General features: G+C 47.9%; 2 protein-coding genes, 1 long non-coding RNA gene and 8 other non-coding genes across 11 annotated transcripts; 8 read left to right on the top strand and 3 right to left on the bottom strand.

Annotated features, from left to right (window-relative positions):
* Nucleotides 1-30512: 30512 nt before the first annotated feature.
* On the bottom strand, nucleotides 30513-88182 carry LOC141998775 (uncharacterized). Its single transcript, XR_012641922.1, has 3 exons — nucleotides 88059-88182; nucleotides 67955-68058; nucleotides 30513-30646 (listed from the first exon to the last, which is right to left on the bottom strand). It is a non-coding gene; the product is annotated as an uncharacterized LOC141998775 (long non-coding RNA).
* Nucleotides 53994-54066, top strand: TRNAK-CUU (transfer RNA lysine (anticodon CUU)). Its single transcript has one exon. It is a non-coding gene; the product is annotated as a tRNA-Lys (tRNA).
* TRNAL-CAA (transfer RNA leucine (anticodon CAA)) lies at nucleotides 56627-56735 on the bottom strand. Its single transcript has 2 exons — nucleotides 56698-56735; nucleotides 56627-56672 (listed from the first exon to the last, which is right to left on the bottom strand). It is a non-coding gene; the product is annotated as a tRNA-Leu (tRNA).
* LOC141999084 (lymphocyte antigen 6 complex locus protein G6c-like) lies at nucleotides 60674-66638 on the top strand. The gene is made up of 3 exons (XM_074972227.1): nucleotides 60674-60722; nucleotides 62624-62743; nucleotides 66514-66638. Exons 1-3 carry the CDS (start codon nucleotides 60674-60676, stop codon nucleotides 66636-66638), a joined length of 294 nt encoding a protein of 97 aa, XP_074828328.1.
* Nucleotides 74937-97129, top strand: TRIM7 (tripartite motif containing 7). Its single transcript, XM_074971700.1, has 7 exons — nucleotides 74937-75391; nucleotides 76832-76927; nucleotides 81547-81777; nucleotides 83410-83432; nucleotides 85916-86031; nucleotides 88168-88203; nucleotides 95795-97129. Exons 1-7 carry the CDS (start codon nucleotides 74975-74977, stop codon nucleotides 96307-96309), a joined length of 1434 nt encoding a protein of 477 aa, XP_074827801.1. The 5' UTR covers nucleotides 74937-74974; the 3' UTR covers nucleotides 96310-97129.
* Nucleotides 97130-103238: 6109 nt separating this feature from the next.
* TRNAT-UGU (transfer RNA threonine (anticodon UGU)) lies at nucleotides 103239-103311 on the top strand. The gene has a single exon. It is a non-coding gene; the product is annotated as a tRNA-Thr (tRNA).
* An 815-nt stretch (nucleotides 103312-104126) lies between these two features.
* On the top strand, nucleotides 104127-104198 carry TRNAP-UGG (transfer RNA proline (anticodon UGG)). The gene has a single exon. It is a non-coding gene; the product is annotated as a tRNA-Pro (tRNA).
* A 2083-nt stretch (nucleotides 104199-106281) lies between these two features.
* On the top strand, nucleotides 106282-106354 carry TRNAV-AAC (transfer RNA valine (anticodon AAC)). Its single transcript has one exon. It is a non-coding gene; the product is annotated as a tRNA-Val (tRNA).
* Nucleotides 106355-107022: 668 nt separating this feature from the next.
* On the bottom strand, nucleotides 107023-107104 carry TRNAL-AAG (transfer RNA leucine (anticodon AAG)). The gene has a single exon. It is a non-coding gene; the product is annotated as a tRNA-Leu (tRNA).
* A 2195-nt stretch (nucleotides 107105-109299) lies between these two features.
* Nucleotides 109300-109371, top strand: TRNAP-UGG (transfer RNA proline (anticodon UGG)). Its single transcript has one exon. It is a non-coding gene; the product is annotated as a tRNA-Pro (tRNA).
* Nucleotides 109372-110462: 1091 nt separating this feature from the next.
* Nucleotides 110463-110535, top strand: TRNAV-AAC (transfer RNA valine (anticodon AAC)). The gene has a single exon. It is a non-coding gene; the product is annotated as a tRNA-Val (tRNA).
* The last annotated feature ends 20019 nt before the right edge of the window (nucleotides 110536-130554 follow it).

The following is a 130554-nucleotide window of genomic DNA, read 5'->3' as shown; positions in this document are numbered from 1 at the left end:
CTGGCAGACCAAGTGCTAGCTCATGCCAAGGTCCCCCCTGTCTCAGTAGGACACTAACTGATACACAGCCGGAATCAGTCTGGCTCCCTTCTAGGTTAATATTGATAAAATGGGTACTAGAATTATATGGAAGTGTTTAATGTTTGACTCTGAATGCTTGTCAGTTGCTGCCTGCATTAATCTTCCCTGCAATGTCTGTTCCATATTGTAATTTAACATTTGAGTGGTTGTAGTGAGCTTCAGTGAGTATGAATCACCACACCTCTCTGCGTCTACGTTGATTTTACTACCCTGCCGGTAGTCAGTACTGTGTGGCCTAATAGCTAAAGTCCATATAACTCCACTTGCCCTAGTGGGATAGCATGGCCTAGTGGCCAGAGTCCATAGAGTATGCTCCTAGAGCAGGGTGGCCCAAGGCCAGAGTTCCTCTAAATTCTCTTTCCCTGTGGGATAGCACAGCCTGGTGGCCGGAGTCCACAGAGTATGCTCCTAAGGCAGTGTGGCCCAATGGCCTGAGTCCATATATCCCTTTTAGGGTAAGAAAGGGGTCAGGAAACTATGTCATCAAAAGGGAAGGGGGGCTGTGACCCCTGGTGGGAGAGCCCAGGCCCACCCATCCTCACTGGGCTCTGAGCCAGGGCCCTGCCAGCGGCAGGGTGATCCACCACTGGGTCAGCAGGGAATCCTACCGCAACACACTGACCTTGCTGTGGTGGGATGTACCACTCCCTTACCTTCCCTGGGTCACTCCCCACCAGTTCTCCAACAATAGTAGTCCTTGTGGCATCAGGGTCTCCAGGTTCCTTGGCACCCGACACTCCCTAGGGTTCCAATAGCTGTAAGCCTCTGTTCCCGGTTCCTGACTCCTCAGCTCTCCCCTGTAAGGGTGTAGCTGCTCCTGGGCTGGAGCCTCCACTGGGCATCCTTCCTCCTTGGCCGCCCGCCCTGACTGAACATCCATGAAGGCTTTTATACTTGACCTCCAGTTGGAGCATGCCCAGCAGAGCCTAGCCTTCCTCTGCTAGGAGGGACAGGTTAACCCTCTCAGTCCCAATGCGGGGCCGGTCCACCCTGTCAGACATCCTCCCCTTTAGAACGGTGGTTGGGGTTTCCCCCACCTCGTCCCCCTCCCCACCCTTCCTCTTCTCCCACCCTGGAAAAAAAAATCCACGTTTCCGTGGGCCTTACCTGGCCTATGCAGCACTTGAAAGGAATAGGGCGGGAGGCACAAATACCACCACATAATTTGATCATTTGTCTCTTTCATGCTGTTGATCCAGCGAAGGGGGGCATGATCAGTCACTAAGAAGAAGTGGTTTCCCAATAAGTAGTACCGCCTTGTGTCGACTGCCCACTTAACCACGAGGGCCTCCCGTTCTATGGTGGAGTAGTGCATTTTGCGTGGGAAGAGCTTCCGGATGAGGTACAAAATGGGGTGGTCTTCCCCCTCTATCTCTTGTGACAAGACAGCTCCTATGCCTACTCCGGATGCACCTGTCTGGAGAACGAAGGGCTTCATAAAGTCAGGTTGGGTCAACACAGACTCCTGGGTCAGTTGTTCTCTGAGTGCGTGAAAAGCGTCCTCACATTCCTTCATCCATTGGACCTTCTGGGGCTGTGTTTTCTTTGTTAGGTCCATCAAGGGGGTGGCCAGTGTCGAGAAATTAGGGACAAACTGCCGATAATACCCGCCAATCCTAAGAACTGCCATACCTGTTTTTTGGATTTAGGGGTAGGGTAGTCCCTCAAAGCCCGTACCTTATCCACCATAGGGTGTAATTTCCCTCGCTCTACCGTATAGCCTAAATAAGTCACCGCCCACTGTCCTAAATGACAATTGGCTGGATTTGCCGTGAGACCCGCGACGCCCAGGGCTTGTAGTATATTGGTTAGGTGCCAAATATGGTCTCCCCAGCTGGAGCTATAAATGACAATGCCATCAATGTATGCTGCAGCGTATAAACTGTGGGGGCTCAGTACCTGGTTTACAAGCCCTTGGAATGTAGCTGCAGCACCATGTAACCCGAAGGACATTACTGTAAATTGAAAAAGGCTGAACGGCATGGGAAAGGCTGACTTCACTCGTGAGGTAGGTGTCAGGGGGATCTGCCAATACCCCTTGGTTAAATCCAGGGTGGACATAAATTCTGCTTGGCCTAGTCTCTCCAGTAACTCATCCACCCGTGGCATGGGGTAGGCATCAAAGCGAGACATGGCGTTCACTTTGTGAAAGTCGATTCAAAACCTCACTGAGCCATTTGGCTTGGGGACCAGCACTATGGGACTCCTCCACTCATTCTTTGATTTGTCCACTACCCCAAAGGTTAACATCGACTCCAACTCCTTCCACACGGTCTCCCACATTTTCTTAGGGAGTAGGCGGTGGTTCTCTCTCACCTTTTGGCCGGGGATGGTGGCAATGTGGTGGCTGATCACCATTGTTCTTCCCGGTTGAGTGGACAAGACTGTGGGGAAAGCTGCTACTATCTGCCACACCTGTTCTTGCTGGGTAGGGTTGAGTTCTCGGCTAATGGCTCATGGCTACCATGCTTGACTCCTCGTACTCACCAGTTAATGGCCCAAGTTCATGTTCTGCAGGGTAGGGGGCAATCATAAAACCCTCGCGGTCCTTCCACACCTTCAGCAGGTTTATGTGGTATACTCGGATGTCCCTTCGTCGCCTGGACAGCTGAATCTCGTAATCAACAGGCCCTACCCACCGGACCACCTTGAATGGCCCCTGCCACTTGGCTAATAGTTTAGACTCAGAGGAGGGCAGTAACAGCAGAACGCGGTCCCCCAGCTCGAAGTTCCTCATCTTTGTCCCCCAATTATACTGGATCTCCTGGTTGCACTGTGCCTGTAACAGGTTCTCCAGGGCCAGGGTGCCTAGTTCCCAAAGACGGTCCCTCAAATGGAGGATATACTGGACTGAACTTTTGACCCAGGTCTCTTGCTCCTCCCAGGTTTCTTTCAAGAGGTCTAAAATCCCCAGGGTTGTCTCCCGTAGAGGAGCTCAAATGGGGAGAACCCTGTGGAAGCTTGAGGCACCTTGCCTATGGCGAAGAGGAATGCTGGTAGGAACTTGTTCCACTGACGGGGGTCATCCCCCATGAATTTCTGTAGCATCTCCTTCAGGGTTCCATTAAAGCATTCCACCAACCCATCCATCTGGGGATGGTAGATGGAGGTCTTGAGGGCACGGATGTTCAATAGTTGGCAGAGTTCTGCCATCAATTTGGAGGTTACATTAGTCCTCTGGTCGGTCAATATCTCTCGTGGCAACCCCATGCGGGAAAATATCTGCAATAGTTCATTGGCGATGATGGGGGCCATGGCTGTTCATAATGGTACGGCCTCAGGATACCAGGTCACATAGTCTACTACGACCAAGATCTATCTATGGCCCGTGCTACTTCTCTCCAGGGACCCCACCAGGCCAAGGTCAATCTGCTTGAACGGAGTGCCAATCACAGGCAAGGGTACTAGGGGGGCCCTCAGTACCCCCTTCGGGCCAGGCTTCTGGCACTCGGGGCAAGAGGTACAGTAATCCCGGACCTCCTGGTGTATGCCTGGCCAGAAAAACCATTGGGCTACTCTTAGGAAGGTCTTTTTGCACCCCAAATTCCCCATCCAGGGGACAGCGTAGGCCAGGCAGAGTAGTCCTCTTTGAATCTCCGCGGGACCAGCAATAGGCGCACCTCAGATTGTATCTCTGGCTCCTGGGTCACCCGATAAAGCAGGTCCTTGTGGATCTCAAAATGGAGGCCTTGGGGCCGATACTGCTGAGGATGGGCCTCTCCATCCCAGCTGGCCGCCTGGTCCCAGGCTCGACTAAGACTGGGGTCCCCTCTCTGTTCCTCCAGGAAATCTCCATCAATATCCAGCCCCCTCGTCTCTTCCACCGTTGAACGGTCGGTTAGGGCCTGACTCCCTTCTGTTACTTTGGGACCTCTCGACGTCCCCTCTAAGGGGTCCTGTGGCCTGGGTTGGCCTAACAAGCCCTGTCTCCCATAGTGGGTTCTGTACCTCTTCTTGGGCTGCCCGCTCCACCCCCATATAAGGTCGGTGAAACTCGGCCAGTCATGTCCCAACACCACAGGATACACTAATCGAGGAGCCACCCGCACTAAGCAACGCACCTCCTGTTGGGCAGCCTCCAGTTGTACCCAGAAAGTGGGGTAAGACTTCATGTCCCCATGTATACATTATAACTGGATCAGTGCCCCGGTGGGATGGGAGTACTTACCAGTCCCATGTGGATGATGGTCTGGCTGCATCCCGAGTCCACCAATGCTAAGGTCAGGGTTCCTTCCACTCGCACCGGGATCACAATCTTTGGTGGCTCCTCCTTCCGGGATTGTCGGTCCACCGTCGGGACCTGTCCATAATTAAAGTCCATGCAGGGGCACTCTCTCCTGAAGTGCCCCATTTGTCCACACTGGTAATATCTATCCCAATTCCCCTCCATGGTTAGGGTGCCTTGCGGTAGGCTTGATTCACCTGATGGTTCCTCTTGGCCACGGGACAGGCGCGCCCCTGATGGTTCATAGAATCATAGAATATCAGGGTTGGAAGGGACCCCAGAAGGTCATCTAGTCCAACCCCCTGCTCGAAGCAGGACCAATTCCCAGTTAAATCATCCCAGCCAGGGCTTTGTCAAGCCTGACCTTAAAAACCTCTAAGGAAGGAGATTCTACCACCTCCCTAGGTAACGCATTCCAGTGTTTCACCACCCTCTTAGTGAAAAAGTTTTTCCTAATATCCAATCTAAACCTCCCCCATTGCAACTTGAGACCATTACTCCTCGTTCTGTCATCTGCTACCATTGAGAACAGTCTAGAGCCATCCTCTTTGGAACCCCCTTTCAGGTAGTTGAAAGCAGCTATCAAATCCCCCCTCATTCTTCTCTTCCGCAGACTAAACAATCCCAGCTCCCTCAGCCTCTCTTCATAAGTCATGTGCTCTAGACCCCTAATCATTTTTGTTGCCCTTCGCTGGACTCTCTCCAATTTATCCACATCCTTCTTGTAGTGTGGGGCCCAAAACTGGATACAGTACTCCAGATGAGGTCTCACCAGTGTCGAATAGAGGGGAACGATCACGTCCCTCGATCTGCTCGCTATGCCCCTACTTATACATCCCAAAATGCCATTGGCCTTCTTGGCAACAAGGGCACACTGTTGACTCATATCCAGCTTCTCGTCCACTGTCACCCCTAGGTCCTTTTCTGCAGAACTGCTGCCTAGCCATTCGGTCCCTAGTCTGTAGCGGTGCATTGGATTCTTCCATCCTAAGTGCAGGACCCTGCACTTATCCTTATTGAACCTCATCAGATTTCTTTTGGCCCAATCCTCCAATTTGTCTAGGTCCTTCTGTATCCTATCCCTCCCCTCCAGCGTATCTACCACTCCTCCCAGTTTAGTATCATCCGCAAATTTGCTGAGAGTGCAATCCACACCATCCTCCAGATCATTTATGAAGATATTGAACAAAACCGGCCCCAGGACCGACCCCTGGGGCACTCCACTTGACACCGGCTGCCAACTAGACATGGAGCCATTGATCACTACCCGTTGAGCCCGACAATCTAGCCAGCTTTCTACCCACCTTATGGTGCATTCATCCAGCCCATACTTCCTTAACTTGCTGACAAGAATACTGTGGGAGACCGTGTCAAAAGCTTTGCTAAAGTCAAGAAACAATACATCCACTGCTTTCCCTTCATCCACAGAACCAGTAATCTCATCATAAAAGGCGATTAGATTAGTCAGGCATGACCTTCCCTTGGTGAACCCATGCTGACTGTTCCTGATCACTTTCCTCTCATGTAAGTGCTTCAGGATTGATTCTTTGAGGACCTGCTCCATGATTTTTCCAGGGACTGAGGTGAGGCTGACTGGCCTGTAGTTCGCCGGATCCTCCTTCTTCCCTTTTTTAAAGATTGGCACTACATTAGCCTTTTTCCAGTCATCCGGGACTTCCCCCGTTCGCCATGAGTTTTCAAAGATAATGGCCAAGGGCTCTGCAATCACAGCCGCCAATTCCTTCAGCACTCTCGGATGCAACTCGTCCGGCCCCATGGACTTGTGCACGTCCAGCTTTTCTAAATAGTCCCTAACCACCTCTATCTCCACAGAGGGCTGGCCATCTCTTCCCCATTCTGTGATGCCCAGCGCAGCAGTCTGGGAGCTGACCTTGTTAGTGAAAACAGAGGCAAAAAAAGCATTGAGTACATTAGCTTTTTCCACATCCTCTGTCACTAGGTTGCCTCCCTCATTCAGTAAGGGGCCCACACTTTCCTTGGCTTTCTTCTTGTTGCCAACATACCTGAAGAAACCCTTCTTGTTACTCTTGACATCTCTTGCTAGCTGCAGCTCCAGGTGCGATTTGGCCCTCCTGATATCTTTCCTACATGCCCGAGCAATATTTTTATACTCTTCCCTGGTCATATGTCCAACCTTCCACTTCTTGTAAGCTTCTTTTTTATGTTTAAGATCCGCTAGGATTTCACCATTAAGCCAAGCTGGTTGCCTGCCATATTTACTATTCTTTCGACTCATCGGGATGGTTTGTCCCTGTAACCTCAACAGGGATTCCTTGAAATACAGCCAGCTCTCCTGGACTCCCTTCCCCTTCATGTTAGTCCCCCAGGGGATCCTGGCCATCTGTTCCCTGAGGGAGTCGAAGTCTGCTTTCCTGAAGTCCAGGGTCCGTATCCTGCTGCTTACCTTTCTTCCCTGCGTCAGGATCCTGAACTCAACCAACTCATGGTCACTGCCTCCCAGATTCCCATCCACTTTTGCTTCCCCCACTAATTCTACCCGGTTTGTGAGCAGCAGGTCAAGAAAAGCGCCCCCCCTAGTTGGCTCCCCTAGCACTTGCGCCAGGAAATTGTCCCCTACGCTTTCCAAAAACTTCCTGGATTGTCTATGCACCGCTGTATTGCTCTCCCAGCAGATATCAGGAAAATTAAAGTCACCCATGAGAATCAGGGCATGCGATCTAGTAGCTTCCGTGAGTTGCTGGAAGAAAGCCTCATCCACCTCATCCCCCTGGTCCGGTGGTCTATAGCAGACTCCCACCACTACATCACTCTTGTTGCACACACTTCTAAACTTAATCCAGAGACACTCAGGTTTTTCCACAGTTTCGTACCGGAGCTCTGAGCAGTCATACTGCTCCCTTACATACAGTGCTACTCCCCCACCTTTTCTGCCCTGCCTGTCCTTCCTGAACAGTTTATAACCATCCATGACTGTACTCCAGTCATGTGAGTTATCCCACCAAGTCTCTGTTATTCCAATCACGTCATAGTTCCTTGACATCACCAGGACCTCCAGTTCTCCCTGCTTGTTTCCAAGGCTTTGTGCATTTGTATATAAGCACTTGAGATAACCTGTTGATCGCCCCTCATTCCCAGTATGAGGCAGGAGCCCTCCCCTCACAGACATTCCTGCCTGTGCTTCCTCCCGGTATCCCGCTTTCCCACTTACCTCAGGGCTTTGGTCTCCTTCCCCCGGTGAACCTAGTTTAAAGCCCTCCTCACTAGGTTAGCCAGCCTGCTGGCAAAGATGCTCTTCCCTCTCTTCGTAAGATGGAGCCCGTCTCTGCCCAGCACTCCTCCTTCATGGAACACCATCCCATGGTCAAAGAATCCAAAGCCTTCTCTCCGACACCACCTGCGTAGCCATTCGTTGACTTCCACGATTCGACGGTCCCTACCCAGGCCTTTTCCTTCCACGGGGAGGATGGACGAGAAGACCACTTGTGCCTCCAACTCCTTTATCCTTCTTCCCAGAGCCACATAGTCCGCAGTGATCCGCTCAAGGTCATTCTTGGCAGTATCATTGGTGCGCACGTGGAGAAGCAGGAAGGGGTAGCGATCCGAGGGCTTGATGAGTCTCGGCAGTCTCTCCGTCACATCGCGAATCTTAGCCCCTGGCAAGCAGCAGACTTCTCGGTTTTCCCGGTCAGGGCGGCAGATAGATGACTCAGTCCCCCGGAGGAGAGAGTCCCCGACCACCACCACCCGCCTTCTCCTCTTGGGAGTGGTGGTCGTGGAACCCCCAACCTCAGGACATCGCATCTCATGCCTTCCAGCCAGCGGAGTCTCCTTCTGCTTTCTCCCCCCAGACATATCATCTGGTCCACTCTCCGCAATGGTACCTGTGGAGAGAACATGAAAGCGGTTGGTTACCTGTGTCTGTGTTACTGGAACCCGGACATTCCGCTTACCTCTTCTGGAGGTCACATGTTGCCAAGCTTCTTCACTGGCCTCTTGGCTCCTCTGTGCAACCTGCTCTATATCTTTAGAGCTTTGTGCCCCTAGAAGCCTATCCTGTGTTTTGTCCAGAAAATCCTCAGTTTCTCGTATACAACGCAGGGTCGTTATCTGTTGTTCCAGACCTTCAATCTTCTCTTCCAATATGGAGACCAGCTTGCACTTTGTACAGACAAAGCCGCTTCTGTCCTGTGGAAGAAAGACAAACATGGCACATCCAGTGCAGGTCACAACAGCTGAACCCCCCCCTTCCATATCACCTACCTACTATGAGCTTCCTCAGAGACGTTTGCAAGACGTAAGCCTCACTGGGCTCACTCCAGGCGAACTCCCAGGCAAACTCCTGCTGTGAGCTGCTCTGCTGCTCTGCGAGGTTGTGGGAGACCTCGCCTGTCAGGTGGGAAAACGGGGGCTTTTTCCGCCGGTCTTATGCACCGCTCCTTCTGGGAGTCAGTCTCCGCCTCCTGAAGTCCTCGTCTTAAGACCCACTCGCTCCTCCAGCTCCGCAGCCATGTAGTCTTCAGCAAGGGACGTGACCTCCGCGAGGATCTTCGGCCGGTGTCACTGCACCCACTCCTTCCCCCCGGTGGACAGGATCCAGAGGAACTGCTCCAGCACCACAGCCTTGGCCACCTGGCAACTAGTACAGTGTTCAGGCTCTAGCCACCTCCAACAGAGGTCGCGGACCTTCTGGGCTACTGCCCGCGGTCTAGCTCCTGGCAGATATTTCTCTCGACGTAACCTCTGCCGGTACGTCTCCAAATTGATACCCATCTGGTCTAGGATGGCAGCCTTAACCTCCTCATATTGCAGTGCCTCCTGAGGGTCGAGACTACGGTAGACGGCCTGTGCTGGTCCCGTTAAATACGGGGCTGGAATAGCGGCCCAATGCTCAGGGGGCCACTGAGTGGCCGTCGCTACCCATTCAGAAGTTACTAAGAAGGCCTCATGGTCGTTCCCAGGCCCAATCTTTGTCAGCTGCACCGGTAGTCCCCCAAAGCCCTCCCCTGGCCCTCCTCCGTCTGAGGGGACGGGGGGACTGGCTGCCGTCTTCAACCAGGTCGCCACCTGTTGAGAGAGTCGATCTTGACTCACTTGCTGCTGAGCGGCCAACTCCCAGACCAGCTGTCGTTGGGACTCTTGCTGCTTTGCTGCCTGCAGTTGCTGCTGGGTAGCTAGTTGCTGTAACGGCTGCGTCGGCTCTTGCTGCTGTTCTATGGCCTGTTGCTTCTGGTTTTCCAGCAGCCATTTCAAGAGCTTGTCGGTCTCCATTCTGTACATGTGGGTCCTTCTAGCAGGCCCGGGCAATCGCCTGCATTCTCCCCCACTTGTGGGGGGTTTTGTACCTCATCAACCCCTTTGATCTGGGGGGGTGAGGTGTGACCCCACCTCTCTGTGTCTACGTTGGTTTTACTACCCTTCCGGGAGTCAGTACTGTGTGGCCTAATAGCCAAAGTCCATATAACTCCACTTCCCCTGGTGGGATAGCAAGGACTAGCGGCTGGAGTCCAAAGAGTGTGCTCCTAGAGCAGGGTGGCCCCATGGCCAGAGTTCCTCTAAATTCTCTTCCCCCTGTGGGATAGCACGGCTGGAGTCCATAGAGTACGCTCCTAAGGCAGTGTGGCCAGAGTCCATATATCCCCTTTACAGTAAGAAAGGGATCGGGAAACTATGGCGTTGAAAGGGGGAGGGCTGTGACCCCCAGTGAGGGAGCCCAGGCCCACCCATCTTCTCCGGGCTCTGACCCAGGGCCCTGCCAGTGGCGGGGTGATCGGCCACTGGGTCAGCAGGGAATCCTACCACAACACGTTGACCTCGCTGTGGTGGGAAGTACCACTCCCTTACCTTCCCTGGGTCACTCCCCACCAGTTCTCCAACGATAGCAGTCCCTGTGGCGTCAGGGTCTCCAGGTTCCTCAGCACCCGACACTGCCTGGGGTTCCAATAGCTGTAAGCCTCTGTTCCCGGTTCCTGACTCCTCAGCTCTCCCCTGTAAGGGTTGTAGCTGCTCCTGGGCTGGAGCCTCCACTGGGCATCCTTCCTCCTTGGCCACCCACCCTGACTGAACAGCCCTGCAGGCTTTTGTACTTGACTTCCGGTTGGAGCATGCCCAGCAGAGCCTCAGGGGCGTGGCTTCCTCTGCTAGGAGGGAAGGGTTAACCCTCTCAGTCCCAGTGTGGGGCTGGTCCGCCCCGTCACAGTGTTGCACCATGAACTAACTTCACATATTTTCCATGCAACAGCCCTTTGGGCTGTACCCTAATAGCTATTGCAATAGCTTCTCTATAGTTCCAGTGTGGTTCCTGGGATGTGCCCTGTGGGTTGCCTGACCATTCTGTGTGTTGGATTCTAATTTCTGAGAGATTCCTGCCTCTCCCAAAGGAACAGAAAATAAATTATGGGAAAATGGGAAAGGAAATGTCCAGCCTTCTCAGTCTACTGGGGTGATGCACAGTGCCCCCTTTTTGATGAAACCCTGTTTTAAAGTAAACTTCTTAGGTTTTCTGATCTTTGCTTTAGCTAATGTTCATCCCAAGCATCACTGAGGAGTTCTTCAAACCTGTACTTGCAAAAGTGCTAGAGAGATTGTAGAGATGACAGTTTGGAAAGGATTTTCCATAAATGTGTCCTTTTTATATTCAGCTCTTTTTGAGCCCCTGCCTGGTTAGAGAATGGAACCTGGACATTTGGAGGCTGCCTAACTAGTCTCCCCTATCCCTGGTCTTACTGACTCAAGAGATATGGAGCGGGACAAAGTATTCAAACTCACGTCCTAATCGAAATATCTGAGGTGGTGAAAAGCAGCACTAAGTACAGAGTCACTGCACAGGGGTTGTTCGAAGGTAATAACCTGTGGGTTATTAATAAGCTGCAAAGCATCACCATTTGGAATGTCAGGGATTGGATATTTACATAGATAATGTTCAGAGTTATCCTAATTAATGACAACCAACATTCTGGAAAAGATACTAAACCTCATGCTTCAGGGCTTGAGCCAATCTCTAAGTATTAGAGATCCAGGTGAGAGCTATATGGGGGACAGATTATCCCACCTCTGCCTCCTGTGGCATTCTTACACCTTCCGCTTAAACATCTGGGTCTGGCCACAGTCATGATATTGGACTAGATGGACCATGTGTCTGATCCAGTCTGGCAATTCCTATTTTCCTATGGAAACAGAATAGGTGAAACTGGGGTCATCCTGCTCAAACCACAGACCAGTATCTGAGTTCTGGACTACTTGAATTAGACACTAGCAGAAGAGGGCACATTTGACAGGATCTAATTCCATCCACTAGATGGCAACGCCCCCGCCCCACACACAGAGTTGCTTAAGTTATTTTGCTATTGTCTATAGATCCATTCCATTTCTGCATCATACAATTATCCACACACCTGCCTTCCAGAAGCTGGTATACAAGCACAAAGTTCTTTTTTTTTATTTTATTTTTTACCAAAGTTTTCTCATATGAACCCAAATAAAATTGTTTCTTTCAGCCTTTGGGCAACAAACCACTTTTATTTATTTATTTATTTTATTATTGGCTTGATTGCAAAATTGATTGGGAAAACAATATTCTCAACCCCTTTTAGGCTTTGTTCATTTTAATGGTGATGGTTTTGAACTTTGTAATAAGGGTCCCACTTTAACCTACCTCCCAGCTGACTAATTTTCTGTATGCAAAACTTTTTTTTGTAAACATTTTCCAGTGTGACTTATTAATTCCTTATAAAATGAAGGAAAAATCCCATGGGGGAAAATACTTCACATAATGAAACTCTAGGTTAAATTTTTCAGAGACACCTGTCCAAGGTGGTGGCCTGTTATAATGTACTGCCCTTATAATAATTAATAATAAGCCTATATCTGCTGCCATCTAGTGGGCATTTCAGAAAATAGCTGCCTGTTTCTCCTGCTTAGAATATGCTGCCCTCTAGTGGACATCTTGCAGCATCACTGACCTTTCCACATAACTTTATCCTGTTCTGAAATCTATTGGTCAATATTCCTGACCCTGCCTCATTTCTTCCAATCTGCTGCCCCTAGTGTCGATTATGCAGCATGAAAGTCTATTGCTCTGTTCTTACCCTCTTCTCTCTTCTAGAGTTAGCTCCAGTGGATACTGTTAGCTGCCTCTTTCCATCCTTGTGGCATCTTAGAGACTAACAAATTTATTTGAGCATAAGCTTTCATGAGCTACAGCTCACTTCATCGGATGCATTTAGTGGAAAATACAGTGGGGAGATTTATATACATAGAGAACATGAAACAATGGGTGTTACCATACACACTGTGTCGAGAGTGATCACAAGAGCAGGAGAGCGGGAGGGAAAAAACCTTTTGTAGTAATAATCAGGGTGGGCCATTTCCAGCAGTTGACAAGAACATCTGAGGAACAGTGGAGGGAGGGGGGAATAAACATGGGGAAATACTTTTACTTTGTGTAATGACCCATCCACTCCCAGTCTCTATTCAAGCCTAAGTTAACTGTATCCAGTTTGCAAATTAATTCCAATTCAGCAGTCTCTTGTTGGAGTCTGTTTTTGAAGAATTTTTGTTGAAGAATTGTAACTTTTAGGTCTGTAATCGAGTGACCAAAGAGAATTAAGGGTTCTCTAATGGTTTTTGGAGGGGCTAATCACATCAGCCTAATCACATCAGCCACACTATCACATAGGGCCTAATCACATCAGCCACGCTATCAGAGGCTCATTCACCTCCACATCTACCAATGTGATATGTGCCATCATGTGCCAGCAATGCCCCTCTGCCATCATTGGCCAAACTGGACAGTCTCTACGTAAAAGAGTAAATGGACACAAATCAGACATCAAGAATTATAACATTCAAAAACCAGTTGGAGAACACTTCAATCTCTTTGGTCACTCGATTACAGACCTAAAAGTGGAAATTCTTCAACAAAAAAACCTTAAAAAACAGACTCCAACGAGAGACTGCTGAATTGGAATTAATTTGCAGACTGGATACAATTAATTTAGGCTTGAATAAAGACTGGGAGTGGATGTGTCATTACAAAAAGTAAAACTATTTCCCCATGTTTATCCTCCCCACCCTCCCACCCACTGTTCCTCAGACGTTCTTGTCAACTGCTGGAAATGGTCCACCTTGATTATCACTATAAAAGGTTTTTCCCCCCACTCTCCTGCTGGTAATAGCTCACCTTAAGTGATCACTCTCGTCACAGTGTATTTGGTAACACCCATTGTTTCATGTTCTCTATGTATATAAATCTCCCCACTGTATTTTCCACTGAATGCATCTGATGAAGTGAGCTGTAGCTCATGAAAGGTTATGCTCTAATAAATTTGTTAGTCTTTAAGGTGCCACAAGTACTCCTTTTCTTTTTGCGAATACAGACTAACACGGCTGCTACTCTGAAATCTTTCCATCCTTGATGCTCTTGTGTCCCCGTTGGTCATCATTCAGTATAACAGCCCATTTCTTGTCCCTTAACATGTGCTACCATTTCACATTCTTTGTTCCAACATGGTACACTTCTCCTAACTTCAGGTAATGTTGGTATCCTAGGAATGCCTTGGCTGGCTGTCTCTGATTCCTTTATTAACATTCCTCAATATCTTCATTTATATATTGCTCACTCACATATTCCTCACTTTGGTTTCTAAAGATTTTTCCAGTTCCTTACATAGCATAGAGGTCCATTGCTCCACAAAGTTCTTTCCTTGCCATTTACACTGATGCCTTCTAGTCTGTATTATACAGCTTTACCTCTTTCCACTTCCCTCTGCTGGTCACTTGGCAATATGACTTCCCCTTTCTTGCCCTTCCATTTCTGCTGCTATCCATTGGCCACTGAACAGCATCACCACACCTTTCCCATTCCTTACGTCCTCTGCCTCCTAGACGCCTAAGAACACAACCTCTCATTTCTTACCTTTGACCATGTATGGTCTATTCCATATTATAGCTGCTAGGAAATGTTGTCAATTTTAATGGAATCAACAAGCCCACAGAGTCAAAGCTGTTAACATGACCTTGTCACTGTACAACATTAAATAGTTAAATATGGTTTGGGATTTGGAATACAGAAATCTCAGACTGCTTAGACTCATGACAAGCACACTAGAAAATTCATGCAAAAATTAGGAATTTTATTGATTCGTGTACAATACATAACACATTTTCAATCAGGAATTTGTTTTCTATAACCACTGTGACAGACTCAGACCAGAAGGATATAAGAGAGCAGTCCTTTTTGAGCACTGGGATGTGGGCGAGCGCTAGCTAGCCCACTGCTAAAAGTCCCTCCTTCAGCCTAGGGACGGGCTACTAAACCCAGAACCCAACCGAGTTCGGGGGATAACAAATGCAATAACGGGAACAGGCATGGGGGTTAAAGGGCCAAAACTAGGGAACCAGAAGGGGACACCAATCAGAGAACCCCGGACAGTGCCCGTTGCTCCTCGAAGACATCGAGAGAGCCGGCGGACGCTGCCCAGAGGAACTCTGCCCAGATACGTGAACGGATAAAGGAATGAAAAACAGCCCCACAGTCGCAGCCCTCCCCCCCGCCCACCAACCTCCCTCTCCCTGGTGTTTTGAATGGCCACCTTGGCCATGGCCAGGAGGAGGTTGACGAGGTGGTCCCACAACTTCGTGGGGCCTCGTATCGGGTGTGCATAAATAAACAAGTGTGGGGAGAAGTGCAGCCAGAACCTCAATAAGAGGTTCTGGAGGAGCCGGAAAAGGGGCTGCAGCCTGGTGCACTGAAGGCACGCGTGCACCAGGGTCTCCCTCATGCCACAAAAGGGACAGGCTTCAGGGACAGAAGTGAACCACGCCAAGTACACCCCCATGCTCACAGCTCCATGGAGGAGCCACCAGCTGTTATCCCCAGCAGGCCGTGGGACTAAGATGGAATATAAACTGGCCCACCGGGGTTCCCCACCCTCCACTGCTGGTAAAAGGTCCTGCCACTTGGTATCTGGGCGGGACACGAGGGTGGGGAAATGAAGCATATGCACCACGAGCATGTATAGCTGGTCTCTTGGCGCAGTTTGAAAACAGACCGGCAGTAAGACACGCAGCCAGCTCAGGGTACGAGGAGGGGGAGGCCGGGAAGGCTCACAGGGCAGGGAGCCAATGGAAAGATCCAGAGGGTCTGGAGTGAGGGGTGGGCAGGGTGCACCCTCTCACAGGATCTGCTCAAGGAAAGCCTGAGCTGCAGGGGACAGGGCTGTCTCCACCTCCTGGAGAACACGCTGGGGGGGGGGGGGTTAAGGGTGGAGAGCCCCATGCGCCGACTGAGCACCAGGGGATCCACCCAACCCCCCAGGCTGTAGTCCAGGCAGTCTCCAATCTTGGTGACTCCCGCCAGGACCAACCTCCAGCTCACCAAGGGGGACTCCGTCACCTGCACACAAAGATGAGGATTGTGTAGCAGGAGCTCCGCGAGGAGATCTACCCCCTCAGTGTCCAGAAAGGACCTGGTCGCTGAAAGCAGCCTCCAGGCCTGGAGGAGGTCCTGGTAGAAGACCAGCAGCTTGGAGAGGTCTCGTGGAAGACTCCTCGGATGGAGAAAAAAGATGCCGGTCATATCGGAGCCCTTGCAGGCAGCGGAGGAAGGCATGCGCCAACGTGCTCCACGCCGAGCCCCCTGCACTATAAAGGAGTCTGCAGGGCCTGGAGGGGGAAGACATGGACTTGCGTGTGCATACACGTCAGGCCCTGTCCTCCCTCCTCCAGGGGGAGATGGAGAACCCCTGCAGAGACCCAGTGCTGTCCCGGACAAAAGATGTGGGGCAGAAAAGTAAACACCAAGACAGAGCAGCGGACCTGCGCTCCACCAGATGACTTGAAGCGCGGGTGGGAGGGAGCTCGCCCGCCACCCAGCCCCAACCACCAGGCCAGAGATCTTGACCCAGTTGACCCGGGTGGAGGAGGCTGCTGAATAAACAGCTTGGCAAGCCTCCACCCGCACCAGGTCTTCTGGGTGCTGGACCACGAGGAGCACGTCATCAGCATACACCACCAGGACCAGCCGCACCTCTGGCTCACGCAGCACCAACCCCATCAGCCCCTTACAAAGGAGACGGAGGAAGAGCTCAATGGCCAGAGTATACAGCTGACCTGACAGCGGACAGCCTTGACACACTCCTTGCCCGAGGCTGACAGGTACGATCAGGGTCCAGTTGAGCCTGACCAAACATTCTGCAGAAGTGTACAGCACCTGGAGAAACCCCACAAACTGGGGCCCAAAGTCGAATGCCTGCAGAGTGCTCAGGAGATACTCGTGGTCCATCCGGTCAAACGCCTTCTCCTGAACCAGCGACAGGAGGGTGAACGACAGACCATCCCTACACCCAAGCTACAAGAGATCCCGGACCAGATAAAGATTGTTGAACATGGTCCGGCCCGGGACACTGTAGGTCTGGTCAGGATGGACCACGTCTGCCAGCACGGACCGCAGCCGCAGCAAGATGGCCTTCACCACGACCTTGTAGTCACTGCTGAGGAACGAGATGGGATGCCAGTTCCAGAGATTGTGGAGGTCCCCCATCTCTGGCAACAAGGCGAGCACCGCTCGCCTGCACGACAGGGGGAGGACCCCGCGCTCCAAGGACTCGGCCCAGACAGTGACAGTGTCCGGGTCGAGGACGTCCCAGAACACGCAGTAGAACTCCACGGTCAGCCCATCCATGCCCAGAGATTTATTGGTGGGCATGAGACGGAGAGCTTCCGAGAACTCGGCCAGAGCTAGAGGCAGCTCCAGCCAGTTCCAGTCGCCAGTGCTGACCGTCAGGATTTCATCCCAAAGCACTCCGCAGGCATTGGCGTCAGTTGGATCCAGGGAGAAAAGGTTAGCATAGAAGGCCCGAGCCCTCTCGTGCATCTCCACTGGATCTGGGGGGAGGGTGCCATCAGCCGCCAAGAGGCAGATGATGTGCTTTTTAGCCCCCCTCTTCTTCTCCAGGGCATAGAAGAAGAGGGAGCCACGATCCATCTCCTGCAGGATCAAACAAAGGCACCCCGGGCCCGAAGATTGTCAGGAGCCCGGAGTTCCTGCCGCTTCTCCCAGTACTCTCCACAGAGGGGTGGATTCCCAGGGCTGGCGACCAGACACCTCTCCAGCTCTAAAATATCCCTTTCCAACTGCTCTATCACCACATCCCTCTGCCGGCTGGCTCCCCAGGTGTGGCTACGGCAGAAGAGCCGGGCGCGCACCTTCCCCACCTCCCACCACTGCTGCGTTGAGGGAAAGGTGCCCCTCTGCCCTCGCCAGGCCAGCCAGAACTCCTGGAAGGATGCCACAAAGCCCACATCCTCCAGCAGGCTGTTATTTCAATGTCAATAGTAGACCCTGTACTGGGACTCTTGATGGGGCACCAGAGAGGACCCCTCCAGAACCTCTCTGTCATGTGCCGCCAGTGGCACTTGAACCTGCACCTGCAGGCGGAACGATAAAACGTGGTGGAGGGCGGGGTCCTTACAGCCCAATGGAAGGGGATGAAGACGGACAGGGGCTTCCACAGGGTGGAGAGGAATGGCAAAATGGCAGCATTGGGGAGGAAGGGAGGAACAGAGGAGAACACCACCCATACGCCCAGGTCCTCCAAAGGCTCAAGGGGGACATGAATGCCCCCCACCACCAAGCCCCTCTCCACCACCTTCTGGGCAGCCGCCTCCAACACCAGGAAGAACACCACCTTCCCAAACATCTTAGAGGCCGCTGCCCCGGCCGTGGGGAGAAAAGGCCCATGTAGAAGGCCCTGGCCCTCCTGCACATCTCTGCTGGATCCATGAGGGGGGTGCCATCCTCTGCCAGGAGACAGGTGACATGCTTCTTGGCCCCCCACTGTTTCTCTAGGGTGTAGAGGAAGTGGGAGCCGCGATCCATCTCCCGAAGGAGGCGGAGGCGGGATCGGACAAACGCGCCCCAAGCCCGATAGTCCTCGGGGGCCCGGAGCTGCTCCCTCTTCTCCCGGCATGCTCCGCAGAGGGATAGATCCTCGAGGCTGGCGGCCAGACGCCTCTCTAGCTCTAAGACCTCCCGTTCCAACTGCTCTATCGCCACATCCCTCTGTCAGGTGTAGTCGCGGCAGAAGAGCCAGACGCGCACCTTCCCCACATCCCACGATCCCCGCGCCAAGAAAAAGATGCGCCTCTGCCCTCGCCAGGCCAGCCAGAACTCCTGGAAGGATGCCACAAAGCCCACATCCTCCAACAAGCTGTTATTAAAATGCCAATAGGCTGGCCCCGGCCTCTACACGCTGAGAGAGGCGGTCACAGTCACTAGATGGTGATCCTAGAACGGGGCCGGACGGATGCTGGAGGAGTGGGCCCATGAAAGATGACAATGTGAAAAGTAAATGCGGTCCAACTGGGAGTGGCCCTACCGATGGGCCTCCACCTGGACAAAGGTGAACGTTGAGATGTCATCTGGGTGGTGGTTGTGCCAGACATCCACCAGGGAGTGACGGTCAACAATCTCCTGGAGGACGTCCGTGTCGGCCGGGCACTGCTTGGTCCCCGAGTGGTCCCACTCATCGAGGGTGGTGTTAAAGTCCCTGCCCAGGACCAGGCACTCACGAGGATCCAAAGAGCCAAGGAAGGTGGAAGACGCATGCTGATGAAAGAGCAGCCACTCCAGGACCAATGTCGGGGCATAAACGTTAACAAGGTTGACCACTAGCCCCTCCATGCGGACCTGGAGGTGCAGCAGGTGGCCCGGCACAGCCTCAGTGACCCCCAGCACCTCGGGCCATATGTTGGGGGAGAACAGGGTAGCTACTCCAGCAGTACAACTGTGAGGTGGCTAAAATAGACCCTGTCCCCCCCACTCCAGCTGCCAACTTGCTTCGGCAGCCGGATCCATATGGGTCTCCTGCAGGAAAACCATAGACTACCCCCCTCCCAAAGGAAGGAGAGCACCTGGCACCTGTGGAGATCCATCCTACAGCCCCAGGTGTTTAGTGTTGCAAAGATGATGGGTGCCATGGGGAGGGCTGGGGCGGATCCTCGCCGGCGGGAATGCGCACGGCTCCTGTTGGGCCCTGCAGCAAACAGGGACCCACCCCGTAGGTGAGAAAAGAGTCATGGAAGCTGCGGACCCACTGGTAGGCCGAAGCGGACTGCCTCCCAGTCCCTTTACCCTCCCCCATGAGGGCCCTCATGGCCCTGAGGATTTGATGGAAATCCTCCCATCGCTGGAGAGCGAGTTGCACCTTGTTGCGGGACCCACAGACATCTTTGAGAAACTCCCACAGCTCTTCTCACAGCATATGGGGGGGCAGGGCCACTGGCCCCCAGCCGTCCTCCATGTCGAAGCCCCGTGGCCTACCGAGACAGACTGGCAGGGGGCGGAACCCCGGAGTGGCGCCCGATGTGCCGGTGCCACGCAGCCCACCTCAGACCCCGGCTCACTTGGCGGGGGGGGAGGGAAAATAGCAGCCCTTAGTGGGTAGGGACAGGGGAACACAAAGGCCGCTCTCTGGGGGTCATCCTTCGGAAAGGGAAGGAGACGGCCCCAGGGGCGGCAATAGCAGCACGGGCGGTGGAGGGGGTCAGCATCAGGGGTTAGGAGCAGGGTCGGGGAGAAGGGTGGACGTAGAATCATTGGCCCCAGCAGCCAAGCCACTGGGGGGTGGAACCTCTTGGCTGGGCTCAGGGGTCTGTGGAGTGGGAAGGGGGATCCTCGATGACACTCGTCTGGCACTCCAAGGCAGGCGTTGCGGCCACAGCATCGATAGGTGGGGAAGCAGCCATGGGGCCCCCACCCGGGAAGGAGGTCAGCTGCCCCGCATCAATGAGAGATACCCCTGGTGACTCAGGTCCCGGCCACGTGACACTGGCCATCGCCTCAATAGGCTCGGCAGCTGTTAGCGGGGTGCCATTTGCGGCCGGGCTGGTGGAAGAGTCCATGGGTTCCTCGGAGGCGGGAGCAGAAGCAGCAGTCAGGGGGAGGGAGCATGGGGAGAGGGGGGCCGGTGTCAGGTAGCCCAGATTGAGGCCCGCTGGCAGAGGGGTCCTCCTCCCCCTGGGTGACCGGGTTCGGACCACGATCTCCTCAAGATGGAGAGGAAATCACCATCTACCACCCCGGGGACCTCTTCACCAGCACCTGAAGCGACGCTCACCTCAGGGCTTGCAGGGGCCTTAGGTGGCAAGGGGGCAGGAGGGGCTCCATCGGAGGCCCCCTCGAGGAGGGACTCTGGAGGAGAGGCGGTGCTACCCTCCATTGCTGCCACGTCGTCCCCAGCTGGCTCCAGCAGGTGCGATTCACCTGAGGGCAAGGCAGAAGGCTCTGTGTCGGTGGCCCCCTTCCTGGTCTTTTGGGGGGCCTCTGCATCAGATGGGAGGAGCAGAGCTCAAGCCTTCCACTTGCCTTGCTTCCCCTGCATTTGGACTCAGCCCTCCATGGTATCATCGGTGGGCTGGTGGACAGGGGTTGGGCCGGGGGACGGGGCGGTGGCACGGGAGCTTGGGGAGGTAGTGGTGGGGTGGCATGGGTGAGGGAAGATTTCCCCTGCCCGGTGGTAATCCCACCGCACCTTCCTCCATAGGCCCTGCCAGTCTGCACACAGCAGAGGCAGGGCCCTCCTGCTCATCTGCACGCATTGGGGGAGGGCTCAGGGGTCCCGGAAGCTCCTCCATGCCAGGCCAAGGGGCAGTCCCTCCAGACGTGCCCCATCACCCGGCAGAGGTAGCACCAGGCCTCCCCCATAGAGTAAGGCACCTGGTAGCGGGCCCCTAGTAGGGGACCAGAAAGGACCCCTCGAGCGCCTCTCTGTCACGCGCCGCCGGTGGCAGTTGAAGCTGCACCTGCCGGTGGAACGAGAGGACATGATAGAGGGCGGGGTCTTTGCAGCCCAGCAAGAGAGGGCTAACAACAGAGAGGGGTTTCCCCAGGGCAGAGATTCGGTAGCAGGGTGGCATTGGGAAGGAAGGGAGGGACGGAGGTCAGGACCACTCGGACACCCAGGTCCTACAGCTGCTCCAGCGGGACGAACATGCCCCCCCTCCACCAGGCCCTTCTCCACCGCCTCCTGGGCGGCGGCCTCCTATACTAGGAAGAAGACGACCTTCCCATACATTTTGGAGGCCTCCACAATGGCCGTGGGCTCACCACCCTTGCCAACACCCGCACGTAGGTCTCCACATGGGGTGAGGCGGGCACCAGGAGGCAATGGACGCTGTGCCGTGGGGAAGGGGCCCCAGCTGCCAGAGATGGTAACAGAGACGGTGGCTGGGAGAGATGACATAGCAGCAGGCGGGGGAGCCGCCACTACCTGGGCGTATGCCCTGGGAGCCGGGAGAGGGGCACCCACAGTGCTGGTGGAGGAGGCAATGGGGAGGGATGCTGCGGCCAGTGGTGGGGCCACAGCAGAGGGAGCAGTCCCCACCATGGAGGGCCTAGCCTTTTTGGCGTGGCCCTTGCTCTTCTTTTTCCCTTTCCCACCAGCTTTCCCACCAGCTGGGGGGCTCCCCCAGAATAGGAGGGGGCAAGGGACATGGCAGCAGTGGAGTCCACCCCATTGCCCGCCACTGCCAGTGCCCCAGCGGGGGTGGTAGCAGATGGTTCAGCAGCGGCGGTTGAGGTGGGGGCCAGAGGGTGCGACGGGGAGGGCAGGTGGAGGATGGGCAGCGGGGTCTGCCAGAGGGGTTCCACCCACCTTGTACCCCTCCATAATGACCAGGGATGGAGGGGAAAGGGGAAACAGGTCAACCACTCCTCCCCACTAGGCTGTAGGCAGGGGAGGAGGGTGCAGGAAGCGGGGGGCTGGATAGGGACGGCCTATGAAGGCAAGGGCTTGGGAGGGGGGGTTCAGTCATTGACACAGGATGGGATTCCGGCTCCTCTAGCTGCACTAGGGGAGGGGGGGAGTTATAATAGCATGGGGTGGATGCAGTGAGATAGGGGTTCAAACTGAAACGGGAGGGGCACAAGCGCATGGGAGGGGGCATGGGCACACAGAGCAAAGAGCCAGTCAGGGCAGGGGAACCGCAGTGGTGCGGGGGGAGGGAACAACCAGGCTGGAAGTAGGACAGGGAAACCAAGGGGCGAGCTCCAGAGGCTGGGGCTGGACGAACAAGCAAACAAAACTGCAGAGAGAAACGGGCGGGGCAGGCAAACAAACTAAAGCTGCTGAGGGGCTGGCGCAAAAAGGGGGAGCAAAGAACTGCAAGTGGAGAGGGGAAGACTGCTGCAGGGAAGCGGGGGTGTCAGTCCAAGGGGGGGGCATGTGTGCCCACGTGCGCTTGCAAGAGAGCCCTTGGTTGGGCTGGTTGTTGCTTCAGGCCCAAATGGTGGCAAAACGGTGTGGCAAGCCAAGCAAGCAGCCAAGTCCCAGAGGCAGGAGCTGAGGCAGATGGTAAGCTGCCAGTGGGGGTGGTGGAGGGGGCAGCGGTGGTGGTGGTGGGGACGGGGGGTGGACACAGATGGACCCGGGGACAGGCTCCATGCCGCACCCCCTGTGTCCCCACAAACACAGTCAAGACCCCCACCACAAGAGCACAGGTGGGCAGCAAGGCCAGGATTCTCAGGCCAGGATGGAGATGGACCAGCGCAGAAAAGGAAAGGATCCTGATGGATCAAACGTGAAGAGAGGACAGAACCCTAAGATGCAAGAGGAATTTTCCATAAACAAGTCCAATAGGGCAAGGTTCAGGCAGTGAGGCGGACCACAAAAAACAAAACAAGACAAAGATGCTCAGGGTCTTAGAGCAAGGCAAGAACCCTGACCTGGCAGAAAAGCGAGAGCACAAGATGGGGAGCTGAGCCCAAAGCATAACCCAAGCCAGCCCCAGACAGGAGGCCTGGCTGCCATTGAAAACTAGCAGCCCAAACAGTAACACCAGCAAAATGTAGGTAGGGAATTCATGGCACAGAGTCCAGATCAATGGTTTGAGCCAGTTAACTGGGTCCCACCAGTGATTTAGCGAGGAAAACGCCTGGACCAATCAGCAAGGAATTGCCACCAGAAATTATCTCCAGCTTGGGTCATCACCAGCGGATGGGAGCTGAGCAGGGTGCTTGTTAGACCCGAGTGTGTCTCTTCATCTCGATCAACGCTGCGTTTCTTAACTGGACACACATTTCATCCCCTGCTGGTCACTATTGTGATAGCCTCTTGCTACAGGAGAAGTACAAATGTCATTTGCTGGAACTCATTCTACACAAAGCGTTTGACCACATCTGCATGTTGAGATTCTCATTCCCAAAATGCTCCTAGCTCTCCCAAATGTAAAGGAGATAGTCTGAAGGGTCCTCAGGCTTACGTCCCCTTCATCATTCATGGTCTTCTCTTATGAGGATAGCCTACCGTCTTCTATGGACTTGTTAACAATCTCTTTGACTGGGCCTCTATTCTTCTACAGTGTCACTCAGGTTTTCTCAATGCTGGGCCTGAAAAAATTCAGGAGATCTTTTGGGCAGGAAATTAGAGAAGAGACTTTTATAACTGGGGCCTTTATTGTCCAGCTGGGTTTGAAGTGTCTTCGCATGGTTGCAAAATGAAATGTGGACATTAAACTTTGGTGCCTTAGATGTTTCTGAGATCTTTGATTTCCCTCTCAATATTTCCTCCACACACACACTATCAGCTCCTTCTCCCTACCTTTACCTGCACAGAGCATCTTCCAGTAAAGCAGAGCACTCAGAAAAAACTTTGTGCGTGACCAAGTATTCATGGTTGGAGGGAGGATAAGGCAGCTTGAAGAAGTTTGTACTGAGTCCCACCTCTCAATCCTAAATATCCTGGCACTGCATAGATGAGGGTCTAATATTGGAACTAATCCTTGACCACAATAAATTTGGTCGAGAGTTTCAAAGGAGCCCAAGGGAGTTAGGCACTCATATCCAACTGGTATTTGGGTGTGTAATTACCTTAGGCTCCTTTGGAAATCCCAGCCTTCCTGTTTGCCATTCAAGGTTATCCATGCTGGCTATCACTTGAACTCAAGAGAACTTGCTCTACGAGGTGTAGAAAAGAGCAAACTTGAGGCTATCTAAAATCATACAGAAGAGGAGAGTGGTTTGTGCAGATGCACAATTTACACACCTACAGATGTGTGTACACACATCAATTAATGTAAATATTGTGGTATAGTCTATGTTTTGTTAGTCTCTAAGGTGCCACAAGTACTCCTTTTCTTTTTGCGAATACAGACTAACACGGCTGCTACTCTGAAACCTGTCATATGTAACCACTATATTTGTTCATCACAGTATATTGTCCATATTCCCCGAAGTTGGCATTTCTATCAGTAAGTTTTCTTTCAGATGACAACTGTTCTATTTTGACCTGAATTAAACTGGTGTTTTGGGGCATGAATAAGACCATCCACTTATTTCTGATTACAGATCCCTGTGGGAGATTGTTGTTTCTTATCCAATTCCAAATTTTTAAATAAGTACAATTTGTTTCCAAAACATTTTAATAAGGTCTCACTTCAACCGATCACCATTACAGATAATTTTGTGTCTCCCGGTGTGTCTTGACTTGTTTTTCCCCAAATGTAATTGCATTTAGAGAAATTGCCTAACGAGTCTCTGCGGGGGAAATGTTTCATCATGATGAAGCACTAGTTTATCTTTCTGAGCGATGACTGTCCCGTATGATGGTACACTACAATCCACTGCCTTTTGCTAATATTCATCCTCTGCTGCCTTGTAATGGTTATTTCATGGAATAGCTGTCCATTACTCATTCCTGACAGTACTGCCATCTACTGGACACCTCAAAGGATAAATCTCTTTTCTGTTAGGAATCCCGGCCAACATAGGCTGTAGCTGACCCCTTTCCGCCCCCGCCTCCCCCACTTTTTGCCACCTAGTGGTCTCTGTGAAGTATAATATCCCTTTCCTTGTGCTCGCCAATAGAACATTACAGGCCATATTCTACTCTGATGTAAACTGCTGTAGCTCTGATGGAGACAGTGGGCCAGATTCCCTGCTGGTGTACCTCGGTGTTACCCCACTGAAATAAACAGAGCTATTCAAGTTTGCCAGAGCTGAGAATCTTGCTCTATAGCTGACCCTTTCTTATCCTGCATTTTCTGCAGCCACCTAGAGAGGTCTTACGAAAATATATCAGCCGTTTCCCACCCCAGAGATTCTGCTGACATCTGGCCTCCATTATGCATATCACTCATCCAGTACAGTATCCGTGCTAAGTTCTCATCAGTAATCCTATGCAGCAGCAGTTAGACATTATAGCTGTCCCCTTCTTTCCTTCCTTCCTTCCCAGGCTAAGGGAACATTTGCTTCCTGGGTCTGCCATTTATTTGCTGTGTGGCCAGTGGAAAGTCACCTTGCTTCGCTGTGCATCTGTTTCCATTCCCACCTTTGGTCTGATTTATGTATTTAGAATGTAAGGCCATCAAGTCAGGGATAGTCTCATACAGAGCTGAAGCCATGCGAGCACAATAAGGCTGTGATCTTTGATAGGACATGAAAGCACAGCTGTCATACAGAAACCCTACTTCTACTAATTATCCCTTTTGGCCTATTCATCTCTCAAACTGATAGGAAAGAAGTGGAAGGGGATATGTCTGGTGTTTGCCATCCTGAAGCTAGTGGGCCTGGGATCACAAACAGCACCCCCAAATAGTGAAACCCTCATTTTTCATTTCACAGCTATGGTGACAATTTGAGGTGCAAGAGATTTGAGTCTCTGCACAAGTTTGTATCTATTTGAAGACTCCATGATGGGAATATTTTTCTTGTGTGCCCCTAAACCTGTACATCACCTGGCCACCGCTGACAACCACTGAAGTTGTGACTGTCTCTGAAAATGTGTTTTTAATGGCACAAAGCAAAATTTATAGGCAGAAACTCCTTGGAAACTCAGTCCTTTGTGTAAACTAGTTTTATTTTTGCATTAATTTGCTCTAAAGGTGTTGCACTCTGACACAGAGAAACATGAACAGACAACAGGTGTAATGCACTGGGATTGTGTTCTTCAACTCCAGCTACACACACATTATACCCTGCTGAGGTGGGATTGTTGGGGACCCCAGAGGGCAGTGGGTCCAACACTCCATTGAGATGAATGATGCAGCTCCCCCCTCCGAGAGCTATAGTCTCAGGCTCTCTGCACACTCAGGCAGATGTTGCACTTGGGGGACCTTTTCAAGCTTTTCTTCATAAACAAGAAACCTAGAAGCTTGATTTTAAATGGAAGCTGAGATTCTGCTGTAACCACATGAATCCAGGCCCTTTTGTGCTTGTGTCTAAATTCAAATTTAGGTTAATCCCCCAGCAGGGAAGTAGCTTTCAGCTTGTGGCCTGAGGAAAGAGGAGGAAAGGATGAGTGAGCCTTTCCCCTGCCTTCCCAGAGAGCCAAGGGAGCTGGTGGGTGGATAATCTTCACATTTAGGCCTGAAATCTCAGACCAGGATGGAGAGGCAGAGCAAAGGAAAAGAGATGGCAAGCAGTCAGATAGGTCCAGCAAACTGAGAGTGAGAGGCAAAGGGAGGGCAAAAATTAAGGGCTATATTTCCAAAATAGCTCAACATGGGGGGTGATGAACGCTGTGAAAAATCTGACAGTAAGTGCCACCCAGAAGTTGCTGGCTGATGGGCATTTTTGAAAATCTGGCTCTTTTCATTGCCTAATTGGGAGCTGAGCTTTTTGAAAATTTCTGTCCCTAGTTGTGGGTGCCAAGCTATTGGAAATCTGGCCCTCAGGGTGGGATTTTCAAAAGCACTTAAGTGATTTAGGAGCATACCTCTCATTGCTAGCGTCACTGGGACTTGGTCTCCTCAACAGTTTAGTGGCTTTTGGAAAATCCCCCTCTATCTAACCAGCTCAGTGCTGAAACCTCCCAGCCGGGAGCTGTATCATGGAACACAATGGAGTACAGAGTGCTTTCTCTGTGTAGGTACCCTCATCACTGTGCCACCTGAGCATCTCGCAGATGTTAATGGAGGAGGCAGCTCATTGGGGCAGCAGCGGGTAAGGGGCTGGGAAGGGGCGGCTATACTGTATAATGGGCACTAGGGGCAGCAGAGGGTGAGGGGTGGAGAAGGAGCAGCAATACAGATAAGGCTAGGGGTGGGGCCTAGCCAGAGAAGGGGCGGGGTCTGTGTCTGAGGTGGGGCAAGAAGCATAGGGTAGGGGCAGGGCTGAGCTGCTGGCAGGGCCGTGTCTAAGGCAGGGAGCTGATGGGCTCAGGCCAGGTCCGAAGAGCTGAGGCGGCTCCACTGATGCAGTGGGAAGCGTTGAGGTTGGGTGACCGGGGAGAGACCAATGGGGGAGAGCGGCGGGGAAGCGAGAGGCGGGGGGGCTCAGGGGATGGCAGGAAGCCCTGAGGCAGGGGGTAAGAGACAGGTCACACTGAGGTGGGAGGTGAGAGATGGGGGGACTCAAGCTGAGGCGGGTAGGGGTGAGGTGAGAGACATTCCGCTTGCAGTGTGGCCCGAGACTCCCCTGACTCCCCCCACATACCACTTGCTCCTCTCAGCCTGCCTGCCGGCTGGCCGAGAGCTCCTCTCCGACTCCTGCCCCACCCCTTGCTCCTCTCAGCCCCCTGGCCAGACTCCAGTGCACCTCCAGTTCTGGGCAGTCTCTGCTTCCCACACCTGTGGGGCCCCACCTGTCTCCCCGGAGCTGAGCTGCCTGGGACTGGTGCAGAAGCGTGGCCAGTCTCAGCCAGGTGTGTTGGGGGGTGGAGAACAGTGTGGAGGGCTTGGCTGGGCCCCTCCAGGCAAGTGCATCTTGAGGGACCTCAACCGGGGCAAGTCCTGGCCTGGCTGATCAAGCCACTCTGGAGGGGCCGGAGCGATTCCCGGCCCTGGGACCAGCCCTGGCTCCGCTGCCAGCTCAGCCCGCAGACACAGTCGCCTCCAGCAGGGCCGATGAGTGCGGCCGGGATGCAGGGCTTGGGGGAGTGGGTCTGTGGGGAGTCTGGGGTGGTTCTAGGCTGTGAAGGGGCAGGGAAGATCTGTGTGTGTTGGGGCACTAGGGAGTGGGGGTTCTGTGTGTGTGTGGGGGTGCTGGGCAGTTGTGGTGGGGCTGTGGGCAGGGGTGGTGTTGTGCAGGGCGCTGTGCATTTGTGGGTGGGTCTGGGGGGGCGCTGGGCATAGTGGGTCCAGGGGGCCTCTGGCCATAAGGAGTTGGAGGGAGCGGGGGGGCTGTGTGGTGTGGCATGGGCCTGCCCCCGAGGGGAAGGGGCATGCTAGCAGCACAGGGCCGGGCAGGCATCTGGCAGCCGCCAGTTTGTAATAGTGCCCTTGCATTGGGTGGAGTAGGGCCAAATCTGGACCTCTTGGCTTTAGAATAGGATTTCTTTTGTAGTTTGGTCTTCCAGAGAAGGCTACCCTAAGGCTACCTTAACACTCTCTCTCTCCTCTCTCTCTGTTTCCAGCAACTCCCAGGACAAATGGACAAGAAGAAGGAAATGTCTAAGAAACAGTGAGCTCCTCAGAGAAAACAAGCCACCGAAGATGGAGGAGAAGGAAAGGGACTCTGGGCAGAGTGAGCACCTCGTAATTAGGGCTTGGGTCACATAGCTGTAGTCTGTAGGGATAGTGGAGCTTTAATACCGTGAGCAGTGTAACCTCCCTGTAACAAGGGTTAAGGTCTCGGCTCACTTAGCCTCTTGGCATTATGCTCCTTCACCTGGCTAGTGAGAGTGACGTCCCTGTAATTAGGGTGCAAGTCACGTTCCTGTCGCTTCTGGGGGATATTGAGCTCTTTGGAACCCTGAGCAGCCTGACCGCCCTGTAATTCAGGGTAAGGTCTCTGCCCTTTTGTCTCACGGCGCTGGGCCCCTGTAGCCAGCTAATGTAAATGGGCCACCCTGTAATTCAGGGGGAAGGTGGAATCCCCCTGCTTAGAAGGGATTTAGAGCTCTCTTAGTGTCGTTGGTACTGCGACCTCCCTGTAATTTGGGTTCAGATCTTTAACCTTTTGGCATTATGGCCCGTTGGCAGTCTGGCCACTGTGACTACCCTGTAACTAGGGTGTAGGTCACATCTCGCCTGGTGATGAGAGCATGGGGCCAGTTTGGTACCATGATCAGCCTGACCACCCTGTAACTAGGGTTCAGGTCTCCACCTTTTTTCTTTCAAATGGTGATTATTCCCTTAAACAGATAAGATGAGTGACCGCTCTGTCATTAGGGTTCAGGTCACAGCCCCATTTTCCTACAGGAAAATTAGGACTTTCTTGGCTGTGATGGACCTCCCTGCCTCTAAGGTTTAAGTCTTTTCCCTTTTGCTGCTTTGGGTTTTTAGGCTACTCTGTTTGAGTCCTCCCTTTAATTTGGGACCAGGACTCATCTCTCTTGCCCTGCTGGAGGGGAGCAGAGTTGGACCCACTTAAGACAGCGGGTTAAATATCCTGTAATGACAAATTCTTTTTCTGTTCTGGGAAATCTTCCTTCGATGGGATGTATGTGTTTGTCAGAGAATGTGACATGTGGCCATGAAAGGTGATTTTTAAGTTTCCTTTTAAAATCACTGCAACGTTTTTTTCGTTACTCTTCCCAGAATCGGAAAAAGAATGATGTCTACACAGATATAGTTATCTTTCCCCTCCAAATCTGAAGGGTTATGCGAGGGTTGAGATCTTGTCCCTTTTTTCCTAGGGAAGGGATAGGCCTCTTTTAATACCTTAAGCAGCAAGACCAGTCTCTGTCCTGTTGAGGAGGGTGAAAGTCTCAGGGAAGGAGAACACCAATTTGGAGCAGAGGGAAACAATCCCATAATTGGGATCCTCCTTTCAGATGACATCACAGTATCCTCTCACACTGAGGACATCCCAGTTAGAAGGAAGAGACAGGTTATAGTAATGTGGGATTGATTATTAGAAATACAGATAGTTAGGTTTGCGATGACCGGGAGAACCGCATGGTGAGTTGCCTGCTGGGTGCGAAGGTTGCGGATCTCTCAAGAGATCTAGACAGGCATATGTGCAGGGAAGGAGCTGGTGGTCTTGGTACACATAGGTACCAATGACACAGGAAAAGGTAGGAGAGGTGTCCCGGAGGCCAAATTTAGGCTGCTAGGAAAGAGGTTAAAGTCCAGGACCTCCATGGTGGCATCCTCTGAAGTGCTCCCAGTTCCACACACAGGGCCAGGTAGACAGGCAGAACCACAGGGTCTCAATGTGTGGATGAGATAATGGTATAGGGAGGAGCAGGGCTGGCTCCAAGCACCAGCGAAGGAAGCAGGTGCCTGGGGCGGTCAATAGAAAGGGGCGGCACTCCGTCCATCATCTGGGCGGCACGTCCGGATCTTAGGCGGCAATTCAGCAGCAGGCCCTGCAGTCCCTCTCTTCCTCTTCGGCAGCAGCTCAACCAGGCTGGTTTTTTGTTGTTGTTGTTGTTGTTTTTTCCCTCACTGCTTGGGGCGGCAAAAAAGCTGGAGCCGGCCCTGGGGAGAAGGGTATTATTAGGAACTGGGGAACCTTTTGGGGAAGGAGGAGCTTATACAGGAAGGATGGGCTTCACCTAAACCAAACCAGACCCAGATTGCTGGCGTGTAAAATTAAAAAGGTTGTAGAGGAGTTTGTAAACTAAGGACTAGGGGAAAACTCATAGGTGTGGAGGAGTACACAGCTGCATATCATATCCCCAGCAGCTGAAGCTGGCAGTAAGATGGAATAGTGTTCAAGCAAAACAGGAAAGATGGCTGAACATTTTCTGATGGAAGTTTTCTGCTGGAAAATGCTGATTAGCTGGAATACAATGATCTGGTTATTGTTAAAAACACAGTGTGTAGCCCAGCCCTTGAAGAAGAAATGCAAATTGTGCTGGAGAGTGGGTAATCCACCTCACAGAGCTATAGCAGGATAAATCATAGAAACATAGATTAGGGTTGGAAGAGACCTCAGGAGGTCATCTAGTCCAACCTCCTGCTCAAAGCAGCACCAACACCAGCTAAATCATCCCAGCCAAGGCTTTGTCAAGCCGGACCTTAAAAACCTCTCCAATTTGTCCACATCCCTTCTGTAGGGGGGGGGGACCAAAACTGGACCCAATACTCCAGATGTGGTCTCACCAGTGCCGAATAGAGGGGAATAATCACTTACCTCAATCTGCTGGCAATGCTCCTACTCATAAAGCCCAATATGACTTTGTCCTTCTTGGCAACGAGGGCACACTACTGACTCATATCCAGCTTCTCGTCCACTGTAATCCCCAGATCCTTTTCTGCAGAACTGCTGCTTAGCCAGTCGGTCCCAGCTTGTAGCGATGCATGGGATTCTTCCTTCCTAAATGCAGGACTTCTGCTCTTGTCCTTGTTAAACCTCACCAGATTTCTTTTGGCCCAATCCTCCAATTTGTCTAGGTCACTCTGGACCCTATCTCTACCCTCCAGTTTATCTACCTCTCCCCCCAGCTTAGTGTCATTTGCGAACTTGCTGAAGGTGCAATTCATCCCATCATCCAGATCATTAATAAAGATGTTGAACAAAACCGGCCCCAGGACCAACCCCTGGGTCACTCCGCTTGTTACCGGCTACCAACTAGACATCAAGCCATTGGTCACTACCCATTGAGCCCAACAATCTAGCCAGCTTTTATCCACCTTATAGTCCATTCATCCAATCCATACTTTTTTAACTTGTGGGCAAGAATACTGTGGGACACCGTATCAAAAGCTTTGCTAAAGTCAAGATATATCACATCCACCGCTTTCTCCATATCCACAGAGCCAGTTATCTCATCATAGAAGGCAATCAGGTTGGTCAGGCAAGACTTGCCCTTGGTGAATCCATGTTGACTGTTCCTGATCACCTTCCTCTCCTCCAAGTGCTTCAAAATGGATTCCTTGAGGACCTGCTCCATGATTTTGCCTGGGACTGAAGTGAGGCTGACCGGTCAGTAGTTCCCTGGGTTCTCTTTCTTCCCTTTTTAAAATATGGGCACTATTTTTGCCTTTTTGCAATCGTCCAGGACCTCCCCCGAATTTTCAGAGATAATGGCCAATGGCTCTGCAATCACCCTCAGCACCCTTGGATGCATTAGATCCAGACCCATGGACTTGTGAATGTCCAGCTTTTCTAAATAGTCCTTAACATGTTCTTTCAGCACTGAGGGCTGCTCACCTCCTCCCTATACTGTGTTGCCCAGTGCAGCAGTCTGGGAGCTGACCTTGTCTGTGAAGACTGAGGCAGAAAAAGCATTGAGTACTTCAGCTTTTTCCACATCATCTGTTACTATGATGCCTCCCCCATTCAGTAAGGGTTCCACACTTTCCCTGACCTTCTTGTTGTTGCTAACATACCTGTAGAAACCCTTCTTGTTATCGTTCACATCCCTTGCTAGCTGCAACTGCAATCATGCCTTGGCCTTCCTGATTACACCCCTGCATGCTCTCGCAATATTTTTATACTCCTCCCTAGTCATCTGTCCAAATTTCCACTTCGGTGAGCTTAAACTCAAAAAGGAAGCTTACAAGAAGATTTCACTGTTAAGCCAAGCTGGTCACCTGCCATATTTGCTATTCTTTCTGCACTTCGGGATCGTTTGTTCCTGTGCCCTCAATAAGGCTTCTTTAAAATACAGCCAGCTCTCCTGGACTCCTTGCCCCCTCATGTTATTCTCCCAGGGGATCCTGCCCATCAGTTCCCTAATGGAGTCAAAGTCTGCTTTTCTAAAGTCTAGGGTCCGTATTTTGCTCCTCTCCTTTCTTCCTTTTTGAGGATCCTGAACTCAACCATCTCATGGTCACTGCCTCCCAGGTTCCCATCCACTTTTGCTTCCCCTACTAATTCTTCCTGGGTTGTAAGCAGCAGGTCAAAAGGAGCACAGCCTCTAGGTGGGACAGAAAGTCCACATTAGCATTCTGTTTCCCTGCGTGGTGTCAGATAGTGAAGGCATACTGCTGCAAGGTGAGGTACCATTTCATCAGCCAAGCATTGGCGGTTTTGATGGTGCCCAACCACTTTAGGGGATTATGATCGGTTATCAGAATGAAGGGTTTTCTGAAAAGGTAGTACCTGAAGGCCTCAATCGCCCATTTGATGTTGAGGGCCTCATTTTCTATAACCCCATAGTGGCGTTCTCTGGGGAAGAGCTTCCGGCTAAGGTAGAGGACGGAGTGCTCCTCTCCATCCACCTCCTGGGAGAAGACTTCCCCTAGCCCCACCTCTGAAGCATCCATCTGGACCAGGAACTCTTTGTCAAAATCTGGGCTGAATAGTCCAGGTTCCCAACACAGGCTCTCCTTGAGCGTTTAGAATGCCTCTTCGCATTCCGCTGATGATCGTACTCGATGTGGGCTGTCCTTTGTTAAAAGAGCTGTGAGGGGAGCCGCAATAGATGCGAACTGGGGGATGAAGTGTCGATAGTATCCTGCTATGCCCCAAAACTGCCGTACCTGCCGCTTTGTAGTTGCCACTGGGCAGGCCTGCAGGGCTTGGATTTTCCCTACAAGGGGCTGTACGAGGCTGTGTCCTAGGGTATATGCCAGGTAGGAAGTTTCCTGCCATTCAATCCAACATTTCTTCGGGTTTGCCATGAGGCATGCTTTCCGAATGGTCTGCAGGACAGCTGCTACCTGGAGTAAGTATTTTTCCCATTGGTGACTATAGATAACAACATCGTCTAAGTAAGTGGACGTGTAGGTGATATGCGGACTTAGGAAGTGATCCATCATGCGCTGAAATGTAGCTGGGGCCCCAGGGAGGCGAAAGGGCATCCAGACAAATTGATACAGCCCCGTCGAGGTGGCAAACGCCGTCTTCTCTCTGGAAGGTGGGTCCAGGTTGATCTGTCAATACCCTTTTGTGAGATCAAGTGTGGTGATATAATTGGCGGTTCCAAAACGTTCAAGGAGCTCATCAATTTGTGGCATCGGATAGGCGTCAAACTTCAAGATCACATTTACCTTCCAAAAGTTAATACAGAAGTGATGGCTCCCATCAGGTTTTGGTACCAGTACAGTGGGACTGGGCCACTCGCTTCACGACCGCTTGATGACTCCCAATTCTACCATCATTTGGACCTCCTCCATGATCTTCCGCATCTGCCGTGGGAGGGGGCGGGTCGTTTCCCGGACCACCTGTCCCGGGGTTGTATAGATCGTGTGCCGTACAATGGTAGCCTGGCTGGGGCGTGTGGTGAAGGTCTTCTGGAAGACTTCCAGGAGGCACTGAGCTTGTTTCCGCAGATCAGCTGACAGTGTGTCACTCAACTGGGATTCCTCCATCTTGTCCAACTCAGGCACTTGGGGCCCTAGGGCTGGTTAGGGTGGGTAGGGGGCGATTAGCAATTCTTCCCGAGCTTGTCAGGGTTTCAAGAGATTCACATTGTACACCTGTTTCTTCTTCCTCCGGTCAGGCTGGTGAACCTTACAAGTGACAGGCCCCACCTGCTGGATGATTTCATATGGGCCTTGCCACTGGGCCAGGAGTTTCGACTCTTCTGATGGGAGGAGTAGAAGTACAATCCCCAGGTGCAAAGCTTCTTGTTCGGACCCCGTGGTTATAGCACCACTCCTGGATCCCTTGGGCCACCTGAAGATTTTCTTGGGTGAGGGTCCCAGCTCGGTCAAGCCGGTCTCGCAATTGCAGTACATATTGGAGAAGTCCCTGGTCAGTGCAGCACCAGAACTTGAAAGTTTATCTGCAGAGTTTTACCTCCCAGCCTGGGTGGAGATGGGGGGGGGTAAGGGGCACCTTACGTGGTCCAAAGCTGATTGTCCCACCTCTCCATGGGGCTCCGCTCCACCAGCCATCCCACGAATCGCTCCTCTCTACCAGCTACACCCCATGAGTTGCTCCAGCCATCCCACGAGCCACTCTGCTCTGCCAGCTGTCCCACAAACTGCTCCGCAATACACCTTCAGGCTCCCCCACTACTTTACACAACACTCAGTGATTTCAGCTCTTAGTAAGTTTAGCTCTTTTGTGATTTCAGCCTGTAGTAGGGGAGCCTCAGTGCTGGTGCACCATTAGCCCAAAGTGAATTCAGCTCAGCAGCCTGTAACTAGATTCTTAATAGAATCAAAACTAGCTCTGATATTCCACAATGGAAAGAAGAGGAAGTACAATTAGTATGTCAAGCCCCAGACCCTCTCTCCCTCCATTCACTGAGTTTTTGGACCCCATGTCCCTTGCCTAGCAAGTGCTACTTAGTTGATGGTGAGTCCCTCCATCATAACAAAAGGCCAAGTACAGTTGCACTGTCCTTGATTCACATAATCAGGATAATTACAATTTATTCTTCCTGCCCCAATAACAGACTGGGGATCCCACAGCAGCCAAAGTGAACATTTGGGCAGCTATGGGCTCATGCTAGGCAGGGTGGGTGTGCCTATGCAAATGAGATCAGCCCCTGAAGTTCTTTTCCACAACTTGCCACACCTCCCCACCAGATGTCAGGGTGGAGCTATCCTGACTCTGCTTACACTAGTGTCCATCTTTTATTCCCCTACTAAGTGAGCAGGGAGACTACAACACCTCAGAATTCACAGGGTTCTAGGAAACCTGCAACTTTAGGTGAGTGTGCTTGTGTCTAAAAACCAGGTGTGCTGTAGGTGTTGAAAGAGATATGCTGTCTTGGCGTCCCTTCTCTGACACTCCAGGAGCCGCGCATGCTTGGAGGAGTTTTCCCGCAGGGGGATCGGATTCCCTGCGAAAATATGTGTCTGGTGGCAGGCGGGGAACCATCTTGTCTGCCCCCTGTTTGGGAGCTGATAAGCTTTTTCTGACTCTGCCCCACTGGATGAGTCCAACAGCACCTCCTCCTCATGGGAGAATCCTAAATTTTGCCCACCCACACAGGTTTCTTTGAGCAGCTGCTAGATGAACCCCACTTCTCTGATCTTGACACCAGCATCTAACCAGCCTTGTAACAGGCCCTGTTTGCTAGCTGGAGAGCGAAGGAACCAGGTAAGAAGGAAAATGTCAGAAAACGAATCTCAGCTGGCAAAGACAGTTCCTTAGGGCTCCTTGTACACTGTCTGTGCCCTTACTGCACCTTGCAGCACAGCCCAGCTAGCTCAGTTGGTAGCACATGAGACTCTTAATCTCAGGATCGTGGGTTTGAGCCACCATGTTGGGCATTTGATCTTGCAGCCTAAGATATCACTCTTTACCTTATATTCTCAGGCCAGAATGAAATCCATTCTTTGTCCTCTCAATGATCTGAGGCAGGAAATGTCTCTTCCTGTCTCGGACCTTTAGTAGAACATGAAGAGAAGACAAATTGACAATTCTATCATCCTGTGAGAGTTGAGTCTCTTCTAGCCCAGCCAAAAGAGGGAAAAAATAACCTTTCAGGAGCTGATTGCCCCCCTTCAGTGATATGTAGCTTCTCTACTTCTTTCTACATCTTCGCCAGCACTCAGTAGTTCAGATAACTGCTTCTTTCTCAAATCCTCCCCAGCCCTCTTAATTTTCATGGAGATTGCTTTAGGCTGAAGATTCCCATCACATCTTATTTATCCCCTGTACATTTCTGTCACTCTTTGGAGAGTAAAACAAGATAGCAATAAACCTATTTTTTAAAAAAAGATGTGGCCTCAATGTCTAATACTGGACATTGTTTTAATATGTTTTCTGTTTCTCTTTTATGTCAGTTTACTGTGCTAAAAATATGAGGGGAACAGTAAGGAAATGAGGAGCTCAGAGCTTGTGTTAACATCCATGGTAGGACATTTTACCTCACCAAGCCAGTAGCAAGTGGTCTGGAATCATTGCAGCACAAAGCATGGCAGCGAATGGTCCTGGGTTTTGGTCGCATTTATGCAACATTCGGTCTTTATCTTTCTGTGTCAGCCTCAGGAGAGTGATATCATTAATTGAAATAGGGGAAATTTTGTAAGGGAACAGTAATCCCCTCTGCTGAGCCACATAAGAAGTCTTCCTGGAGACATTCAAGATACCATGTGGGGCAATGGCTTCTGCCTGTAAAAACTGTGAATCGTGCATGGACATGTGACTTGCCCAGGTGACTCCAGAACTCCATCTTGGAGCTGGACTTTGCATAGGAGGGAGGTGGGGGTCTCCACTCAAAAGAGAAAGTCTATTTAAGCCCGTGGGAGACCCCTCCATTTTGTCTTCAGCTGGCTAAGAAGATAGCCTCTCGTACCTGAGAGAAACCTGTACCTGAAAGAAACTGGAACAAAAGACAGTAACTATGGGGGGGTGTGAGTGATTGTTCGACCCAGACTAGAAGGAGATTAGTCTGTAAAAGGAAGCTTACTGGAACTGGTGAGGTTTTGTCTGTATTCAGTTTTATTAGACATAGACTTGCGGGTTTTATTTTATTTTGCTTGGTAATTCACTTTGTTCTGTCTGTTACTACTTGGAACCACTTAAATCCTACTTTCTGTATTTAATAAAATCACTTTTTACTTATTAATTAACCCAGAGTATGTATTGATACTTGGGGAGAGGGGGGAACAGCTGTACATATCTCTCTATCAGTGTTATAGAGGGTGAACAATTTATGAGTTTACCCTGTATAAGCTTTATACAGGGTAAAACCGATTTATTCAGGGTTTGGGAGTTGGGCATATGAGTGTCAAGGACAGGAACATTTCTGTAAGATGCTTTCAGTTAAGCCTACAGCTGTTAGGGGACGTGGTTCAGACCTGGGTCTGAGTTTGCAGCAGGCTAGCGGGTCTGGCTCAAACCAGGCAGGGTGCTGGAGTCCTAAGCTGACAAGGCAGGAAAGCAGGATCAGAAGTAGTCTTGGCACATGAGGTGGCAGCTCCCAGGGGGTTTCTGTGATCCAACCCATCACACCTGTGTGTTAACAACACTAATAATACCTTTGCTTAGGTCATGTATCAGACAGTGAACTTGTAAGCATCTGCTGTAATACATCGCCTGACTTTGGTTCACGGCATGGCCGGACTTTGCTGACTATGGTTCAGGCCTCAGGTCTTACACCAGGCCCAGTGCCCCAGGCTCTCGCTCTCTCGCCTGCACAAACCAACCAACTCCATTGCGCTCACACAGGCCGGATGCAAACCACCAGGACCAGCAGTGACCTCTGGACACTTCACCAGGAACAGCTTCATAGCTCTTATCTGAGCTATGCCCGGCTGTGACCAGCTCCAGCAAAGCAACAGCTCCAGGCTCACTGGGCCCTTGGAGGCAGGGAGGTTGGGCAAACAAAGAGGTAGACTCACAAGCCAGGGGCACCAGGACTGCCCAGACCCCGGGATAGGTTAATGGAGGACAGGTCCATCAATGGCTATTAGCCAGCATGGGTAGGGATGGTGTCCCTAGCCTATGGCATTGGCCACTGTCAGAAGATAGGATACTGGGCTAGATGAGCCATTGGTCTGACCCAGTATGGTCATTCTTATGACCCAGCTGGGGGTTTTGCCAGGGCAACTGAGGCTGTTCCTGGGGTCAGGTCTGTCAAACGGTCACCAGGAGGCTTTTTTATGGATATAAAAAACTGGTTAAAATTTTGTCTCCATTCTGCCTGGTGCCCAGTTAAAAACTCCATGATGGGACCATGGTTATAGCCACTTCCGTCCCTGGTCCTTCCACTTAGACAAACAACACTGACCCAATGGACAGCAGCCAAAGTGGAACAGCAAGAAAGGAGACGTTATGTTGCCAGATGACCAACCGAGGGAAGTGGAAAGGGAGCTGAAGCTGTATAACGGTGTATAAGTGGTGAGGAAAGAGCACTGAAGGGAAAAGGAACTCTATGCTATGTAATGAACTGGGGATTGTATCAGATGTTAAGGAGTGAGGAATGGGCTGTTATATTAAATTAAGGGCACCAGGTGATGTAAGAGACAAAAATGGGAAAGCAAAAAGAAGAATATATTAGAAGGGAGCAGAATAGCAGGCTGTGATGCTGGGAAATCGACACTAGATGGCAGCAGAGTAGAGGCAGTGTGGGCAGGAGGGGAGGACAAAAATACTGATTAGTGACCAATAGATTTCAGTGGTCAATACAATAATGGGAAAGATATACTGTAAAATGGCCACTAGGCAGCAGCATGTTCTAAGGGTGAGATATGGGCCACTATTTTCAGAAATGCCCATTAGATGGCAGCATATCTTGAATATTAATAAAGGGGTAGTGCAAGTATATTATAACTGGCCAACACCTTGGACAGACATCTCCCAAAAATGTAAGTTGGTGTTTGTTCATGATCTAAAATATTTTCCACAAAGGATCATTAGACTAAAAAAGATGTACAGTGTGACTTGTATAATTGCATATCACACTGGGCATTGTTAGCTACAAAGTTTGGAGACACAAAATGAACCAAGTGGGAGAAAGGTTGAAGTGGCACCTTATTAAAAAGCGTGAAGTCAGAAAAGAAATATCAAGGAGCATTTACACTATGTAAATCAAAGGGGAAGCCCCTTTTCCAAACTAAGACCAAATGCACCAGCTCATCTCTTCAGATAAATGCAGGACTCTTCACTAAGAAAATCCAGATTCTGCAGAGAGAGGACAGACAAGAACCTCAGCAGAGGAACTGGAGTTCTTGCTGCTGAGCCCTGAGAAATAAGAGCTCATTGCTTCAAGCTTGGACTGGCCTGTAGTTACAGGTGAGCACTGTCTTCCTGACTGCATTTCTATACCACCTTCCAAACAGGGGCATGAATGTGCTTTTTGAGTATTAGTGGGACACGGTGGGTGAGGTAATATCTTTTATTGAACCAACTTCTGGCGGTGAAAGAGAGAAGCTTTCGACCTACACAGAGCTCTTCTTCAGGTGAATATTAAGAGTTTTAGCCTCACCTTCCAACCGCAGTGCCAGTCAGCGTTCATAGCAATATTTCACAGAGCTGGAGCTTGAGATCCATGTCTTTGACAGGTCCTCAGTTGTGGATCTGCCCCACTGACAGAAATGGAGCTACTTTGATTCACACCAGCTGGGGATCTGGCTCAGTGTGTGCCACAATGAGGTGGGGAGTGGTGACAGAATCTTACTAGGCCGGATCACACATGCCAGATTGTTTCTAGACTCTGAGTTCAGGGACAGCATCTTTTTTCACCCAGTGCCTTTCTTGTTCCTATATTATCATCCCACACTCATTATGGAGTGTGGAGGGTCACTTCCCAGCTAAGGTTGCACATTAGCCTGGTTTTACCCCTTCCTAAGATCCACCCTCCAAAGAGCTGTATTTTAGTACTGCTACATAGTTAATTTCAGGAATCAGAGAAGGCATTGCCAGTCCCTCACCACGTCACCATCACCATCACAGGAAACTAAGAGAGAATTTACTCCACTTCATAATATATGGCATGAACTGATCTCTTGTGAGGGGGTGAAAATCATTCCTTCTCCTACAGGGCACTGAAATGCTCAATATACCAGGATTGTTAGATTTAGTCTTAACATTTCAGCCTGTAATCAGGAGGGAGAGGGAGTTTCTGAATATTTATGGAATTAATTCACGAGATTTGATTAACTTTTAAATCTAAAGAAAGAGACTATAGCAAGAAAAATCCACTAGAGGAGAGAAGAGCAACAGACTGTCATGCTCGGAAATTAACACAAGATGGCAGCAGGGTAGAGGAAATGAGAGGGTAGCATCAGAAATACAGACTAGTGACCAATAGAGTTCAGTAGCCAATACAATAATGGGAAAGTCATATTGTAAAATGGCCACTAGGTGGCAGCATGTTATAAGAGTGAGATATAGGCAGTTATTTTCAAAAATAAACCTGTCATTAGATGGCAGCATATCTTGAATACTAATAAAGGGGCAGTGCAAGAACATTATAACTGGCCATCACCTTGGACAGGCATCTCTAGGGTGACCAGACAGCAAACGTGAAAAATGGGGACAGGGGGTGGGAGGTAATAGGAGCAAATATAAGAAAAAGAACCAAAAATCAGGACTGTCCCTATAAAATCAGGACATCTGGTCATCCTAGGCATCTCCCAAAAATGTAAGCTGGTGTTTGTCCATGTTCTAAAATATTTTCTACAAAGGATCATTAGACTAAAACATGATGTACAGTGGGACTTGTATAATTGCAAGTCACACTGGGCATTGTTAGCTACAAAGCTTTGGAGACTCAAAATGAACCAAGTGGGAGAAAGGTTGAAGTGGGACTGTATTGAAAAGCATGAAGAAAGAATACAAATATGAGAGTGCATGTACACTTATTAAATCGAAGGGGAAGCCCATTTTCCAAGGATAGATCACAGGCACCAGCTCATCCCTTCAGGTAACTGCAGGTCTCTTTACTGAGAAAGTCCCATTTCTGCAGAATGATGAAAGACAAGAACCTCAGTGGAACCAAAGTCCTGTCTGCCAAACCCTGAAGAGCTCTGTGTAGTCGAAAACATGTCTCTCGCCAGCAGAAGTTGGTCCAATGAAAGGTATTACCTCACCCACCTTGTCTCAAACCCTGAGAAATGAGTTCATCGACTCAAGTGTAAGCTGTCCTACGAATAGAGGTGAGCACCCAATTCCAAACTGCTGCTGCTTTGCATTTATATATCACCTTCCGAACCGGGGTATTAAAGTGCTTGAGCGATTAAGCATGAGCAATTTAAGATTCACCTTCTGTGAAGAACGTGGGAAGTGTCTGTATTCATTTTTACGACACATAGTCTGTGTCAGGATGCGGGGCAGAGGTAGGCAGGACAAGTGGTAGGAACTGGAGATCCCAGAACTGAAGCCAGGGGTCAGAGTCAGTATCAGGGTCAAGAGTCAAGCCGAGGGTCAGAGCCGGAGACAGAATCAGGAATTGTGCTCAGGGTCAGTACCAGGTATCACAGTTGGTGTCGTGGTTCCAAGAATCAATCGGGAGTCAGAATCCAAGTTGGAGCCAGGGTAAATACTGGGAGCCCAGGAAGAAAGCAGCAGGGCAGGCGTGAGATAGCTAGGGACCCGCGTTGTTGCCTGCACACTTCTTGGGTTTTGTGATGTAGAAGACTCACTTCCTGAGTCAATGACTGCCATGCCCTGTACTTCGTGTCTTGTTCATGACTTAGTCTCACACCCTTCCCAGTATTCTTAAAGAATTGCAGAAAAGCTGATTTTATTGGTCCCTATTGTCCTTGTATTCTTGATAGATGTTGCAAGAAAAATTGTTACTTTAAGGCCACTGAGTTTCTAAGAAAATACCTCATTCCATTGGTAGAGTTTTAACAATCCCAAAGGATTGGATCTATTGTTTCCTATACCTCTCACATGTTGAACATAAGCCACCTTTATGCTGGTTAATTAGAAATAAATGATTGTTTAATCTGCAATGCCCTGCTTAGAATTCTAAATAAAGCCACTTCACTGCTCCCCTCAGGGTCTTGGATTATATCCAGATTTTCAACTGTTGAGCTTTCTTCATGGAATTTTTTCCTCTTCATTTCATTTGCCCACAGTTCTTGCCATTCCTTCCTTAGCTCACTTTTGATTAGGTGTTTAAATTCCAGTTTGCTTAAGAGGATCCCGAGGTCAACTTGTTTGTGATTAATAGCACTTTTTGCCAGCCAATTCGTTGCCTGCTATCCCTGTCTTCAACAGGATCCATGCAATTACGTTGGTTATATCCAATTCCACCAGTCTGGCTGTTAGCAGTCATATTTCATTAAGAAAATAATTTCTGCTGTCAGACTCACCACTGTGAGTTGCCTGCTGCAGCCCTGATAAGGAGTCAGACAGGATGGCCACAGCAGCTGGCCACACATCTAAAGCACGATTTAGTGCTAGCATAATCCCTGTGTATCTCAGCCGTAAAGACGGATACATAGTTAGTTAGCCATACAGCTTTCTTGAGTCCAAGTGAGGGCACACAGGAAGCTGTTCCCACTCTGTTCTTCCTCTTTGGAACCCTCTGTATGTATTTGTCAATAGTGTCCCCACTTATAGCAAGTCAATATAATTGTGACATCTTGTTTATCATTCTTTTATTTATTTCATTATATAATTCCGTGTGTCTCTCGACTTTTATAGTGATAAGAGTATTTTCCCATAGCTATAGATTTTGGTCTCTTTCAATCCCTTCTTTTCATTAAGATCCGTTATCCACTTCTGTACCCTACTTACATGGGGAATTTTGAGTTTTTGTCCTAATCGGCTAGCTTAGTGCTATCTTCACTATTACCTCGTACTTTGGCCCAAAAAGGTTAAGTCTGGGAGCTTTGTTCTAAGAGTTATAGGTATTTCCACCAGCTGCTGCTATCTGTATTACAGAGATACAGTAATGAAGTCACCACCTGATATGCAATGCGTGTGTGTGGATATAATCTAGTTCAGATTTGTATTCATCACTGATCCAAAGGCCAGGCATCCATACTCAATAACTGGTCTAATTAGTGCTCTGTATAGCATTACCACCATTTTCATATCCACTCCCCAGGATGCTCCAGATGTATTTTACTTTTGCACTTTCTTTTCCTTATTCCCTTCTCTTTCCCTCCTTCTTCCCTTGTCCATTCCATGGCATTAAATGGCAAAACTTTTCTCTTCTAAAGGACTCTTCCCAGTCAGTGAAACGTGTGGTGAGAAAATTTCCCTTGACTTTACTTCATTTGGGTTTCTTGTCTTGTTGAATGGGTCGCTAGGAGCTGTCAGAGAAATATCCATGGAAAAGTGGAGTGGATGTGAGCTTGGCCGGTTCGTAGGTTTGCCTGTGTTTTGTCTCATTGTAAGATGGGTAAATTGGAAGAGATATTGCAGGATTTGTGATGATTATTTGAGTTAAATTATACTTTCTTGTTGCACTTTGTTTTAATGTTCCTCAAAAGGAAACTGATTGAGGTGATGCAGTGGATACTAAGAAAGCCTTAGAAAAGGGCCAAAAATGTGCAAGTAGCTGGTTTCTGTAGTGTAGTGGTTATCACGTTTGCCCAAAACAAGAAAAGTACCTGGTTTGAAAGCAGGCAGAAGCAGTGTTGGTCTCTGGTTCCTTTTAGTCCAAGTCCTTTCTCAAATGCATCCATAGCTTCTATGCTTTCTTCCAAATTAGTTTTTCCTTTCATGAAACTTTAAGATCTAAAGGAAGCGATTAGCCTGCCTGTTGAGGGAAGGAATAGACCATCATTTGGGAGCTTGCTGGCTACACAACAAATATGTCTGTAGAAGAATACCAACCCTTAGTTCTGCAGATTTAGCGCTCAGCCAGAAGTTTCCCCCCTTCTGTTTCTTTTGAGCTGACTACAAACCACCACATGTACCCTTTTCATGTCAGAAACATCTATTGACTGTTGATCACATTTACCCTACTTTCCTGGCCAGGCAGGGTTGGTGTGTGAGGAATCAGAAAATAATAACTAAAAACATCTAAGCCAGCCTTTTAACACACATCACTCTCCCCTTTTTAAATAACATTTTCCCCATAACACTTCTGAACATTCAACCTCTTGTTCTTATTCAAAGGATGTTAACACAAGCTCTCAGCTACTCATTTCCTTATTGTTCCCTTAGTATTTTTAGCACAGTGTATTGATATAAAAGAGAAACAGAAAACAAACTAAAACAATTTCCAATATTATAAGGGCATCCAATATTATAAGCAGGCCTCAGCCTAAAACAATCTCCATGAAACTAAAGAGGACTTGGGAGGCTATGAAACAGAAGTAGTTATATGCCCAGTGCAGAGCTGGAGACAATGAGAAAGAGGTAGAGATGCTACTGATCGATCAATGGGGGCAGTCTGTTCCTGAAGGGTTATTTTTCCCCTCTCTTGGCTGGGGTAGAATAGAAATGGAGAAAATCCACTCTTACTCTCAGAAGAGGATGGAAATGTCAATTTGTCCTCTCTTCATCTTCTACTAAATCTCAGAGACAGGAAGAGATATTTCCTGCCTAAGATTGTGGAGAGGACCCACACTAACTACCAAAGCAGCTGGAATTTTCAGGGGAAACAGAGTGTGACGACTAAGTGACAAGGAAAACACTCTCCCCGCTGGCACTAGACACTTTCAGGGTCCCCCCTCAAAATTAGCAGCTACATCAAATCAACAAAAAAAAATAAAAAATAAAAACAACATCACAAAAAAAAAAACCCAAACTGTATCCTGGTGTATTCTTGAGTGTGAAAGAAAGAGTGCTTGAGATTTAAATGACAAGAACAAAACCAGCCCTTTCCTTCTGCTGACAACATCATGCCCTAGAATTAGCTGAATTCTTGGAGGGTGGAATTTAGTGTTCTTTCACCAGAGGGAGGTGCTGTTTGATACATTTAGTGGGGAAAAGTCAGAGAAAGCTTTAGAGCTCCCAGAGAGGAGGCAGACAAGCTGGTCCCCTGCACACAAGACACACATTTTCACAGGGAATCAGGTCCCCCTTAGGGAAAAAGCTCCTCAAAGGAAATGTGGCCCCAGAAAGGTTAGAAAAGAGAATTCCTACCAGCTGAGTGTTTTTCCTGGATGAGCCTCTAGCTAGGCAGAGGAAGCATCATAGAATCATAGAATCATAGAATATCAGGGTTGGAAGGGACCTCAGGAGGTCATCTAGTCCAACCCCCTGCTCAAGGCAGGACCAATCCCCAATTAAATCATCCCAGCCAGGGCTTTGTCAAGCCTGATCTTAAAAACTTCTAAGGAAGGAGATTCTACCACCTCCCTAGGTAACACATTCCAGTGTTTCACCACCCTCTTGGTGAAAAAGTTTTTCCTAATATCCAACCTAAACCTCCCCCACTGCAACTTGAGACCATTACTCCTTGTCCTGTCCTCTTCTACCACTGAGAATAGTCTAGAACCATCCTCTCTGGAACCACCTCTCAGGTAGTTGAAAGCAGCTGTCAAATCCCCCCTCATTCTTCTCTTCCGCAGACTAAACAATCCCAGTTCCCTCAGCCTCTCCTCATAAGTCATGTGTTCCAGACCCCTAATCATTTTTGTTGCCCTTCGCTGGACTCTCTCCAATTTATCCACATCCTTCTTGTAGTGTGGGGCCCAAAACTGGACACAGTACTCCAGATGAGGCCTCACCAATGTCGAATAGAGGGGAACGATCACGTCCCTCGATCTGCTGGCTATGCCCCTACTTATACATCCCAAAATGCCATTGGCCTTCTTGGCAACAAGGGCACACTGCTGACTCATATCCAGCTTCTCGTCCACTGTCACCCCTAGGCCCTTTTCGCAGAACTGCTGCCTAGCCATTCGGTCCCTAGTCTATAGCTGTGCATTGGGTTCTTCCGTCCTAAGTGCAGGACCCTGCACTTATCCTTATTGAACCTCATCAGATTTATTTTGGGCCAATCCTCCAATTTGTCCAGGTCCCTCTGTATCCTATCCCTGCCCTCCAGCGTATCTACCACTCCTCCTAGTTTAGTATCATCCGCAAATTTGCTGAGGGTGCAATCCACACCATCCTCCAGATCATTTATGAAGATATTGAACAAAACCGGCCCCAGGACCGACCCCTGGGGCACTCCACTTGACACCGGCTGCCAAGAGGTGGAAAGGGTTTCACTGGGATAAATGAAAGCAGAGGAGGGTTGTTCGTCTTGAGTTTTCTGTGTTCTTCTTGTGATCCTGACGGCTGAATAGGAAGCATAATATGAGCTGTTTTAGTGCCTTTGGTTGGGCTCAGCTTGTGACCCTGAGTACAGGGAAATCCTCCACTTTCTGTTCTTGTCTCCTCAGTGCAATGGAGACTCCACCAACCTACTGAAGTTGACAATGAGTCTGAGGAAGCCCAGCATAGTTCCAAAAAAAGGAGACCTTGCGAGCGTCATGTAGCTTTCCCGGCCATCCCACGTTGATGTTGGTGAAACGTCCCTTGTGATCCACCAGTGCTTGCAGCACCATTGAAAAGTACCCCTTGCGGTTTATTTACTGGCTGCCTTGGTGGTCTGGTCCCAAGATAGGGATATACGTTCCGTCTATCGCCCCACCACAGTTAGGGAATCCCATTGCAGCAAGGCCATCCACTATGACCAGCACATTTCCCAGAGTCGCTACCCTTGATAGCAGGAGCTCAGTGATCGCATTGGCTACTTGCACCACAGCAGCCCCCACAGTAGATTTGCCTACTCCAAATTGATTCCCGACTGACCGGTAGCTGTCTGGCATTGCAAGCTTCCACAGGGCTATCGCCATTCGCTTGTGAACTGTGAGGGCTGCTCTCATCTTGGTATTCTGGCGCTTCAGGGCAGGGGAAATCAAGTCACAAAGTTCCTTGAAAGTGCCCTTACGCATACGAAAGTTTCGCAGCCATTGGGAATCGTCCCAAACCTGCAACACTATGCGGTCCCACCAGTCTGTGCTTGTTTCCCAGGCCCAGAATTGGCGTTCCACGGCATGAGCCTGCCCCATTGCCACCAGGATGGCCAAATTGCCGGGGCCTGTACTTTGAGAGAAGTCTGTGTCCATGTCCTCATCACTCTCATCACCGTGCTGCCGTCACCTCCTCGCCTGCTTTTGCAGGTTCTGGTTCTGCATATACTACATGATAATGCGCAAGGTGTTTATAATGCTCATAACTGCCGCGGTGATCTGAGCGGGCTTCATGCTTGCAGTGGTATGGCGTCTGCAGGAGAGCAGAGTGGCAGCGGAAGCGGCGGGTGGATGACGATGCTGATAGCAATATGGTGCCTGCACGGAAAAAGGCACAAAACGATTGTCGGCTGTTGCTTTCACGGAGGGAGGGAGGGGTAGGCTGGCAGCAGACGGTGCTGCTGGCTGGGAGAGCTATCCCTCTGCCAAAATTCCAGGCCGGACTGAATCTCCATTAAACAAAACTTAAAGAAGAGAATGACCTGAGTCACTCCCATTTATGTGCAGGCACCTCTGACAGACCTTACCGAGGTCTGCCAGGAGCACCCATGTCCGACCAGGCGCCCCTGACAGACCTTATCGAGGTCTGCCAGGAGCACCCATGCCCGCCCAGGCGGCCCCTGACAGACCTCACCAAGATCTGCCAGAAGCACCCATGTCTGCCCAGGTGCCCCGACTGACCTGATCAAGGCCGGCCAGAGCAACCAGGAGACGACGATGACGGCTACCGGTCATACTGCACTATCTGCTGCCACAAGGCAATGAGCTGCTGCTGTGTAGCAATGCAGTCCCATGTCTGCCAGCACCAGGAGACGTATGGTGACGGTGAGCTGAGCGGGCTCCACGCTTGCCGTGGTATGGCGTCTGCATGGATAACCCATGAAAAAAGGCACAAAACGATTGTCTGCCGTTGCTTTCACGGAGGGAAGGAGGGAATGGGAGCCTGACGACATATATCCAGAACCACCCGCGAAAATGTTTTTTGCCCCATCAGGCATTGGGATCTCAACCCTGAATTCCAATGGGCAGTGGAGACTGCGGGAACTCTGGGATAGCTACCCTCAGTGCAATGCTCTGGAAGTCGACGCTAGCCTCAGTACTGTGGACACACTCCGCCGACTTAATGGTCTTAATGGTTTTAAGTGGGGACACTCACAATGGACTGTATAAAATCGCTTTCTAAAAATTCGACTTCTATAAATTCAACCTAATTTTGTAGTGTAGACATACCCTTAGAGTTGAGAGAAATGTAGCTCCCCTCTCCCAAAATGTATTACTATATGGCTGTTTTCTGCTCTCTCCCTTATGAACGAGAAGAAAAAGTAAGAAGTATAAGAAGGGGCAGAGCTGGCTGACTCTAATCTCCCCTGTCATTTCACTTGTGTGTTGAACTCAATGAATCTTTCCGTTTCTGGGATGCCCAGCAATATGACAGCATAAATCTAATTCCATGCATATTTCTGAAGCGATATTGTCTAACTAATAGCTGGCTTTTTTGGAAAACAGTCATCTCCACAGAGGTTGCAGATTTGTCAGAGATTGGTTGGAACTGACAAAGGGGCATTGTTCATTTTTCTGTTAGGAATTAAATGTCTTTGTTCCATTTTATCTGCTGTGAGGCTATTTGCTCATTTCTCAGGTAGAGCGGCTACCAAAAGCTAAGTTGGGTGGAGTAATAGCTTTTATTGGACCAGCTTCTGTTAGGGAGAGAGACAAGCTTTCCTGGGAGCTACATGGCTACAATGACATAGCAAACACCCCATAACACATGAACAAATTCTTCTTTCACACTCACATGCATCACTTGTAGTGTTACACCAAGAACCACTTATTAGCTCGCATACCATTTCTTCTCCACATTTTGAGGTTACCTTTTGAGTGTATTGTCATCATTGATTAAAATTCCAAATGGCCAATTAGCAAGCACCAACATAAAGAACAGCCGATTATTAATCTGCCCCACCACTAACTCTGCCCACCATCTTTGCCATAGTTTAGAAAATATTTTCACATAGACATTTGCGTATAGGGAAGGTTTTAATTGTGCCTGCTTCAACCTAGAAAGAGAGAGTGGTAAGCTAAATTCCTCAAACACACATTTCCTCATCTCTATGAAAGAAAGAATTAGAAAGAAATGAAGAAAGTATATCGGACATAAATGATTCTGAACTTTCCTTTGAAAGGCGAGGTGTAATAAATAAGTTAGTAGTCCCATAAGTGAACTGATGTAAGTGAGAGGAAGGAGGGCATAGGAAAGGGCTGTAAAAGCTGGTGGGACCATGGAGTGGGCAGCCATGGCATTCCCCCATCTGCTGCTCGTGCCAGGGGTTGTGGCTACTCCTCAGCTCCCAATCCCCTTTGACTGTTCACGCAGCTGGTCAGAGCTGCTGGGGCAGCTCTGAGCCCAACAGAGCCCTCACACAGCCCCAGATAGGTGGGTGGCCTGCTGAGGTGAGTCAGGGGGTGGAGGTGGCGCTCTTTCCCTGGGCCCTGTTCTACAGAGCTAGTCAGAGTCCCACCAGGCCTTCCCCACCCCTCTTAAAATAGAAGTCAAACTATGCCTATGCCCAAGAGTTGCCACGTAGAGCCCCAAGTTCCCACCCACCTACTGGGCCCTGAAGTTTTTCTAGCATGTTGAAGGGGGCCTCAGAAAGAAAAAGGTTGAGAACCCCTGCACTAAACTGCTCAAAAACAGACTTTCCCATCTGTGTGAAATAAAAAATTAGACAGAAATCAAGGAAGTGAACCCGACATAAATGATTCTGAACCTTCCTTTGAAATGTGAAGGGCAATAAATCAGTGAATAGTCCCCTAAGAAAACTCATGTAAGTGAGAGGAAGGAGGGCATAGGAAAGGGCTATAAAAGGCCATGTTTCCCCATAATTCATGAGCAGAGTTATGTGGCAATTAAATTAAGAATCTACAGTTTCATAAAGGGAAAGAATAATGAACAAAATGTGTGGGAAACACAGATGTATTTGAGAAAAGTGCTTGGAATGAAGGAAAACAAATATTGATCAGTAGAAACAAAAGGCACGGTGCGTGCCTGCTTTCGAACTTCTCTTACAACAACTCTATTAGAAACACTTAGCAGTTGGTGTTGTAATGTTACAAGGGAGATGGAAATGAAGCCATTTCTTCAGGTAGAAGAAAACATTTATGGGATTTGAACTAGGGTGGCCAGACAGCACGTGTGAAAAATCAGGACAGGGGGTGGGGGGTAATAGGGAGCCTATATAAGAAAAACACCTCAAAATAGGGACTGTCCCTATAAAATCAGGACATCTGGTCACCCTAATTTGAATACATGCCTCCATACAGAAACCAGAACACCCAACAAAGCAGAGCTTTAAGTCTGGTGCCTCAGACCTCTCGGCCTGCCTGACACTAGAAAGAATGCACCTTATCCACCCTAGCTTTCTTTAACATGTTATGAGCTGTTCAGGGATGCCAAGATGCTACATGTCTTTCAACTCCTAGAGCCCTTCTACAGCACAGATGATATGTATAAACATTCACCCTAAGCCAAATTTGCAGGTTTTCTGGAGCCTTGTGAGTTCTGAGGTGTTTTAGTCTCCCTGCTGACTTATTATGAGAATAAAAGATGGACACCAGAACTGAGGCAGAATACAGACACAGCATTATGAGAAAACAATGGTGAACCTCAAACTCCTGCAGTGTAGGCTACATAGTCAAGTAGCCAGCACCCACCAACTGTACCAGGTTTTTTTTTCAAAATAGCTCAGACTGAGTGAAAAACTGGCCAGAAATTTAGGTGCCTAACTGCGAGCTGAGTTCTTCTGAAAATCTGGCTCTAGTGGTGGAATTGAGATCTTCTGAAAATTCTGGTCAATGTGTCTGGAAGCTCTAAGAACCATCACAGCTTTTAACATGTGCTAGAACATGATGAGAAAACCTTCCTTCTGTTGAACTCAGTAGAGATTTTGTCCTTGATCCCAAGTTTCAACAAAATTGATTTTATTTTTATATGCAATGTGAAACAAACACCGCTCCGCAGACATTTGGACAGAGCAAAAGAAATAGACCTGACACTAACCCACATTGCCTTGCATGCGTAGCCCCTGAGCAAGATGGTAGCCAGTATCCTACAGGTGGAAAGGTATGCACTATTGTTCACCCTCAGAACCCTTCAGTAGTTAGACCTCAGGAATGGAAGAGGCCAATGATCCTGAATCTCTCCAGATGGTTAATTTTGAAGACTTGTCTATAGAGCTGGGTGAAAGGTTTTTGCATGAATATTTTATTTACTGAAATATTTTGACTGACAAAAATGATTTTTTTTTTTAGTTTTGTTTCAACAAGAAAACTGAAAAAAAATAATCTTGGGTCAACCTGGATTGTTATTATTATTGTTATTATAATTTGGTTAGGCTAGCTAACAAGCAAAAGGATAAGTGATTTGCACAGCTCTATTTGTATAAAAGGTCCACAGTGGGAACATTCTGCTCTGAGGCAACCAGAGAACCATTTTGAAATGGTCTCCAAAGCCCTTCCAGCACCATGAAGAAGTAGGGGCCGTCTGGAAAAACTCCTGTTTTTCTTTCAATCTGAAGCGAAGAAATAACTGTTGAAAAGCTTCTTTTTTCCCTGACCAGGAATCAAACCCAGGGACTGGTGGTGAGAGCACTAACCACTAGACCACAAGGGAAGTGGTAGTGTAGCTTTTTGTTATCTCTACTTGGCTTTCTCAGGCTACCTTGTCTCCAAGTTGTGAAGTTGGCCATTCTCCATAAGGGACAACAACAGGGAGTGAAGGAACCTCAGGGTCACAGCCTGAGCCCAACCAAAGGCTACTGAAACAAACTCCACTTAAGCTTCAGCTTCCTACAGCAGGATCACAAGAGCAACACAAACAAATCTCAAGAGGAACAAGCCTCCTCTGCTATCATTTACCCCAGCGCAACCCACTCAGCTTCTTCTGCCTGCCTAGAGCCTCTTCCAGGAGGACACATGGAGCTGACAGTAATTCTGTCCCAGAGGCCAAGGGCGGGGTTTTGATACCACCTGACAGGAGTTTGATTGTATGTAAAGGGACCCTGAGCTTTGCCTGCCCCCTACCCCTACTCCTAATTTGTCAATTCAATGCGCTTAGGAAGCAGCTAAAGGGCTGAACACCCTTTCTCTCCTCTCCTCGGCCTCATCGGGTGTCCCAGGCCCTTCCCCACAAATCCGGGCCGCCCAGAGGGGGGGCAAGTGGGGCAATTTGCCGCAGGGGCCCCCACAAGAGTTTTCGGCGGCAGGGGTGCTTTCACTCCACGTCTTCGGCGAAGGGCCCTGAAGACCCGGAGCGGAAGGACCCCAGCCGCCAAAGACCCCAGGCCCCCTGAATCCCCTGGGCGGCCCTGCCACATATACTTTCATCAGAAGCTGGACTGACTCAATTACCTGCAGGTTTCCCTCACCCACCTCCTAAGGCAAACAGTCATCCCCTTCTCTGACACTCCTGGGGACACGTTTCCTTTGAGGAGCTTCTCCCCAGGGGGATGTGATGCCCTGGAAAAATGAGTGTGGAGTGGGGGGAACCGGCTTGTCTGCCCCCTCTTGGGAAGCGGTGACTTTCCCACATTAGCTCAGTCAAACAGCCCTCTCCAGGAGTTCATCTATTTCTAGGGCATGATACTAACAAACAGCACAGAACGAAGGGGTCCGTTCACATTAAACGGCATCTCAAGAGGATGATGGGGGGAAAGTTAAATGACTCGACATCACTTGAGCAAGTGAATAATGACTCTCAGTGGCCCAAAAGGTTGTCTTACTCTTTCCTTAGCAGCTGAGATCACGTCTTTTAATGTCTGCAGTGAAAAACAGGTGGAATGAAACTAATTCTGTTAGCTGTTTTGCATTATTAAAGTTTTATCCCGTTGCAAATAGTTCGAATCCAAAACCAGCCCATTTCCCCTAAGACCCGGCTCCCAGACCCTGGGAAAGCGCCAGGAGCACTGGCTGAGAGATTTCCGAATTGTTTTAGTTAGAGGCGAGAGGGATGATTTCCCTGGGCGTGAGGGAGACGGAAAGGGGCAGCTCAGTGTTCATGTTGTTTTTATTTCTTAAATCCTTTTGACAAAGAGTTTTATCTGCTACACCCCGAAGGCCCCACAGCTGCTGCTTGGAGACGTTATTCTATTGAGAGATCTCTCTTGTTAACGTAACCAAAGGGGAAACTGTGCTAGTTTAATGAATTAACTGAGTTCTTCTTATTCTCTTTTCTGTTAATATAGGGTTGAATAAAGGAGGCTAGAGGTGGTAGGGGAATGCACCTTTTAGGGGGTGTCAGGTTTGTGAATGAAGAGCAGCAGAAAAGGAGAAAGTGAAACTGGCTTTCATTACAGTAACACAACCCTATTTAAAGCGGGAGTTGGCTTGTGGTGTGTAAAGCAGAAAGGTGGGGGTGATCCATCATGCTGTGGCTATCCGGTGGTCAACCCTCAAGCGCCTGGAGCCTTGTAACAGCTCCTATTTAGAACAGGGTGAAAGAACCAGGAAAGAAGGTTACTGTCAGAAAAGACAACTCAGAGCCCAAATGGCCACAGGGCTCCTTCCACACTGTCACTATGCATGGGACCACCCTATAAGTACAGCCTGGCTAGCTCAGTCGGTAGAGCATGAGACTCTTAATCTCAGGGTTGTGGGTTCGAGCCCCACATTGGGCGGAATGTTTTCCTGCTTAAGGTACAGTGTCATTATTTTGGTTATCCTCTCAACCTGAATTGAAATGCATTCTCTGTTCTCAGGACGATCTTAGACAGGAAATGTCTTTTCCTGTCTCTGAGCTTTAATACAACATGAAGAGAGGACAGATTGATGGTTCCATTATCCTATGAGAGTGAGAGAGGATTTTTCTCCTCTTCTGTTCTACCCCAGACAAGAGAGGGAAAAAATAACTCTTCAGCAGCTGATTGTCCCCCTTCAGTGATCTGTACTCTACTTCTTTCTACATTGTCTCCAGCTCTGCACTGGGCTGCATATAACTACTTCCCTCTCATAGTCTCCACGCAGCCCCTCTTTATTTTCATAGAGATTTTTTCAGGCTGAAGATTTCAACCACTTTGTATTAATTCCTTGTACATTTCGGTAACTCCTTGTTACTTCATCAGTGATGATTTATAAAAACAGGCTTGAGAGTAAAACAAGATGGTAATAAACCGACTTTTTTATATAAAAGAAGACATGCCCTCAATTAATAATGAAAATTGTTTTAATTTGTTTTCTGTTTCTCTTTTATGTCAATGTATTCTGCTAAAAATATGAAGGGAACAGTAAGGAAATTAGTAGCTCAGAGCTTGTGTTAACATCATTTGAAGGAGTGTTATAGAAAAAAATAAGAGTTATTTTAACAGGGGAAAGTGATGTTGTATGTTAAAAGGCTGGCTTAGAAATTTCCAGTGATTATTTTCTGATTCCTAACACCCTGACCCTGCCTATACAGGAAAAAGGGATGTCAATAGATGTTTCTGACATGAAAAGGGGACATGTGGCTATTTGTAGTTAGCTCAAAAAAAACTGTAAGGGGACTGTTGCCCCCTTACTAACATTCAGTGAGGGTGTTTTACTTGCTAGCTCCCAGTACTAAAGGGGGAAGGGTCGATGGGAAATCAGGACCCTGAGACTGAGAGTCTCCAGGAACAATGGGGAGAGACCAATGCTTCAGGTCAACCTGAATGACAGGGCGGGCAGCCTAATCAGGGAGTCAGGAGGCCAGGGAGGTCCCGTCCTCCTCCGGGTGAGCTGGAGTTGCATGGGTCAGACAGAGCGGGGCTGAGCTAAGGAGAAAGCAGGGGCCTAAGCTGAGCTGGGGAGCAGAGCTGTGCCAGATCCAGAGGGACCAGAAAAGAATCCCAGAGAGAGCAGACCCTGTCCTGGGAGCAGAGCTGCAGCCCCAAAGCCAGAGGCACAGCCCAGGCAGAGCAGACTTGCCCTGGGAGCAGAGCTGCAGCAACCAGAGCCAGAGGGGGCAGAAAAGCAGCCCAGGAAGCAGGTCAGCTGGGAGCAGAGTCGCAGAAGCAGCCTGCAGAGCAGACCTGTCCTGGGAGGAGAGCTGTAGTAACCAGAGCCAGAGAGGCCAGAGAAGCAGCCCAGGGAGCTGGATGCAGAGCAGCAGCCGTGCTGAGGCAGAGTGGGGCTGAAGCTGAGACAGAGTGGAGCTGGAGCTGGGGCTGGGGCTGGAGCAGTCCGGAGCCCGGTGTGGTGAGCAGCTGGGGAGAGTGAGGGGGGAACCTGGGCAGCAGGTCCAGCACAGTTTGATTGATGTCTGAGCCAGGAGGCTCTGCAGGCCAGACTCGGAGTGGGGTTGGTAACCCTGACAGGGTGGGGGCAATGCTGGGAAGAAGGGCCCTGCCACCTAGAGCCTGAGAGTGTGTGGCCACCACCAGAGCAAGTGTCCAACCCACAGCATCCCTGCAGCACAGCCAGAGCCTGAGAAGGAGGCCTGGGACTTACAAGGAACAGACTGTGAACTGCCCTGACGTTCCAGAGACACTGTTTGTGATGTCCCTGCCACAGAGCGGGTTGATGTGTTTCCTTTAACCTTTCCCATTTTTCCTTATTCTTTTTAAAATTAGTTGTTGATTTAAATGACTTGTATTTGCTTTAAATTGTATGTAATGATCAGTAGGTCAGGGAAGTGCCCAGTGCAGAGAGAGTACCCCAGAGTGGGGACACCCTAGCCCCTGTCCTAGGTGACCACAGCAGGGTTGGGTGTCAAGCCCCCCAGGAATCCTGGGCCCAGCCTTGTTGGGGTTATGAGGACTCTGCCAGACTGGAGAGTGGAAGGGGAGTCCTCAAGGACAGGGAGGCCTCTGGATAGAGGAAGTGGGAGCGAGGACTCAGATCCTTTCGCTAGCCCACTTCACCGGGGTAGTGCAGAAGCCAGAAAAGTTCCAAGCAGCGGAAATGTGATCATCAGTCAATAGAAGTTTCTGACATGAAAAGGAGACATGACGCTATTTGTAGTTAGCTCAAAAGAAATGAAAGAGGGAGAAACTGCTGGCTGGGAGCTAAATATGCAGGACCAAGGATTGGGATTAATCATAGAATATCAGGGTTGGAAGGGACCTCAGCAGGTCATCTAGTCCAACCCCCTGCTCAAAGCAGCACTAAGCCCCAATTTTTGCCCCAGATCTCTAAATGGCCCCCTCAAGGATTGAGCTCACAACCCTGGGTTTAGCAGGCCAATGCTCAAACCACTGAGCTATCCTTCCCCCCAAAAAGACATGTCAGAAGTGGGTTTTGAACCCACGCCTCTATACAGAGGCCAGAATACCCAGGAGAGGGGAAGATAGAGCCTTGAGTCTGGTGCCTTAGACTACTCGGCCATCCTGACACTAGGATTCTTCTAAGCTCCCAAATGATGGTCTATTTTTTCCCACAAAGTGCAGGCAAATCTCTGCCTTTAGGGTCTTGTATCTTGAAGGAAAACACAGAGAGAGTTGGTGCCTAGATCTAGAACAGAACAACCTTGGGGATACAAAACAAAGATTAAATATCCATATGTACTGACCTAGAAGGATAATGGACAGTAGAGATTCTCTGCTCACAAAAGGTCTGGTATAACCCATATTATTAGGAGGGTTTTTTTTTTTAAATATATATATATTGTATCCCTGGTTTTCAAAAGTACAGAACACTGCACGGCTGGCGTTCCTTTTTTTGGAACACAGGATTGAACTGATCTCTGTGTTTGGTGTCAGGACATACCATAGAGAAAAAGGAACCTTTGAATTATTTTGGCTTCCTCTGCAGAACTGGGACAAGAGCAGAAGGCATGTCCTACACCAATAACAATTTACTGTAACTGCAGATACTGGTGGTCTTTAGTCCTTCTCCCATTCTGTCTCTGTGACTCCCCAACAAGTGGGTGGAGTTGGACTGATGGGCTCAGAACAGAACATTCATGGAGGATCCATGTGTTGAGTTCTCTAGGACGATTCTGTCAGGGGATGAGGATGGATTCCCCATCCCCAGATGGCCTTTGGCTCTGTACTCTCAGATCCCAAAGACCATAGGGGATCTGAAAGAAGCCAGGGTCTTCTACAGAGAGGACATGTACCTGCATCCTGATTCTGATCCATCCCTCTGTCTGCATGAATGGATTGTTTCAAGGATGAGTTCCCTGGCACACAGTGCTCAATGGAAGTTAACTCTCCATTTTTTCCCCCAACAGAACTTCAAGGTGGACAATGCCTATCCTCCTGGTCTCCATTGTATCCCTACCCCACTTCTCCTCAGGTGTGTATTCCCCGCTCCAGGGTGGGAACTGATCCACTGGCATGCAGGAAGGCTGGGATCTGCAGAGAGAGGACCATTCAAATGGGTAGTTCTTTCCGGGCAATCTAGGAATCAACTCACATACGGTATGTCTTCGCTGCAGAGTTAGTCCAGATGGTTGGTGCTTGGGTTTTAGCCTAGTCACATGGCAAATCTGTACCCAAATGACTGTGTCCACACTCAACTGTGTGTCTGGGAGAATGGCCCATGGTTCTTTGGCTGTAGTAAGCTGAGTCACTCAGTGATTCTTTCCCCATGAATTCCCAGTGGGCAGGATTGAATTGTGCGGGTCCTTCTGGGAACATGTGGGGAGGGGGAATGTGAGAAGGAGTTATAGGACTATGACCACTCAAGTGGTTTAGCCCAGCGGTTTTCAACCAGGGGGCCGTGAGCAGGTTTCAGGGGGGCCACAAAGCAGGGCCAGTGTTAGACTTGCTGGGGCCCAGGGCAGAAAGCTGAAGCCTCGCAGTGTGGGGCTGAAACCCAGGGCTTCCAGCCCTGCCACCTGGGGCTAAAGCCAAAGCCTGAGCAACTTAGCTTTATGGGGACCGCTGTGGCATGGGGCCCTGGGCAATTGCCCTGCTTGCTACCCCCTAATGCCGGCCCCATCCCCGGTCTTCATCCCCAGTCCTCCCCCTCCGACCCAGCGCCTCCTGCACACCACTGAATAACTGTTCCGTGGTATGCAGGAGGTGCTGGGGGGGCGGCGGCGGGGCTTGGCTGCCGGTGGGTGCTAAGCACCCGCTCATTTTTTTTCTGTGGGTGCTCAAGCCCTGGAGCACCCACGGAGTCAGTGCCTATGAACTGGAGTTCTACTTACCCTGGCCTTACACGGCAGTGTAGACATACATAGAGTTAACTTATCTGTGTTTGGGAAGCACAGTGCTGGAAAGGAGGGTGAGGCGCCTGATTACTCAGGTGCAGGGTGTGTGGGGGAAAGCATTGTTCCAGGGAAACAATATCCCCACCCCCATCCCGGGGACTGAACAACCTGTGACCATTGGTTCAAACAGAATTGTTTTGTATGTAGAGCTGTGGTGGATCTTGTGAGAAGGCAGGCGGAGACCTTGAGACGGCAGACGCTTGGACTTCAGTTTGCCAGCAGGCTGCTTGACTGGATATCGCATGGTAAGAGATCCCCCAATAAGATTTGAATTGCATTTGACTTTTCTACATAAAGCGTTCATCATCTTTCTTCTTCTTCCTATGCTGGGCTCCAACTAACACCTGTAGCTTTCATTAGGCCTGTTTAAAGAATATTAACTGCACAAGATTCACCCTCTAAAATCAGTGAAAGCAGAACACGGGTCCAACTGTTCTGAGTTGCTTTTATACCAAAGGTCAAGACACACCTTTATTACAGAAGGTGATGTTTCATAGGCAGCTACTTAAGTACAGGATCAGCTAGGGTGTTCGACATGAGCCTGCTTAGCTCAGTTGGTAAAGCATAGGACTTCTAATATAAAGTTTGTAGCACTTAGCCCTGTGTTGGATGGAAGGTATTTAATCATTTCCAGCTCAATACAAATTTTCAAATGGGCTGCACCCCCAACATTTTGCACATTCATGCACTTGCCTGTCTTTGGTCTTATAAATGTGTCCTGGTGACAGGTCATTTGCTGGCAGGTCCTGTCGTCCCCTCCAATAGTGGAAGCTTAGACTAGTAATTTCTAGGGTAGTCAAAATCCCTTCTTTGGTAGCAGATCCAGAGAAAGAGGAAACCTGTGGTTCTAGCAAGTCCTTTGTTTTGCATGAAGTCCAGTAACTCATAAGAGAACATTGTTTTCTACTTGTAGTATGGAGTTCAGCAGCTACATTATTGGCACTGAAGGTGGCTTTTGTGTTTGCTTCAGGGCTTGGAGCTCAGCCAAAGGGAACAGGGGGTGTTTATCATAAGAGATGACTGAATAGAAAAGTAAAGATGATTCAAGCCAGGGCACTTATGGGCCCTGGGAAGATGGATTACAAAACAGGGAGGGCCAGATCCTTAGTTGACCTAAACAAATTTAGGACCATTGACTTCAAAGGAGCTATGCTGATTTACAGCACTGAGGATCTGAGCCAGAAGAGCGCACCCATCTGTGTATTTTCTGCCCTATGTGCTCATGACTATATTTGTTTCTTTCTTTCTTTCTCTCTTTCTTTCAAATGAAACATACCAGCAAACTTCCCAGTATTTGTTTAAAAGGAAAATATGAAAAACAGATTTACTCCCAATCTAACTCTAGATCTTCTCTCTAGCAGGCTAAAAAAATTCTAGTCCCTGAAATCTCTCATCATATTACTCTGACCAGTTTTGCTGACCTACTCTGGACCTTTTCCAAGCCAAGAATAAATCCTTCCAATGAAGGAATCTGTAGGTGAAACTCTACATCTTGTGCTATGCTGAAGGTCAGACTAGAATGATCACAATCATCCCTTCTCACCTTAAAATCTGAATTTCAGCTACATCTTTCTTAAAGGGAGCTGATCAGAATGAGACATGTGGCCCCAGATTATATTTGTCAGCAGCATTTTATTATGGTTTGTTGGCTGATTTGCGATTGGGATAGAGCTCCAAAAGAAAAATAGCCGTTGTTGCAAAAATTGTCCATGGATTGTTAATTACATTCATGTGGTCAGAGCCTCAGCTTCAAGCCTATTCAAAAAGATGGTTAATGAAAGAAAATATAAAGGCAGACAGGTCCGGCTATTGTTTGTGTTCCTTGGAGGCTTCCTTCACAACCTTTTTGGAAATGTGATGACCACTGAGTTTTTTCTTGGGGGAAGTCAGAAGGTCCCTGGAGCAGGCAATTTGTACTCTTTACTGTAAAGCAATTTTAAAACTCACTTTTCCCACCCTACAATAGGGCAGGCACCGCATAAGCCGACAGGATCAGAGAAAGCAAGACTGAAACTCTGCTCCACCATAGCCAGTTCTGGAGATATCCCTGGTGGTGTTCTGCTGAAGCACACTCAGGCTGTCTGGTTCATCTTGCCTCTTTCTCTGCTGACATGAAGGTTTTTTTCGTGGGACTTGCCACTCTCTTGTGCTTTGCAGGAGGTAAGTCCAGGACAAAAGTTGAATTAAATTGAATTTTTAAAAGAACAACATCCAGATGCTAGAACAGAATTCAGATATGAATTTCCAATGGGCTGGTTATTAGACACTGCAGTACAAGGGTTTGTTTAGCTTATAAAGAAAGGCTAGTCCATTGGCTTGGGTTCAATTCCATGTTTTCTCCATGCCTTAGTTCCAGTTCCTCAACAGTATTTAGGTGTCTTATTCCCATTGTTTTCATTTTCTTTCTTTGATTGATTGATTCCAATACCTTTTGAACAGGGCGTAAATTCTCATACAGTATTTCCCGGAGCCCCCATTCTCTTCCCCCCCCCCCCCCCGCCACAGATTTGGGGCTCCGGGTTTCAGTCCTGGAGCAGGGTCAGGGGCGACAGATTCTTCCTAAAAGTGTGTGTGATTGGGGTCCACAATGCCTTGCCCACTCCAGGGCCCCACACCCTTACCCCTGAGCCCTGCCGGGGAGCCCAGGCCCCTCCACCTGCCTTCTTAGTGGCATATCTTATAATAGAGTTAGACTGTCTCTTTCTATCACCCACCCCTCTATTCCCTTTTCTATTATTATTATTATTTATTATTATTATTATTCAACTCCCGGCCCATGTCTCCACCCCCCGGACTCCCTGCCCAGGGCAGATGGAGAGTCTGCAGCTGCTCACGTGGCTCTTATCCCAACCCAGCTTCAGCTTCTGGCCTGGCCTAGGGGCTGGGCTTCAGGGAGAAGAGGAGGGGCAGGGGGCCAGGGCGAAAAGTGGACAAGCCATGGCCCCTTGGTCCACCCCGTTCCAGCACCCCTGAGCAGGTATCTTGGGGCTTTAGCCTCGTGAGTGTGCCAAGGTTTGGGGCTTCTGTGGCGCTCCAGGACTCGGGGCTTTAGTCCCTGGGGGCATGCCAGGGCTCAGGGCTTCAGCTCCACAGGAAGCGCCAGGGCTCAGGCCTTGAAAATATTTACCAAAGCTCTACTCCGGAGAGCTCTGGCAGAATTTAATCCCTGCCTTGGAGGCTCCGGGTCGTAGGGCTGGTCTACACTGAACAGTCCACAGCCCTGAGAGATGTAGTTAAGCCAACTGAACCCCTGGTTTAGACAGTGGAAGACACAGCTATAGGGCTTGTCTACACTTAAAATGCTACACTGGTGTCGCGGCAGCTGTGCCACTGTAGTGCTTCAGTGCAGACACTACCTACGCCAACAAGAGAGGTTCTCCCAAAGATAATCCACCTCCCTGAGAGGCGGTAGCTGGGTCGCCAGGAGAATTCTTCTGTTGACCCAGCGCTGTCTACCTTGTCTTAACAACACTCCTCTGAGGTGTGGATATCTCACACCCCTGTTCAAAGATATTGGAATCACTCAAAGAAACCAATTGAAAACAATTGGAATAAAACACCTAAAGATTAATCTTTCAATAAAGATTATGTCCTGGGATGAAACCTCCAGGAATACATCCAACTAAAATTGGCAACCCTAGTTAGTGTAGACCAGGCCCTTGTCTCTCTAGGCTTATTTCCCATTGGTAAAACAGCACTTCCCTGCCTTGTATGGGTGTTGTGAGGATAAATGAATTAAAGACTTGAGGTACTAAGACAGTATGGTAACAGGGCCCGTATAAATTCCTAAGATATCTAGAGAGAGGGCTGTAAGATATATGACCGGGACCAACAAACTGATGACACCCTTAATGGGTCCCCCTAGTGGACAAAGTGTGAAATGCTGTCTACACCCACACCAACTATTGTTTTTCTTTGGAGCAGTACTAGGGCTTGTGCTGTGGGTCTGCTCCTACACCCATTGACTTCAATAGCCAATGCTCCATTATGCCACCCCACTCACTGTCAGATGAAGCCCTGAGTTGAAGTCCTGAGTTGTTTCTTCTGTTTATCTGACGTAGCGGAGGCTCTGCGCTGCAATGTCTGCAAACGCAAGTTTCTACTCTTTGGATGCGTTCAGGGATCAGGTGAAACGACGTGTGGATGGAGGGAGAGATGTGTGAACATTAAAGCTTCTCTTGGTATGTATGGATTTCAAGGACTACTGACATCGAACTGTGTACTTATAGTGGGGTTATCCCAGTAGCAAAAGTTGTGCAGCCACAGACTTGATGGACAGGGGAGCAACAGTCAGACTGGGATATGGGGAGGGGGAAAGTTGAAAGAAAGCAGTAATTGCTTTCTTTGCAAGCATTGCCCACAACTCCAAATTCAGTCCACAATCTCAGACTCAACGGAAATACTCATGGCACACTGATGTCATGGTTCATGACTCGGCCTTCTAGGTGTGATAATAACAACAACATCAATTGTGCATGAAGTAGAGCCCATTGGTGTATTTTTTGCAGGCCTGGGGTCTTGCTGTGTCACTTAGAAGTCACTTGTCTTTCTGTGCTCTCTGCTACACACAGTTGTCTGGGACTGTGTGTAGCAGAGCTGGTCAAAATATTTATTTTTAACTGCAGGTGGTGTTGCTGGTGCGGGAGTATTCTAGACCAGTGGCTCTGAACCTTTCCAGAGTACTGTACCCCTTTCAGGAGGCTGATTTGTCTTGCATACCCCCAAGTTTCACTTCACTTAAAAACTACTTGCTTGCAAAACCAGACATAAAAATACAAACGTGTCACAGCCACTATTACTGAAAAATTGCTGACTTTCTCATTTTTACCATATAATTATTAAATACATGAATTGGAATATAAATATTATACTTACATTTCAGTGTATAATATATACAGTAATATAAATAAGTCATTGTCTGTATGAAATTTTAGTCTGTACTAACTTCACTAGTGCTTTTTATGTAGCCTGTTGTAAAACTAGGCAAATATCTAGATGAGTTGATGTACCCTCTGGGAGACCTCTGTTTACCCCCAGGGGTACGTGTATCCCTCATTGAGATCCACTATTTGAGAGAGAGTTTGATGGACAGATGGTGGTTGTCGAAGTTGTGGAAGCTTGAAAGCTTGTGTCAGGGCCGTCCCGAGCCATTTTGGTGCCCTAAGCACCCCCCGCTGCAGGGGTGTGTGTGTGGCCCCAGGCCTCTGCAGGGGAGCAGGCTTGGGGGCAGGGGGGAACCACCCCCCAGCAAGAGCCAGCAGAGCAGAGCAGGTTGAGGCTGGGTCGTTCCACTTCCTGCTGCCCAGTGAGTGCAGGGCAGGCCCGACCCCATACTCACGGGGCGGTGGGAAGTGGAGTGACCCAGCCCCAGCCCACTCTGCTCTGCTCCCCGGCTCGCAGCCTTGGGGCTTGGGGGGCAGGGGGAATTGGCCCCCAGCATTTACCGGCGAGAAGGCTGGGAGCCGGTGGCACAGAGCGGGCTGGGGCTGGGTCGCTCCACGTATCGCTGCCAGGTGAGTGCAGGCCCGACCCCTACTGCAGTCCTCATGGGAAGGGGTGGAGTCGGGGGGGGCCAGTGTTGGGGTGGAGCAGGGGCAGGAAGAGGCGGGATGGGGGCAGAGCAGGGGCGGGGGTTTTGGGGAAGGGGTGGAGCAGGGGCTGGAGCAGCACGCAGCTGCCCCAAATTTCCTGGTGCCCGATGCAGCTGCGTACTTTGCGTATGGGTAAGGATGGCCCTGGCTTGTGTCTTTCACCAACAGAAGTTGGTCCAATAAAAGATATTACCTCATCCACCTTCTTGCTTTAATATCCTGGGACCAACACAGGTATAACAACATCGCAAATAACAATTTTTAATCTGTCACTTTTCACTGAAGAATTTTCAAATGCTATTTATTTTTTTAAAAGATTAGTTTCCTTTTCTCTTTTTCTCTCTCTAAATCCAGAGTTGTTCTGTTTTGTTTTTTAAGGATTCAGAGATCATATATATTCACAATCCCAAAGTCGGTAAAACTACTCACAGCAAAATGGAACTACTCATACCATATATATATATATAGGTATCTCATCCGGTGAGTAAAATTGACAATACAGAAATACGTACGATGAAAACAACAACCAAAATGTGGAAAAATTACTGAACAACCAACAGGCTTCCCCCCCACAAACACCCATTTCTTTTCTTCTCTTTAGCTCTATCAGAAATCTTCAGAAAGTGAGAGAGGTAAATAAACATGTCCATGAAAAAATTCATTTTTTTTAAATGGATCTAACATTTCAATGACATTTTGTTCTCTTGGAGAATTGAGGCTCAGCTCTGCTGTGTGGCGTAAAGTGAGAACAACATTTTGCTCCCTAAATCCCTTGGAGATTCTTGAATAGGAGATGCTACAGAAGCACCCAGTGGTATTTGCCAGTGAGGGGTGTGCACAAGGGGGGGCAAAGGGGTGCACCCCCCCAAATCTCCATGTGTTCCTGCAGCTCATGGAGGGAGGAAGCACCAGGGCGGTTGGCTGCCAGCTGAGATCCTCCTCCCCCCACAGCTGCTGCTTCTCCTTCCCTGCTGTTGGAGTCCTACATGTTGCCGCTGCCTCCAGCCAGCTCCGGACTCACCTCAGCGGGGATCTGGAAAGCAGGGATGGGAGCCCAGCAGCAGGGAAGGAGAAGCAGCAGCTGTAGGGGGAAGTGGAGCTCAGCTGGCAGCCAGCTGCCCTGCTAATTCCTCCCTCCCTGGGCTGCAGGAAGTGCCACTGCCAGAGGGACCCGTTGCCTCCTGGCTGCTGGGCGTCCCCTCCAGAGGTGGGGGGAGAAAAGGGGGAGAGGGTCATGCAAACCTTCCATTTGTGTGTGTGTTTAACTCGCCCCTCCAAAAGTATTCACATTTAAATTCCCGGGCCCCACCCTGTTGCCACTCATTAAGTATAAGAGTCCCACCAACATCTTCTTTGGCATATGGTACCACCAGGCACTGTTTGCATCAGAAAAAGATGATGCATGGAGCCATGCAGTGAGGTAGCTTTGCCTGCGCTCATCAGTGTCACTAACATAGACTCCAAGGCCAGAAGGGATCGTTGTGATCATCTAGCCTGACCTGTCCCCAAATAATTCCTAGAGCAGATCTTTTAGAAAATCATCCAAACTTGATTTAAAAATTGCCAGAGATGGAGAATTCACCATGACCCTTGTTGTTCCAATGGGTAATTACTCACTATTAATTTTTTTTCCTTATTTCCAGACTGAATTTATCTAGCTTCAATTTCCAGCCATTGGATGGTGTTAGACCAGTGGTTCTCAACCAGGGGTACGTGTACCTCCTGGGGCTATGCAGAGGTTTTCCAGGGGGTACATCAGCTCATCTAGATATTTGCCTAGTTTTACAGCAAGCTACATAAAAAGCCTAGCGAAGTCAGGACAATCTAAAATTTCATACAGACCATGACTTGTTTATACAGCTCTACATACTATACACTAAAATGTAAGTACAATATTTACATCCCAACTACTTTATTTTATAATCATATGGTAAAAATGAGAAAGTCAGCAATTTTCCAGTAATAATGTGCTGTGACACTTTTGTATTTTTATGTCTGATTTTGTAAGCGAGTTGTTTTCAAGTGAGGTGAAACTTGGGGGTAGGCAAGACAAATCAGCCTCCTGAAAGGGGTACAGTAGTCTGGAAATGTTGAGAGCCGCTGTGTTAGACTTTTCTCTGCTAGATGGAAGAGCCCATTATCAAATATTTGTTCCCCATGTAGGTACTTATAGACTGTAATCTAATCCGCCTTCCTCTGAACTCCCTGTTCTGCAGTATCCTCAGTGATACGGGGTAATGAGTGCAGCACAGAGCCTGCACCACTGGTTTATAATAATGTCTCCCAGCTGATCATAGCAAGCTGTGCCTGAGTGGATGTATGTTTTTCTAACCATGCCCCTTTTCTATCTCTCTCCTCAGGGAAATTACCTCTCTACTACCAGCTGAACTGCACCTCGGTGCAAAATTGCGGCAAGGTGAGGGCACCCGACGAATCTCACCTTACTTATGACTACACCTGCTGCAACACTGATTTCTGCAATTGAGCTGGAGGGGAGGAAGGTTGAGAGGGGTGGGGGTCAGTGTCAGTGAATCAGTTCAGCTCTTACATTTGTTGTCTCTCTTCTTCTGCAGTGCAGGGAAGGGGAACAGATCATGAGCCTCTTTTTCTGTTTATTTTAAATCCAGATTATTATTTTTTTAAGATTCAGAGATATTTCCATTCTTCCTGGAAAATACCTGCTTTCCTGTTGTCTTTGGGGATCATGTCTCAGAGTGATGAAGCTTGGGGTAAAATGCTCCAAAGTGTCACTGTCAGATGCCTAATGTGGAGTATTGGAAACTGTTCAAAATGACATCTGTCACTTTGTGTGAGGGGGTTGCCTGGCCCTGCAGCCAGGCAAGGGGGCTCTGAGAGAAACATGTGATCTGGGTGTGGTGAGATGCGCCGCTTTGGTTGTAGCCTGCTTTGTCTCTCTCTGTTTCAGAGTTCTTTTGTGTCTTATCATTCAGAATTCTAAGAAATCAAGTTCTGTTACGTTGCAACCTTCCAGCAAGAGTATTTATGTTCTGATCCAACTTCTCCGTGTGTATGCCATGAATATAACACCTAAGTCCCACTAACTTTCCATTTTACTCATAATCGTTTTCCTTAGTTCCAAAGTCATAGGGCCTTTAGGAATCCATGATCCACTGAAGTCAATGGGACTGAACTCATGTAACTGACAGTAGAACCTGGCCTTGTGTCTATATTTCTTCTCCAGCTGGTCTTATTTATCGAGGTCTAAACTTGGCAGGTCTGATGCTGTAATGGCTGCTTAGCACACTGATCAGAGTCATCTCGCTGTTGCCTTGTACTCCCCCATCTATTGGTTGTATCCACTTGTGGTGTCTCCTTCCTAAACTTAGATGGTAAGTGCTTCAGGGCAGGTCCTGTTATGTGCGTGTACAGCGTCTAGCACAATGGGACCTGGGCCCCTGACTGGAGCCTCTGGGCACTAGCACAATAAAAATAAACAATAATAACAACATGATCTCTGTATTATGACAGGAGGCAAACAGATTTTTGGAGCTGGAGAACTTAAATCAACAGAATATTCCGCTTAATTTACTGTCTGTTTAGATTGTGTGCTCATGATTTAGGACTATCTGTTGCTTTGCTTCTGTGTAGTGTGCTGCAAAATAGGGTCTGGGTCTCAGGTGCTACTGCAATATACATAATAATAATGATCATCTTTCAAGGAAGAAATACACACACCAGCCGTGTGTATTTAAACTGCTAAATAAATCATTCAAATATGAAGTCACTTCAGTGTTCTGTGATTCATTTTCACCGTCTGTAAAACAGGGATATCATACTCACCTACCATGCCAGGGGTTTGGAGGCTAAATCCATTAATGTTTGTAGACCACGTCAGGATTTCCCTTTGGAGAAGTGCCAAACATGACAGGTGGTATTGTATGAAACTGGAAGGCAAAACAGTTTAAAAATGGAAAGTCAATAAGAAAATATTTTAAACATAATCCATAACTCGCCTGTGGAACTCAGTGCCACAAAGCGTCACTGAGGTCAAAAGCTTGTAAAAAGGATTAGACATTTATATAGAAAATGAGACCATCCACAATTACATCAGACAAGAAAAAAATTGATGGGATATAAATTCTGATTCTTTGGGGCATAAGCCATACAACTGGGAGAGCTCAGGGAGAAACTTCTGTGGGCATAGTTGCTCTTTAGGGCATTACTTTCACCTTGTTCTGGGTGGAAGCGAAGACATGTTCAGGCTTAACTGCCGTGGTCTAACAGTCTGACATCCTAGCACAAGTAAAATTGTGTACGTGCAAGAAAATGCAAGTAAGCATGTCTGTGAGCAAATGAAAGTGAAAGAGGCACAAAGGCAGAAGAGAACAGTTTGAACTAGCACAAAACAAATGGGGGAAGAGAGCTAATGGAAAACTCGGAGGCTAATCCATATGTATAAGGAGAGAGAGTAGAAAAAGTTATATATAGTTGGCATAACAAAGGATCAAGGAAGCCATGAATTGACTCATCCTGGAGGTGACTGTGGTGGTACCATCCCATTTCCCAATCTGCTTCCCACTTGTAAGTAACTGATCACTGCTTACTTAATAAAGATTTGTTTGTTCCATCTACTGGGCAGTCCTAAAGCAACTGGTCATTGTCAGAAGCAGGAGAATAAGTGACGAGATGGATCATGGGTCTAACCTGGTCTGTCAATTCCTGCGCTCCTATGAAAGGTGATATCATTTGAGGTCTTGGGCACTAGGGGAGGTGCAATGTACTCCCTCAGTGGGACAATGTCTGGGCTTCCCTGCTTTGCATTCATGCCATTATAGCATTTTCAGCTCCCACCAGGCCTTAAATTCAGATGGAGCTGTCTGGAGCAGAGCTCTGGTAAATATTTTCAACCCCCTAGAATTTCTATAGCATGTTGGGGGTGGCATAAGCGGCTCTAGGAAATACTCTATGAGAATTTAAGCCCTGGTTCCCACATAAGTGAAACATCCCCTAAGGGAAGACTGATTCCCTGGTGGGGGGGGCTTTCACAACAGGCTGCTCAGAAAGGGGTGCTCTACCCTGTACCAGGTGATTGACAAGGGCACCTCATTTTAGAAAGAGAAGTCTTTAATCAGACTGGGACTTTTCAGCTTGGAAAAGAGACGACTAAGGGTGGATATGATAGAGTTCTGTAAAATCATGACAGGTGTGGAGAAAGTAAATAAGGAAGTGTTATTTACTGCTTGTAACACAAGAACTAGGGGTCACCCAATGAAATGAATAGGCAGCAGATTTAAAACAAACAAAAGGAAGTATTTCTTCACACAAAGCCCAGTCAACCTGTGGAACTCCTTGCCAGAGGATGTTGTGAAAGGCCAAGACTATAACAGGGTCTAAAAAATATCTAGATAAGTTCCTGGAGGATCGGTCCAATCAATGGCTATTAGTCAGGATGGGCAGAGATGATGTCCCGAGTCACAGGCAACAACTTTTGTCAGCGCCGGTGAGTGCTCGCGCCTCCCCCCCAGCACCGCCCCTGCGCCACCCCAACCCCGCCCCTCCCTGTCCCTATTAGATCCCTCCCCAGATCCCCACCTCGGCCCTGCCTCCTCCCCCCAAGCGCGCTGGGTTCCCCCTCCTCTCCCCTCCCTCCCAGGCTTGCCGTGCGAAACAGCTGTTTCGCAGAGCAAGCGCTGGGAGGGAGGGGGAGAAGCAGGACCCAGCAGCGCACTCAGGGGATGAGGCGGAGTGGAGGCAGAGGTGAGCTGGGGTGGGGAGATGGGGTGAGGAGCTGCCGGTGGATGCAGAGCACCCACCAATTTTTCCCTGTGGGTGCTCCAGCCCCAGCGCACCCACACAGTTGGCGCCTATGTCTCTAGCCTCTGTTTGCCAGAAGCTGGGAATGGGTGACGGGTTGGATCACTTGATGATCACCTGTTCTGTTCATTCCCTCTGGGGCACCTGGCATCGGCCACTGTCGGAAGACAGGATACTGGGCTAGATGGACCTTTGGTCTGAGCCAGTGTGGATGTTCTTATATATGTTAGAGTTGGCCCTTCTGGAATGAGCAACAAGGGAAGGGTTAAACTCATCAGCACCCCCCTCTGGACGGGGATGGAGCTGGGAGACAGGTAGGGAAAGGGAGGCGGGTTCTGGGTGTTTGATCTCTCTGCCCCAGAGGATCCCTTTCTGTCCTTCCAGCTGAGAATCTCTGCCAAGGGACAGACCAGACAAGGGGGAAGGAGGGAAGTGGAGAAAGGGGCGGGAGTGGAGAGAAAAATGCTGGGGGAAGAGGAAGACAGCATGGGTGATGGGCAGGAGTGGGGGATGGAGGAGAACAAGCAAAGGAGTGGAGGGCTGGGATGGGGGAGGGATTGTGAAGAGATGGGAAGGGAAACAGAGGAGAGGGCACTGTGTGGGGAAACAGTCTCAGTGTCACTGAGGGGTGCTCTGATGGCAGACAGGTGTCCTGAGACTTTTGAAGATGCCATAATGTCTCCTCCTTTCTATGATGCATCTGGACAGATGAATTATCTGTCAGTCTGTCTGTTTTTCTATCTGTCTTTGCATGGCACATATGGGATGAGGCGATTATCCATCCATCCATCAAGGAATACAGAGTAAAGACAACTAGCAGGGTGAAGTTCTTGCCTTCATTCTTGGAGAGCATGTTAACGACAAACTATTTTAACTCCGTTCCCCAGTCCTTCACACACACATTCAAATCCTCTGCAGATACTGGTACATGGATTTTCTCACAGACCAAGAGGAAAGATGTTTATCAGGACCCCATGGGAAGTAAATCACTGACATTAATTTGATCATTCCAGCCTAAAACCATTTGCAATTTTTGCAAGCAAATTTTTTTCCTCCCCAGGAAAACTGGCCTTTCCCCTCCCCTCTAAAATGCTTTTCAGTGAATGAATTTTTTTCAAAAATGTATTTGATAAATAAAGGTGTTACAAAAATGTTCAAAAACATGACATTCATTTTTGAACACTATGAAATATAAACAACCAACATTTTGATTTTTTCATGAAAAACAATGTTTATTCAAGCCTCATGGCATCTGTGCCAAAATAAAACACATTCTGGAAGCTCTTTAGAAGTTGGTCAGTGGGAATAATATTATTTGTGGGTTTTTGGTTGTTGTTCTTTTGCCACCAGATACTGTCATTTTTTTTTTTTTTGCCAGATACCCTTTTAAATCATTATTCATGCCAAGCAGTTCTTGCAAAACTAAGGAAAGATTGGCACCTTGTGGACACACTGAAAATAGCCAGCTATAACCCATAGACTCATCAGCACAGACATATCCTCATCCTCTCTGAGGATCCAAGAGGAGAATTTAGCCCTGAGTCCATGCTGGTGCTGTTATGACCAAAATTATACACAAGTCTGGACAGCACGTACAACCTAAATATCAGATAAGAACCTTGGGTTTGGATCTGGCTTTGTGTCCAACCTCCAGTCTGAATCTCTCTCCCATTTGTCTTCAAACTTTTAAAAAGTTTGGAATCAGATCTGGATTTCATATCCCACTGTACAGGTGTGTCCTGATCTGATGTTTTGTTTCTATCCACAGTAGATCTAAGCTTTCTGAATTCATAACCAGAGATTTGTTTCTGCTGTGAAGCTGTGAAGTTCAGATCAAATCTTTGTTCCATAACTCAGAGCCAGAATTATTTACCACTTATGGAGTTCACACCCAACTCTGGATGCAGAATTTGGCTCCGAAGTTTTGGGTTGTATCCACTAAGGCACAATAAAAGCCTAGATCTGAGTATGGAATTCAGATCTGGGGTTTTTATTTCCGTACTGTTTGTGTGACCCTTCTGCCAGTTGAAGTCAGCAGCAACAAGGGCTGGGTTCAATATCTAGGGTTCCTTGTCAACAATATGACACAAAACTGGCTTGAGCCCACACCCAGTAACCTGGGACAATTACACACTACCCCTGAGCGCCTCTGAGAGGCAATACTTCCCCTCTCGCAAGCACACAGTCCGAGTGTAGAAAAGGAACTATTAATAAAAAGGAGGGCCACAAGAAGGATTCATAAACATAAATCCATGAACAAGACACCCACCCCAGAGTACATTGGGCAGGGTCCTTTTGCCTCAGGTTCTTAAGTCCAGCAACTAAAAGTTCCTTTAATGTGCCCCTCCCTTCACCGCACCTTACTCACAGTTGCTGTCCTTGGTCAGTGCAGACCCAGAATTCAGAGGTGCATATGCAGAGCTCACCCCCAACCCCGGCTGGGGGGGAAGGGAAAAGAATGCACCTTGCGTGCTCCACCAGCTGCTCAGCACTCTGGGATGCCTTGTAATCCACTGGTGGCGGAACCTTCTCAAAAGTGGGGAGGGAGCAGGGGCCCCGCTCCCACCATGGCCCCGCCCTTCCCCTGCCCCCAGACAAGCTAGAAGCTGGAGCAGGCTGGGAGCCGCAGACCCTCCACCTGCCCGAGGTGGAGGGGGCCGAGAGCAGCCCCTGGTCCATGTCCCCAGCCTGTGGGGCCCCCATCGGGGATGGGGCCTCAGAGCTGCAGCCCGGCCAGGCTAAGAGCCATGTGACCAGGTAGCTGTGGGGAGCCACGGTGGACCCTCCACCTGCCCTGCGTGGGGGGCAAGTATATGGGCCAGGGGATGCTCTTGGCACCTCCACCCCAGGCAGGTGGACGGTCCACAGCACGGTACCCCATGCTGCCCAGCCAGGCTCCAGCTGTCAGCCTGGCTGTGGGGGACTTAGGGGGAGGCAGGCCCATGGCAAAAAGTGGGAGGGCCATGACCCCCTTTCAGTGATCCCACCACTTAATAGAGCTCTTAGTGACTTCAGCTGTTAGTGGGGGAAGCCATTATGGTAATGCACACTGTCCCACAGCAGTGATTTTAGCTCTGTTGGTGTGTTATAGGACTTTCCGTTGAGCCTTAAGCAGCTCTGTTACTACACAGCGGAAAGAGGAAGGATCAAATGATGCCTAAGATCCTTGGTCAGCACCAGCACAACCCAGTACAAGTACCTATGCCCACCCTCTTGCAATTGCACTGGGCTTCAGCACCTATGTCCCCTGCCTAGTGTGTTCGGTTTAGTTGAGGTTGAGTCCCTCAGTCAGGGTATACCAAGCACAGTTCTACTGCCCTTGATTCACACAACAAGGATAACCACCCTTTAGTGCCCCTTCCCCCAATAACAAAGTGACTTGTTATCCAACCCCAGCCAGAAGTGATCATTTAATAGAATCATAGAATCATAGAAGATTAGGGTTGGAAGAGACCTCAGGAGGTCATCTAGTCCAACCCCCTGCTCAAAGCAGGACCAATCCCCAATCAAATCATCCCAGCCAGGGCTTTGTCAAGCCGGGCCTTAAAAACCTCTAAGGATGGAGATTCCACCACCTCCCTAGGTAACCCATTCCAGTGCTTAACCACCCTCCTAGTGAAATAGTGTTTCCTGATATCCAACCTAGACCTCCCCTACTGCAACTTGAGACCATTGCTCCTTCTTCTGTCATCTGCCACCACTGAGAACAGCCTAGCTCCATCCTCACTGGAACCCCTCTTCAGATAGTTGAAAGCTGCTATCAAATCCCCCCTCACTCTTCTCTTCTGCAGACTAAATAACCCCAGTTCCCTCAGCCTCTCCTCGTAAATCATGTGCCCCAACCCCCTGATCATTTTCATTGCCCTCCACTGGACTCTCTCCAATTTGTCCACATCCTTTCTGTAGTGGGGGGGCCCCAAAACTGGATGCAATACTGCAGATGTGGCCTCACCAGTGCCAAATGGAGGGGAATAATCACTTCCCTCAATCTGCTGGCAATGCTCCTACTAATGCCTCTCAATATGCCATTAGCTTTCTTGGCAACAAAGGCACACTGCTGACTCATATCCAGCTTCTCATCCACTGTAATCCCCAGGTCCTTTTCTGCAGAACTGCTGCTTAGCCAGTTGCTCCCCAGCCTGTAGTGGTGCATGGGATTCTTCCGTCCTAAGTGCAGGACTCTGCACTTGTCCTTGTTGAACCTCATCAGATTTCTTTTGGCCCAATCCTCCAATTTGTCTAGGTCACTCTGGACCCTATCCCTACCCTCCACCGTATCTACCTCCCCTCCCACCTTAGTGTCATCTGCGAACTTGCTGAGGGTGCAATCCATCCCATCATCCAGATCATTAATAAAGATGTTGAACAAAACTGGCCCCAGGACCAACCCCTGGGGCACTCTGCTTGGGCAAAGCAATCGCATCTGCTGAGCACTGAGGCAGGGTGGGTGTGCCAATGCAAAGGAGAGCAGCTCCTGAAGTCCTCTTCCACAGCTCATTACTAGATGACAGGGGAGAGCTCATTCAGATCCTGCTTACATTTGTCATAGCTGCAGTTCAAGAAAGCATCCTTAATCAGCAAAGCACTTAAGCACTGAAGTCAATGGGTCTTAAGCAGGCAGTCAAATGATATCCTGAATGGAGGCCTGTAAGAGCTATGAAGCACAGATCCAGAATTCAGCTCCAGAGTTGTGAGCTGGGCCCGCTAGGGAGCGATGACATTCAGGTCTAGATCTGGCTCTGGAATTCAGATCTGGAGTGGCATCCCATCCTCTTCCAACCTCCTATTGCTAAGAATGATCAAACCCAGACCCAGAACACGGATCTGGAGTTTGGGGGGGTTGGGCATCTCTCTGCCTATGTTTTCCATCAAAGTCTCCTCCACTGGCTGCAGCCCTGATGAGTGACTCATTACCAGTTTAAGAAATTTGACACTGCAGATATGACCCTGTGACAGCAGCTGTCTCAGAATGGGAACACCCACATCCCACTCCATGCCAAGTATTCATTAAAGTGAAATCAGTTCCTGCTCTCAGGGAAAAGAGCCATGGCTGCTGTCTTCCTCCCCGGGAACCTGCAAGACGAGGCAACTTGTTCAGTTTGCCTGGAGTTCTTCAAAGACCCCGTGTCCATAGAGTGCGGCCACAACTTCTGCCGAGCCTGCATCACCAAGAGCTGGAGAGGCCTGGAGATGGATTTCCCCTGCCCTCAGTGCCGGGAGATCTTCCAGCAGAAGAACTTCAGGCCCAACAGGCAGCTAGCCAACATGTGCGAGATCATCAGCCAGTTTGCAGTACCTGGGGCGAAAGGGGCTCTGGAGGAGGGACTCTGTGAGAAACACAGGGAAGCGTTCAAACTCTTCTGCAGGGATGATCAGAAGTCGATCTGCGTGGTGTGTGACAGATCCCGGGAGCACCGGCCTCACACTGTGGTGCCCGTAGAGGAGGCTGCCCAGGAGTACAAGGTACTATCTGTCTGTCTGTCTATCATCAGATCTGTATGTCTATCTATATTTGTATTTAGCAAGTCTCCCTCTCCCCCTCTATCATCTACATCCCCCACTGCATCTATCTAGCTACACCAGTGGTTCTCAACCAGGAGTATACAAACCCCTGGGGGTACGCAGAGGTCTTCCAGGGGGTACATCAACACATCTAGCTATTTGCCTAGTTTTACAACAGGCTACATAAAAAGCACTAGCGAAGTCAGTGCAAACTAAAATTTCCTACAGACAATGACCTGTTTATACTGCTGTATATACCGTACACTGAAATGTCAGTAAAATATTTATATTCCAGTTGATTCATTTTATATGATAAAAATGAGAAAGTCAGGAATTGTTCAGTAATAGTGAGGTCGTGACACTTCTGTATTTTTAGGTCTGATTTTGTAAGCAAGTCATTTTTAAGTGAGGTGAAACTTGGGGGCTGTGCAAGACAAATCAGCCTCCTGAAAGGGGTACAGTGGTCTGGAAGATTGAGAGTCACTGGTCTACGCCACAAAAGTACACAGCAATCACCTAGTTCAGAGGTTTTCCACAGAGCACTTTTCTGTGAGGAGCTGGCACATCATAAACTACTGGTCTCTCCATTTTCTCCAGCTGCACTAAAAGACATCTTAAAAATACACAAAATACTTTCCTAATATTACCTTTCTGTATAAGCAGTTGCTGTGGCCGCTACCCTGATGTTATGTGATTGCAAATGGGGAGGGCGGATGCAGGATCATAAGTCTAGAAGACAATCTCTCTGTCAAGATGTGGTGCATACTATGGGAAAGTTGGAGAATGCTGGCTCCAGTTAGTCTCCCTTAATTATATTGAATTTAAGCCATGTGATTGAAGGAGCCTGATGCTGCAAACACTTACTGTACTTACTCAGTTGCCTTGTTAGAAAATGAAGGGTTAAATGAGAGAGAGTCTCCCGATCTATTTTTGGCAAGGGAGAATTCCCAAGGATGAATAAGGTCTTTTGCAGACACTGATTCTTCTGAGACGGGGCTAAGTTTTCTGTTTATGTCTTCAATGGAGATAATTAAAATGGAATTTACAGCTGATAAATGCAGCAATACTGTGTGTGTGAGAATGTATTAGTGCGTATGTGCGTATGAGTTTCTTCTCTGTGTTTATGTGTTTGCCTCTTTGTGTGTGTGTGCATTCACAAAAATGACTGTGTTCCTTCTCTGTGTATGTCTGTCTGTCTGTCTGTTTGTATGTATGCATAGGTCTCCTCTTTTTCTGTGAGAACATGATCGTTTCATTTGCATGAATGTGTTTGCGTGAGTAACGCTGAGTTTTTTCTCTTGTGTTGTCTCTGTGCACTGAGAACAAAATACACCAACACAAATAAGACCCCAACAAAAACAAATAATAATAATCAAATATAATGTTTCCTGTTGTTCCTAGGAACAAATTCAGAGCCGGTTGGATTTCCTGAAAAAAGAGAGACAAGAATTGCTGGAATTTAAATCAAAGGATGATAAGAAAAGCCAAGAGCTACTGGTGGGTGCCTGCTATTAATAACAAGATATAAATGACAGGTTTCAGGTAGCAGCTGTGTTAGTCTGTATTCGCAAAAAGAAAAAGAGTACTTGTGGCATCTTAGAGACTAACAAATTTATTTGAGCATAAGCTTTCGTGAACTACAGCTCACTTCATGGTGAAGTGAGCTGTAGCTCATGAAAGCTTATGCTCAAATAAATTTGTTAGTCTCTAAGGTGCCACAAGTACTCCTTTTCTTTTTAAGATATAAATGAGTTAGGAGCCTAACTCTCATTGACATTTATGTCTGCACGGCGGTAAACTTGATTCTTCTTAGTGTGTAACACTACATTCCCATCAGGGGTGCCGGAACAGGTCGGACCAGGCGGCCATGGCCCCACACTTTTTACTGGCTGTAAGGGTGAGCGACGGTGGGAGGGGGCAGAGAGGAGCGAGCAGGGGGCAGGATCGTGGGGGAAGGGGCAGTGTAAGGGCTGGGCCTTGAGAGAATTGGCGGCATGAAGGAGGGGGCTCAGGGAGAAGGGGCAGTGCAGGGGTGGAGCCTCAGAGGGTGGCGTGCGGAAGGGGGTGGGGCCATGGTTCAGGCATCTGTAGGCCCCCCACCACTTTTAGGGTGCTTCTGCAGCTCCTGATTCCCATTGGGTTATTATGGAGATAGGTGTCGTAGAAATACTAAAACTGTCCTAAAATCTGATAAGGGACTTGTGATTTTTGATGCTCCCCACCACACACTTTTTTGGTGCCCTTGCCCTATTTAAGACACCTCAGAGTCATGGAGCCCTAGATTTTAGAGGCCAGTCTGAGCTTCTGCATAACAGACCCAGAGACCCCCCACCCAGTAATTTATGCAACAAGTCCATCTTCCCAGTTTGAGCCAAAGCATGGCTTTTAGAAAGACATCAAATCTTTATTTAAAGACTTCAGGGATGGAGAATCCACCACATCTGGTGCTTAATTTGTGCCAGTGCTGAGCCCCGGCACTTCTAGCCTTGGCAGTTCATAACCCCAGCACTTCTGGGCTTGCTGCATCAGTTATGAATGTAAGAAAATGGCTTGAGCCCTGGCACCTCTTTCATTACAAAATTAAGCACTGACCACATGCCTGTGGGAGTTGTTCCGAAGGTTAATTAACCGGTCAAAAATGTGCCCCTCATTTCTAGTGTGAGTTAAAGGGGCTTAGTTTTCAGGGGATCTGAGCTTAGCACTTTCTGAAATCCTGGACATTTTGTGGTGGGCCTTTAAAAATGGAAACCCCACAAAATCATCGATCGCATTTGAGAATTAGGTCAGCAGCAACAACAGAGAGATTTTCCAGTGCAAAAGTAAGGTAGCTCTTGTCTAGTCAAAGTGCAACACAACTACATAGCAAGCAGTGCAAAATGCTATTTAAGTCAACATTTATTGACTGCTGGCTCTGACCTCCCGCTGGATAACCAGCTGTTGTCTCAGTACAAGGAAAGGGGAGCTGTTTATAACTTGAGACGCTCCTCTGGTGCTGAGCAAATACAGAGCATTGAAACTGCGTAACTTGGGTGGGAGCTATGCAAATTGCCACAGGGCTGGATCAAGCCCCATGTTCCCATTCCTCTGTCACTGGTCATGCCCCACTGAGCCTCATATATCCTAATCATCCTCAGAGACCTTGAGTACCATGCAAACTTCTACACAGATTTACACAGTTTCCCGTGCTTAGTATCATATCAGCCTGCATAATTCAAGACTGAGGGGGGACAGAGGATGTCACAAGGGAGCTGAACATAAATGCTTGATTTAGAGAAAATAAACAGGGGGGGGGGTGGGAATCCAGATTTAACTCGGAAAATTCATGCAACCCAAATCGAGGAGAAAGGAGAGAAAGAACCCAGGGGAAGTTTTTGACCATACATTACGTTAGAGCAATACATTTCATTCCCTATCCTCTGCTGCTATCTAGTGCTGCTATCTAGTGCCCGTTTCATGTAATTCCTTCAAAGCTAAAGTTTGTTGCCCTTCCCCTTTCCGTTTATTATCTTGCTATTATTAATTTTTGATTATTATTATTATTACAGTTCCTCGGAGCCCCGGTCATGGACCAAGACCTCATTGTGCTAGGCACTGTACTAACACACAATAAAAAGTCCCTGCCCCAGGAGTACTTTCTCCCTGCCAATCAAACAGTACTGTAGTGACTTCAGTGTAGACATTAGCGTTAGCGTGCAGAGTAGAAGTAATCTGGGACAGCCACAGGGCTGGCAGGGGAGAGGCTGACAGGCAGAATTCTGCCAGTCATTGGTTGATAGCCTGGAATGGGAATGACAGCAGCCAGTCAGGTAAAGTTATTCCCAGCTGAACCTGGGCCATGACTGCCTACCAGTTTACGCTAGAACGCAGCTCAGAAATAGCACTTCCAAGTTGTCCGAAAGTTTTTCTTGTCCCCCCAGGCCATTCAGATAAAAGGGAGAGTATTGCACACTAAAAACGGTGAGACTCATGATAGAAGCATGAGAGCTGGCAACACTGGTTAATAATTCTGATGTCATTTCACCCCTAGCCAAAGGCCAGGCTGGCAGATGGTTAGATAACTGTCCCAGCAATCATTTTTGTGCCCTGTGGCCGGGGACACCTAACCTCACTTGTCTAACCAGTTTGCCTGGTCTTTCTCCTGGCTTTCTGTGTGACTGGATATCCCAGAGCGTATTGTTCCACACCGTGCTAGCATCTAAGCACTTTATCCCCTGCTGAGTCACATATATTTTGTCCAGACTACACCAATACAAGCACAGCCATGCCGTGTGATGGCTGTGTGTGCACAAATGCACTTCAACCCCAGTGGTGTGGTGATTAAACCACCATGTGCACACAACCAGCAGCCACAGGCATAGGCACCGACTCCACGGGTGCTCCAGAGGGAGGCGTGGGGATGGGGCCCGCTCGGGGAAGGGGGTGGAACAGGGCAGGAAGAGGCAGGGTTGGGGTAGGGTTTGGGGAAGGGGTGGAGTGTGGGCAGGGCCTGGGGCTGAGCAGGGGTTCAGCAACCCCAGGGACAGGAGGAAGGTGGCACCTGTGGCCACAGGCCCTAGTCTTTGCACCGTCTCCCAGTCTGCCCCTTAAAGTAGCAGAAGGGCCCCACCAACATCTGTAAAGCCAACACCACACATCCCTTCTCAAAACTCCCCTCTTCTAGGACGCGTATGGAAAGGCACACCCTTGCTGTGATCACTACCACATTTGTCACCCTGTTGCTCCCTCCCCACTTGATGGTCTCATCAATCCGCCTCTTCCATTTTGCCTGTTAGGGCACGTCTACACTGCAAAATGAAGTCGGCCTAACTTATGTCAGCGTACAATCGCTGCAGTAATTACATCACTTGGGTGTGTTTACACTCTGCTCCTTGTGTCGGTGGTGCACTTCCTCACCGGGAGTGCTTACACTGATTGTACTGTCACTGTGGAGCGGCTTCTGAAGGCCAGTAACAGTTGATGTAACCAATGTAGTGTCTACACTGACACTGCGTTGACCTAACTTCATCCACATTGACTCGATGCCTCTTGTGGAGGTGGAGTTATTAAGTCGGTGTAATGGGTGAGTTAAGTCGGCGGGAGCGAAATTTTAGTGTAGACACTGACAGAGTTGGGTCGACCTAAGCTACCTTGCAGTGACCTAACGCTGTAGTGGAGACCAGGGCTTAGTTTGTAAGCTCTTTGGGCCTTGAAATGCACCCTCAATATATAAATGATATAGTCAATATGTAGTTAGTTGGTTGGAACTGGGTTAAATGAGAGTGTAACTAACTGGTTGTGTGAATTTGCTTATAGTTCAGAGAGGGCATAAGGTGGAAATTCACCCATTTTCTTCACAAGTTAATTGGCAATCTAAGGTTCTTATCAGCCGACCATTACCATAATATCTAAGAACCTCACAGTCTTTAATGTTTTCATTCTCACAGCATTCCTGTGAGGCAGGGCTGGTCTACTACCCCCATTTTACAGATGGTGAACAGAGCCTGAGCCAAAGCCCACTGAAGTGCAGGGAAAGACTCCCATTGACTTTAACGGGTTTAGGGTCAAACCCTGAGGCAGGAGTGCTGGAAGCTTCCTAGAAGTGTGGGTGGGGGGAGGCCACCGGCACCTGAACCATAGCCCTGCCCCTCACTCTGCCTCTTCCCCAGGCCCTGCCCGTGTGCCGCCTCTTCTCCCTGAGGCCCTGCCCTGTGACATCTCTTCCACCCAAGACCCCGCCCTTGTGCCACCTCATCCTCTTGAGATCCCGCCCCCTGCTCGCTCCTCTCTGCCCCCTCCCCCCATCGCTTGCCCTTAAGGCAGGTAAAAAGTGGGAGGGCTAGCTTATTTATTTAAGATATGCTCTTCTTCAAAAGGAACTCTTTTTGGGGGGTGAGTTCTAAATCCTGTGTTATTCAGGAGGTCACATTAGATTATCTCAGCAGTCCCTTCTGGCACTGGAATCTATGGAAATTTGGGGGTTTTGGTTGAATTGGTATTCATCAGTGGAAACCTGTTTCAGCAAAAAATTCTGGCTAGCTCTATTCACTACCTCATGCTGCCATTGCATTCAGCAATGTACAATCCATCAAATGAGTTTACTGACCTGCTCTCTACCTGGTCATTTATTTTTGTTGAAGAAAACTATAGAGTTGGAGCGGCAGATGCTCATCTCTGAATTCGAGGGTCTGCGCCAGTTTCTGCATGACCAGGAGCATCTCCTTCTGGGCCAGCTAGAGAAGATGGAGAAGGGAATCGCCAAGAAGCAGAATGAGAACCTCACCGAGCTCTCTAAAGAGATTTCACTCCTCAACCAACTGATAACAGACTTGAAAGAGAAAATCCAACAACCAGTGCTTGAGTTGCTCAAGGTAAGGCTGGGGCCATGAGCTCTGGACATGGAAGGAGAAGGCCTTTACCCATCAGCATCACAAAAATAAGACACCTCAATAATGGTGGCCATTTCACCCCACAAAATACATACATAAATAAAAATGAATGGCCGGGTGTGGGGCGTGGATGGGAATTTTGATTTGAAAAATGTCCAACCAGCTCTACTTCTGAATGATGGCTGCATTCAAAGCTATTGGGATTGGTACACAAAAGAGAGTGCACCATGGGGGAATTCATCCCCACCGCTCCATGTTATTTCTTTTAGCCCAAGCAGCTAGCTAAAACATTTGTGGCTTTGTGGGTTGTTCCAGCTGGGAGGAGAAATTGGGGGTGGAATCAGAGACCTTTCATGCAATCTAGTTCATTTACAAGTCCTGAACACAGGAAGATCCAAACAATAGAAGATCGTATCTTTACTCATATCTCCAAGCCTCTTCTAGCAAGTACCACATCGTGATTGTCCAGGGTGTATCTGTAGCGTCTCTTCCAGCCTGTTCCGGTGTGATTCACCCACACACCCTCACCCAGTAACCAGCCCATATAGTTCTAATTCCTGGGCAAACTTGCATATCCCTATGTTTTAGGTGGGGGCTGCAATAAACAAGCTTAAGTGTTTTCTGCAGGTATCTGACATTCTCTCCCTAGCTCCTCAATGACATTTTGCCCAAACCACAACCCTCCACTGAAGCAGTGGTATCTTGTGTTGGGCTCTCTGCACAAGGGTCCATTTCTTCCATGGGGCCAAATCCTCAGTTAGTTGAAAATAAACACAGATCCATTGAAGTCACCTGTGCTGATATACACACAGGATGGGTATCTGGCCCACAGCTCTTGTAAAATGTAAGGAACGAGGGGACTGTCTTATCTGGAATTATCAACATGGGGAATGTCAGTGTAGGCATAGGCACTGGCTCCGTGGGTGCTCCGGGGCTCAACAACCCACGGGGAAAAAAATAGGGGGTGCTCAGAACCCATGGACCATGGCCCCACCAGCGCTCGGCCTCTTCTCAGGTGGCCCTGCCTGTGCTGCATCTCTTCCCCTGAAGGCCCCTCTCCTTCTCACTCACCCTTAAGGAAGGAGGGGGCAGAAAGGAGCGAACAACAGCGCAGGCACTTGGGCGAGGGGTGGGGAGGAGCGAGTGGCGAGCTGGTGGGGGAGGGAGTGTCAGGGGAAGGGGTGAAGAGGAGCAGGTGGGAGGCGCTCAGGGGAGGGGGCAGAGAAGAGCGAGTGGCGGGCAGGCAGGTGAGGGCAGCCTTGGGGGAGGGGAAAGAGTGGGGGGGGGGGAAGAGACGGAGTGGGGGTGTGGCTTTGGGGGAAGAGGACGAGCAAGAGTGGAGACTCGGGGCAGAGCAAGGGTGGAGCACCCACCAGCAAAAAGAAAGTCAGCGCCAGAATGAAGGGACTTGATTTGGGCCCTGACGGAGATTGAACCATGGTCTTTCAAAGCTAAAAGCACGAGTTTGAAGTCAAGGATAAGGACTCATACGTAGCAGCGCTCATAGACTTGCATTTGGTGGGTAGGCCACAGAGCGGGTGGGCATGAAGAACACACCCTGTCCAGTGAGTGACATGAATGCAAGGGAGTATCTCTTTCTTTCCCCCCTTCTAGGATGTGACGAGCATCTTGAACAGGTACGGAGCCACGTTTTTACCCTCCCTCATGCTTGTCTCACGAGTGCTGCTGAACGGTCAGTGTTAGCCCTTCAGAGATAATCAGGGACACTTGGGCACCCTGGGACAGAAAGAGCGCCTGCTGCTCCACGCATACCCTGGGCTCCTTCTAGCTTCTTCTGTGGAAATTTAGAAACGCTCAGAAACTCTCAGATCTCCTTTTCCTACCAGGGAGCTCAGTCAAGTACCAGACTGAAAGCTGTAGGGACTGGAGTCCTGCTTTTATTTATCTGTGTAACATGCAACTCACTCTTTATGTATCCCTCGAGCACCATTTATGGCAGTGATTCCCAACCTGTGGGGCGTGGAGGAACGTTTCGGGGGCAGCAGCGGGGAGGGAGCCCCACCCAATCCCGCTCCACCCCCAGCTCTGCTAAAGCCCCACTTCCAGCCCCAGCCCTGCCCCCAGCCATTCCCAGCCCCAGACCTGCCCCCAGTTGTGGCCCCAGCCTTGGCCCCCTTACCCCTGTTCACATCCCCCACTCCCCTGGAAGCTGTGGCCCTGCTCCCAGCCCTGCAAAGTTTGAGGACCACTGATTTAAACCCTTAGGATGAAATTCAGCTTGGCACAGTGGCTCAGACATGGCATGGCGCACCACCACTTAAGCCCCACTTATAGCCTGATCCAAGGCCCTTTGAGGTCGTTGGGCATCTTTACAGTGACTTCAATGGCCTTTCTCTCGAGACCTTGATGTGGGACTCCAGTGTTGCATAGTTCTATGAACAGGCCCTCAGAGTCAGTGACGGCCTTCCCCACCAAGGTAAAATAACCCTGCCCTGAAGTATGGCACAATGGCCAGGACACTAGTGGAGGACTTTGAAATTCTGGGGTTAAGTCCTTGCTCTATCAGAGACTTCTTGGGAGATATCGGACAAGTCTCTTAGGGTACATCCACATGGCAAAGAAAAATCTACGGCTGGCCCATGCCAGCTGATTCGGGCTCAAAGGAGTTGGGTGTCTTGCTTGTTGTTTATAGGAGGCAGTTTGGCCTAGTGATCTGAGCATTAGATGGGGCTTCAGCAAACATGCCAGAAATTGGGCTTGTTTTTGGATTAATTGGCTTGTGAGTTGCTTGTTGGCTAGTTTTTGGCTTGTAGCTTGTTGTAGCTTGTTGCTTCTTTCTTTTTATTGGCTCCCAGCAAACAGGGGCAAAGGGGGCAAGCAGGGACAAGGGGCAAGCAGAGGCAAGGTGGGGGAGAGTCAGAGGTGCACAGCGGGCCCACCACAGTCCCAGACTGTATGTCAGGGGATATAGTCACATAGGGTGTTGGGGTTCTTAGGGATTGGCTTGTTTTGGCCTTGTTTTTAAATGGGATTAGCTTGATTTTGGCGTACTGTGAAAGTTGGGGTGCTTATTTACCGTGTGAAAGTTGGCAACTGTGGGCTTCAGAAGATGTGGGTTCTATTCCTGGCTGTGCCAGTGACTGCAGGGGGGATGATGGGCAAGTCACTTCCCTGATTTGAGCCGCAGTTTCCCGCTCTGTGAATGGGGATCATGACACCGACCTCCTTTGAAGTCTGCTGATGAGAAGAGCTAGGTATAATTAAAAGTAGGGGACAGCTCCCCCTCTCTCTGGCTTGGGTCAGCAGTCCACTCCCCTCCTCTTTGGCTGGCATGGGGAAATCTCCCTCTCCTGTTTCAATCTGTTTTATACAGTGCCCAAGAAGGTCCCACTCAAAGGGTGAGAAGAAGGGTTGGTCTCCTTGGGCAGTTCGGTCCTTTAGCTCTGGGCTGAGTCCTCCGGTTGTGGTGATAAATAATTAAAAACAAACCACAATATTAACAGAAAGGGCTTGAGTGTCTTCTCCCCGCAGGCATATCCCCACATCCACCTGGAAGAGCGGGGAGTCACCTATCTCTGCAGCACTGTACATGCTTCTCCTGGCCCCCTGGGTGGTGGGGATCTGTCCATGACGAGCTGATGGGATGAGGATAGGGTAGGGCACTGATTCAATGCCCAGTTAAGTTAATTGGATTCTTTCCATTGACATCAATGGATCACATCCAAGCAGCGGAGAGGATGTGAGGACAGGTGTGCTAAATCCATGGTTTACTACACATGCTCCCCTGAGAAATAAGTGAGATAGATAGAGTGTGTGGGGATAGATAGATCTTGACGAATACTATACATTAAATTCATTATTTGCAGAATATTGTCATTTTTTTTCAGTGAACATATTCAGCTAGCACTATAGCTGAAGAAATACTATTAACCAACACCACTTCAGTCTGACTAGCCCAGTTTAGTGGTGGAAGATATAAGTGGGCTTAAAATTTGTGCTGGCCCTTCTGCCTGGGGGGTACGGGGGTGTGTGTGTATGTGAATTTCACTCTCAAGCGCTAACACAAAACAAATTGGATACTTTGGTGAATATTTGTGAGCACTGGAGCAGCTCTATAGCTCATCATTATAACATAGAACAATTTCCATTTTTTCTTCAGAAGCAAGGGTCTGAAGTTTCAGAAGCCGGTTCCTGTCTCTTCTGATATGAAAAGCTCTATCAGCAATTTCTCTCTCAAGACTGTTGTCCTCAAGGCAGTGTTAAAGAAATTCAAAGGTGAGTGGAAGCAAAACCTCTAGTTTAAAATATACTTGGCCTTCAGTAATGTTTTCTATGGATTTTAGTGCTAAAGAGGTCCCTGATATGTTCAGTGCCCAAGGGAAAAGATAATGATTCTTTGTGCGTATCTTGTTTAGCCTTTGTTACCAGATCATTGCACCAACTAAGAAGAGCCAGTAGATGGTGCTAAGAGATTTCAAAAGCATGAGAAATTAGTGAAACTAAAAACAACAGGGCCTTTCTTAGATGAAAATCCCATGAGATGAAATCACTCCTGAACAGAGAGCCTTTGCCACGGAAGCCCGGTTTTGAGGTTTTAAGTGGTGTCTAAACCTCTGCAGAAGGGGGATTTTCACCTACTGACTTCAGTGGACAATTTGCTTAACTAAGATCCAAAAATAAGAACAAGGCCCAATCACATTAGACAAGCTCTGCAGAGCTCTGTGACTACAGACAGACCCATGGGACAGAATTTGAGAGAGCCATTAAACATTAAGGCCAGTCAAGAAGTGACTGGCAATGATAATGTTTACAATGATTTTTCACTCATTATTGACATTCAGAAACAGTCTGTTAGCTAAGTGTGAATCCGCTGGGTATTCAGGCTCTCCTCAAGTGAAAAGGAACGAGGTGGAGTTCCCAAGGTTGCCAACGCTTGCCATTTTTATCACCAGTCTGCTGACACTGCGCATTGCGCTCAAAGCCCCAGCTTCCCAGAGTCAAGCTACTTCACGAGGATCTCCGCTGTCATATTTTTAAAAAGGAAGTTTCTAGGCCATGTGATTGCACAGAAAAGCTTGAGAACATGGCCCGAGAGTGTAGCTTAACGTCTCAGAAACCAGACAGCGCAGAAAAATAAGAAGAAAAGTATTAATATTTTAAGCCAATCTCATGACTTTTGGGGGGGTGGTGACTCATGACTTTTGAGCGCTAGGGATTGGCCATTCTGGGCGGCATGTATAAGAGGCCAGGGGAGGCTAAGCCTCCCAAAAAAAGGCCAGCCATGCAGGGTGGAACTGCCGCGGGTGTGGTGCAGATCACCCCTCCGGAGCCACGCCAGCCAGTAGCCGCCTTTGGAGCGCCGGAAGTGAAACTCCATAGAAGTGGGGGATGGGTCCCTGGCTCCTCCCCACCCCCACTCTGCCTCTTTCCCCAAGGTTCTGCCCCCCCTGCACCTCTTCCCCTGAGGCCTCCCTCTGCCAACTTTCTCACTTCTCCCCACCTTCTCCCACTCTGTTGCCCGCTTAGGGCAGGAAAAAATGATGGGGGTTTGGCCCCATGACCCCCTGCTGGCTTTTATGGGAAGGAGGAGGGCAGAAAGGATCGAGCGGCAGGTGAGAGGGCCCTAAGGGTGGAGAGGCATGAGTGGTGGGAGGGGCGGGGGTGTCTCGGGGGAGGGGGCGGAGAGGCGCTAGCAGGGGACGAGGAGGGCTTTGAGAGAAGGGGCTGAGCGGGAGCGGGGCCTGGGGCGGAGTGGGGGTGGAGCGCAGGAGGGACCTCGGCGGGAGGAGGCTGAGCGGAGGTGGGCGGAGCCACGGTCCGGGCTCACTCATGCCCAGACTCTTCAAATGTGGGAGTCACGCTCCACCTGTGTTGGCTATGCTGAATTCCTCCCACCCCTAAGCAACTTCGTTATGCTGATCTAACCCCCCACATACACAGCGCTATGTTGATGGGAGAGCTTCTCCCACTGACCTAGCTACCGCCTCTCAGGGAGGTGGATTAACTACGTTGATGGGAGAGCTCTCTCCCATCGGCATAGGAGCGTCTTCACTTAAGTACCACAATGGTGCAGCTGCATCAGTACAGCAGCAGTAGTTGCAGTGTTTTAAGTGTAGACCTGCCCTAACTCTGTCTACACTGAGGGTTAGGTCAATATAGCTATGTCTCTGTGGAACTTCCACACCCCTGAGAGACGTAGCTATGCTGAAGCAAGATGCAGCGTTGTAAGTGTCGACCTGCCCTTAGTGATGTTACTTGAAGTTAAGTTTGTCCAGCCCTTAGTCATGTTACTGGGAACTTACCCACAGGAGCAGTCCTGTTGAAGTGGCAGTATTCTTCTGAATAAAGTTTCCTTACTGATCCTCACTGGTATATCAGCATCGGCACTAACTGACTTTCTTCTTCTTTCAGAGACTCTGCAGGATGAACTGGGAAAAGGTGAAAAAGGTAAAAGGAACATAGACTTTACATTGTGGTTGTAATTTGCAAAGGGTTTTGGCACAGGCACCAACTTTCTTCTTTTCGGGTGGGTGCTCCAATCCCGCTCTGCCCCGAGGCCCCACCCCCACTCCGCCCCTTCTCCCAAGGCCCCACCCTTGCTCTGTCTCTTCCCTCCCCCACTCCGCTCCCTCTCCCCAGCGCCTCTTGCCCACAGCTGAACAGCTGATCACCACAGCTCACCAAACAGCTGACTGGCGGGTGACTGGTGGGTGGTGAACGCACTATTTTTCCCTGCCCCTGGAGTACCCACGGAGTCGGCACCTACAGGTTTTGGTGAAAGAAAAATGACAATTTTAATTTTCTTCTTTCTCAATGATTTCCAGATGCAGTTGGCTTAGGGTTGGTCTATACTAACAAGTGAAGTTGACCCAGCTGTGTCGCTCAGGAGCGTAAAAAATCCACCCCCACAGCGACAAAGTTAAGCCAACCTAAGTCTCCAGGTAGACTGCGCTAGGTCAACAGAAGAATTCTTTTGGGAATTCATAGGTAATCCACCTCTTGGGAAGGTGGATTACCTATTGTCAAGGTTCCTCCCCCACTCTGAACTCTAGGGTACAGATGTGGGGACCTGCATGAAAAACCTCCTAAGCTTATCTTTACCAGCTTAGGTCAAAACTTCCCCAAGGTACAAAATATTCCACCCTTTTGTCCTTGGATTGGCCGCTACCACCACCAAACAAATACTGGTTACTGGGGAAGAGCTGTTTGGACACGTCTTTCCCCCCAAAATACTTCCCCAAAACCTTGCACCCTACTTCCTGGACAAGGTTTGGTAAAAAGCCTCACCAATTTGCCTAGGTGACTACAGACCCAGACCCTTGGATCTTAAGAACAATGAACAATCCTCCCAACACTTGCACCCTCCCTTTCCTGGGAAATGTTGGATAAAAAGCCTCACCAATTTGCATAGGTGACCACAGACCCAAACCCCTGGATCTGAGAACAATGAAAAAAGCATTCAGTTTTCTTACAAGAAGACTTTTAATAAAAATAGAATTAGAAATAAGAAATCCCCCCTGTAAAATCAGGATGGTAAATACCTTACAGGGTAATTAGATTCAAAACATAGAGAACCCCTCTAGGCAAAAACCTTAAGTTACAAAAAAGATACACAGACAGAAATAGTTATTCTATTCAGCACAATTCTTTTCTCAGCCATTTAAAGAAATCATAATCTAACACATACCTAGCTAGATTACTTACTAAAAGTTCTAAGGCTTCATTCCTGGTCTATCCCCGGCAAAGACAAAATGTAGACAGACACACAAACCCTTTGTTTCTCTCCCTCCTCCCAGCTTTTGAAAGTATCTTGTCTCCTCATTGGTCATTTTGGTCAGGTGCCAGCGAGGTTACCTTTAGCTTCTTAACCCTTTACAGGTGAGAGGAGATTTCCTCTGGCCAGGAGGGATTTTAAAGGGGTTTACCCTTCCCTTTCTATTTATGACACCTATGCTGACGGGAACTCATCTCCTTAGCATAGGTGGTGCATACACTGAAGCTCTACAGTGGCCCAGATGCAGCTGTAGCATTTCAAATGTAGACAAGCCCTCAGTTCAAGAGTCAAAAGATGGATTTTCTCACTGAGGCTCTGCAAGTCAAGCTGGGACCTTTCTGCCTGTTACACACACCAGCCTGCAGCTTGTAATGGAAAGCACAGAGATTTTAACTTACTCTGGTGTCATCCAATTCCCTCTGGCTTGGTTCCTCAGGCATTTCAAACAGCAAATTAAGGTCCCGATTTTGCCAAACTTACTCTGAGGTCTGGTCTAGAAAGTTTGACTAGCATAGCTATGTCAGAAATGTGAAAAAAATCATACCTCTAATGGATATCCAGTAGAACCTCAGAATTACGAACACCAGAGTTACGAACTGACCAGTCAACTACACATCTCATTTGTAACTGGAAGTATGTCATCAGGCAGCAGCAGAGACCAAAAAAAAAAAAAAAAGAAGAAGAAGAAAAAGAAAGAAAAGCAAATACAGGACAGTCCTGTGTTAAACATAAACTACTAAAAAAATTTGAAAAAAGGAAAGCTGCATTTTTCTTCTGCATAGTAAAGCTTCACAGCTGTATTAAGTCAGTGTTCAGTTATAAGCTTTTGAAAGAACCATAACGTTTTGTTTAGAGCAGGGGTCCTCAAACTTCATTGCACCGCGACCCCCTTCTGACAACAAAAATCACTACACGACCCCAGGAGCATGGACCGAACCCTGAGCCCTAGGCAGGGGCTGGGTCAGGGGGTGGCAAAGCCAAAGCTCAAGGGCTTCAGCCCCAGGCAAGAGGCCTGTAACCTAAGCCCCGCCATCGAGGGCTGAAGCCCTGGGGCTTTGGCTTTGGCCCCAGGTGGTGGGGCTTGGGCTTTGGCTTGGGCCCCAGGCACCAGCAAGTCTAACGACAGCCTTGGCAACCCCATTAAAACAGGGTCGCAACCCACGTTGGGGTCCTGACCCATAGTTTGAGAACTGTTGGTTTACAGGTTTCAGAGTAGCAGCAGTGTTAGTCTGTATTCGCAAAAAGAAAAGGAGTACTTGTGGCACCTTAGAGACTAATCAATTTATTTGAGCATAAGGTTTCGTGAGCTACAGCTCACTTCATCGGATGCATTCAGTGGAAAATACAGTGGGGAGATTTATATACATAGAGAACATGAAACAGTGGGTGTTACCATACACACTGTAAGGAGAGTGATCTCTTAAGGTGAGCTATTACCAGCAGGAGAGCGGGGTGGGGGGGAACCTTTTGTAGTGATAATCAAGATGGGCCATTTCCAGCAGTTGACAAGAACGTCTGAGGAACAGTGAGGGGCAGAGGGGAATAAACATGGGGAAATAGTTTTACTTTGTGTAATGACCCATCCACTCCCAGTCTCTATTCAAGCCTAAGTTAATTGTATCCAGTTTGCAAATTAATTCCAATTCAGCAGTCTCTTGTTTGAGTCTGTTTTTGAAGTTTTTTTGTTGAAGAATTGCAACTTTTAGGTCTGTAATCGAGTGACCAAAGAGATTGAAGTGTTCTCCGACTGGTTTTTGAAGGTTATAATTCTTGACGTCTGATTTGTGTCCATTTATTCTTTTACGTAGAGACTGTCCAGTTTGATCAATGTACATGGCAGAGGAGCATTGCTGGCACATGATGGCATATATCACATTGGTAGAAGTGCAGGTGAACAAGCCTCTGATAGTGTGGCTGATGTGATTAGGCCCGAGGATGGTGTCCCCTGAATAGATATGTGGACACAGTTGGCAACGGGCTTTGTTGCAAGGATAGGTTCCTGGGTTAGTGGTTCTGTTGTGTGGTGTGTGGTTGCTGGTGAGTATTTGCTTCTGGTTGGGGGGCTGTCACTAGCCATCACCTTCAGCCCCCAACTAAAGCCTCTCCAACGCATCATCAAGGATCTACAACCTATCCTGAAGGACGACCCATCACTCTGACAGATCTTGGGAGACAGGCCAGTCCTTGCTTACAGACAGCCCCCCAACCTGAAGCAAATATTTCCCCATATTTATTCTCCCCCCCACCCCCCACTGTTCCTCAGACGTTCTTGTCAACTGCTGGAAATGGCCCACCTTGATTATCACTACAAAAGGTTCCCCCCCACCCCGCTCTCCTGCTGGTAATAGCTCACCTTAAGAGATCACTCTCCTTACAGTGTGTATGGTAACACCCACTGTTTCATGTTCTCTATGTATATAAATCTCCCCACTGTATTTTCCACTGAATGCATCCGATGAAGTGAGCTGTAGCTCACGAAAGCTTATGCTCAAATAAATTGATTAGTCTCTAAGGTGCCACAAGTCCTCCTTTTCTTTTTGTTGGTTTACAGTTACGGATCTTTCAGAGTTATGAACAACCTCCATTCCTGAGGGGTGCGTAACTCTGAGGTTCTACTGTAGCTGTGCTAGTAAGAGCCCTTGTGCAGATGCAATTATAGCAGCAAAAATACCTTGCTTGTACAGCTTATTCCGTTCAGGGAACTGGTTTAAGCTACACCAGCAAAAGAACTCAGCTGCGTCTCCACTTTGATTAGCTGTGCTACTATACCTTACTGATAGCAAACCCTTTTAAGTGTAAACAAGACCACAGTGGGCCTTTGCTCCATGAGAAATCAAGAGAGCACACTGTGAAGAAGGGACTGATCCAAAGCAAATTGTTGTCCAATTTTCTTTTCAACAGGCTTTAGATCGGACCCTAAGTTATAATTCACAGCAATGTTATCAGCTCTCACAATCTTATTACATGTCTCATGATAGCTGATGTTTTATTTAAAGCCCCAGTACCAGGAATCAAGTGATTCGAGAGAATCTCAGCTTTCATTTTTGTTTTAAAAGAATACGTTCCCAGCCCTGTTGGCTGTGGAAAAATTGGAAAAATGTGACCCGAGGGCATCCCAAAGGCTCAGAAACCAGCCAACAAAAAACCCTACTTTTATCATTGTTTAAACAAATCTCAAGATTTCTGTAGGGAGGGGGGTCAGACTTGTGATTTTTGAACATTTGGGGTTGACAAACTTGCAAGGGGTGAAATCCACCCAGGTACAGAGAACATAAGAATGGCCATACTGGGTCAGACCAAAGGTCCGCGTCTTGTCCAGTATCCTGTCTTCCAACAGTGGCTAATGCCAGGAGCTTCGGAGAATGAAAAGAATGGATAATCATCAAGTGATCCATCCTCTGTGGCCCATTCCCAGCTTCTGGCAAACAGCAGCTAAGGATACCATCCCTACCCATCCTGGCTAATAGCCATTGATGGACCAATCCTCCATGAACTTACCTAGTTATTTTTTGAACCCTGTTATAGTCTTGGCCTTCACAACATCCTCTGGCAAGGAGTTCCACAGGTTGACTGTGGGTTGTGTGACAAAATACTTCCTTTTGTTTGTGTTAAACTTGTTGCCTATTAATTTCATTTGGTGATGCCTAGTTCTTGTGTTATGAGAAGGAGTAAATAACAGCATATGGCCCACCCATGACCTTAGTCCTACTCAAGGCCTATTTTGGAGGCCTAAGCTTGAGATAAATTATCCCTAGGCCTTGTAGTGATCTCTGCAAAGGTGTGAATTTCATCCAGTGACAATAGGAGGGGCAGAATCAAGACTGCAAACATTTTTTAAAAGTGCATAAAATCAATATTGCCCTTTAAAAGAATCCAGGTGATTTCATGGCTCAGATATTTTGGGGCTACCCCCTCTGCCTAATGCGGATGCTCTCTGTTAACAAGCAGGCCTTTCACCCTCACTCTATTCTAGTCCACATCAGTTTCATGGCTGCCACGTCACCAGCTTTCACACCCATCTCTGTGGTGCTGCCACAAAGTCTTGGCCTTTTGCAGGCCCAGCTGAGGGCCTGAGCAAAGCCCCAAAGGGTAGGCTGAGGTTTTCAAGCCTGGGTGCCTAAAGTCGGGCTCCTCAATTCATAATTGGGCAGCTAGATCTCTAAGGGCCTTGTTTTCAAAAGTGCTGAGCAGCCACAAATCCAGCTGAAGCCAATGGGAGCGGCCGGATCTGGGAAGTGAGAGCTGAACACTCTTAAATTTGAAGCCGTTTCGGGGAGACAAAACAGAAGCCGCATTGGCTGGGCCAACGGGCATACAACTGTGGGGCAAAATCCGGCCTCTATTGAAACCAATGGCAGGTTTGTAACTCACTTCAGTGGGGCCAAGGTTTCATCCATGAGGACAAAGATGGAGCCTATTTAAGTTCATTGGGAAATTTCAGGCCCTTTTTTGTGGTACTGAAAAGCTGGGATTTTCAGTGAAGTGTAAGGGAATTTAAACCTTGGAACCCAAATCCCTGATGCTTCTAAAACCCCAGATTCTGTTTGCCAGAAGCTGGGAATGGGCAACAGGGGAATGGATCACTGGATGATTACCTTCTTCTGTTCATTCCCTCTGGAGAACCTGGCACTGGCCACTGTCGGAAGACAGGATACTGGGCTAGATGGACCTTTGGTCTGACTCAGTACAGACGTTCTTATGTTAACACGACTTGACAGTTCATGGGAGGCAGCTGTATTGCTTGAGAACATGCCATTTTCACCTTGCAACTGCTGCCTATAGTCAAAATTTGAGGTGACTTAGGGTGTGTCTGCACAGCAACTAGACACTCACGGGTGGCCCGTGCCAGATGACTCCGGCTCGCAGTGCTTGGGCTGTTTCATTGCTGTGTAGACATCTGTGCTTGGGCTAGAGCCAGGAGTCTAAGACCCTGTGAAGTGGGAGGATTCCAGAAGTTGGGCTCCAGCTCAAGGCCAGAAATCTACTTAGCAATGAAACAGCCCAAGCCCTACAAGGCCAAGTCAGCTGGCATGGGCCATCCATGGGTTTTGTGCTGTGTGAACATACCCTTAAGCTATCTTATTGTTTTAAGCCTGACTTTGTGAATAAAGCATCATTTTATCTACCCTCTTCCTTAAGACCCATCTGCATCCAATCTGAGGTATGGAGATATGTTTAGGCCAAGATTTTCAACACTGACTGGTAGGTATTCTAAGGATACTCAGTTTTTAAGAGGTTCTGGTTTTTAGAAGATGGCATGTCAAGCACCTTATGTGTCTCACATCAAGCACCTAAATACGCAAGTGACCTCATTTTTAGAAGTGCTGAGCCACCACAAATCCAAATGAAGCCAGTGGAAGCTGTGAATTCAGATCTGAACCATCTCAACTAGGAACTGGTTTGGACCGGAGGCTCCAGGTCTCGCTCGTTCTTAGGCCCCTCCCAGAAAATGGAGGCACCACCAATTTTGAAAAACTTGACCTAGGTATCAGTTGCTTTTTATTACAGCAGAACCCTCGTTTTACAAATAATTGGGGACTGAGGTGTTCATAACATTGAAAAGTTCATAAAAATGCACCTCGCAAAAGGACAGTGCAGGGGGGTGTGTAAGATGCAACAGGGGGCACTTTGTTGCTTTCTTCTAGTCCTTCAAACCACAGCAAAGTAATTTCCAGTGCACTGAAGGCATCAGAATGTGAAGGAACAAGGACAAGCTCTTCACTGACATCACCGTCATGATGAGATTTCCCCCTTCTACCCTCATTGGGAAAAATGGTCATTCATAAAATCAAGCGTAGGTGCCGAGTTACCGAGTTGCCGGGGTGTGCTCAACCCCTATCCCGCCCCAAGCCCCACCCCCGCTCCACCCTTCCTCCAAGCCTCTGCCCTGACTCTTCCCACCCCTGTCCTGCCTTTTCCTTCCCCCATTCCTCCCACTCTCTCCCAATGCCTCCTACGCTGCAGAACAGCTGATCCATTGCAGGCGGGAGGCCCTGGGAGGGAGAGGAGCTTATGGGAGGGGCTGCCGGTAGGCAGAAGATGCCGGGGGGAGGGGGAGGCATTGATCCATGGGGCTGATAGTGGGTGCAGAGCACCCACTGTTTTTTTTTCTGGGGGTGCTCCAGCCCTGGAGACCTATGGAGTCAGCACCTATGAAATCAAGCTTCTAGTGCAGATATAAAATTGCTAATAATTTGCATGGGGTTTGCATAGTTTCTCCTTCTACTGGTAATTCTACATTGTTGTTCTTATTATTATCCACAGAGGACCTGACTCTGGATCCGGATACAGCCAACCAGCTGCTCATCTTATCCACAGATCTCAAGAGTGTGAGGATGGGATGCCGAAAACAGGAGCTGCCTGATAACCCCAAGCGATTCGACACTAACTCCCGGGTGCTGGCTTTGGAAGGATTCAAGTCGGGGAGGCATTACTGGGAGGTGGAAGTGGGGGCCTCAGACGGCTGGGCTTTTGGGGTGGCCAGGGAGTCGGTGAGGAGGAAAGGTCTGACTCAGTTTTCCCCCGAGGAGGGGATCTGGGCAGTGCAACAAAACGGAGGGCGCTACTGGGCTGTCACCTCCCCTCAACGCACCCCGCTTTGCATCGGTGAGAGGCTCAGTAAGGTCCGGGTTTACCTAGACTACGAAGGGGAAGAGGTGTCATTCTACAACGCTGAGAACATGCAGCACATGTTTACTTTTAATGTTGCCTTTAATGAGAGGGTGTTCCCCCTCTTTTCCGTCTGCTCCACAATCACCTACATTAAACTGTGTCCCTGAAACTTGCAAAACAATTCACTTAAGACTTGCCCGGGTGCCCCTCACAGAAAAAGCAGCCAGAAACCGTGAAGATGAGCATGGCATTACTGCAATAGCTAGGTTGTTAGCTAGCTAGCCTAGGCAGTTGCTTGTGTTTTCATGATCAGGTCATCTAGCCCTGACCAGAACAGGTCCAGACCACATGGCAGTTGGTCCATATTTGTGATCCATGAGGTTGGGCCGAAAGCTCCTTAAAATCAATAAACAGACTCCAGTTGACTTAAGTGGGCTTTGGACTTAAGAGGGCAGGTGCAATGAGGGGAGATTTTCAGAAAACTGCCAGTGTAGACAAAGATTGTCGGCAGGGCAAAAGCAATATGACCAGGTCTAAGGACTTGTAAATTACCACATTTAAGCCAAACCAATATAAATAAGGACTACTCTGATTTAAATGCATCTACATTGGGGTTTTGTTTTAGTCTAACAAGATCAATTTTAAATCCATATAGTTAAACTATTGCAACTTTTCTAATAAAAGCCAGGGTCTAACGCTACTAGAAACAGCTGACCCTTGTCCAAACTACAGCTTCCATCACTGGAGCAGTACCAGTCCAGCAATTGCTTAACAGTTACCCTATAGTAGTGGAGGCCTTAGTGAGAGCCTCTGATTGTTCTCTTTATTTGAAGGCTAGATGCTAGTCCTATTTGTGTGACCCATGCACCTCTTCTGTATCTCTTGATGTGTAAGTTGTTTGAAAGTCAATGGCAAATAATTCTTTGCATGATGGGGCTTGGAAACTCACTGATTGTCAAAAGGCCTCGTAGTAGAAATAAAATCTGAAGGCACTCTATGAACGTTTATTTTGCTTTCATTTGATATTATTCAGAATTGACCTCATGTATTTTCCATATGATCAAGTCAAGCCGAGGCCCAAGGATTACACACCATTTAAAACTGGGCTTAAATGGGATGAAAGTGATATTTCGGTCTTGTGCTGGCTTCCTTCAGTGGGTGGAAAACTTCTCATAATTTATTTTTATTAGAAGCTCCCAGACTTAGGTATTTATACAGAAAATTTCGGTGTGGTGGGAACTTCTGTCTGGAAAACACCTTGTTATGTTGTAACCTTATAGAGACTAACAACCTGAATCTGAAAACCTGGATAATGAGTCTCATGCAAATAGACTTTCCTCAGTATTTCAGGCTCCAAGACAGGTTGAAAATATCCCTAGGAGCATAAGGGAGAATTGTGAAGTTATAAGAACACTAGCATGTAATGAAAGAGACATGGCATCCATTATCTGCTCTGCTACAAACTCCTCTTGTGAACTTGGACCACTCAATCTCTCTGTGTGCCTGTTCCCAATCTGTAAAGAGACAATAATACTGAACTCCTCGCAGTGGTGCTCTGAGGATAAATACATTGACGATTGAGAGGTATGTGGACGCTATGTTAATGGGGACCATATATGACAGACAGGGGAATATTATCTTTCATAGTATTTCTGTGGTTGTCAGACTGGTGCTAGCTAGAGCCAAGAAGAGCAGAGATGAATGAAAATTAGGGAGGTATTAACTTCAATTTTTGGTCCCTCAGAAAAGTGTTATTCAGGTTTATCTTGAGAGATCAGCGTGATATAAAATCCTAAATGAATCCGACAGAGTATATTTCTTCTCATCATTGCACAATGTAGAAATGTGAGTGCATGCCACGAAGGATGCCACTGATTAAACCACGCGTATGCAGCAAACATCTAGGCAGAGGCAGTATTGTGTATGGGTTAGAAAAGGGGACCTGGAAACAGGATCCTGGATTCCATTCCTGGCTATCACAATGACATAATCTCTCACCAATTAATGCATCTAATGCATTTAATACATTCCTTAATAAAAGTTTGCTTAGTGCTTTGAAAAAAAAAGTCAAGTGCCAAGCAATTAATATGATGACATATGACCTGCTGTAGTTGTTGTATGCAAATAAAGTCCAGTGAACACACAACACTGCAAATTATTAATTTCCACTTCTGGGGAGATATTTTTAACTTAACCAACCTTCAGGGTGCAAAAAACACACTCAGTGCAGCAGCTTGTAGCATTTCCACTTATTTTTTTCAAGGAAAGACCCAGCTGGTGGGCCGACTGCAGCTGGCGTAAGTCCCTTTTCTTGTTTCTTTCTTAAAGCTGGCTGAAGAGGGTAGAGGAAGATCAACAAATGCTTTTTATGTGTATTTAGGTGCAAACATCACTCTCCGTATATTTCCATCAACTCCTGGTGAATTAGGATACGTTTCATTGGGTTCAGAACATTGATTACAATCTGAGCAAAGCACAGGTCAAAAGATCATCATCATTCTGCACTAGAGAGATTAAGAACTTGACTAAAAACCAAAATAAGAACAAGGCCCAATAACCTTAGACAAGCTCTGTGACTACAGAGAGATGCATGGGACAGAATTGGACAAAGTCATTCAAAACAAAAGGCCAGTCGAGAAGAGACTGGCAATGATAATGTTTTCAATGATTTTTCACTCATTACCTACATCCAGAAAGTCTATTAGCGAAGGGTGAATCCACTGAGCATTCAAGCTCTGCTCAAGTGGAAAGCAATGAGTTGGAGTTCCCAAGGTTGCCAGTGCTTGTGATCTTATCACCAGGCTGCTGATACATGCATAGGTGCCGACTCCATGGCTGGAAAATTAGGCGCTGACTACGGGGAAATATTAGTGGGTGCTCTGCACCCACTGGCAGCCAAGCTCCCCTCCCACTCACCTCCTCCTCACCCACCTCCTCCCCTGAGTGTGCCGTGTCCCCACTCCTCCACCTACGTCCCAGCACTTCCCGCCCTGCCGCCGCCAAAGAGCTGTTTGGCTGCTCCAGGAGATGTGGGGAGGAGCGGGAACGTGGTGCACTCAGGGGAGGAGGCAGGGAAGAGGCGGGGCCGGGGCAGGGATTTGGGGAAGGAGTCAAAATAGGGGCAGTGAGGGGGCGGAGACTTTGGGGAAGGGGTTGGAATGGGGGTGGGGCCAGGCCTCATGGAAGGGGTAGAGTCGGGGCAGGGCTGGGGGCAGAGCAGGGTTGAGCAAAAGTTGGTGCCTATGGATACTGGGTGTTGTGACAAAGCCCCAGCTACCTGCCTAGAGTCATGCTATTTCAGGAGAAATAGCGTGACTCTGGGCAGGTAGGTGTCATTTTCTATAAAAGGAAGTTTCTAGACCGAGAGCTAAAACCAAGCTGGAGAGGACCCTGAAGGATGCCACCTGTTGGCAATATGAGGAAAACCTGAAATGGAAGCCAGAGTAGGGCAAGGCCTTCGAGGTGATATGCAACTGGGACGCCAGTAACTGCTTCCTCCCTCGAGGCAGCTTCACCCGATTTGCTGGCTGGAGATTCATCAATAAGACCCAGCTCAACTGTGTCCCGCTGAAGGGGGCCGTCCACTAAGGGAATGGGGACAAGCCATGCAGAGTGTGCAGCTATACGAAGGCAAGGCACCGGACTGCTATGAAGAGAAACTGGAAGTATCTTCGGTATGACTGATTGCAAGTTGGAGCTAGACATGGGATTGCAGAAAAGAGCAGTGGGGCTATGGAATAGCACTTGCATATATTGTACAGACACACTTATCTCAACCTGTGTATTATATAATTTTAACATTAGCTTTAATAAAATTTTTATATCTGTTCTTATCAGTTTAATTACTGAGGCAGAAACTGCACTTTGTAGAAGACTCGACCTGCTATCCTGAAGAAGACTACTATTTTGAAGATGGATTCTGCTGCTGCTTCAAAAGAAGATCTTCATGCTGCTTCGGAGGCTCCAGGACAGACCAAGAACACCCGCAGTGCTTCCAGAACATTGCTTCCTTGAAGAAAACCTGTGGAAATGCTGCTGTAGGGGGATCTTGCACCTCGAGGACGGCCTTCCTGGACATCACAGCCAGGACAAACATTGTCTCCCCAGCTCTTCAGGAGAAAGATGCCACAAGGAGAACTTCTTCCACCTCCTGTACTGCCCAGGATCCTGATGCTGGTTGTTGTCCTGCTGTGCAAAAAGGTACCTCAGCCGGCAGGACCAGCCTCTCCTCAGAGACCAGCCTCTCCTCAGAAACCACCCAGCGGGACCTCAACACCTCACTAGATGCCTGCCCAGCCAAACCTCTCCATACTACTCTCCCAGCACAACGAGAACCATCTAGTGAGTCCACTGATATGACTGAAGCCCATCTAGCATAGCGAGAAGAAAGGGAGAATGATTGCCTCTACCTCCAATATCCCCTCCCTATGGACATTGTCCTCTGGCCCTTCTGCTGTCCAGTCCGAGGATTCCAGTACATTGACAGTCTCAGCAGACACCTTAAGAAAATCCATGGCAAGCGGATTGCATTCCAGTGTGCCCTCTGTGATCTGCCTTTTGAGACGCAGAAGAAATGTAAGTTGCATCAGGTATCCTGCAAGGGACATCTCACCCCTGAAGAATCTCAACTCTACCAGACTATGTTGCCACCATCCCATCTCTGCTCTGAATGCAGAAACACCACATGCTCCAACTCCGGCTTCCGACTGCCCAAATACTCCGGCTACTGCATCACAGCCAACTCCCCCAGAGCCAGAGCACGAAAAGGTGGTCCAACAATCTACAGAGGGAAGGACTACCCCTGTCCATGGGACCACCCAAAAGCATACTACCATTGAAGGAGTAAGTGCTGCCTTAAAAATCCCTAAGCTGGTCCCCACCAAGAGGAGGATCAGCGCTCCCTCGCAGCTTACGTGAGGCAACTCCATCTCCAGACAGCTTAGTGCTTCCTCACAGAATGTTCATCATGACACCATCATCAGAAGGGTCAGTGCCCCCGTGCAGGTAACTTAATGGGATCCTGTCATCAGAAGAGCTAGCTTCACCACACAGGCTACCCAGTGAGACCCAGCTAGTGGAGGAGCGATCTACGCCACTAGGACCACGCAAAGGGACCTCACCCCTAGGCAGACCAGCATGGCCTGCAACACCACCCCCAGGACCTTGCCCCCAGAAGGTCTCACACTGCATCAAAGACCCCCTCCCCACCCCGACAGAACTCATCCACAGAAGGACCAGCATTGCTCTGGAAACTCACAAGCAAGACCGCATCCCTAAAAGGGCCATTACCGCTGCCCCTAAAACTGTCCTTCCTAAAAGGACAAGTGCTGCCCTAAAAACTGCAAAGGAAGACACTGCCCTTGTTTCGGAGATCATGCCTCAAGATCCAGCTGAACAGAGTACGCAAAACCGGGAGGAAAATAGGCAACAGGCTAATCCCACAGCAGTTTTCCAGCCTGAGCTTGTGGAGATTGAGCAGCCAGAGGAGCAGCAACCTTCGGTGAGGGCTGGCACACCTCGGCAAGCCACTTGGATGGAGGAGTTGGCAAGGACAGCCTCCTTCCTTTGACTTCCTTGTAGACAGACTCACTAAGACCTGTCTGCAAAAATTGTATCTGGGAGGAAAGGAACTCAGGAGAACACACCGACTGCTCACAGAGCTCCGGCATGGAGACATAACAACAATAACCACCACAGGAGAGAAGCCAGGAGAAGGAACATCAGTCACCGCTACGGCCCAGCAGCAGCAGCAGCAGCCAGGATCCAGAAGCTCTACCAGTCAAACCGCCCTAAGTCTATGAGAGAGATCCTCGACAGGCCCTCACCCTACTGCGCAATCCCGTCCAAGAGACTATTTTCATACTTCAGGGGTGTGTTTGACCATGTAGCTTAGAATGACACGCAGTGACCAGGGTGCCTTCATCCTTTACCCCACCTTGACTATGCAGAGGACCTGGAACAAGACTTTACAGCACAGGAAGTAGAGACCAGACTTACAAAGACCAAAACCACAGCCCCAGGAAAAGATGGTATTCACTACAACTTCCTGAAAAAATGAGACCCCGGCTCCCTGGTACTAACTGCCATTTTCAACAAATGCAAACAGTTCCTCTGTACTCCCAGCTCCTGGGAGAAGTCTATGATGGTGCTCGTCTACAAGAAAGGGGAGTGAGACAAAATAACTGCATGAATTTTGTGGACTTGATTCTTCTTCTCTACATCAAGTGAAGGCTCTCAGTGTGGTACAGTGCACCCAGCCCACATGGGTCCTGATCCTGTTTTTTTTAAAACCTACTGTAACATAAATTCAGTATAATAATACTCAACTTCTGGTTCTTCTGATTTGGTGGAACTCAGACAGAGATCTTAGAGTATATTACAATACTCAGAGTATTTTGCTTCTCATTATTGCACAATGTAGAAATGCAAGTGCATTCCATGCTGGATGCCATTGATTAAACAATACATATGCAGCAAACATCTAGCCGGAGGCAGTATTGTATATGGGTTAGAAGAGGGGAGTGTGAAACAGGACCATGGATTTTATTCCTAGCTATCACAGTGACATCATCCATCACCAATTTAATACCTCTAATCCATTTAATATATTCTTGAATCAAAGTTTGGTTCGTGCATTGGAAAAAAAAGAAAAGAAAAGTGCCAAGCAACTAATGGGATGACGTGTGATCCGCTGCATTTGTTGTATGCAAATAAAGTGCAGCGAACACACAACACTGCAAACTATTGATTTCCACTTCCGGCAAGCTGTATTTAATTTAGCCAACCTTCAGGGTGCAATACACAGTCAATACAGCAGGTGGTAGCGTTACCACACATGTTTTTCAGGCACAGAGCCAGCTGGCCAGCAGTGTGTATGTGGCGTGTCCCTTTTCCTGTTTGTTTCTTAAAGCGGGCTGCAGAGCTTGGAGGACGAGCCAAAGGAGACTTTTTATGCAAATCCTTACATTGCCATCGACTCCTGGTGAATAAAGATACTTTTAATTGGGGTCAGAACATTAATCCAGATCCTGAGCAAAGCACAGGTCAAAAGATCTTCACCATTCTGGGCACGACAGAAGAACATTTTATAGCTGCAGGCTCCATAGCTCAGGGGTTAGAGCACTGGTCTTGTAAACCAGGGGTCGCGAGTTCAAATCTCGCTGGGGCCTAATGTTGCCCTTTTTCACCCCATGTCCCTTCATTTCATTTTTAAAAGATGTTACTTATTTTAACAAAAGCTTTTATTTCACTTTCCAGATCAGTCTCATTCCTTGACTTTTTTCAAATGTCAACTGGTGTCTTGGGCCACCAGTTAATTATTTGACACACAAGCGAAGTGACAAGACAAACTTTGAAGCCGAGCTATTCTTCAGCTTACTTTCACCAACAGAAGCTGGTCCAACAAGAGATGTTACCTCACCCACCTTGTCACTCTAATATCCTTGGGGCAACACTGCAAATGGTAAATTCTTAGGAAGGCTGGAGATATATAATGTTGGAGCATCTAAGCACCTGCAATCATGGATTTTAAAATTTAGTACCTGACAGTCTCTTTCTCTTTGGGGGAAGGTTTTTATCTGGAAACACTTGCTGCCTCAGTTTACACTACAAAAAGCATGGGGTGGGGGGAGGGAATCAGTAGGATAAAAATCTGCCGCTCTCTACAGCTGTTACCAGAAATTTAGGAACTGTCAGACCCGCTGGGTGATACCTTTTTCACTTATGTTGTTGGAAAGAAAGAATGACTGACTGGAGAGGGGAAGGGATTAAAGGGAAAAAAATGAATTAAAGTCAAGCCTCTCTTGTTGAAAGCTGAATCACTGAGCAGTACTGGGCACTGAAGCGTTGGCAGAGGAAGAGGAAAGTGAGCTGGAGCAAGAGAATGGAAGGAAAGTGGAAATGATTCCAAAAAAGCAAAGGGCTCATGCAGCGCGTTACCTAAAGACAGCTCTCAAGTACTTCCTCAGCTGCTTATTGTTACTATGGCTCGTTGGTCTAGGGGTATGATTCTCGCTTTGGGTGCGAGAGGTCCCGGGTTCAAATCCCGGACGAGCCCTCTTTTATATTTTAAAAATATGTATTGGCACTCTAAAAAACGTGCACAGTTTGCCTGTGAACAGTACAAAATATGCCCTGCTGTACAAATGAACAGGGCAGTGACGTCCTTGTGCTTTTGCAGTGGTTGCTTCTCTCTGGGATTGGGGACTTGCCACGTGGTCTGATGAGTTTTTGCTGAGCCAGGCAGCAACGGAATAGCGGGAAGAAAAACAAAACAAACTGGGGAGGAGTTAACCAGGGCGAACCAAGCTGGTGGGGAAGTGGGGAAGAAGAGATCAATAGATTTGGTGGGGGAGAGGAGGAATCAAGAAACGATGTCAGGAGGCTGTAGATAAAACATTCCCTAGAGGGTGACCCAGGGTGGCATGTACCCGCCGTGCAGGGCTCCCTGCAAGTCACCCAAGGGGCTCATAGCTCCCCAGAGTGGGGGTTGACAAGCTAGAAGTGGCATAACAGCAGGGCATAGAACCAGGGGACTGAGGGGGGATGTTGAGGGCTGGGGGGCAGGCTGCCAGCATGGGGACCAACTGGGGTTTCCTGGGGGAGCTGTGTAAGGGGGGAATTCGCGGGCGGTGGGAATTGTTTTCAGGGCTCCTGGCAAAGAGCGCGGCATGGGGGGGGGGGGGCGTGTTAAAGCGGGGCACAGTCAGTAGCAGGGTTATTTTTGGGAAAGGGATGCAGGGGTGCCTTAACGGGCTGCTTGGTACGGGAAGGAGGGAGGCATTCGGGTTCCTTGAATGGAGACCTGCAGAGCCTAATTAAGTGGGTGCTTTGCTGCGGGAGATCGTTGTTTTTGGGGGGAGGGTGGAAACAAGACTGATTATTTCTGCTATAGTTAGAGACATCCGGACAAGCATAGCAGAGACCTGGGGGTGGGGGGATGGGGAGAGGCGAGTTAAGTCATTCCCATCTGCACACATGCGGATGGAGAAACAAAATTCACAGTTGTGCTGTTACATACACAGCAATACAATTGCACCCGCACATATAGACAGGAACGCATCAGCACACCCACCCAGCCAGCCACCACCACTGCTGCATACAGAAACTTGGGCAAATCACCCTCTTGGGCAAACAGCTCATAGAGGTGCAGGCACACAAATCACACTGTGTGTTTAGAGTAAAAAAAAAAATCACGGTAACATATTCACACACTAATCCTATACGGGCTGTGCAGGCAAAGCCATTCACTGCAAAACTGCAGGATAAATGCACCACAGAGTTTTCACCCTATAAATTCCGCCTACAAATTACCAGGCTGTAGCTCAGTGCAATGGAATTATGTAGCACCCAAAGAAACAACACTCACCGTAAAACACATTTAAGCGCAAGTACACATAAACCACACAATACTAAACACACACAAACGAATCACGTTATTGTGCGTGCACACAGGGAGGTATTCTTCGACCCACAAACTATTAGTCTGACTAGCACAATGAGATCCTCATCTTGGTCAGTCCACAAACACTACCCTAGTAGAGGATAATAGTAATAATAAAACTGACCTATTCATCAACATACATGCAAATACTGAAATCACATAGGCAGGCCTACACAAAAATCGCACATGGAGGTGAGCACACAGCTATCAGAGACATAGACATCACAATCAGTCCAAAACACACAGGAAGGTATAAACCACAGATTAAGAAACACAACCACCAAGCCCAGAGGCATTTTTCAAAAAAGCAAAATCATACCTAGGCACATAAAGAACATGAACATACACATGTATGCACACGTTTAAAATGATCACACATACACAAACAGAAGCATTGTCATACGTAAGTCTACTCAAAGCTTCATGTCTGTATGTGCACATTCACAAACAAATCACACAATCATGAGCTCACACCCATTTACAAATATCACAGCAGTTAGTTAGGGGATATTTGTGAGTACACAGTTTCACTATACACGAACACACATACAGACGAACGTAACAGTCACAACCATCTGCAAACACAAAGCCACTGATTAACAAAAACCAGTACACTTACATGAAGACATCAGCAAAGACACACGACCCACGGATTAGAAATCTCTAGATAATCAGGGAGCACACACTTTATAGTTGGGTTTCTGTAGTGTAGTGGTTATCACGTTCGCCTAACACGTGAAAGGTCCTCGGTTCGAAACCGGGCAGAAACAGCTTTGCAATTTTGATGTGGTGAACACTGTGGCATAGGGTAATGCTTCCAAAGTATGTTAAATAAGAACCCGTTTTGGAGAAGATTAAGTCTTAACGCTTGTGGCACATCCGCTGTTTCTCGTCTTTCTGATATCCTGTAACTGACACACTAACTACATGGCATACAGGACAAATCCTGACAATTTGTATTTGGATATTTTTGGGGGTGGAAAAAGAAAACTCAGGCATCTCTCGTACATTTCTCTTGCAGTGAGTTGCTTTGCCTATAATGTTAAAGGGAGGGAGCATTGGCTGGTTTGAGATCTACATTCTCCTAATTTGCAAGTCCCTTTTGTCAGGAAGAAGTGACAGACAGAGCAGCTTTGCAGGGATCCATACAGATCCCCCGCTAATGCCCTGAATAGTTGCTGTGCTCTCTGGGCTGGAGAATAAATCCACAGTTGTCATGCACAGAGGGATATTCCACTTCGGTTATTTTTAGCACCGTCTACAAACAGGACCTTCCTGAAAACTGCCCCTCTCTTCAGTCAAGGTCAGTGTTCTCTGGGACGGGGCTATCAGGCAAGTGCAAAAGCATATCTGCTAATTAGCACCGCGAAATTGAAAGTCTCCATTTAGCTATTTTAAAAAATGGATCCTGAAGGAAAGGCAAAGCACAAAAGGAATCTGGCAGCGGTGGGATTCGAACCCACGCCTCCGAAGAGACTGGAGCCTTAATCCAGCGCCTTAGACCGCTCGGCCACGCTACCTTGCTGAAAATAAATTCCTGGGTATACCCCTTTCCTTGGCATAGTGCTCTCTGCACCACTGAAAAAACTCCAATTTGAGAGCCAAAAGCAATCTGACAGCGTGCTGCACGCATCTCACAATGCACAATTAAAAAAAGTATAGTTCTAATTACAGCAGCCATTTACTACTCTTAATTCAAAGTCAACCCCCGCTGCCTATAGTGCTACTCGTGTGTAAGGTAGTTTGGCACAAAAATTGACACACAAAGAAAAACTGAAGTAATAAAATATTTCCTTGCTAACCCATAGTGACATTCCTTCAGATGTGGGAGTTTACTATAAAACTAGAAGGGCAGTGATCTGTCTTTTGACAAAATGATTACCTGGCTGCATTTAAAAGAAGAAGAAGGAGGAGAGGGAGAGAAAGAGCAGAAAAATAAAATAATAGTAATTTATTATTATTATCATTATTATTACCGGCTTTCCTCCAGAACTGAATGATATCCACTCTCATCCTGGGTCTCTCTCTTTCCCCCCTCCAGTAGCAACTATCTCAGATATCAATGGCAAACTATTTTAACACCCGAATGATTTTGCTAAGTGGTAACTAAACGAAAAACTCCTTTTCATCATTATCTGCAGCCAATCCATTCACACTCGGCGTTTCACATGCCCCCTACACTATCTACTGTCCTCCCCCCACCCCCACCCCATACACACACTTTCTTCTCTACCCCCTCCACGTCTTCTATTATTGTTGTTATTACGTAGATCCCTCGTCTTATGTCACCCTCCATTCCTGTGCTTACAGATAAGCACAGATGTAAGCACATGGGCTCAAGTAACCGTCTGTTGGCAAGTTGCCCTGATCGTTACCATGTTATGCTATCCATAGCTGAGAGATTCTTTCTACAGTTCACTTTATTGGACTAGACCCAGCTCCTTAGTGTGACTGAAAGGTTTAATGTGACCTGTTGTGTTTTTTTGTTTGTTTGTTTGGGTTTTTTTAAGTGTCAGGCATCCTAGTATATTTTATGCTCTGTTGGAAATCCTCTGATTGTTGACACCAACGCCCAAGTGTTTGAGTAATGTCTGCTTGAGGTATGAATTGGGTCCCAGGTGCCCTGAAAGCTCCCAGCAGGGTGACTTAGGCCCCAGGTTCTAGGGGGCAGCCTCAGGGAACAAGAAGACCTCTTCATTATTGAGAGTCCATGTGGCGTTTTGCTGGCTTCTCTCTGTGGAATCTGGAAGACTGAGACTTCTGTGTTTGTAACCCTTTAAATCCCCAAACCTATTAGAGGAAAAATTCTGTCACTTTAGATAAGCTATTACCAGCAGGAGAGGGGGGTGGGAGGAGGTATTGTTTCATGGTCTCTGTGTATATAATAAGATCTTCTACACTTTCCACAGTACGCATCCGATGAAGTGAGCTGTAGCTCACGAAAGCTTATGCTCAAATAAATTGGTTAGTCTCTAAGGTGCCACAAGTCCTCCTTTTCTTTTTGCGAATACAGACTAACACGGCTGTTACTCTGAAATCTATGGACAATTGAGGAGGCGACACATTCTGGGGAGTTTATGCCCTGAAGCCTGAGAAGTGAAGGTCTTGTAGTTTTTATATATGTATACTGCAAGTTTCTTTTCTATCTATCTATCTGTCTATCAGTAAAAGGAGAATGATGTCCTTGCAATTTCAAATTTAACTCCACATAAAGAATTTTCTTTTTGTTTGTTTTGTTTTGTTGGGGTGAAGGAGGAGTGGATTACATAGACAATATTGTAACTAGTAGACTTGTGGAAGAAGCAAATTTACTGTCATTTGACTTCAAAAAATGACAGCCTAGAATAGTGTACTGGTAGCTCTTGTCCACGTAGAATGGAGCCAATTAGGCAAAAAGAAATAAATGGCAGGAGAATGGTGAGCTTTCTCTTACCCTTAACAAGGAAAAGAGGCAACTAAAGTCACAATAGTAAAAACAAAGTCACAAGTAAGAGAGAGACAAGGTGGGTGAGATACCTTTTATTGGACCAACTTCTGTTGGTGAATAGACAAGCTCTTGAGCTCCACCGAGCTCTTCTTCAAGTCCTTCACCAACAGAAGTTGATCCAATAAAAGAGACTACTTCAATCACCTTATCACTCTTACAACTTAAAATAAAAAAAACTACAACAGTAGAAAGAGACAAGAAGCATCCAGTGAAAACTTTTCTATACTTGGCTCGTTGGTCTAGGGGTATGATTCTCGCTTTGGGTGCGAGAGGTCCCGGGTTCAAATCCCGGACGAGCCCTCCTTCCTTTTTAAAAAAAAATCCTGGTCTTTAGAACATTTTCTCTTTTGTTATTCTCTAACTGATCAGCTCAGCTTTCAACAATCCCTATTACCAAAAAACCTAGTGGGCTGATGGTGACAACCCAGGAGCAGTGTTTCTGTTCAGTGAAAGTTACATGAGCCTTGATTTGGGGTTTTTTAAAAAGCTAAATCTTCCCAGCCTACACACAGCTAAAAGAGACTGGGGTTTCAAGCCCTGTCCAAGAAAGAAGCCACTGTTTGTTCTCCTGGTTGAGTTTCCTGGTGCCTTGCAAGATCCTGTTTCTCTCAGTTGCTGGCCCTTTGCCACCCCTAGCTAGTTCTGCCACAAAGGGGAGCAGCAGATTGTGAAATAGACTGAGGCGACATGATTGTCTGTTCTGTTCTTTCCTTCTGAAGCACCTGGTGGTGGCCACTGTTAGAGGATAGGATACTGGGCTAGATGGACCATTGGTCTGACCCAGTCTGGCTGTTCTTATAGAAGCCAGCTGCCTGCTGGTGTGACCTGTCGGTTCCTTTTTGTTTCAGAAACTCTGGAATTGGGGGAATTCCCCCAATCATAAAATGCACAGGCAAGAGAAAGAGGGTTAGAACAGGGAAAGAGCAGCTGTGAGAGAGGCGCCGCAGGCAGCTAAATCTCCAGAGTGCCACCACCTCATCTCACATCGTCTCATCTGTCTCCCTGGAAATGCACCTGAAGGCATGCACTCTCAGAATCATACTCACGCAAAACTACACCTGGAGAAAGAATACAATCAAAACTCAAAAAAAGAGAGGGCCACAGTATTTTACATGCTTACAGATGCAAGCTTCACACATATACCAGGTCCAACTTCATCCAGAAGGGGGCAGTACAGACACATAAATATTGCATCCAATGAAGTGAGCTGTAGCTAACTAAAGCTTATGCTCAAATAAATTGGTTAGTTTCTAAGGTGCCACAAGTACTCTTTTTCTTTTTGCGGATACAGACTAACAGGGCTGCTACTCTGAAACCAATAAATATTAAACTGCACCTATTTCATTAACAAAGGTTAGACCACAGAGGGATAAAAAAAACAAAGCAGATGGGTTTCTGTAGTGTAGTGGTTATCACATTTGCCTAACATGCAAAAGATCCCTGGTTCAAAACCGGGCAGGAACATGCATCTCACCTCCTTTCTGCAGGGATAATTTTCCTTGTGTATCTTAAACTAGTAACATTTCTTTTTTAAGTGCCTACAAAACATTCTTCTATTTTATGCAATCGCAAGAGCTGTCTGAACCTATACAATGGGCTCAATCAAGTTACAACAGATGAGCCAAAGTTATCTTGCCACACTGATATACTGGAAAATTGTTTACATGTATATTTAGATTACAATGTTGCAAAAGAAAAGGCGGCTATGAAACATATTGTAAAACAAACAAACAAAAGGCCTTTGGGCCATATCATGATCTCATTTACTCTGTGCTAAATTATTAGGCTCTCCATTTAGTATTATTGTTAGTAGTAATAGTAGTCGTCATCATCATAGGTCTAGTAGCCCAACTCATGACCAGTGCTAGGTATGGTGAACACAGAACAAATAGAGTTGCTGTGGCAGTGTTGGTCCCAGAATATTAGAGACAAGGTGGGTGAAGTAATATCTCTGACTGGACCAACTTGTTGTAGTGAGAGAGCTTTGGAACTTATACAGAGCTCTTCTTCAGATTGTGTAAGCGCAAAAGCATGTCTTTCTCACCTACAGAGGTTGGTCCAATAAAATATATCACCTCCCCCGCCTTGTCTCCCACAGAACAAATAGACAGTTCTTGCCCCCCAAAGAACTTACCATCTAGAAGTCAGTGTGAGAGGAAAATCAACCTCAATGATTGGGGCTGGGGAAGGGGACTAAATGACCTGAATTTCCCTTCTTAAGTAAGGATGATTAAGTCTTTTGGGGATGGGGAAATACAGGAATGAAGCCAATAGATTTTTTGTTCAAAACTAGATATCAAATAAGATTCTAGAGAAATTAAACTAAAAACCTAGGGAAGTTAACAGAGAGTGAGTCTGTGATGTGTTCGGAGCATGGACTGGCTTTTTCTGTGTGCTTGTAAAGTGCCTAGCATAAGAGAGTCCTGATCTGGATTGGGACTTTTGTCATCTCTCTTAACTCTGGAATCACTACAGCCATGATCATTTGACAGATAGATACAGATATTGTCTCCTGTCTATTATCACTCTGAGTCTACAGTCGGGCATTTCCCAGCACAGTTATGTTGGTTAGGGTGTGATTCCCCACCGCCTCCCCCGCCTTCTAAATTACTTAGTGGCAAAACTCCTAAGTGTAGGTCAGGCCTCAGTGTAATCTTCTGTAGATGCTCATTTCAAAACTCCGTGACCAGAACGCTCTGGAACTGATTTCCATAGGTGCTGGGCACCTTTAGGTCATAGTGACTTCAAGAGGAGATTCAAGTTCTAGTGCTCTGACAAATCTGTCCCTCTGCCCTTCACGTGGGTTTCATTAGCTGCACTGATCCAGAGGTGCACATCTGTTCTGGCATGTATAGGCAAAGATGCCAAAACAAATTTAGCCTGAATGAGCAAGAGATGGACTGGGATCCAATGGAACTGCTGGAGCATAGGTGTGACCCTCTCATGGAGACCTCTATCACTGAAATTCTTTCCCATAAGATGTTAGAATGGCCACTTATCTTGTCACCTTTAGAAACAATAGGTCTGACCTTCCTCTTTATCATTATAAAGCACTGGCTATAGAAAACATACTCTATAAACCTGTGGGGTGCAGACCCCTTCCACAGACCACTTTTAGTATGAGAGAAGAGGATCAAGACTTGTACTCCTACTCTCTCTCTCTCTCTCTCTCTCTCCGGTTTTAGTCTGCTGTTCATCACCATAGTATCTGAGAATCATCCCCATAAAATCAATAGCAATAGCCAACTCCCCTGATTGGTTTCATTGAGTCTTTGTCACGTTTCTCTTTTTGGGGTCAAAATTCTGCTTGGGGTAGGGTCTTGGGGTATGTCTTTTTTTATTTGGTAGGGATTTAAGGGTAGAAGTGAGCTTCCATATTTTGAATGTCATTGTTATGTCAGAGGGGTCCACAGGTCGGAGAACACAACCTAGTCATGCATAAACTTGAGGCCACAGAGATGAGATACAAGGGAAGTGGTGGATTCTCCATTACTCAAACCCTTCAAATCTAGCCTGGATGCCTTTCTGGATGATATGCTATGTCCCTCAACTGGGTGAAATGTAATGATCTATGGTATACAGGAGGTCAGATTATTTGATTTCTTCTGGCCTTAAACTCTCTGAATCTTGTAGTGAAGTTGTCAGCAGCCCTGAATTAGGATGACCAGACAGCAAGTGTGAAAAATCAGGACTAGGGGTGGGGGATAATAGGAGCCTATATAAGAAAAAGACCCAAAAATAGGGACAGTCCCTATAAAATCGGGACATCTGGTCACCCTACCCTGAATCAAGAATTTCCTTGTTTCCTCTGTGTTTGAATTCTTACCCATAATGTGGACATGATTAAGTTATGGTGAGAAGGTGGCTGTAAACAGAGACCAATATCTGAAGCTGAATGCAAAAGCTAGGTCAACTCTTCATGAATGGGTCTGTCTAATACTATATGTAGGTAACATCACCCAGCTTGTATACCACTAGTAGTAAACAGTAAGAGGAAATACGAATCAACTGAGAAAATGAGAACAATAGCATAGTGAAAGTTAGAGCAATGCTTTTATCACACCATTGATGCCAGATTTGATCTCCTGCTTCTGAGACGAGTGTGGTTCTTGATCCATCTTCAAACAGTTTCAATGGAGGCAAAAAACTTCAGTGGTTTTAAGAGGGTGCTTGATAAAATCATGAATAGGATTATATGGTGTGGCTACCTTCAGTAGCTGGACCTAATGATTCCAGAGGTCCTTTCCAGTCATACATTCTTAAGTCCTCCACTTCTCTGAGCAGGAGTTCTATATATTCAACTGTGCTGCCCCTTACACCTGGGAAAAGCTTCCAGTCCAAGTCCACCAAGTCACCCACTTGCCCTCCTTCAAGTACTTCCTCGAAACTCCCCTCTGCCAAGCTGTGATCTGACAGTAGCCAGGGAAGTGGTGAACTGTGCTCACCATCCATGATTTGCTAACAACTGAGAGCAATCTGCTACTTTTGTTCCACTTTCTCTCCTGCCCTTTCTGCTTGTCTCATCCACCTCTTGTCTTTCAGCCCTTGTCTCCACTAAATAAGATTTGTGGGTATTGCTATGTCGGAAACCCCCTCTAGTGAAGACTCACAGCTCATATAAGAACATACGAATACTATACTGGGTCAGACCAAAGGTCCATCTAGCCCAGTATCCTTGTTTTCCAACAATGCCAGGTGCTTCAGAGGGAATGAAAAGAACAGGTAATCATCCAGAGATCCATCCCCCGTCACTTCTAGCACCAATAGGGTGACCAGACAGCAAATGTGAAAAATTGGGACGGGGGTGGGGGGTAATTGGAGCCTATATAAGAAAAAGACCGAAAAATAGGGACTGTCTCTGTAAAATTGGGACATCTGGTCACCCTAAGCACCAGGGGGTCATGGTCCTTGCCTAGGGCACCTAAGCACTATGGAAATACAAATACATAACAATCGAGTAATTTTTCAGTATAGCTTATACTGCTCCCTGCTCCCTGAATGAAATAAGTTATAGCAGGAAAAAGAGATTAGAATTGTGCCAGCACTCAGGCTTTCTGATGGTATAAAAATGTCATAATGAAACCACCCCCTGATATGATTATATCAGCAATAGCTTCTAGTATAGACCTAATCTCTGTTTGTACACTCTTTGGGGAAGACACTGTTCTGTGATTCGTGTTTGTACAGCATTTCCACAATGAGACCCTGTCCTGGCTGGCATCTAAGTTTACTGTGGTATCATCTCTTTGGAATTAGTCATAAGTAATCACCAGAGGGCATCCCATTAGAAGGGAGTCTCTCACAGGATGCAGGAAAATTCAGGATCTGCAAGCATGGTCAGAGTCTGTAGGAGCTGTCTTGTCATGTAACTAATAAAGAGAGTTGTGCTTTAAACTCTATATCCCTGGTTTTCCTCGGGTTCCTGAAATACAGAGACTGCAGCACTAGGAAAAGTAGGTAAGTACCTAGAGGTGACTGACTGTGTTATAATGTAAGAACGGCCATATTGGGTCAGACCAAAGGTCCATCTAGCCCAGTATCCTGTCTTCTAACAGTGGGTGATGCCAGGTGCTTCTGAGGGAATGAACATAACAGGGCAATTACTGAATGATCCATCCCCTGTTCTCCAGTCCCAGCTCCTGGCAGTTAGAGGCTTATGGAAAACACCACAGTATAAATGCTAAGTAATAACGGTAAATAGTAATGATGAATAATGTAAATGAGCTTCCCTCTCATTAGTGATGTGTTAGGTCTCATTGAGCAAAGGGGTGGAAAGAAAGAAAGAAAGAAAGAAAGAAAGAAAGAAAGAAAGAAAGAAAGATTATGTGTATGATTTAAGAATGAAAGGACCTAATGATGATGATGATGTGAGCAAATGCACCAGCCACTCATTCCTGGCAGCATTCTCCCCTCTGGTCTGCAACATTACCTACCACTCCCTTCCCATTGCTGTTACATTTCAAAACATATGCACAGCATGGGAACAGCTCACAGTAATTCATAACAGAGCCTCCCCTTGCTTGTTCATGACCCTCAAGTGCCATCTTGTGGCCTTTTTGCATCACTGCTTTGTAAGAGTTGAAATCCCTGAAGACTATTGCATCAGTTGGGATTTATTTATTTATTTTAATCTACAGCCGTTTGCACTCTGAAATCTGCTTGCAGAGAATCTCTCTCTTGCTTTCTAACTATCTGTACAATCTGTATTTTAACAGGGATATTAGTTGTGATGCAAACTAGCTTCATTAACTGCCACTACGTTTAAGGTTAGGTCAGGTTTTTTGTTTTAATGACAGGTTTATGGTTGCTCATAACCTTTCTGAAAATTACTCTGTTTAATTATAATGCAAGACTATGTTACATTTGTCTAATCATTCACTGGCAGCATTAATTTCCTCTTTCTTTCTTTCTTTCTTTCTTTCTTTCTTTCTTTCTTTCTTTCTTTCTTTCTTTCTTTCTTTCCACCCCTTTGCATTGTTGAGAACTGGGTAAACATTCCTGGATTTCTTCTCCATTTTCTTCAGAGCAAGATGTGCCAGGAAGAAGCTGGACAGGGTATTTTCATCCTTAACAGCAAAGACGTCTCCTTCTTTCTCTATCCTCCTTCTCTCACCTAAGCATATGAGTCCATTAGACATATTAAAAGCAGTGCAATGTGCAAATGCATTACCAATATTTGTTTCAAAGCACCAATAAAACAGAGTAAAAGTATAGACTGATCTGCACACAGTGGGGCTTAATGGCCTAAAACCTAATAATAAATACAAATCAAATTAATAACAACATTAATTTGTTAATTTTGCACCACTCAGGATCTCAAACTAGAGTTTATGTGGGACTTAAGTGGTTGCCTAGGCCGTGTATTGGCCCTCTGCACTGGGGCCCATCTCATCCAAACTCAGAATCACACAGTATTTTCAGAGCAGTAGCCGTGTTAGTCTGTATCAGCAAAAACAATGAGGAGTACTTGTGGCACCTTAGAGACTAACAAATTTATTTGGGCATAAGCTTTCGTGGGCTAAACCCACTTCATCAGATGCATGCAGTGGAAAATACAGTAGGAAGATATATATATATATATACAGAGAACATGAAAAAATGGGGGTTGCCATACCAACTCTAATGAGAGTAATCAATTGAGGTGGGCTATTATCAGTAGGAGAAAAAAAAAACTTTTGTAGTGATAATCAGGATGGCCCATTTCAAACAATTGACAAGAAGGTGTGAGTAACAGTAGGGGAAAATTAGCATGGGGAAATAGTTTTTAGTTTGTGTAATGACTCATCCACTCCCAGTCTTTATTCAAGCCTAATTTAATGGTGTCCAGTTTGCAAATTAATTCCAGTTCTGCAGTTTCTCGTTGGAGTCTGTTTTTGAAGTTTTTTTGTTGAAGAATTGCAACGTTTAGGTCTGAAACTGAGTGTCCAGGGAGGTTGAAGTGTTCTCTGACTGGTTTTTGAAAGTTATAATTCTTGACGTCTGATTTGTGTCCATGTATTCTTTTGCATAGAGACTGTCCGGTTTGGCCAATGTACATGGCAGAGGGGCATTGCTGGCACATGATGGCATATATCACATTGGTAGATGTGCAGGTGAACGAGCCTCTGATAGTGTGGCTGATGAGATTAGGCCCTATGATGGTGTCCCCTGAATAGATATGTGGACACAGTTGGCAACGGGCTTTGTTGCAAGGATAGGTTCCTAGGTTAGTGTTTTTGTTGTGTGGTGTGTGGTTGCTGGTGAGTATTTGCTTCAGGATGGGGGGCTGTCTGTAAGCAAGGACTGGCCTGTCTCCCAAGATCTGTGAGAGTGATGGGTCGTCCTTCAGGATAGGTTGTAGATCCTTGATGATGGGCTGGAGAGGGTTTAGTTGGGGGCTGAAGGTGACAGCTAGTGGCATTCTGTTACTTTCTTTGTTGGGCCTGTCCTGTAGTAGGTGACTTCTGGGTACTCTTCTGGCTCTGTCAATCTGTTTCTTCACTTCAGCAGGTGGGTATTGTAGTTTTAAGAATGCTTGATTGAGATCTTGTAGGTGTTTGTCTCTGTTTGAGGGATTGGAGCAAATGTGGTTGTATCTTAGAGCTTGGCTGTAGACAATGGATTGTGTGATGTGGTCTGGATGAAAGCTGGAGGCATGTAGGTAAGTATAGCAGTCAGTAGGTTTCCGATATAGGGTGGTGTTTATGTGACCGTCGCTTATTAGCACTGTAGTGGATCTCTTGTGTGGACTAGTCCAGGCTGAGGTTGATGGTGGGATGGAAATTGTTGAAATCATAGTGGAATTCCTCAAGGGCTTCTTTTCCATGGGTCCAGATGATGAAGATGTCATCAATGTAGTGCAAGTAGAGTAGGGGCGTTAGGGGACGAGAGCTAAGGAAGCGTTGCTCTGAGTCAGCCATAAAAATGTTGTCGTAGTGTGGGGCCATCCTGGTACCTATAGCAGTGCCGCTGACTTGAAGGTATATGTTGTCCCCAAATGTGAAAGAGTTATGGGTGAGGACAAAGTCACAAAGTTCAGCCACCAGGTTTGCTGTGACATCATCAGGGATACTGTTCCTGATGGTTTGTAGTTCATCTTTGTGTGGAATGTTGGTGTGGAGGGCTTCGACATCCTTAGTGGCCAGGATGGTGTTTTCAGGAAGATCACCGATGGATTGTAGTTTCCTTAGGAAGTCAGTGGTGTCTTGAAGATAGCTGGGAGTGCTGGTAGTGTAGGGCCTGAGGAGAGAGTCCGCATAGCCAGACAATCCTGCTGTCAGGGTGCCAAAGCCTGAGATGATGGGGCATCCAGGATTTCCAGGTTTATGGATCTTGGGTAGCAGATAGAATACCCCTGCTCGGGGTTCTAGGGGTGTGTCTGTGCGGATTTGTTCCTGTGCTTTTTCAGGGAGTTTCTTGAGCAGATGCTGTAGTTACTTTTGGTAACCCGCAGTGGGATCAGAGGGTAATGGCTTGTAGACAGTGGTGTTGGAGAGCTGCCGAGCAGCCTCTTGTTCATATTCCGACCTATTCATGATGACAACAGCACCTCCTTTGTCAATATCATCTGTGTTCAGGAAAGCTCTATAGCAGGTGCTTGAGAGGCAATAAGATCATAACATAAGAACATGAGAACGGCCAGACTGGGTCAGACCAACGGTCCATGTAGCCCAGTAGCCTGTCTTCCGACAGTGGCTAATGCCAGGTGCCCCAGAGGGAATGAACAGAACAGGTGATCACTGAGTGATCCATCCCCTGTCGCCCATTCCCTGCTTCTGGCAATGTGAACTCATGGGCCAAGCACAGGAGTGGGAGTCAGGAATTCTGGATTCTATTCCAAGCTCTGCAACTGAGCTGCATGATGACTTTGGGCAAGCCACTTCCCCTTTCCGTGCCTCAGTTTCCTCACCTATAAAATGGGGGTAATGATAATGTTCCATCTTTGTGAAGTGCTTTGAGATCTAGGTTTGTTAAGGGCTCTAAAAGAGTTGGGTATTTTTAAGTCCCACTGACTCCAATGATTAGTTGAGCATGTGCTTACATGCTTTCCTCAGTATTGTTGCTTGCCTTAATCAGCTTTGGAAATTTCAGCCTGTGATTTCAATACATTTGTAGCCAAAAATTCACCTGAGTTAGAACATTCTTCAAAGCGTCTCTGAAAGCAAAGGAAAATAATCTTGTGCCATTTTTATTTGTATTTTTGTTGCTTCTTTACAATAGAATCTTTTTGCCTTTCCCCCCAAAAAGTCTAATTTTAAAAAACAAACAAAAATTAGGACTATCAAACTGAAAATTTTTTTGCTAACTCCAAGGTGTGAATGGGGAATATTAATTAAAGAAGTAGTGGTGACAAATATTCATCAGTGAAAGCTTTTCTCTCAACTGCACATCAGGTGTTTGAGTTGAACATATCTGCAAAGGAATAAAATAAGGTTAAAAAAAGCACAAATAATTTTAAATGATGTGAGGAGAAATAGCCTCCCCATATGTCACTTGCACAATATTTCTGATAGCAGTTCTCCAGTCATCTGTAGGAGAAACAGAGTAGACGAGCCTGAATATTTAAATGCAAAAGACCCTTTCAAACCTTCTTTTCTGCTACTACTACTAAATAGAGGAACAACAGAACAGTAGGGCCCACTGTGTGGGAAGCACCATCCACACACACACTCAAACACCCACTTTCCCCACCTCTTTGAAGGTTGTCATTAGAACAATGACACCCAATAAGCACAGCAGGCCATTCCTTACCTCTAATGAACTTTTGATCCCTGGATATACTGGGCTCAGTTTCCATTTGAAAGTGGATCTTCATGCTTCCTTCTCTGGTGGCCTGTATGTTCCTCTCTCTTTTAAAATTTTGATTGATTGCTTCTGGTAAGGAGCATCTGGGAGCAAGGATATAAACAACCCAAGGTGTCAAGAAAATTAACTTTATTTAAAACGACATCTCTCAGGCCTCTATTCTCCACCCTAAAGAAGAAAAACAAATGGGCACAACCACACTCTGCCTCTCCTCCACTGTCTCCTTGGCAGCTTACCTTTAACACAAGATGCTCTCCTAGTTACCTAGGTTTTCATACCCATATCACCCCACTGGTGTCTAGTGAGGCACTATATGGCTAAAGTGGGATCACCCAATGACACTCCCAACCTAGCACAGAGCCTTAGATCCAACCACATGGAACTCTATGCATTGAGCTGAAGGTGTATCTCCATTTGCCTGAAGCAGCTGTAGGCTATTATCCTCTTTTGGGACCATCCATTAGACGGCGGATGATCAGTATGGTCTAGTTAATACTTAGTCCTGCCATGAGTGCAGGGACTGGGCTAGATGACTTCTTGAGGTCCTTTCCAGTCCTATGATTCTATGTGCTAAATCAGTGGGTTAGATAAAGATACAGAGACAGCAGCTTTTTCTTTCCTCACCGATTCTTCATAGATTATAAGGCCAGAAGGGACCATTTTAATCATCTTGTCTGACCTCCTGCATAGCCCAGGCTAGACAATTTCAGCCAGTTATCCCCAGTCTCTAACCCAGAGGTGGGCAAACTACAGCCGTGGGACCGTCCTACCCGGCTCCTGAGCTCCTGGCCCGGGAGGCTCGCTCCCGGCCCCTCCCCTGCTGTTCCCCCTCCCCATTGTTGCCAGTGCAATGCTCTGGGTGGCAGAGCAGTGAGCTCCTGGGGCACTGCAGCAGCAGAGCCCAGCCTGACCCGGTGCTCTGTGCTGCATGGTGCGGCTGCCTGTCCTGGTGCAGCTGTGCCGCCAGTCACCGGTGCTCCAGGCAGCGTGGTAAGGAGGCAGGGAGAGGGGGGGTTGGATAGAGGGCAGGGGACTTCAGGGTGGTGGTCAGGGGGCAGGGGTGTGGATAGGGGTTGGGGCAGTCAGAGGGCGGGGAACAGGGTGGTTGAATGGGGGCGGGGGTCCCTGGGGAGCAGTCAGGAAGGAGAGGGGGGTTTGGATGGGGCAGCGGGGGGCAGTCAGGGGCAGGGGTTTCAGGGGCAGTCAGGGGACAGGGAGAAGGGGTGGTTGGATGTGACAAGGATCCCAGGGGGCCATCAGGAAGGAGAGGGGGGTTAGATGGGGCGGCGGGGGGCAGTCTGGGGCAGGGGGTCTGGGGGCGGACAGGGGACAGAGAGCAGGGGGTGGATGGAGCAGGGATCCCAGGGGAACTGTCAGCGGGTGAGAAGCAGGGGTGGGTCAGATAGGGGGTGGGGGCCGGGCCATGCCTGGCTGTTTAGGGAGGCACAACCTCCCCTAACTGGCCCTCCATACAATTTCAGAAACCCGATGCAGCCCTCAGGCCAAAAAGTTTGCCCACCCCTGCTCTAGCCCATAAGTTGTGGCTGAGTTAAAGATCTTTTAGGAAGAGATATCCAGTCCTGATTGAAAGATGTACAATCTTCAGTGATGTACAATCTACCACATCCTTAGGTGAGTTATTCCAATGGTTAATTCTCTCACTGTTAAAAAATTGTGCCCTATAAAAAGTCTGAATGTGTCTTGCTTCAGCTGTCAGCCTCAAATGTTTCCCTCCCATTTCCCCCACCCCCACCTTCAGCAATTATGGTTTCTGCTGCTTGTACTTCTTCCCCAACTCTGGTGGCAAAGTTGGGTCAAGTTCTCTTTCTCCCTGTTCAGTGTTTCTCTCTCCTCTTTCTCCAGCCAGATGAGGAGGAGTGCATTTTGGGCCAGGAACACACAGCACACACACACAGGTAGGGCCACACCCCACTGCAGACACAGACTGAAGTCAGTTCTGTGTGAGAGGACTCCCCCAGCACTCACGTGCACACACCTTTTTTGGAGATAAACCCAAAATAATACTGTCTTGCACTTTATAGAAAAATCTGCACAGAGCAAGCTCAATGTGAAGAGAGATGTGCACATTTCTTGCCCTCCCAGTTAGAAATTGCAGAAACTGGGTTTTATTATAAATAAGAAATAAGTTTATTAACTACGAAAGATGGATTTTAAGTGAATATAAGAGACAACAGACAGAACAAAGCAGATTACTAAGCAAATGAAATCAAACATGCAAACTAAGCTAACAAGGAGTCTTCACTAAAGAAATTGGCTACAAATAGTATTTCTCACCCTAGATAGTCTTGCAGGCAGATTACAGAAAGTCTTGAAAGGCAGCTGCACTGGTCTCCCTCTTGAGACCTCAGGTATTATTACTCACAAGATAGGCACCCTTCCAGCTTGGGTTCAACCCTTCTCCCCTGAGTTCAGTTTTTGCTTCCAGGTGTTTTTTCAGTATCTCCTTGGGTGGAGAGGCAGAGGAGAACGATGATGATGTCATTCCCCTGCCTTCTATAACTCTTGTGTAAGGCAGGAACCCTTTGTCTTCTAGTGGAAAACCACTGGCATTCCAAAAGAGGAAGAGGCGTATCCAGTACCAGGTGACTCGGGCCCACATCTCCACATGGCTGTGGTAGCCATTGCTCATAGACTGCTTCCAGGGTCTACAGGAAGACTAAGCTCTTTCACAGTCCATTGTCTCTACTAATGACCCATCAGCCCCCTCTGGCTTTTTCATTGTTGTACCTGAAGGGCTGGTTGGGCGTGATACCCAAAGTAACGCATTTGAAATACAGATACATAGTTAATATTCCTAACTTCAGATACAAAAATGATACAGGCATACCAATTGATAATCACATTCAGTAAGTCATAACCTTTCCAATGATATCTCACATGAGCCATCTTGCATAAAGTATATCTCCGTTAAGTCATATTCATACCATAAGTATATTTTCATAAAGAATATGGAGTGAAAAGTCACAACTTGTACTCACTTAACATCTCTCTCTTTGTACTTAAATAAACTTATTTTATTCTTTAATCAAAACTAATCCTGTGTTGTGAATTGTTTGGGTAACTCCATTTCAGGGAGCAAACAACGGTATGTCGATCCCCTTTGAGAGGCAACAGACCTAATCTACCTTGACTGTCCAGGAGAGGGCTGGACAGTGCAGAATACACTTCTCTGGGGAAAATCTGGGATGGGAAGTGTGTTGGGGTCACTCTGCAAGTGGTAACAAAGGCTGCTGGGAGCAAGAGTGTGGCTGGTGTGTTGTGGACAGGCTGCTGGGATCAGAGTTGCTGGACCAGGGCTGTGGCTATACACAGACACCCAGGGTGTGACCGGCATCCTGGCAGGCTGACTGTGAGCGACCCAGTGCTTGTCTACACTGGCACTTTACAGTGCTGCAACTGTCTCGCTCAGGGGTGTAAAAAAACACCCCCGAGTTTCAGCGCTGTAAAGCACCAGTGTAAACAGTGCACCAGCGCTGGGAGCCGTGCTCCCGCCACTTGTAGCTACACCCCTCATGGCATTGCCAGTGTAGACTAACGCCCAGGTTGGCAGCTACAACAGCAAAACATTGTGAGGCACCCAGGGTAGAGGGTAGAGGGCAAGGTGACGCAGCCCCTCCTAATGGACTTTGTGTGAAGCTATAAACTAAGGTTGGAAGCCAAGCAGTTATAACCTGTCTTCCCGTAGTTCCTAGAGGCCCTAACCAGGATTTTAATACAAATGGCAATTGTTCTAGGAAACTTTAGCTCTGAAGTAATAAACACACCCCTCAACAACAAGAGTAACCGGGTGGAACTTCATGTCCTGTGATATACTGGGGGTTAGACTAGATCAGTGGTTCTCAACCTGTTTACCATTGTGGGCCGCATAGGCAGATCTCTATGTCACTATATATACTATTTGTATCATGGGCAGCACATGAACCTCCTCCCGTCAGGGAGGCTAGCCCCCCGACCCTGCCTGAGGCCCCTCCCCTGCCCCACCCCTTTTGCCTGCCAGAGACCCCTATCCCCCCCACCCCCCCCCCACTGGCTGAAGGAGTCCAGTCGAACCAACCTGAGCACTGGCCTGTTCACCTGAGCCGCCTCGAGCCCTGGACCACCAGCTGGCCAGCCCCCGCCTTGCTGGCCGCCCTGCGTCCTGGGACGCCGGTCTCACCTGACCCCTGGGACACCAGATGGCCTGAGCACCAGCCCAACCCCTGGGCTGGCCCAAGCCACCCCCAGCCACGGCCTTCCCAAGCTGAGTCCCCGCCAGCTTCTGGGGACAGGGGGAGCGAGGGTGGGGACTCAGAGCGGAGCATGGACGGGGCCACGGCCTGGGTTAGGGGACACTTAGCCTCCTCTGGCCTATTATACCCCGCATCCATGACCTGTATGGCCCTGAGGATGTCACACGGGTAGCAGCTGAGTGCTGATTGGGCCACAAGCAGCTCACGGGTTGAGAACCACTGGACAAGATGCTCATGTGGGTCCCCTTAGGCATTAAACTCCATGAATGTATGAACCTGAATAACCTTGAGAGCAAAAAGCCAGAAGGACAGGGTAAGGAACAACTGAAGGTGGCCAGTTTTCATATATTATTAATTAATTGATTAATTAATTAATTAATTAATACAATTTTTGAACTGCAGAAAGAAATCAGGGAAAATATGCAGATGTTTTGTTTCTTTTTAAACCAATATTTAACTTTTTTTTTAAACCCAACCAGTTGTAGAGATGGTTGATTCCTTCATGCATGCCCCCCTTTATCCCCCCTCTACCTGTTGCCCTCCCCTCCAACCACCACCAAAAAAGAAACCTCCAGAATCTCAATTTTGGAGAACATTTTACAAAAAATATTGTAAATCTCATTTGTCCAAACCAGTTCTAGGTGTAACCCACTCCTGTAGGAAAGAGAGGGTAAAACTGACTGCCTTAGGGACTGTTCCCAATGGCAATGTACAGAACCTAGATATTAGGGCAAAAGGTGCTTTAGAGACACTAAGAGATGGTGGTTAGTAGTTCTTCTCTTTTAATCTGACTTACTCACATGTGCTGCCACAATTAAAGTCAGTAAAATTAATTTATTGTATAGAGATGCCGCCTTAATAATGTTTGATATTGTATGCTGTAATAGAAGAGATTATGGGTGTAACACGACAGGCATCAATGGGATTATATAAAGACATTCAGGGGGAAAGAAGCTAGCTGCTACAGGTAGACGTAAGGTGTGGCATGATTATGTTAATAGATCTTGGCAGAAGGTATTGGCACCTGTTTGCTGAAAGTGAGCCATACACGCCTACGGTTAAACTGAAATCTGGCATAAGAAGGCACAACCCCAGTGATATCAGTGTCGTTTTGTTTCCAGCACCAGCAAGAACTATGACCTTTGTAAATGTCACTGAAAAGTAAATGATCTAAAAAATGAAGGAAAATATGAGCATTAGTGACACAAGACATGATATAATCTATGATTGTAAGCCCCTTAGGGCAGGGACCAACTTTTTGTTCTGTGTTTGTACAGCGCCTAGCACAATAGGGTCCTGGTTTTCCCTAGAGCCCCTAGGCACTATGGTAATACAAATTATTGACCAATGTATCCTGGCTAGCCTATATATATATATATATATGTATATATAATCCACCCCATATGTACTTTAGTATGCATTAAGCACAAATACCATTAAGCACACATATTATGGCAGTTATCTAATGTAAATTTACTAAAATTCTGTTCACTTATTCTAAGTATGCTATAACACCTTCCATTAGCCCAGAGGTGCCCAAACCGTGGGGCCTGCCCCCCTAGGGGGGTGCGGAGGAAAGTGCAGGGGTGTGTGGCCAGGGCCCGGGCCAGCCCACACAGATGTTATGCTTATAAGAAGCACACGGGATCTTTTTTTCAGGGGAAAAGGCAATAACCCGCTTTTATTGAAGATACAACAATTAGCATATGCATTCAATCTCACCACACACACACACAAACACACACACACACTGTCCCGCCAGTCAATGTTATAGTTACCAGTCCAGAGTCCGGATCAACCTAGTGGCCAGCTTGGCTGATCACCAATAGGGAGGAGCTGGGTTACGTCGGTCGTGACACGATGCTCCAGGGAAATCTTGGCAGGATGAACCCAAAGTTTTATGGCAAGGCACCCTGTTTATATAGTGATTTTCCTTCATTGGGACCAATGAGTTTTGCACAGTCATCAATTGTTGTTGACGAGTGCTTATTTTCTTAAATTGTCCTTCTCATCCTTTATCTTGTTCTTTCATCAAGTTCCTCAGGGAGTTATCCCATGCTGGTTTTGATCACAGCTATCTTGTCCCCATTGATAGGTGCCTGTCTCATTTTTAGAGTCGTCAATCTGCCCTCCTCTGATATTTCAATAGGGGCGTGTTGCAGCCTCTTGGCGCTCTTGCATCTGTCTCCAGTTCCCCCCTAGACCATCTGGTTCAGCGATGGCCTTCACACTTATCTCTTAACCCACACATTCCTCATTCACACGCAAAACAAAATTAATTTACACAGAACATTTTGAACAGGAACATCAAGTTGCAATGCAAAAGAAAACAATCATTGCATTCTTTTACTTATTTTAAAATGCTAAACCTACAACAAATTGGTGACCCTCAAAGGTCTGTCACTGCCTTGAAATCAGCCCAGACACAAATTCTGGCTGATGTATCTCTACCAATGGCCCATTACGCCATTCCTTTCTGCTATTCAAAAAAGGGTGGCTGGTAGGATATGATCAAATCATACACCAATACATTTAATACATGTTACATTATTATTCTTTATCCTTCATTCTCAGTTATATAAAATACAAACATCAAATCCTACTACTACACAGAGCCGGGAAGGAAGCGCCACTCACCAGCTCCACTCCTGGCCCTGGCTCCAGCCCCGGCTGCTGCTCCCCGCCCCAGCTGTGGTCCCAACCTTGGCTCCCTTACTCCATCTGTGTCCCCCCGCCTTCTCCCCCCCGGAGCTGTGACCCTGATCCCAGTCCCAGTCCGGGGTGCGGAGGAGGGAGGGCGTGTGGTGCAGACAGGGATAAGAGGGAGCAGGAGGTAAAAGGTTTGGGGACCACTGCAGTAGCCGAAGTAAGCTTTGGCTTCTTAAGTAACCATGCAAACTGTCAGGATCAGGACATAGGAGTAATTTATCACCGTGGCAGGAAGGGAGTTACTCTCACAGGCCAGTACTAGAGGTCCCAAAGGAAGTGGACAAGACATATAATTCTTCTACGGTAGTACAAACCTAGGAGGTGCCTTCATGCCCCTTGGTACCTGGAATGCATGTGTTCAGAAGAAAGATAAGGGGTTCCCCAATGTACCAGAAAAACAAAGTAGAAATATGATTGGTTAAATCTAGTTTCAGATTATGTACACAGGTTTCAGAGTAACAGCCGTGTTAGTCTGTATTCGCAAAAAGAAAAGGAGGACTTGTGGCACCTTAGAGACAAATAAATTGGTTAGTCTCTAAGGTGCCACAAGTCCTCCTTTTCTTATTATGTACACAGTACCTTTTACTTGTACACAGGAATGGTAGAAAAAGATAGATTTATGGGTGTAATTTTGGGAGCACACCTTCTTTGTAAGGTCAGTGTATCAACACTGCATAAGATGGTTTCCCATAGACTGGTATCGTATTAAAACTTTCCCCTGTTCTATATTATTATTGAATACAAGCAACAAGCCTGACTGCCATTCAGTATTCCCTCTAATTTTTCCCACCTATGTGCAGAATGAATTTTGTTATTTGCACCAATATGGAGGTGATGTGTGGTGGGGGTGGGGCTGAGGGGCTTGGAGTGTGGGAGAGGGTTCAGGGCTGAGGCAGAGGGTTGGGGGGTGTGTGTGGGGGTGAGGGCTCTGGCTGGGGCTGCAGGCTCTGGGGTGGGGCCAGGGATGAGGGGCTCAGGGCTGGGGCAGAAGATTGGGGTGTGGGGAGGGAGGGCTCCGGGGTGGGGCTGGGAATGATGGGCTCAGGGCTGGGGCAGGAGGTTGGGGTGCAGGGGGTAAGGGCTCCAGCTGGGGGTGCGGGCTCTGGGGTGGGGCTGGGGATGAGGGGTTTGGGGTGCAGGCTGCCCCAGGGCTACGGCGGGGAGAGAGGACTCCCGCAGAGCTCTCTCCCTGCAAGAAGCACCTGGTCTGGGGGCGGGGGGTACCTCTCCCTGCCCTGGCAACTCCAGGGCTGGGGCCATGGGAGAAGTGCGTCTCCCATGGTCACGGCAGGTCTGGGCCAGGGTTGGGTTGGGGCCGCGGGATAGGTGCATGTCCCCTGGCTACGGCAGGTCCGTGCTGGGGCTGGGTTGGGGCTGTGTGAGAGGCGCCTCTCCCACAGCTGCAGCAAGGGCTGGGCTGGGTTGGGCTGGGCTTGTTTGGGGTGCATTGGGGCCGGCGGTGGGGGGGGGGGTGTTATACCAATAAAATAAAAACCAGCAGGATCTTATTAAAGGGGAAAAGGCAAAATACCACATTTATTGTGAATACAGAAAGAATCATAGTAAGCAGTTAGTTACAGCTATAACATTCCATTCAATTTCATATTTATTCACATATTCATTCATACACACACACACACACACACACACACACACACACAGAGGTTCTGCAAGGTTGTTATCATAGTTACCAGCCTTAGAGTTGCTCATGCCAAGCCACTGGCCAGGCGGCCTGGACACGAGGAGGGAGCAGGGCCTTGTCAGATGCTCATCTGATGCTCCTGGAAGTTGGTTTGCAGAATCAGACCCCAAAGTTCTCACTTTCTAGAGTCCATTTTTATAGGAATTTCTTCCTATGCCAGTCTATGGGAATTGCTTCATCATGCTGTTGCTGAATCAATCAGCAGATGGCACATTCCTGACGGCTCCGTGCTGCCAGATGTTATCTTGTTCTTTGTTTCTCCCATTCTTGAGGCTGTTCAGTGGATTACAGTCTGCCCTCCGGGGGTCCTCTGCTTATTTCCACTTGACACCTTCTTCAGCTGACGGACACTGGATTCTTAGGCTGGCACCTCCCTGATCATTCAGTTATTATCCACACCAAGCATCCATACACATACATCCTCTATCTCTATTTTAATCACAATTATTAACAAAGCGAGATGAATACAACAAAAGGGCGGGGAGTCTCTCTGGGTGCTGTTTCTGTTGTTACAGAGTATTGCTTTGAGTCTCTCTCTGTGTGAGGGGTAGTGTTACAAAGAATTGCTTTGAGAACAGACTCTGTCTTAGAATGTACTAACACAATTAGCAGCTTGCAAGTTTCACACAGAGTGGGAGAGAAACGGTAAAAACAAGAGACCAAAAACCAAGAGACCTCTTAATTAGTAATACCCTGGAATTTAAACTATGGGGAATCAAACTCATTTGTGATTTTAATACAGAACTTCTTTAATATGATCCAACAAGGGGCGCATCTCCCCCAGCCGCGGCATGTCCATGGCTGGGCTGGGTCAGGTCCAGGGCTGGAGGAGAGGAATTCCCCACGGCTGCGCAGCTTAGAGGGAACTTAGCTACCATTGGTTCTTTGGTCTCTTGGATATATTTCATAATGAACCAAAGTGCGTCTGAGCAACTGACTATGCAATTTACCAGTAAAATAATAGTAGATACGAGCATACATATCCTGATCCCAGTGAGAGGAAAACTACATAGGGCATGAATTCATCAAACTGACTCCTACTTTGTGGGCTATATGAGGAAAAGGAGATGGAGTGAGAGAGGGAGGAGAAAGAACAAGCTCTGGAAGTGCAAAACCACTGCACTGAGCATTGGTGCCTCGATGGACATACTGCGATATACAGGAAATACATGGAAGAGCTATATCGTTTTACCATTTCTTTTCTATTATCTTCCTTGCTGTCTTATTTAAGTAATTCTGTTATGTTACTGTGACATATCCAGGGTACAATCCAGATTAATAAGTAGCTGTGTCACCCCTGCCCTCTAACCTGGTGTGTCCTTTACATTACATTGCTGCAGTAGCTTCCAGTCTGGACATCTCATAAACAAGCTCCAGCTTGCAAGTCACTCCCAGCTCCATCTGTGTGTGCTGCAGTCAGCCAGCCATACCTTGGCTTTTAGCAGCCTTGGTTATGTTGCAGGGTGACCCCAATATACCCCCAATCCAGGATCTTCCCCAGAAATGTAGGTCCAGCCCTCTCTTGGACAGTACAGATATGTTAAGTTTGTTATTCTTGTAAGGGAATCATACACACAACTTGTTACCCCAAATGGAGTTCCCCAGCCACTTCAACTTGAAGGCACTGGATAAGATAAAACAATAAAACTTGGTTATTAACTACAAAGAGATTTTAAGCGAGTACAAGTAATGGGGCATGAAAGTCAGAAATGGTTACAACAAAAATAAAGAAAAAACACAACTAGTGCCTAACTTAATAAACTACATTAGATTCAAGAAAAGTTTTCTAAACCACATGCTTCCAGCAATCTTACTGTCCCAACAATTTAGGTCAGGACCCTGCCCTCAGAGTCCAACAGCTGCTTCCTTTGTCACTTCAGTGCAGTGAATGTGATGAGCAGGGAAAGAGAGAGAGAGATGCTTTGGGGTGTTTGTCCATCCTTTTTATAGTTTCAGTCCCCTTCTTGAAAAAACTTTTTCCAGCTGGATACCAGGAGACAGAATATCTATGGGGAAGGATGTTCCTTGCTGCTTTTTTCTGACCTGTTTGAGCTTCTTTTGTTTTCCTTCCTGCTTGATGACTCCATTTACTGCTTACATCCTTTGAGACCTGTTTGCCAACCTCAGTTTGGAACATTTGCCAATAACATCATACAGGGAAATCTTATAACTTCACATACAGTGCTGCTACACACATTTTATTAGGACAATAATGTTCAGCAAATCATGATAGATGAAATTTATAATAGATAGTATCCACTGTTATAGATTGATAGTAGACGAGGGTCTAGGCTCAGGGATATATGAGAGGATACTGTCATTTCACTATTCCTTTTTCAACATCTTTCTCATGATGGTTTCCCATAGACTGGTATAGTATTAAAACTTTCCCCTGTTTTATATTATTATTGAATACAAGCAATAAACCTGACTGCCATTCAATGTTCCCTCTAATTTTTCCCACCTATGTGCAGAATGAATTTTGTTATTTGCACCAATATGGAGGTGATGTGTGGTGGGGGTGGGGCTGTGGGGCTT

The sequence above is a fragment of the Natator depressus genome, chromosome 14, assembly GCF_965152275.1.
Source record: "Natator depressus isolate rNatDep1 chromosome 14, rNatDep2.hap1, whole genome shotgun sequence".
NCBI classification, from domain to species: Eukaryota; Metazoa; Chordata; order Testudines; family Cheloniidae; genus Natator; species Natator depressus.
Note: the sequence above shows the minus strand (reverse complement) of the source record. Positions and strands in the feature narration are given on the sequence as shown.

Excerpts from the sequence above, each read along its gene's own strand:
- LOC141999084 (XM_074972227.1), top strand. The coding sequence starts at position 60,674 with ATGAAGGTTTTTTTCGTGGGACTTGCCACTCTCTTGTGCTTTGCAGGA. Across the intron at positions 60,723-62,623 it reads TCTCTTGTGCTTTGCAGGAG|CGGAGGCTCTGCGCTGCAAT; the intron begins GTAAGTCCAGGA and ends TATCTGACGTAG. Across the intron at positions 62,744-66,513 it reads GAACATTAAAGCTTCTCTTG|GGAAATTACCTCTCTACTAC; the intron begins GTATGTATGGAT and ends CTCTCTCCTCAG.
- TRIM7 (XM_074971700.1), top strand. The coding sequence starts at position 74,975 with ATGGCTGCTGTCTTCCTCCCCGGGAACCTGCAAGACGAGGCAACTTGT. Across the intron at positions 81,778-83,409 it reads CAGTGCTTGAGTTGCTCAAG|GATGTGACGAGCATCTTGAA; the intron begins GTAAGGCTGGGG and ends CCCCCCTTCTAG. Across the intron at positions 88,204-95,794 it reads ACTGGGAAAAGGTGAAAAAG|AGGACCTGACTCTGGATCCG; the intron begins GTAAAAGGAACA and ends TATTATCCACAG.